Here is a 144,179-nt window from a genome sequence, read left to right as displayed (position 1 = left end):
GGCGTACAGTCCCTGATACCCTGGTCAGATCATGACATCTTTTGATTCTTTGCCTCTCTGTTGCCAAGCAAAGTCACTGTTGATAACATATACTCAGTAAAGTCATATCTGCTCTCAGATGTCAGTCACACAGCAAATAAGCAAACCAGATCATGTTACTCTGTTACTTAAAACCCTTCAATTGCCTCACACAGCCTTTAAGAAAACAGCAGCATCCTAACATCTACTACACTGTAAGCAGCATTCTGACCTCTCCCTATCCCTTCAGTCCTAAGTTTCAACACTTTTAATCTGTATATCCACCATCTCACTGCCTTGAACAAATCACTTTTTTTCTTGTATTGGAGATTTGACAGTGCTAGTCCCTCCGCTAGGATATTCACCTCTCCACCACCCATCTGGTTATCTCAGAGTCATCCTTTGTGTCACATCTTAAACGTCAGTTCCCCACTGGGGGCCTACCTTGATTCCTTGGAGTACCTTATACTTTATACTTTAAATGTCTGATTCCTGATTTCTCTTTTGAACTCTTTCCTATACACTGAACTGTCATTTTCACCTAGCTACTCATTTATCACTAACTTTTAAGTGTAAGCATGGTGTCATTTCTCCTTCTTCCCATGGTTCTTAACTGAAACATCTATTTTTTTTTCTTTGTTTTTATCTGCCCTTGTCGGATTGCTCTTGTTGTCCAGCCTCTTCCCTTCCTTCATTTCTGGTCTGATCCATGGTCCCTGTTGGAAAGAATTCACTGTGCTTCACTTTTTTTTAACCTGTCTTGAGAACAAGCAATGGTTCTTAAGTTTCCACATATACATGACAACATGCTAATAATAGGATAATGCAGTTTTTCATACAGCTTAGCTTTTTCAATTTAAGGAATCATTCTATTAATGGTGGACTCATCCAGTCATTTTGCAAGTATTTGTTGGGTGCTTATGTGATGGTCAGTAGAATAAACACATGGAAAACAATGATAAGCAAAAGGAAAAGCGCCTTTGCCTCTCCCTTTTTTTTTTTTTTTTCCAATAAATATTTTTATTACAGACTGAATGGTTTGAGTGACTCAGATCTGTGGGGCTTCTGTGGAGTCCAAAAGAGGTGAGAGGGCGCTGGGGGGGGGGGTGCGGGGGTGCGGGGAACCTCATTCCCTGCAACCTCCTTCACCTTTCCGTGTTGAAAACTTGGGGAAACCGGGTTCTAACAGCTGGGTGACAGGGTCAGTGGGCTGCAGAGATACCCAAGGCAGCCTTTAGGATGGTGCAAGGGGAACTGGTTCCTGACTGCAGTCTCCTGGTCAGCGGCGAACCCATGACCTTGAGACAGAAATACACATTTTGAAGTCACCCTCCAGTTGTCAGCTCCCAAGGAACCAGAGAACAGTCAATTGAAGAAGACAGGCCTTGCTCATCACACTCTGTATTTATACACATACACACATACGATTTAAGAACTATAAAGGAGACCATAGCATCACTAATTTAAAATGGTAGCCTGAACTAGATTGAACTGCCAGAGAAAGCTTTGTTGATGATAGAGCTGTTTCCTACAAGAGACAAGCGAGTACAACCATCACATACATAGAGTCCAGGTCCTGACTGTCTAGGTTTGAGTCCCTGCTCTTACCACTTGTTAGCTATGTTGCCTCGGCAAGTTTTGTAACTTCTCTATGACTCAGTTTCTTCATTTATAAAATTGAGTGAATATCGCTACTTAGCTTACTGGATTACACCCGAAGAAGTGCCTGACACATAATAAACATTATAAACTTGGTTATTGTCATCACTTTACAATTCTGTCTGTTCAAATTTCTTGTAGTTAAATTTCCCTTTCTTTTCTGAAATTATGTTGATAGAATATAGTAGTGATTTTTAAAATGGCCTTGTTTGACAAATGATAAATTGGGGAACCTTATGTGTGTATGTGCATTGGGAGGTAATTTTACTATTTTAGACTTGGAGATGTAAGAAGAAGTATCCAAAACCATTAAACTAGCATCCTTCCATCATTTTGCACTTGCATTGCCCTTCTGCTTCATATTCTGCTTGTCTGATTTTTTAATATATATACAACGAACCAAGCCAACATTGAACGGATTTAAACAACATTCATTATGTTGTATCTCATGTTTGTATGGGGTCAGGAGTTCTGTAAGAAGTCAGCTTAGTGATTCTGGCATTGACTATGGTCACTTATTGGTATCCAACCAATGATTAATCTGGTCCAGAGAGTCCAGGATACTTTTATTCTTATTCTTATGACCTAGTTGGAGATGTCTAGAAGGCTAGGATCAGCAGAGTCCCTCATCCTCTCCACATAGTCTCAGGGCATCTTCATATGGTTTTTCCATTAAGGTAATCAGGCCTTTACATGGTGACTAGCTTCCTCTACCACAAGTATTCCAAGTTTTAGGAAGTGGAACTACCAGTCTGTAAGACCTGGTTCAGAAACTAGCACTGCGTCACTTCTACCATAGACTATCTGAATAGTCACAGAGACAAAGATTATAGAATTGAAGAAGAGAGACATAGACTCCACTTCTCAAAAGGAGAACAGTCAAAGACTTTGTGACCATCTTTAATTTGCCACACCTACAAAATAATGCCAAATTCTTGTAATTTCTTACATCCCTTACTTTTCAGTGCCTCTGTGCCTTTGTACATCTAGATCTTCTTTTCTTCTGTATCTTCGGTACATCTAACTCTTTTCTTTTGGCTAACTTTAACATCCTTGAAATTCCAGTTCAGACATCATCTACGCCTACTCCACAACCCCAAATAGCCTCAAATTCAATAGTACAATGAGAGTATGTCCAATTATCTCTTGACATATTTTATTAAAACAATCTTTTACTCTGTTTCCCTCACCAGTGTATCAACACTGTGATGGGGGAAAGTACCATATTTTATTTATTTTTGTGTGTGTTTTCTAGAGTCTAATACATGGTATACTTATGTATTCCTTCTGATTTGAATGACTGCCATCACTTTTATTTTTATTAAATAAAATGTACCAAGATTATTGTATGAAATAAATTGGTTTCAATTCAAATGACCAAGGCATTTACCAGGAATATTTTGCTTCAAAATGTTTTTTAACAGATTCATTTGTAAAATTTCAGTTTTTATAATGACACAGACAAACTATTTTTTTGGAAATATTCAATGATGAGACTGTTTAAAATATCTTTATTAAAATATGCATTTTATTTTCCTTTTAAGAGTTGAATTGGCATAGGTAGACTGAGAAATATTTTTTTAAGTTAAACATCACCTAGAAGTCAATAAAAATGATGAAGAAGCTGTCTTGATCTTGACAGAGAAACAGAATTATATATGATCTTTCAAGTGTAGAAAATTAATCTATATCTGGCTATAGATGTGTTTGATCACAATCCAAAAATTAAAGTACAAGTAAACCCTGAGGAATTTTCCATTATTTCTAGGTGTAACAAAAACAGCTTGCCAAATTGCTCTACTTGCAAAATTCTTCAGCCAATCTCCTCCTATATCTCCCATCTTTCTATTTATTCTTTCAGCTATTTCTTATTGATGGTAAAAGATGTCTTCATGAATATATATGGCAAAACAATGTGTTTACATTTATTGATCATTGCAATATTCTAGCCTATACTATATTCCATTTTTCTTTTTTCATTTTACTTGGCTATATCTCAATGTGTTTCTAATTGTAAACATTTATGCATCTTCCAAATGTCATTTATTTGTGCATAAATATGTATTGTTGTATATCTATATTTCTATACCAAATGTTGGGTCTAAATTTAATCAGGTACTCCTACCCCAATACACAATTTTACAGGAATGTAAAAGCAAACAAAACAAAAGCCTTGTCCTTTGTACTCCTTAAGATATCATGGCAGAAATTACTAATTGTTTACTACAGTCTTCCCACAAAACTTGTGTTATTTGTATCATTTATTACTTCAATCACAAAATATCTACTGAGAATTTAGTATGTGACAAAACCATTCTAGGTTTTGTGCATTCAGCAGTGAGCAAAATAAAATTTAAGCCTTTGGATAGTGGTAAGACAGAAAATAAATTACTATGTAATACATCAAATGATGATAGTCAAGTGCTGTAAAGAAACCTAAAGCATTTTAATATTATAAGGAGTTCTTGGAAGTGCAACTGTATTTTGTCATGGAGAGATGACATGACATTTGAGCAGAAGCCTAAAGAAATCAGGTAACAGGTATATGGGGTGGGGGGAACAGTCTTCTGGGAAGAGGGCACAAAAATGCAAAGGGCCTGAATTGGGTAGATATTTCATGTACTTAATGCATAGCAAGGTTGGCAGAGTAGCTGGAATGAAGTGAGTGATAGGAAAAAAAGAGATAATACCTGAAAGGTGGGGGGAGTGTAAAGCCTCCGTCTTCTAAAGTCTTGTGAATCTTGGTAAGACTTTTAATTTTACCTTAGAGAGTCAGAAAAGTTTCTAAAGGGAAGTCACATGATCTGATAATATCATTTTAAGATCACTCTGGCTACTCTTTGAAAATAGACTGTAGCAAGCAGTGGGCAGAAGCAAGGAGATTAGTTAGAAGGTTATTCAATAATCCAGATGAGAGATGACACTTTTGACAAAGGTGGTAAAAGAGGAGGTAGTGAAAAAGGACTTAGAATCTGGACATATTTGGAAGTAGAGCAAACAGGATTTGTGGATAGAATGTGGGGTTTGAGTCAATGTGAAAAATCAGTGATGATTTTAAGGTTTTCACCTGAGCAAGTTAAAAGCTGTCATTGCCATTAACTAAAATGAGAAAAACCATGAGAGACATTAGTTTGGGGGATGGGGCTGGGATCAATGATGTTGGATATGTGCTATTAGACAGATTTGGCCTCAATAGATAACTTAACAAAAACTCCAGGATATCTTTGACAATCAACCAGACTTACCATCAAAGTAGGAAGATGTTTACTATTCCTGCAGCTGGGCATAATTATGAGAACAGAAATTCATTTTGCATATGAGTAAATTAACTCTGAATGTTTCTATTTCCAGGTTTTACACGAGCCAGATGATGTTGTGCACTGCCCACATCTCCTAGGATTTCTTTTACTGGTTTGATGAGCCCACATCTTCAACCTTTTCCAGCAAGTTCTTCTTGGGAGACCGGATCTGCCTTCCCACCCCAAGGAGGTGGGGATTACACTAGACTCCACTCCATTCCATACTGACCAAGGACTGATAACTGAGGGTACCTTTGTTTCAAGGTGGAAAAACTTTCAGGAAAAATCTATAGCCATGTCCCCCATTGGGATCATATTTTTCTTCTTTCCTTTTATGTTCCTTCTACCCCACTGCAGGTTTCCCCTGATAGTAATCACTTAATAAATTACACCTCCCAACAAAAGTCCAGGACCAAATGGATTCACTGGTGAGGTCTACCAAACATTTAAGGAAGAATTAATGCCAATCCTTCTTAAACTTTTCTAAATAATTGAAGAGGTGAGAATAATACCAAATTTATTTTATAAGGCAGCATCACCTTGCTACCAAAACCAGACATGGACACTACAAGGAAGGAAAATTATACACCAGTATCCCTGGTGAACGTAGATGAAAATATCCTCAAGAAAATATAAGCAAACCAAATTCGACAATATATTAAAATGATTATACACCATAATCAGATTAGATTTATTCCAGGGATGCAGGGATGTTTCAACATCCACAAATCAATCAGTGTGATACACCATATTATATACATGAAAGATAAATATCATATGACCATCTCAATAAAGACAGAAAAAAATCTGAAGAAATGTTGAATTTTGTTCATGATAAAAAATCTCATTCAACATTTATTCATGATAAAAACTCTCAACAAAGTAGGTACATAAGGAATTCATCACAATAAACTTAATAAAGGCTATATATGACAAGCCCACAGCTAACATCATATTCAATGATAAAAAGCTGAAAGCTTTTCCTCTAAAACCAGGAATAAGATAAGGATGCCTATTCTCACCACTTTTATTCAAAATAGTGTTAGAAGTTCTAGTCAAGCTATTAGTCAGAAAAAGAAAGGAAAAGAAATAAAAGGCATCCTACACAGAAAAGAAGTAAAACTGTCTCTTTGTAGATGATGTATTATATATAGAAAATGCTAAATCCACAAAAAAACTATTAAAACTAATTAAATTCAATAAAGTTACAGGATACCAAATCAAATACAAAAGTCAGTTGTGTTTCTATACACTAATAAGGAACTATCAAAGGGGAAAATTAAGAAAACAACACTATTTACAATTGCATCAAAAAAAAATAAATTTAACCAGAAAGGTAAAAGACCAGTATACTGAACACTATAAAACACTGATAAAAGAAATTAAACAAGACACAAATAAATGGAAAGCTACTTTGTGCTCATGGATTGCAAGAAATAATATTGTTAAAATGTCCGTGATATCCAAAGCATTCTATAGATTCAGTGACATCCCTATCAAAACTCCAATGACACTTTTTAAGAGAAATAGAATAAACCATCCTAAAATTTGTGTGGAACCACAAAGGATCACTAATAGACAAAAATAATCTTGAGAAAAAAGCAAAAAACTGAAGGAATCACACTTCTTGATTTCAAACTATATTACAAAGTTATAGTAACCCAAACAGTAAGGTACTGGCATTAAATCATGCACACAAATCAATGGAACAGAAAAGAGACTCCAGAAATAAATCCATACATATATCATCAACCTATGACAGAGGAGCCAAAAATATACAGTGAGGAAAGGACAGTCTCTTCAATAGATGATTCTGGGAAAACTGGACAGCCACATGGAAAAGAATAAAATAAGGGGCACCTTGACGGTGCAGTCAGTTAAACATCTGACTTTTGGTTTCAGCTCAGGTCATGGTCTCAGAGTTGTGAGATTGAGCCTCATGTTGGGCTCCACGCTCAGCACAGAGCCTGCTTGGGTTTCTCTCTCCCTCTCTTTCTGCCTCTCTCCCACTCAGATAAATAAATAAATCTTAGGGGGGAAAAAGACAATAAAAGAATAAAATGGGGCTACTGTCTTTAATCACACACAAAAATCAACTCAAGTTGGATTAAAGATTTGAACAACAAAATTTTTAGAAGAAAACGTAGCATAAATAGTAAGCTTCCTGACATCAGTCTTTGTGATGATTTTTTTGGATTTTACACTAGAAGCAAAGCCAGAAAAAAGCAAAAATACACAAGTAGGAATACTTAAACTAAAAAGTTTCTGCACACCAACAAAATAAAAACAAAATAAAAAGACAAACTACTGATGATGTTTAACATCGCTTATCATCAGAGAAATATAAATAAAAACCACAATGAGATATCACCTAGTACCTTTTAGAATTAGAAATAATACAGGTGGTATATGATTTACCTGACAGTTAAATGATACAAGTACTACGCAGTATGATGCTGAACTCTAACCCACATTCCTAGATTCACACAGGGCTATAGTTCCAACAAAGCAAAAGCAGTGTCATAAAAGCATGAAACAAATCTAACTCTGAGTTGGGGTGAAGAGGGAAAAGGTTACAGACAAAGACCTAAGTCTAAATCCCTTCCAGAGACTTTGGGAATTTTTTCCTCTCTTTCTGGGGTTATATTTCTTAATTTGTAAAAATAAAGATGACTTCACTAGGATGCTTTGAACATTAAATATGAAACATTTCTAATAATCCCTGTGTCAGTGTCATAATAAATGCCTTAATAATGGCATTAGCTAAAAGGCAGTATAGTTCTGGCCCATCTCCAAAGTGCATCAGTGAAAACAATGAGGGAAAATTTCAATATACACTTCATCAGAAAAACAGATTATATTTTCCAGACCCTAAAAAGATGTTAATCATACTCCTAGTTAGCCAACTCATGACCTTGTAGTACATTTTTTATAACTGAGAAATTATCAAGTCTCCTGGAAACTTCTCAAAGTCTTTGCTTGTCCCCCTTCTAGTCTTCACCCCCACCATTACTTAGCTCAGATGATGAATACCTCATGACTGGAATATTGTAATAACCAAATATGTTTCTAAAATTTTACTTTGTTTATATAATTCCTTTGATTAGCCTTCAATGTTTATAGAATAAATTCCAGATCCCTTAGCCTGGCATTCAGGGTTCTTAATCACATAACAATCTACTTTTCCAGTTTCATCCCCCACTAGCTTTTGATACTAATCCATTTCAAGCCACCTGGTCTTCTCACTGTCCCCATGTCTGCTCTGAGTTTTTTGCTCTCCCTCTGCTCAAGATGAACAGAATGTCCTCTCCCAATTGCCACCCCCCCAAAGTTCAACTATCCTGTGCTCATCACAAATATTATTTCTTACCCAAGATGTTCCTGATCACATAGACAAAAGAGACATTTCCTTTTCCATATGCAATTCACTAATTCAATATGTAAAAGCAACAATTTGAGTTCATGGTCATTGTTATTTCTGTTTATGACATTATTGTACTTTCTTGGATTTATTATCCCTAAGGACAAAATATATGTGTCTTGCACAATTGTACACATTGGAGTATCTAACACATTGGAGGGTGCATAAGGGTGGTTGATTAATATTTATAAAATAATTGCCTACATGTAATATCTCAGTTTTTATTATTTACTAGATTTAATCTATCAATGTCTACATAGGCCTAGGAGTCTGATTTTAAATTTTTAAACTTGAGCCATTCCAATGTATGTATGAAACATGGATCTTGAACTCTTAATCTGGTCATGTACCAGGAGTAATAAATATAAAGTGGGACATGGATATTCAACCACTTTTTGTTCAATGAATAAATAAGTAATTACTATAATTGTATCTGCTTCATGGATACTTAAAGGTCAAACATTATGCCATTCCTTTTCAAAGTAGTACCTAATTCTGCTTCTATTTTTTAAATGCAAAAATAAATCCTTTATGTGGAAAAATTAAATGAAACGTGGAAATAATAAAAATTTAAACCCAATGACTAATAAAAGGAAAGTCTTTTCAATGTATACTTATGGGATACCAGACTTGAAGGTGTCATCATGGAAGTCAGATAACATAAGTGGATGAGAAGTTTAGGTTGAGTTCAAAGCCTGCTCTTTCTTTGAAACATTTTGTTCTCAATATTAAACCTTCAGTTATGGTTTTATCCTTCAGCATCAAATTTTAAAGGTGACTAAGAACAGACTGTAGCATGATGCTGTCTGCAGACCCCACTGTCTTCTAAGCTGGCCACTCTCATTAGTGTGAGGGCACATGTTGATAAGCCTTAGGGGGCATTTATGTGACACCAAAGAACTCTACATGATATTCCTTCAGTCAAGATTTTACTCAGGCATTCTGGGTCTTTCTCTAGTGCTATTTCCTCTTTTTCTGTAGCATTTATTCACACTTGACCCTATGTTTTAGAAAGCGCACACAAGTCAGTATTCCAGACATCCCAGGGACTTGAAGAGCTGATCTAATGCCTGAGTTGCAAGATGAAAAACAGACGAATTTTGTTGAACCTATAAAAAGGATGACATTTTGCCTGGCCCTGAGCTGTTCTGTTCAAATTGAGGCTTTTGCAGCTTGTGGCTCTTTGATTTGTGAGCTAGAGAGTATCATATCTTGGCCATTACTGAATCATAAAAGTTCTCTGCCTCTTCCCCGCTCATTTTATTTAAAAGGAAAAAGAGAAACCCTTTATCTTACCAAATGCATTTTCTTTTTTATTTTCTTTCATTTGTACATTGCTGGAATGGATTTTGTAAGGGTTCAATGAAAGCATATGTATATGGTAATTTGAAAAGACCATTGAGTTGATGCCAACAAAAATTATTTGGGTGGTTAGATTGGAGTAGGTGTCATGAGAATAGAATACTCTGCAGCAATGTGTGCCATATTCCCTTGTTAAAGACCAGAAATTTGTACTCATTACTTATTTTCATCTATCACATTGTAATATATGGAGTCACACAGCACATCCAGGTCAGGGTCTGGCTTAAACACAACAGATTGATTTGTTCAGGAGGGAATGGGCTGAGCTTGAAGGAGGCTTCATTAGAATTCCTGTGCATTCTGTACTCCATGGACAAGAGGGAGGCGTAGGAACACTTCTTAGCAACATCTGAAGAGGTAGTTAATTTCCCAGCTGAACTATATACCTTTCAACTTAACCCTTCTCTGTAGTTTAATTATCCCTTTATTCTACAAACAGGTGATCAGTGCATGTGCTGTCAGTCGCTATCCTTGCTTCCAAGAGTCAAAAGCACAGCCATACCCCCGCCTTCTTCAGGAAGCTTTCAGTCCATAAACACATTATTATGTCAAAGTGATAAGTACTATTTAAAATCTTATACTAGGCATTCTCATTCCTTCTACAGATAAAAGAAAACACATCATTTCACATGAAAAGAGTATCAATTTTCCATCAAAAATGTTTTTTATAGATTTTGTGATGTTTGTGTATTTGTGAGCTTTTAAAAATCTCTAGTTTATTGTAATTTTTTATCATCTTGAATATTTACTTGTATACATAATTTTGTATTCCTTTTTAAAAAGATTTTATTTATTTGAGAGAAGGAGAGAGAGAGTGTGTGTGTACATATGAGTGAGGGGAGGAGGAGAGGGAGAAGCAGACTCCCCACTGAGCAGGGAGTCCAAAACAGAACTCCATCCTAGGACTCTGGGATCATGATCTGAACTAAAGGCAGATGCTTAACTGACTGAACCACCCAGGCACCTCATAATTTTGCATTTTTGTTCCTAAAGGTGTTTTTCAAAAACTGTAGGAGCTTGAGGCTGCACATAGCCTGAATCCAGCCCTGACAAAAGGCTGTACTTAGGATGATCTACACAAAGCCAAAACGCTGTACCTGACATAGAAAAAGGGTTTAATAATCACTGCTATTATTATTACAATAGCTCTTCACCAGTTCTCTCATTGTCATTCTATCTACTACTAGAAAAGTATTTTCCTGAAAAATCAGAGGAAATCACAGCAACCATGACTATACTTTTCAGTTCTAAGAATTGACCAAAGCTTAACATAACCAGAGTTTTTTCAGGAGTGCCATATTAAAATTAGTTTTCTATTTCATTTTGTCTACAATTTATTGGCCCACATAAGGAGTATGAATCTTTTAAGAAAATAAGTCTGGGAACTCTGAGTCCATTTACAAATTGAAAGCACAGCCACAGGCAGATAGAGATAGAAACAAATATACTATATCCTTTCTCCTTTCTGAAATATTTATTGGGATAGTGGAAATAAATACATGTGAAATGAACCATTTTTTTCAGATTGGTGGGGGAAACCCACAGGTGTTTAATGTCCTCTGTAACTAGATGTCCTCAATAGCAGTTTCTCCTTTTTCTCTCTCTCGAGGAAGCTGGAGAACGTATTCAGGGTCTCTTAATGTCTGAACAGAAAAATATAGTCATCTTTTTCATTGGCTTCAAATAGCCTAAATAGGGTGAACAAACCCACTGCAGCTGAGTCAGAGGAAAGATAGCCATCTGTTAGAGATAAGCAGCTCTGGGTAACTTTGAAAATGAGCCAGCCCAGAGATTAAGGACAAGCTTCCAGGAAAAACTTTGACTTTAGTTAATCACTTGGTGCTGGTTGTTAAAAGAAAATAAAGTATTAGTGAACTAGGCACTGACTTCCCTTGGAAGCATTAATTTCTTTAAAATGTGCTTTATAATTGCTCACATGTCAAGATGCTATTATTCAAGTTAATGTTAACATGACCTTATATTTTTAATAATTGTCTGAGATATCGGGGGGGGGGTCAATACCTTTGGGAAGGACCTATATCAATGAAGTAGTAGAATATAAGAGTGTTGTAAATATCCAACACAAAAAAAGAGTGTTGTGAATAATGCTAGTTCCAGAGTCAGACTATCTGCAATCAAATCCTAACTGCTTAGTTCCATGAACTTAGACAAACTTCTGAACAGCTAGAAGACTCAGTTTCCTGAATGGAAGAAATTAATGATAATATCCACTTCATCAGACTGCTATGAGTATTAAATAAGATGATCTCTATAAATAAATAAATGTCTAGGAGACAGGATTCCATAAAAACTAATGTCCCCATTAAACTTGAAATTATCATTACCTATTTCCAGTACTACTCTTGTAAATTGATCTCAGCTTCAAGAGATTTTTGTATTTTTAATGTTTTCTACTAGCAGTTAATAAGAACTAAAGAACATTGACAACATTTCCCTATTGATTTGAGGGTGTATTTTGCTAAGAAAAATTCAAACAGTTCCTGTAGATGGTGACAACCTGGGAGCCTTCCCCCCAAAAATTAAACTCTGGTTTTAATGCTGGGGATCTGGCCAGAGACAAAAGATATATATCTCTTCAAAATCAATCTAGTTCTACCTCAAAAACAGAGATTTCCAAGTAAATGGACCTACTTCATTAATCCCAATTCAGAATAGAATTATAAATTATCATGTTCTTTTGAGGTCATTGGGTCTGGAGCTTTTAATTATCTTTTCTCTGTGGTGCAATAAGAAAAGGTACAGATGGTGGTAGCAAAAGCCAGGCAAAGATGACAGGTGATTATCTTAACAACCACATCACTTAATGTCAAGGCATATAGGGAATTACAGAGCTGGATGATGTGCATGTGTGGAATGTGAGTGTTAGTGTAGTGTGAGTGTAACTGGAGTGTGATTGGAGTGTGAGTGTGAGCGTGAGTAGATTGTGAGTCTGAGTGGAGTGTGAGTGTGAATGGAGTGTGGCAATAACTTGACTATGGCAAGTTATGTAAGACTTTATGATATTTTACGGAATCAAAAGAAACCATTTGGGAATAGCTGGGATTTCAACATATATACTCTCAGAGGAAAGCAGCCAGAGAATATTCACCAAATCACATGAGCATTGAATTGGAGAATGCTGAGCCATTGCTTCTAGGGGAAATGCGGAGTTGGGTTTTCGCAAGCCTCTGGTCACAACATTTTTGTAAGACATCTTCATTTTATGTGTCTTTCTGTTTAAAGTCTATTTATTTATGATATATTGTTGTTTCACTAACATTGGACATACAGTCAATAGCACTATAATTCATGCTCAAACAAAGCTTATCTAACACCTATATATTCTGTTAGGCACATCATAGCATTCTTGTGCTTAAGAATACTAGACAGCACTTTAGCACTACATCTAGGGGCCATTTTAAATAGCAAAATCATGAACAGAAAGAACAAAAATGCAAAAAAAAAATAGCACAAAATAAATGTCAGAAAAGGCAATTGTTTACAGTATTAGAGCTGAAACCAGAGGCAGAAGAACTTCATCATTTTCAGCCATAGCTGGGAAGATGTGCATTGGGTACTCAAATTTTCACTCTTCTAAGTATGTCCATGAATAGCCATAAAAACACTGCCAGTATTGACCTTGGGGTTAGATCTTAACTTGGATGTAAATTTGCAAATATGGATTCTAAGAATAACAAGAATCCACAGTGTTTGCATATTATCTGGAGGAAATACTAAGTATTTGAAATTGTGTATAAAATATACAATTGTATACACTCATACAATATGAGTCCAACTTTATGATAAAAGATCAATCTTTCTTTAAATGGCATACTGATGCTTTGTTTTAAAAATAATCAATGTCAAAAATATGGTTTTAGTAAACAATAATGATCTAAATCTTTTACTTGCAAATTCAAAATGTCACATAATTCAAAAAATTCAAATATGCTTTTAGGTAAGTAAAGAGCAACCCTGTACGATTGTTTATGAGTCAATATTATCAAAAATATTTAGGGACCACTGGCATCAGAAGACAATTAATAATAGGAAATTAAAACTTTCCTAAAACCATAAACTAGTCAGTATGTCAATTCATGAAAGTTAATTAGTGCTCAAGTTATATAGATGTAACCTGTATCTAACATGGGTAAAATTTAATTACAAAAATTTTCCAAGATTATCTGTCAAATAATCCATCCGTAGCATATGTAGCATTACATAGCATACATAGCATTATAGGAAAAAAATTAGGTTACATTTTAGCATGAGCCCCTCTTCAGAACCACAGTGAATTTCTATCTTCAGGGCTGCAATACCATAAAAAAGGAACCACAATTTGAGTGTCAATGTGTCTCTCTTCTTAAGAAGGCTACACTTTGGGAAAATAAAGGTAAGGGAAGCAAATTCTTAAGCTCCTCAACTTTCCAGCACTCTAATCCTCAGAAGCCACAAGTGATATTACCCCTTTCCAACCCCACTTTAATGACAAACACTGTCATTTTGAATAATGCCAAACTTCACTTACTACCTAAATCCGTTCTGACCAAGACAGGAAATAAATTCCTGCGCTTGTAAATGTAGGGCTTAAGAATTGATTAGATAGTTTTAAGTGGAGTAATTAGGGCTTCGTTCCTCAGTTCTTGTCTAGGACTGCAGTTTCTTTCTAGGACTAAATCATTGCCAGATCTCAGATATCTGACGTCTACTTTGCTCTTACCAGTCACATCTTCCTGAGGGCTCTCCCCTTTTAGGTCTAGGAACTCTATCTAATGCTGCTATTCGGCTGATACCACATATCACTACTGTCTGAAGATGCCTACTGTCCATCCCATTGACCAATTAAGAATTGCATAGAAAAATCGAACTGGTCTGACACAGGTCTTTAAAGCTGCTGCTTCCCCTCCTCATGCACCAGCCCAACAGTTAATTCAGTTTTCCACTTACATGCCCCCCTTTATAACTCTACCTTACTCTCTACTCCCACTATTCTTTTTTTTTTTTTTAGATTTTATTTATTTATTCATGAGAGACACAGAAAGAGAGATAGAGGTAGAGACCTAGGCAAAGGGAGAAGCAGGCTCCATGCAGGGAGCCCTATGTGGGACTCAATTCAGGACTGCAGTATCACGCCCTGGGCTGAAGGCAGATGCTCAACCGCTGAGCCACCCAGGCATCCCGACTCACACTATTCCAACATTATGGTCCAACCCTGCCTCATCCTGCATAAGTTTGTTAAGAAATTATGGCAAGATGCCATTTTGGAGACTGTGCAGAGATCAGTTATAAGGAAGATTAGGACAGTAGATCCGTTGGGGCCTCCTCGTGACTCAGTCCGTTAAACATCTGCCTTCAGCTCAGATCATGATCCCCAATCCCGGGATGAGCCCCGTGTAGGGCTCCCTGCTCAGCAGGCAGTCTGCTTCTCCCTGTCCGTTTGCCTGCTGCTCCCCCTGCTTGTTCTCTCTCTCATTCTCTCTCAAATAAAAACATAAAATCTTTAAAAAAAAAAAAAAAAGACAGTAGATCTGTGAAGTACATTGCTCCCATAAGCTTATAGAGATATTTCAGCTTATAGAGTCTGTTCCAAACCTATAAAATAGAGCAATTAATTTATCCTCCCACTTAAGATACTTTAAGTCTTTATTTAGTGCTAAAAAAAACAATGAGGTCTTCAAACAAAAAGTGTTTAGTAAGTTCAAAGAATCAATCTTATTATAAAGAAAATGTTAAATCAATTTTTAAATCTTTTTTAATTAGAAGTCAAAGAATTATTTTATAATGAATTCTTTATTGAAGCAAAACTCATCTTTTCAGACTCTGGGGTCTTCATCTTTCCTTTAATACTTATTTTACTCTTTTGAAAAAAGACTTATAAAACATTTCTGACTTATAATTACAAAAAAGTTACATTTAGGAAAAGGAATCATTGTTTTCAAATTTTACTATTATGTGTTTGTCTCCAGCTAAAACATATAAGCATATAAACAGAATGAGGTAAACAGATCAATTTAATTCTATAAAATGATCCAATTCATCTCTTTGGAGGATCCCCATTTTTTCTTGATTTTTAAACTAAAGTAAATAATTTTTACAATAAATATAAATTTATAATTTAGCAAGTGAATTCAAGATATCAAATTTATTTGATTCTTAATATGTGAATAAGGTTTGCCAATGCTTATATTAAATTTAATTTAAGGAAAGTCTCTACTTCTACTTCATAGCATTTTCTTTCTATGCTTCAGGGATACCAATTTTCTTTAATCAGGCAAAGATCTAAACTGCCATTTCAAAGGCAAAATTTCCACAACTAAATAATATCTCTAACATGGAGGCACTTCTATCTCAAAGATATGCTGTTTCTGTCTGACAATTCTAAGCATTAACAATGTACGGATTTATGTTACACAGCAGAGTTCTGTAGAGAGAGCCTGATTTTTTTAAGAGCAAAACTAAAGTACAAAGAACATTAACCACTGAGGAAAATGAGAGCTTTTTAAATAGTAGAACTGTTGGTTGAAACACTTTGGGTAGAAGTGTTTGGGTAGAAAATAACATTTTACCAAGATGCTGTGATATTTTGTGCTAATATTTCACACCTAAGGTGTTGTTTTCTTCATGCAGAGGCAGCAATCGGTTGGAAAATAGACAACACAAACTAACACACTTTTTTTTTAATCTTAAGGCTTAAGCTAATTTGCTACACGGTGATTAATGCTTTAATCAAGATTCTTGGGTTTGAAAATTAATCATTTCATCAACAAAATATGGGATAGATGTGGATGGAAAAATGCTATAAATCAAAAGGAGAAATGGGAACACTTAGACATTCTAAAATTATTAATTTTTCAAAGAAATCTCTATCCACCTTCCACTTAGAGTCTTTCCTGCTGAAGCTCCAATCCACCATTTAGCTACATTGCTGTACATAAATGGTCAACCTATATTTTGTCTTCATTGTTTAAAAAGCCATATTAGAAGTCATAAATTGACTCTTCTTGTTGGCAAGAACAGCAAAGTCATTTGCAAAGGGTCATGGACACAAAAAGATGATTCACTAGGAGCCATTTAAGAGTCTGCCACATAGAGCCACAGAGTCAGAGGAACAGGGTTGAGTCCAGTGTTATCCTGTGATAAAAATTTCCCCATAAGGCAGAAGAAAGTGATGGTGAGAAGAAAGTCAATGGATACATGTGTTCTCATCTTATATGAACACAATTATCTTATATAAATAGAATTCTCAGAGCAGGGAAATAAGTTAAACAGGTCAAGGTGAAAAGTCCAGAGTAGAAACTGAATATGGGGTCAATATATGTCATATCAGAATTTCTGGAAAGAAACCATCTCAAAAGAGCACCCCTACACATACACTGAAACAGGGCAGCTGCAGCAGAGTAAAATCAGCAGGAGCTTAGCTTTCCAGAGTAACCTGCACAGTTCCGATATATTGTTAAAGCTTTCTGGTGGTTTGTATGTGCCCTAGACAAGAATACAAGTACTTAAAATAGATGGCTTTGCTGTCTTGTGAAAATATCCATGGAGAATTGCTGAGATGTGGGGAGGGAGGATGGAAGGGAGTGGTGTTTGAGGGAAGACTGAGGTCCTTTTGCCAAAGATTGAAGGTTACACAATTTTAGTCTGAGGCATATGCAGCACTAACAAGCCAAAGACAAACTCCCCTTCACAAAACATGACCATGACTCTACTGAGACCTAACAGTCTGGTTGACAAACTGATTGAAGTACTGAGTATCATCAGGGTGGCAAGAATCCAAAGGACTGTGCAATGAATGGGTCCCAAGAGCTCTTCCTTCCAAATGCCTTCTGGTCATATGATGTTCTTAGCTTATCCCCTCAAGCCACCAGCAGAGGTGGGAAAGAGAGAGGAAAACCAAACAACTGCACATTTACCTGGAAGAGGTATAAATGAATGGAGATGAATGGAGATACATCTCCCAAATAGAAATAAATTTACCTTCCTCTTGAACCATTCCCTTTTCCTACTGACATATAGGTTTTATAAGACAGGACAAATCAAAAATAAGAAAATAAGTAGCTACTTGGGAAGCTTGGGAAGATGATGGAGCAGAAGGACCCTGAACTCCCCAGTCTATGTTTACAACTAGGCATCATCCACACCCAAGTCAATAAACCGGAAAACGAGTTGAGGACTGACAGAAGAACCTCCACAGCTAAACATGGAGAAGCTGCCTCTGAAAGGTTAAGAAGGTCAGAAAGGTGGAGGAAAGCTACTTGCAGAAGGAGGGAGCTGTGCATGTTGAAAGGGCAGAGAAACAGGTCCTTGTACTAAGGAGTTCATATGCAGAAGACTAATTACTATAAAATTTGGCTTTAAAAACCAGAGCGACTGAATTCCATGGATTTGTACAACCAGTGGGACTTGGAACTTGGAGCCTTAACAGCCAGCTGACTCAGCACTGGGCCTAGCTGGGAAGGTGAATAATAGTTGGGTCCTGCCCTTACAGAGACAGCAGCCTGTGACGAAAGGCAACATAAAAATGACAGTTTACACAACATAAGGACAAATAGGAGATGTATCTCTTCATACGGATTTTGTTACATGTTGGGGGGCTTCTCTGAAAATGAGGGAGCTGGCAGTTGCTGTTTTCCTCCACCACCCAGCCAGCATAAATATAAGGACAACTATAGGAGGCAGAGCTGCACAGACACTTCATACCTATCTTCGTGGCAGTGCAAAATGCTCACAAGTTCTCCTGAGGGATCATGCACTTCAAGCCTGTTAGCCTCTGCCCTGGGCACAAGGCAAATTCTATTAAAGCCCCCTGCATGCTGCACCCAGCTGCGGGTTTCACAGTTCCTGCCCAAGCTGTTCCAAGACCAGCCTCATCCAGCCACTGCTGTGCTGCACCCAGCCTTGAGCCCCTGGCCACCATAGCACTTCAGGGATCCAGTAGGGATAGTGACCCACTGCAAATTTTGCTAACACCACCACCCTGCTCCCAAGTTTCCTGGAGGGTATGCCCCTCACATCTGGCCTGCCTGGGTCCTCTTAATACCAGAAAGAGCAAGCACACCCCTTAATACCCTTAAACACACCCTTAATACCAGAAAGAGCAAGCAACAGGTAGAGAGTCAGTGCAGAAGACTTCACTAAAGAAAAAGACTCAAACACAATAGCAGAGTATAAGCAACATAGATAGGATATACTCCTGAAGTATATTCACTTCTGGTATATTCACAGATAGGATATACTCCTGAAGTATATTCACCAGGTTCTGGTGAACAGGGAAACTGCAATGGAGAGCACTCCAGGATCTCTTCTTCATAATGTCACTATGAACAGAAGATATAGTTGACTTTCATAACATACAGAAACAGAGAGGCAGAAAGAATGAGGAGACAAAGAAATGTATACCAAATGAAGGAATAGGACAAGGCCACTGCCAGTGATCTGAGTGAAACAGATATAAGTAACATCCCTGATAGAATATTTAAAGCAATGATCAAAAGCATACTCCCTGGACTTGACAAAGAGTGGAAAACATGAGTGAAATCCTCAACACAGAGATAAGAAATAACCTAACATGGATGAAGGGCTTCACAAATGAAATGAAAAAATACACTTGGTGGAACAAGTAGCAGAATGGGAGAAGTGAAGTAATGAATTAGTGACCTAGAAGACAGAATAATGGAAAGTAATCAAGCAGAACAACAGACAGAAAAAAAAAGAATTATGCAAATGAGAATAAACTTAGGGAGCTCAATGTCTCCATCAAACATAATAACATTCATATTAGGGACGTTTGGGTGGCTCAGCGGTTGAGCATATGCCTTTGGCCCAGGGCATGATCCTGAGGTCCCGGGATTGAGTCCCACATTGGGCTCCCTGCATGGAGTCTGCTTCTCTCTCTGCCTGTGTCTCTGCCCCTCTCTCTTGAATCTCTCTCATGAATAAATGTCTCTCATGAATAAATAAATAAAATCTTTAAAAAATAGCATTCATATTATAAGACTCAAAGAAGAAGGAGGAGAAGGAGAAGAAGAAGAAGGAGAAAGAAGAAGAAGAAGAAGAAGAAGAAGAAGAAGAAGAAGAAGAAGAAGAAGGAGAAAGAAGAAGAAGAAGAAGAAGAAGAAGAAGAAGAAGAAGAAGAAGAAGAAGAAGAAGAAGAAGAAGAAGAAGAAAAGGAAAATGGGGCAAAATATTTATTTGAAGAAGTAATAACTGAAGGCTTCCCTAATCTAAGGATGGAAACAGATATCCAGATCTAGGAGGCACAGAGAATTCCCATTAAAGTCAACAAAATCAGATTCACACCAAGATATATTGTAATAAAACTGGACAAATATAGTGATAAAAAAGCATTTTAGAAGCATCAAGACACAGGAAGACAGTAAACTACAAGGGAACACCCATAAGGCTAGCAAGAGATCTTCCAAAAGAAACTTTGCAGGCCAGAAGAGAGTGGCATGATATGATCAAAGTGTTGAATGGGAAAAATCTGCTGCCAAGAATACTCTATCCAGCAAGGCTATCATTCAGATTAGAAGGAGAAATGAAGAGTTTTCCAGAAAAACAAAAGCTAAAGGAGCTCATGATCACTAAACTAACCCTGCAAGAAATATTAACAGGGACTCTGAGTGCAAAGGAGACACCAAAAGTGACAGTATAAAGATAGGAAACAGAAAAGCAGAAAAGCAGTAAAAATGAATATTTCTGTAAGAAATCAGTCAAGAAATTAACAAAACAAAGGATGTAAAACGTAATAACATATACCTAAAGTGGAGGAGAGGAATAAGGAATGGGTTCAGACTTAAATGACCGTCAACTTAATATAGACTATTTGCAGAAGTTATATTCAAACCTAATGGCAACCACATATCAGAAACCACTAAAAAATATGCAAAAACTAAAGGAAAGAAATCCAAATATATCACTAAGGAAAGTCAGCAAAATATGAAAGAGAGAAAGACAGGAAAAGATCAGAGAAAACATAAAGAAACAATCAGAAAACAATTAATAAAATGACAATAAGTACATATCTATCAATAATTACCTTGAATGTAAAGGACTAAACACTCCAATCAAAAGGCATAGGGTGACAGAAGGGATAAAAAAAACGAGACCTATCTACATGTTGCTCGCAAAAGACTCATTTTAGATCTAAACACATGTGCAGATTGAAATTGAGGGGATGAAGAAATACCTATTATACAAATGGGTGTATAAAGAAAGCTGGAGTAGCAATACTTAGATCAGAGAAAGTAGGCTGTAAAACAACGATCTAACAAGAGACAAAGAAGGACACTATTTAATAATAAAGGGAATAATCCAATAAGGAGATCTAACCATTGTAAATATTTATACACCCAACATAGGAGCACCCAAATATATGAAACAGTTAATAGCAAACATAAAGGAAATAATGAGTAATAATATAATAATAGTAGAGAATTTTAACACCCCACTTATATCAATGGACAGAGCATCAAAATAGAAAATCAACAAAAAACAATGGCTTTGAATGACACACTGAACTAAAAAGATGACATGGACTTAAAAGATATATTCAGAACGTTCCTAAAACAGCAGAATGCACATTCTTTTCAAGTGCACATGGAACATTCTCCAGAATCGATATCATATTAGCCTATAAAACAAGACTTAACAAATGCAAGAAGATCAAAGCTGTACCATGGATCTTTTCTGGTCACAACACTAGGACACTAGAAGTTAACCACACAAAAAATTTGGGAAGATCACAAGTACATGGAGGTTAGATAACATGCTACTATGATAACATGACCCATGAATGGGTCAACTAAGAAATAAAAGAATTAATCCAAAAGTACATGGAAACAAATGAAAATACAAAGGTTCAAAACCTTTATAATGCATCAAAAATAGTCCTAAGAGGGAAATTGATAGCAACACAGGCCTATCAATTGTGCTCTAAGAGGGAGCACATTGAGGAAGAAGGGCTGCAAGTTGGCCCCCTGTCAAGGCATACGGATAAAAGCTTCCCTTTCCTCTCTAACCAATCTGTGCCCTTCATTACCTTTGGTATCTTGATTCCCACCGGAAAGATACAGACACTGATAACAGTGCTTTTTCCTGGAGAGAGAAATGAGGGAACAGGGAATGAGGAATGAGAGGGGAAAATACCTATCATTAGATACCTTCAGCAGTTTTTGAGGGCCTCCCAGGTGGCTCAGTGGTTGGGCATCTGCCTTCAGCCCAGGGGTGATCCTGGGGTCCTGGGATTGAGTCCCACATCAAGCTTCCTTGGATGGAGCCTGCTACTCCCTCTGCCTGTTTCTCTGCCTCTCTCTCTGTCTTTCATGAATGAATAAATGAAATCTTAAAAAAAATATTTTTGTACTTCTACCGTATTGAAAAAAAATTTACATTACTTAAAACTTAACCTATTCCTCCAAGAAATCTTCCTCGGTTAACAGGGTTTTTCCCTTTTGTTAGGCTTCATTAACACTTATATATATAAAAAAAAGTCTCAAGAAGTAAGGAAAGTCTCAAATAAATGCCTAACCTTCCACTTAAGGGAGCTAGAAAAAGAACAACAAAACCCAAACAAACAGGAGAGAAATAACAAAGATTAGAGAAGAAATAAATTATATAGACACTAAGAAAACAATAGAACAGATCAATGAAACCTGGAGCTTATTCTTTGCACAAATCAAAAAAATTGATAAACTTCTAGTCAGATTTATCAAGAAAAAAGAGAGAGTACCCAAATAAGATCACAAATGAGAGAGGATAAATAACAATCAACAAGCAGAAATACAAACAATTATAAGAGAATATTATGAAAAACTATATGCCAACAAATTGGACAACCTAGAAGACAATGTCTAGAAATAAATTCCTGGAAACATATAAACTACCAAAGCTGAAACAGAAAGAGATAGAAAATTTGAACAGATTAATAACCAGCAATGAAATTGAATCAGTGCTCAAAAAATTCTCAACAAATGAAAGTCCAGGACCAGATGGCTTCACAGTTGAATTGTACCAAGCATCTAAAGAAGAATTAGTACCTATTCTTCTCAAATTATTCCAAAAAAAAGAAGGAAGGAAAACATCCAAATTTATTTTATGAGGCCAGTATTATCCTGACATCAAAACCAAATGAAGACACCACAGAAAAAGAGAATGACAGGCCAATATCCCGGATGGACAGAAATGCAAAAATCTTTAACAAAATACTAGCAAATCCAATCAAACAATACATGAAAAAAATCATTCACTACAATCAACCCATATCCTTGATTTGCAAGAGAACTTCAATACTCACAAAAAAAAATCAACATGATACATCACATCAATAAGAGAAAGGATACAACAATACGATAATTCCAATAGATGCAGAAAAAAAAATGTTTTACAAAGTATAATGTCCATTCTGATAAAGAAAAATGCTTAACAAAAAGTAGATTTAGAGGAAACATACCTCAACATAATAAAGGCCATACATGAAAAACCCAGAGCAAACATCATTCTCAATGAGGAAAACCTGAGAGTTTTTCCACTATGGTCAGGAATAAGACAGGGATGTCCACTCTCAACACTGTTATTTAACATAGTACTGGAAGTCCTACCCACAGCAATCAGACAACAAAAGTAAATAAAAGGCATCTAGATCAGAAGTCAAACTCACTATTTGAGAATGATATGTTACTCTATATAGAAAATCTGAAAGACTCCACCAGAAAATTGCTAGAACTGATAAGCAAATTCAGTAAAGTTGCAGGATATAAAATCAGTCTACAGAAATCTGTTGTGTTTCTATACATTAATAATGAGGCAGCAGAAAGAGAAATTAAGAAAAAAAATTCCATTTACAATTGCACCAAAAACAATAAGATACCTAGGAATAAACATAACCAAAGAGATGAAAGACCTATACTCTGAAAACTATAAAACACTGATGAAAAAAATTGAAGATAACACAAAGAAATGGAGAGACATTGCATGCTCAGGAACTAGAAGAACAAATATTGTTAAAATGTCTATACTACTGTAAGCAACCTACACATTTAATACACTCCCTTTCAAATATCAACACCACCTTTCACAGAACTAGAATAATCTTAAAATTTCTATGAAACCACAAAAGATCCCGAATAACTAAAGCAATCTTGTAAAAGAAAAGCAAAACCAGAGACATCACAATTCCAGACTTAAGCTATATTACAAAGCTGTAGTATTCAAAACAGTATGGTATTGAGACAAAAACAGACATATAGATCAATGGAACAGAATAGAAAACCCAGAAATAAACCTACAATTATATGGTTAATCAATCTTTGACAAAGCTGGAAAGAGTATCCATTGAGAAAAGGGAAGTATCTTCAACAAATGGTGCTGGGAAAACAGGACATTGACATGTAGAAGAATGAAATTACACCATTCTCTTACACCATACATGAAAATAAACTCAAAATAGATGAAAGATCTAAACATGAGACAGGAATCCATCAGAATCCTAGAGAAGAACACAAGCAGCAACATTTTTTACCTTGGCGATAGCAACTTCTTGCAAGACACGTTTCTTGCAAAAGAAAGAAACTGGACCAATTTATTACATACACAAAAATAACTTCCAAATGGTTGAAGGACCTAAAGGTGGGATCATAAAAATCCTAGAAGAGAGCACAGGGAGTAACCTTTTTTGACATTGGCTACAGAAACTTTTTTTTTCTAGATGTCTCCTAAGGCAAAGGAAACAAAAGCAAAAATAAGCTGTGACTTCATCAAAATAAAAAGCTTCTGCACAGTGAAGGAAACAACACTAAAAGGCAAGCTACAGAATGGGAGAAGGTATTTGAAAATGATATATCTGAGGAAGGGTTAGTATCAAAATTACATTAAAAACTAATAAAATTTAACACACATAACATAAATAATCCAATTTAAAAATGGGCAGAAAACATAAATAGACCTTTTTCCAAAGAATTTGTACAAAAGGCCAATAGATACCTTAAAAGATGTTTATCATCACTTACCTTCAGGAAAATGCAAATCAAAACTACAGTGAAATATTAACTCACACCTGTCAATATGGTTAAAATCAACAACTCAAAGACAATAGATATTGGTGAGGATATGGAGAAAAAGGAATCTTCTTGCACTTTTGGTGGGAATGCAAACTGGTGCAGCCACTGTGGAAAACAATATGGAGGGTCTTCATAAAGTTAAAAATAGAACTACCTTACAATCCAGCAATTTCACTCCTGGGTATTTATCCAAAAAATATAAGAGCACTAAATCAAAGGGAATCATGCACCTGACTGTTTAAGCAGCATTATTTAAAATAGCCAAGATATGGAAGCAGTCCAAGTGTCCAACAACTGATGATTGGATAAAGAAGATGTGAAATATATAAAATAATATATAGCATAATATTACACATATTATATTACAATGGAAATTTAGTGAGTCATAGAAAAGAATGAAATTTTGCCATTTCTGAGGACACAGATGGAGCTAGAGAGTATAATGCTAAGCAAAGTCAGGTAGTCAGAGAAAGGCAGATACCACATAATTTCACTCATATGTGGAATATAAGAAACAAAAGAAATAAGGAAAGAAAAAAAAAAGAAGAGAGAGATACATCAAGGAACAGACTCTTTATTTATAGAGAACAAACTAATGGTTACCAGAGGGGAGGGGAGTGGGAGGTTGGGTTAAATAGATGGTCGGTATTAAGGAGTGCACTTGTCTTGATGAGCACTGAGTGATGTAGGGAAGTGCTGAATCACTATATCAAACACCTAAAACTAATATTACATTGTATGTTAACTAACTGGAATTAAAATAAATACTTAAAGGAATAAGAAAAGGAAAAGAAAGTAGCTACTTTATTTTTGTACTTCTAAATGTACTACTTAAAATTAAGATAAACCCGTTACACTTCTCATCCAGAGCAGTTTTAACAATTAAGTGAAATTAATTAACAATTAATTAAACATATGAAGTACATACCATAGTGTCTACAACTTTGAAGTCATTCAAAAGATGTCACCCCTATTATTGTCAGACAGGTAGAAAAACAGCCTCTCAGAATTGTTTGCTTAGACCTCCTTGTACTTTATAGAGAATCCAGCCCTCCTACCTGCTGTTTGATAGTGGTTCCATAGCAGCAATGTCACTGCCCATATGCCATGCTATTCATAACATATTGAAATGACCAGGGGCACAGAAAGCAGTTACAAGTGAACCTTGACAAAAGAGCCTGCTAACTATTAGATGGATTATTAAATGCTCTTTTAAAAACTATGTAAGCTATTTATGTTGGACTACTAGAATCATGTGATTAGGCATACAAGAAAATTGGTAAACTCTCAGTTGGAACTTCCCAAACCAGAAAGATCACCTTGACCAGACTACCAGGTTACCAGGAGTGCTACCTTGAGGAGATCTTGCAAGAGACAAGGAAGAAGCTTGAGAAGCTGCACTGAACAAATATCCACTAATATTGATACACTTGGTATGCATCACAGACAACTGTAATTTTTTGTGAGATTGATCTGACAGTGTTCATGTGCAATAATACATCTGTATTTCACACCAGAAGTTGGCATGGTCCATCGGTACACACCATGGAGAGAACGAAACATGCCTCAAAGTTGCCCCACTGCTTGGTTACTGATTCCTCTATGTTCATCCAGAGTAAATGCTATGACCACCTCTCATGGCGGACCATGAACTCATAACAGATGACTCTGTAGTACTTCCCAGGGGAAGGGTAGGGGGAGGTGCATTAACTAGGTTTATTGTGTAAAACTATTGACAGGAAGTGTTGTTTTTTATATTGCAATATAAAGAGTAATAATTGAGCACCACTAAGATTTTTTATCTGCAGTTTGTTCTGGACCACTGAGTAATAGCTGCTTGATTTTTGTTCAAGTATGCTTTTGGAAAAAATAGTTTAAATGTTTGAAGGATTTAGACTGTAAAAATGATTGCTTCTTTCTGCAGTCCTCGTCCTACAACACTCAAAAATCCTGCATAGAAGATTGACTGTGGCCCCAACAACACAGGCAGTTCCCTTAAGAAGATTTCTAAGTACTGAACATTATTTTAAAAAAATATTCTGAAATAAAGAGCCATGCTATCTGATCATCATTTAGTGGAGCCCAGTGACCACATGAATTCTACCTGGAGTCCACAAATATGGCATAAAAAAAACCTCCCACTACAGTTTTGAAATATACCCAATATGCGCACAGTCCATAATTATTAATTTGGCCTTTCAAATACCTGAACCTTAGGGAAGAATGGCCCTAGTAAGGTATACATAATATTTAATTTATGGGAAGTTATGTGATCCTTTCTATATTAATACAGGGCAATTAATGTTAATGTATTTTATAGCAGATCACTTGTTGTCCAGTAAGGATTTTCATTGTCTTCATCTTTCCTAACATAACATAACCGGATGGGATTAATTAAGCCAGTTGGTGCATGGCATTTCCCCAGACAACTATTATTGATCTAGGGTAGGGCACAAAATTGAAGTAGGCCCAGGCAAGCCAAATAAAAGGATTTATAATGCATTATGAAGAGAACTTGTTAGAAATGCAGACTTTCAGGCCCTACCTCAGACCTAGTCTGATGGTTAGATTTATGTGTCAACTTGCTAAGCAGTGCCATCAAGATATTTGGCCAAACAGCAGTCTAAATGTTGCCATGGAGGTATTTTTTAAAGATGTGATTAACATTCGAATCGGTGAACTTTGATCAAAACTTTCATAATGTGATTGAACCTCATCCAGTCAGTTGGACACCTTAAAAAAAAGACTGTGAATGCTACATTACTATTTGTGTTAAAGCATCTCATACTAAGAGACATAAATATTAATGATCTTAGCATTGTTTCACATCAATTTTCAATAACCATTTTAATTGGCTTTGATTTTTAAATGTCAGTGGCATTTTTGCATTTTACCTAAAATGCAAAATGTACTTTCTGTTTCCAATGCATTATTTGACTTATCATTTAAGATGATTTAAAAGTACCTGCAATGTACCATCTACAATTAGAAATCACTATAAAAGATTTTTTTCCTATTTAACATGAGCAGCTCAAGTGTGGTAAGATTCATTTATGATATTTAGCTATTATTAGGGATCCAGAAATTAACTGCCTGGTACTACTTTTACATCACTTTCATAAACCCTTCTTCCTTCTCTATTTTGGAACCATTAATTAGTGGTATCGGTAGGTGATCTCTCCTATTACATCCTGTTTTAAAATACCATTGATCTACAGATTAAAGTATACTATAGTGTACTACATTGCAGTATAATACAAAAAATTGGTTTTTTTCATCAGGTGATTGGGACAATTCAGATCAGTTATTCAGGAAAGTATTAAACTACTTAAATGTGACCCATCCAGTTTTTAATCTTAATGTAATCAAATCATATTTTATAATAATACAATCATGGCTTTAATTTTAAATATAATGACAGGATAGAAAAAGGGAAGTTTAAGATAAAAATCTTCATCCTGAATAATAAGAAAAAGTAGATACTTCAGTTATGTTAATGACTCAATAGCTGTACTTGCATGAAAATTAGTCTCTGAAATGGTCACGATAACCTTGGTAAATAGATTTAGTAATGATTTATAGACCTGAATTAGAGTTTTGATTTTATTAGTAAGAATATGGTTGATTCTTAAAATCAATGTAGACTGCTTTACAAATGATTTGTTTAAATCTAGGGACCCATAAAATCTTCATCCGCCCTTCACCACACTTGTCATTTTCATAGTAGTGATAAATCTCATATTGTATGTACATAAAAATATTTATATAGTAATACTGCTAGGAAATGCTTTCAACCAACATTATAATTCCTTTTTGCAACCTGATTTATTTAGGACTCAACCTAATATCTTACAGAACCCAGATTTGTGGGCTCACATGAATGAATTATAGATTCTGATTAGTTTCCTTTTATCTCCATAAAATCCATTCATCTTACTTCACAAAAGTCTTCTTTTTTTGCATTGTACATAGTCATATAGAAATGAATATGTACAGAAAAATCATCTTTAAATCCCCAGTCAAATACGGAGGAAAGAAATGGTGCATCAAGGTTTGGATTGTCATAATGCAGTGCTTAATAACCCCAAGGACATGTGCTTTTCAATGAATACAAATTACTATGGATAAGAAAAGGCTTATGTAGACTAATTGTTTAAATAAATAATAGTTCCATATTCTTACAATAGAAATTTTTAATTACAGTGAGAAGAAGATTTGCACCAAATATTTTTCTATTTATACTTTGACTGAAATGTGCTAATTTATTTAAAATAGGTAGGCCTACTGAGCCATCTACTATTCGTAATTCGCTACCTATGCATCTGGAACTGTGCTGTGGGTCAGAAGAATCCAGAGAAACAGAAGAAATAATTAACTTATGCAACAAGATTTGAAAAAAACCTTTCCCTATTGTCTTAGAATTTCACCTAAATCATCAAATCCGAGAACAATGAATGACAGATGCCTTCAACTTCTGAAGAGAAGCGCTAGACACACTAGAAAGAGAGACCAAGGGATGCCTGGGTGGATCAGTGGTTTAGTGCCTGCCTTCAGCCCCGGGCTTGATCCTGGAGTTCCAGAATCGAGTCCACATTGGGCTCCCTACATGGAGCCTGCTTCTCCCTCTTTCTATGTCTCTGCCTCTCTCTCTCTCTCTCTCTCATGAATAAATAAATAAAATCTTAAAAAAAAAAAAAAGACAGAAAGACAGATCAAGATATAATCAGGTTGCTCCATCAATCTAACTGCTTCCTTCATTTAATGCAAGACAAGGCAAGAGAGTATTTGAAGGAATTTTCTTTGACAGGATTGGTAACATTTAAGACTGCCTGTCTTTCCCCCTTACTTGCCCAAGTGAGCCACAGATGGAACAGGAAGTACTAAAGAAGGCAGATTGAAATCTTATGTCCCAGCAGGATATTTGTAGAGAAATTTGTTAGTCTGTTTTCTGCTGCCAGAGGAGCACAGTGAAAGAATATCTCAGAAAAAGCTTTAAATAAGGCCTCTGGAATTTGTGGAGTGTTGAGACCAATGGTAATGTGTTCTTCATAGCAAAGCCTCGAAAAACAGGAGCCGAGCTGGAGTAACCTACAATGGCAGGCTGAACAGAGAGGAAAGTGGGAGTAGCATTTGAATAGAGAAGTGTGTTTCCTCTTTCATCAAAGTATCAGAATTTGGTGGTATTGAAAGCATTCCACTAAAAAGGCTGCCTGTTGAGTGAGGCATAGTTACCTCCTCACAGTTGTCTTCAGTATGGAGCAGCTGAGAGAGAAATGACACAGATTAGCCAGAAAATGCAACACTATCACCAGGAAATGGAATGTTACAGCAGGGAAGAAAGTAGAATGGTTGCCTAAGAACCTAATAAATGGCACACACAAAACATCATGTTGGTTCTGCTCCAAGGAGGGGAGGGAAAGTCTAATTGCCATAACACTGGTCATATCTGTCTTCTTCTAATCATGTATTCCCTTGTCCCTGACCATGATACTGGAGAAGCTAAAATCCACACAGGAGTGGTAGATGATGAAGATCACTGAGATAAATAACAGCAACAATAACAAAATCAGACCCACTTCCCTTTGCCCAGTATAGGTCCTCTATCTCCCACCAGGCCTGAACTGGGGAAGGAAGAAGAGATGTGGATTGGATCTGAGATGGGTGATTAAGCTGGCCCAGATGCTCTGGAATCCGGAACTAGACTGAGAGAAGTATTCGGACAGCTGTGCTGTGTGCCTGAAATGCTACCAATTAGAATGGAAGAAATATCACTGCACCTGGTGCTAGTGATAGGAAAAAAAAGAAAACAAGAAGGTTTTCTGATTCTGTCCTTCCACATTCATCCCATATAATACATCAAGTATACTTAAGCATAACAGAAGTTCAATAACGCTCAGGAAGATACCATTTCAAAGTAAAAAACTGGCCTTTCATCTATTGGAGGTACCTAGAAATATACAAAAAGATATGAGCATTTTCATTCACCATATTTAAATGATATGTATGTGAACACTTAACTACACACATACTACAACTTTTTGATAAAGAATTTTTAAAAAAGTATAGGAAAACTGTGATTTGATCATGAAAGCTTTCCAAACATCTTCTCACTTTCCAAACATTTATGTCTTCTGTGTCATGCAATTTTGAGGTGAATTTTGTATAAATCAGCACTGACACTTCCTGTCAGTTACTGTGACTCACAGTAAATTCTAACCTTCCTGAAAAGACAGACAGTTGGATTGGACTAGAACAGGAAGGGGAAAAAAGCAGTCTGAGGAGCCTAGCATACATTTTTTAAAAGATTTTATTTATTTATTCATGAGACACATAGAGAGAGGCAGAGACATAGGCAGAGGGAGAAGCAGGCTTCCTGGGGAGACACTGATGTGGGATTCGATCCCGGGACCCCAGGATCACAACCTGAGCCGAAGGCAGATACTCAACTACTACAGCCACCCAGGTGTCCCTCTAGCATAGCTTTTCTTGACAAAAAATATATATAGATCTTAGATTTTCTTGACAGCAAAATGTGGTTAACGGTTAATGGTTTGGATAGAGAAATGTGAAGATAACAGAAAAGAATTAATAATATTTGCTTATGACTTAATGAATTCACCCATTCTTTCATTCAAAAATATACTTGAGTTTTTAGTGTGTACTAGAACTGTTACAGTTATAGAAAGTAGAGATAGGAGTTCCTAATAATCTTATAATTTTGAGAAAAAGCAAAATGTAGAAAAACAAATAGCCACCAACAATACACAAATGCTTTTTTGTGTGTACCTATGGGTGCACAAACATACAACACACACACACACACACACATTCAGAGGTTTTTCTAAAGTTATGTGGTAATCTAAGATTCAAAGAAACTGTGCTAATGAGTGACTCCTGTATGGAGAAAATAATCTTTAAACTGAATCTTGAAAGGTGACCAGAAATTACTCAGGCAGAAAGGGAGTAGGGATAAGCCACCTGAGGTATTTGGAGGTGAGAGTAGAGCATATTTAAAAATACAGGCTTGAAAGGAAGGAAGAAGATCACCTTAAGCAACACCTGAGGTATGTTCAAAGCAGGAGCAGCAAATGTAAATGGAGGGAATGATCAAGAAGGATACTTTTTCAAGCTTTCAAGGCCTACTTTGAGATAGTGAGAGAAAGGCACAGTGAGTAGAGCTCAAAGAGCACTACTTTCCAACCAGAGAACTTTACGTTCAGGTTTTACCCATATCTGTTACTTTCCACCTTAGATTTTAGTTGAAGTGTTCAGCAACAACAACAACAAAAAAATCAGGATCCATGGATCTTTAAAAATAACAGAAGGCACATGGACAGAAAAAAAACGCCAATAATAGAAAAAATACCAAAAGAGTAAAGAATGCTAAGTCACAACTATGATGAACTTTCAAAACTATTGATCTTACTCGAAACTCTTCTCCCTTTGTTTTTTGTTTGTTTGTTTGTTTCCTGTTCTCCTCTTATCCTAAACTGCTTTTAATATTCTCCTTCCCTGACAACTTTTCTTGAACCCACACTCATTCCTACATTCATTGTTTCATTAAGCATTTTTGGCTACCAGAAAAATGTAAAATTTAACCAGCACATCTCTACTCGTAAGGAACTCCCAGCCCCCATTACGGTACCAGATAACCTACAGCACGATATGCCAAGTGCCATGTGGGTTGCATGAATAAATAGCTTTGATTCCCAGAGAATAAAACAACTGACCTAAAAGAAAGAACATGGTCTCTGCATCAAACAGCACTTACATTCAAATCTCATCTCTGCCATTTCCTAGCAGGGTGCTCTTGCCTTTTTTCAATTACCAGCTCTACTTATACCTCAATTTTCTCTGGTGTACAATAAGGAATAATAGAAGGACCTGCCTTATGGCATCACAGTGAAGACTGAATATGATTCAGGACATGAAGCGCTCAGCAATGTGCCTGCCACAGATAGACACTAGCTAAGTGATAATGATGATGATCATAACAGAGAGATGGAAGAAGAAGAGGAGCTAAGGGAGCAGGGAAAGTGGAAGAATACGGGAATGTTCCACAGAGACAGTGAAGTTTAAGCAATGTCTTAATCAACAAAGAGAAGTTCACCAGTTGAGTGAGGCAGAAAAGGGATTTTTCAGGCAGAGGGACGATGCTGTCCCAAGGTTGTCTCTTCACGTCACCCTATCCATGCTCTTAGAAACGACATCTGCCGCTATTATGGCTTACACTCTCTCCTTCGCTAATGCCTCCTACAGTTATAAAATAATATTTCTTCTGAGCTTCCTTTCTATTGGACCTCACTATTTTGATGTCCTATAGCCACCACAAACTAAATACTTGAAAAGTAAACTCAAAATCTCTCTCCCCACTCTGTTTCTCCTCTTCCCAAAGCTTCTTAGAGAATACAGAAATTTCAACACTGCCATAGTCCTGTTCTTCCCTTGTCACTCTGCCTTCTTTATTTAAATCATCATTAAGCTATTCTCCTACATCTAGATTTCCTTTATCCAGCAATTGGACAATTATGTTTATTCATAGACACCACAAAAATTATTTGGGTAACTAAAAGATGCCAGGAATTCTTTAATGTGCTAAAAAATAAATAATGAACACCTCTGAATCATTGAGGCATTTCTTTGTATTGCCACAATGTCATCTTTGCAAAGCTTATCATGTCAACACTTAAAAACCTCAATCAACTGTGTTGCCTACAGACTATGCCTCAGTACAAATTCCTTAGTATGTCATAGAATGCCTTCATATTGAGAAGCCAGGCTATTTTAAAGACGCTTTTGCTAAAAATCACTCCTTTTTCAAATAACTAAGCTACACTAAACTTCTTTCCAATCTCTGAGCATTTCATGCCCTTTCTGGCCTTTGCACATGGTCATTATTACTTCTGCTCATCCCTCCATATCCATCTGAGGAATGGTCCAACTTTTAGTAACTAGTTTATTATTTTCTCTATGAAAATAAAATTGGTCAACTAATGACTTTCTACTGTGCCCTCTTCCAGCTTTAGTCCTATCACTAAGTGTCAAATCCTTTATACTTTATTTTCTGACTACACAATCTCTTGGTAATCCACAAGTTTATTGCTTGTGGATTACCAAGAGAAAAATAATTCTTTACATCTCCTTAGAAAACCTATTCATTTTTATCTTGTCCATATTTTATGCTACCCTGTTCACATTCAAATACTACAGTCCCATGTGACAGATTTATAACATATAGAGAATGACCTAAATTGAGCCACAGCTGGGGAGATTTCTAGAATAATAGAGCACTTTTTTCTCCTTCTTTTCCAACATGAAATTTCTGAAAGCAAAATCAATCTTATATATTGAACCAACTCAAATATTAATTATAAGTTGAACTAGAATCAGTATAAAATATCCAAAAATTAAATAATCATTTAGCTGACTATGTGACCATTCAACTCTGTTCCTAAATGCATTCTTCTAATTTCTTTACATGAAGGAGATTTAATAACTGAAATTTAATCCCCATGCCGTGCATACCAACACTGAATTCATTTGCTCATTCAACAAATATTCTTTAGATAATTACTATGTTGTAAGCACATTTCAAGGCCTGGGGCATATGAGGCTAAATAAAATATCTTTGCTTCTAAGGCATTCATAGTCTACTAGACAATTGAGAAAAGGAACACCAGATACAGCATAATATTGTAACTGCTATGAGGGAAGTTTATATGGTAAACTGTGTTGTCCAGAAGCTGAACTTCCAAGGAGAAGACACGTAGATGGAGAGATGTGCATCAGGAAAGACAGATGTCCAGCATGTGCAATTGAGTAAAGACAGAATAAGTGCTCAAATAACTCAAGATAGGTATGTGTGTGAGCTTAAATGTAGAGTTCCTCCTGAACTGTAAGTTACTAGAGCTCATAATTTTCCCCACAATTTATTTAGTAGCAGATACTCAGCAAATATTCCTTGAATAGATAAACAACTGTACTGTAAGAACTAATAAAAATTGTAGTTCTAAAATTACTTGAAAATTATATGATATGGGATTAAGTTCTAGGACTAGGAGTAGCAGTGTTTATACAAATGCATGTTTTTATATTTGATCTTGAAGGCTTGCTTGGACATGGTAGGTTATAAATTTTTATTTTAAAGATTTTATTTATTTATTCATGAGAGACACAGAGAGAGAGAAAGAGAGAGGCAGAGACATAGGCAGAGAGAGAAGCAGGCTCCATGTAGGGAGCCTGATGTGGGACTCAATCCTGGAACTCCAGGACCATGCCCTGGGCTGAAGGCAGGCATTAAACCGCTGAGCCATCCAGGGATCTTGGTAGGTTACAAATTTGACAAATGATGCTACAATAGAGAAAATCAAGAACATTACACAAAAGTCATTATGAACTATGATTTTTTTTCCCCAGACAGAATTAGAATGCTGTCAAGGTAGAACTAGATGAGGCAGATGCATACCAATGCAGGGAAAATAAATAAATGAATGAATAAATAATTAATTAATTAGATATGTAAAATATGAGTATACATATAAATATGTGTATGTATATATACATACAGATATTTCTCTTAAATGTAATAAAAAACAAAGTTGTTTATTATAAGCCTTATAGAGTGGTAGAGTGATGATGTGGAAGAACTTGTGTCCTCTACAGTTCAGACTGAGAACATTCCTATAATGCCAGGCAAAGTTGGCTACAATTCCTGCTTTTTGTGCACTAATGTAGTACCATTACTGCTCTCCTTTCCTTTAAAACTATGAAATTTTAAAGATACCCACAGGGCAACAGGCAAATCCTTATTACTGTTAAACTCGTTGGGAAGAACGAAGTAGAGTAGCATGGAAAGAATATGGATACTGGAGTCAGTTAGACCTGAGTTAAAATTCTAGATCTAGACTGAATGACTTTGGGTAAAATGAGCCCCCATTCCCTTATTTCTTCTCATAGTTCTGGCTAACTCTAACTTACTCTGTAAGTTCAACTATGGTCACCACTGTAAAACCTTAGTAGGTCCCAAATGGAAAGCTATTCTTCCCAAGCTCCAATACCTATCTCCTCAGAATTTGCTTCCCTAGTTTATGAAAGGACCTGTCTCACACCCTATTTATCAAATGACACTCCTATGCCCTTGTTGCTCTTGTTCAAACACTGTATCTAATGTACATCAAGAATTCATGCCAAAAAAAAAGAATTCCTGCCAACAATATATTTTTTAAGATTTTATTTATTCATGACAGACACAGAGAGAGACGCAGAGACATAGGCAGAAGGAGAAAGGAGACATAGGCAGAAGGAGACATAGGCAGGCAGGCTCCCTGTGGGGAGCCTGATGTGGGACTAGATCCCAGGACCCAGGATTATGACCTGAGCCAAAGGCAGACACTCGACCACTAAGCCACCCAGGTGCCCCACCAAGAATATTTTTGAAAAAAATTCTGATCAATTCTCATGAACTCTAGCACCACCACTTTCATCTAAATTCCCATCGTTGCCTGGACACCAACACCTCCTATCCAGTCTCTTAGTCTCCACTCCTGTCATCCTGCATGTTTGGCTTTGTATGACAATTAGAGCCACCTTCTGAAATATAAAATTACGTCACTTCCTTGTCCAAAATCCTCCAAAGTTATCTATTCTAATAATAAGAAAAAAACAAATCCAAAGACTTAACAATTGTCTCCCAGACCCCATCTATGCCACACTTGGCAAATTCACAAACACAATTTCCCATAGTCCCTTCCTCAATCAGCCTTTGCCAGCCTTCTTGCTCTAATTTGAACAACGCCAAGCACAACCTAACCTCAGGGTCTTTGCATTGACTGTCTCTGCAGATCTCTCCTCAGATCTCCACATGACTTGCTTCCTCTTTTTATCTAGGTTACTGCACACATCATCTCCCCAGAGAGTCCTTCCATGACCCTTCATCAAGAACGAAATAAATGAGAATCGTGATCTCCAGCCCTGTTTCCTGTTACACTGCTAACTCTTCCTCATCCGTACCTGATAGTATATACATCCACGTACTTATTTATTACATACCTCCCCTAATGAATAAAAGTATCCAAGATAGCAGGAACCATTTCTTTTGTTTACTATCTCGATGCTAAACATAGTGCTTTGCACATAATAGCTGCGTGTAAATGCTTATTGAGTGAATCAAGTGGCCTCTGAATTGTTTCTTCATCTCTCCTCTGAAGGTCCATTTTGGTGTTCTCTGTGAAATATGTTCATTGTAACCAGTGTATCTTTGTTTTTCCCTAGCCTCATGATGCATCTGTTTACTTTTCTATGTCTATCACTAGGTTATATGCCCTTTAGGGTCAGAAGACTATGTCTGTTTTGTTCACCATTGTGTGTTCAGTGTCAATTTCAGAATCTATTATATAATAAATGCTCAAAAAATATTGTTGAATAAAATAGTGGCTGATTTTAGTGTCCTGGACCTGTTCAGAATGAAATAAATAAGAATCATGATAATAATACCCCACATATTCTTCTTTTATGCAACTTGAAACTTCTTAACTAGTGTCTGCTTAAGGAGAGGAAAAAGCTGATTAAGAAGTAGATATAGGTGTGAAAACAAGCCATTTGTCATTTCTATTTTAATTTCAGAAGACACAATCAACTTAATTTAGATTTATCGTCCATAGTGTAGTAACTCTGAGACAAGGACGATGCCTGCAATTTATTTCCAGCATGCCAGGAAGTATTTTCCCAGCCAAGGAAAATAGCAGGCATTAGTGGCATTGTATTTATTTATTTCTCTTCCCTTGTTCTCTTATCTTCTCTTTACCAACGGGCATTTAAAAGAAGCATACTTTTAGTTTAGGGCTGTTTTAATATATTTGCATTCAACACAGGGCTGAATTTAAGCATTTGTGCATAGAATACTATTGACTAAATAGGGAAAAAAAAGTGGTAAATTACTTTGTGTTAGAAAAGCAGTTGCTAACCCATTAGGAGAGCTGTCAAGAGATTACACCATTATTTTCAAAAGTAGAGATAGACGATGATCTTAAACCCAAGAAAGAGCAGATAAATGACTGTCAATGCAATGAAGTAAAATCTGAACTATAGGTGCATCCAACACTGTATCATTTTGAATTGCTGTTCTGGGTATGTATTGAAAGCAGCAATGTGTTCCCTGGAAAGCTATCTGAGTTTTACATTAGCTTATGCAGAATTAGTGTGTGGAAGCTTGGGGGATGGGGTAAATGTTAATATAAATGACTAAAATTATAGATTCTAGAATTAGCTTATGCCCTCTGAACAACGTAAGTATTCACTAATAAAATTTGGGAAGAAAAAACATAGTGGTCAGGTCATTAGAGTGTATGTCAACAAACCATTTCAATCCAAACCAGGGTTCCAGGAATTATTGTGTGGTGAGATTGATATAGGAACAAGTTAGGGGCGGATGAGACTTGGCAGGGAAAGATAAGGGAAAGTTCCCAGAGTTGGCTCCTACCCATCCCAAGAAAACAGAGATAAGACACTAAAAACAGAAAAAATAAACCTGGCTCGCTAGCTCCAAAATGTTGGGACATAGACCCCTCTTTAATGGTTACTAAGTAATCACAGAAACTCACCAGACTACAAAAAATATGTCATTAAGGTGTTATCAATAGTCTCTGCTTAAACCAAGATGGCACAAGAACCTCAAGACCATGGGCTATCAAACTAGGCTCCCAGAAGCCTTAGGTAGAGAAATATTATGGAGGAGATATTAACCAGAGAGAAGGAAACACCTTGCTTGGGCTCATGATATTTACAAAAACGTCTTGTTTGTTATTATGATGGTTGTAAGTCCACCAGGTTTGTTCTAAATATCCACCCTGATGTTGACACAAAATTTACCAAATTCCCTAGTCAGTTTCCTATAAAAGACAGACCATAAAAGCCCTCAGTGGCAAACCTGCAGGGACCCTTCTCACTTTTGAGAGTTTTCTTGTATCTCTTCTTAATAAACTTCTATCACTTTGCTCATTCTCTGTTGTCCGCGAAATTTATTCTTCGACTCTGTGAGACAAGAATCAAGCTCCTCTCTATCATTTTGGTGCTGAAAACCAGGACCACTCCCATCAAAGGGTGAGTAAATGCAGACTCTATCCTTTCTTTCCTGGGAGACAGCTCTCCCTTGGATAACCTCTTCTTGTAACAAAAAGCAGAACTGGGCACCTGTCAGTCAGTTAAAAGTGAATAGCACTGGCTGCTGGTCTTAAAGACTCAGGTGACAGGCTTCTGGAGAAAGGTTTGGTCATTCCCCCTTCCTCAAAGGAAGAGAATGTTCTGGCTTTCTGAATTGGCTCCCCGCCCATCCTGCAGGGGCCTTGCTAACTATGGGGCCATGCTTGCAAATGGACCTCAGGTATTGAAACTGAAAGGCAGCAAGGGTGAGGAGAGGAAAACTTAACTAAAATTGGCTAATGATTGGACTGTCTGAGCAGGCACCATGGGGCTAGGAATGCAAGTGAACCTACACGACCAAAGGATGAGGGCTCCTGCAAGAGAGCTCAGAAGAATAAAGTCATTTATAGGATTCCCTGCTAGCCTAAGGTTCATCCAGAGGACACACATAAGGACTGGCAATTAAGCATTCTGAACCTATCTTTAGGTTACCACTGGTGGCCTTGGGATCTCCAAAACCTATAAAAGGATACACAATGAACAAGTGGACTATTTCAGATTCACCATTCTCTATTTGCTATTAATACCTTTTCTTTCCTATATAACACTCTCAGAAGAGTTTACTTTTGGTCTCAGACTTTAGTGAATCCTTAGTCATTACCTACCTTTCTTCATTCAAAAACTCTTCAAGAAAAGCAGTTTTCATTTTGAACATATTGGAGCACACTTGGAGACTACAAAAAAATTGTGTGTGTGTGTGTGTGTGTGTGTGTGCGCATCTCTCCCTCTCTCTCTCCTAACACCAAAAAATAAGTCCTGTTAGGCAACTGAGTGGATGTAGATTCTGGTTGGTTAGAATTTTTCTAGATCTCTAGATATTTGACATTTCGAATCTAGGTAAAACTTTGAATTTATCTATAATATCATGCTACAAATCTTTTGGTTGGATTCTTGAAAATATTTAAGTGGTCAACAATGCATTATTTCCCTGAAGGTAACATATTCGAAATAAAGTGTTAACTACACCATATAGCAATAGAAACTCTCTGGAAATCAGAAAAAAATGCATTAACTCCTTCAAAATTAATGAACTTCCTTGTTTTATTTTTCTGGCAAATACCCTTTCCCTCTCCATCTTTATATTCCAAAATGTTAACAGTCTATACATAATCACATAGTTAATAACTTCAGATCTTATCCATTTGATAGTAATGTGACAAATGCTATTTAAAAGGTTAGTTTATGTCATCTTTTGTACATGTGTCTATGGCATGAGTCCAAAAGACAGTGGGAAACATTTGATATCTTCAATATATATTACTTAATTATCAATAGGCCTTCCTGAAAGAATGTATGTGAATATTAGGAGGCAGCATATATGGAATATTTGATGAAACTGTGGTACATAGGTATTATTTTTATCAACTTCAGCCACTCAGAGTCTCTTATTTTCTTAGTTCTAAGCTATCTGTAATGTTACAGAAGATATACTTTTACGTGTTAATTTATATTCTGGTGCATACTTGCATATAAAAGCAAATCATCAAACTTAACAAAGAGAGAGAGAGAGAGAGAGAGAGAGGGAAAAAGTCCCCAGAACGTTACAGTTATATAGCAATAAAGTGATGAAAGTCAACATTTGTCAGTGCTGTCATATAATGCCACTGCGAATCTTGTAAATCAATAGAAAATCATTGTTTACTTGTTTTATTTTTCAGTTCCTGACATTATTTGAAAAAAATGTATTTTAAAAAATTCTTGAAAGACCTAAAGAGGCCAAGAAGGATGTAACCTCAACCCATCAAATCCACTTAACTTCAAGTTACTACTTCGAAAATATATTTCTCAGCCTCTTGCTCTTAAAGATAATTCCTAAGGTTTTGATTCCTACCTTAATTTCTCTGCCGCTCAGTCTCTCCCTCTCTCTCTCTCTGTCTCTGTCTCTTTCTCTCTCTCTCATCACTAAAACCGCTTGGAAATAAGTGAAAATTCCGGGGAATAGGGACCATTATTAAATAATTCCAGACACCTGACGCGTCGGAATATGTCCTAATTTATACTTCCTATGTTCAGTTCTAAGTCCACATCTAAGTTCAAAGCTCTAAACTAGCAGCAGTAGTATCTTTATAGATTCCAAGGACATGGCTATGAATTTTTTACTTTTAGATATATATTTTTTTACTGTTCGTAAAAGTCGGATCTCATAAATCTGCTAGTTTCAAAAACCTGCAGCTTTTTGAATAGTGGCCCTTGTATTTCGATTTAAACCAAATGGGACCAAACTTATTACTCCTATTCTGAAAGGTCATTTTTCATCAAGATTGTATTAGAAAATAAATCATTTAAAGCCATCCTTTGGATGGTTCCTTGCATGAACATCTTAAGAAGAGCGTGTCATAAGAGCCTCTCTGCAAAGCAAAGCTGATTTGTTAATCCAGAGTGGTCTGAAGCTGCCACCTTCTGGCTCTTAGGCGATATTTCTCTAAATTCAGTATTCTGCTGAGGTAAGAACATAATTAGAACAACTTGCACATTTCTCCGTCGATATCACAGAAAAGTCTGTTAAGCACAACAAAGGCAACATGTCAACATGTGTACTTATTAGGGTGTACGCATGCGCACATGTGTGAGCACTATTAAGACATTATTAATAAAAACAGGTTGCAGGGCTAGAGCTCTAGGAACCAGAGAAGTTACTACTAAAATCAGAGAAGTTCTAGAAACAAGTTTTAGTATGTGAAACTGGGACGTTTGTATATGACTTAGAAAACAAAGTTTCTGTGGGATGGTAGTTTTCTCAGCGTTCTCTCAATTTACCAGAATAAATCACAACTTGGTACTTTATCAGTATCCCGCTTTAAGGCTAGTCAAATTCACTCTCTGCCAAACAGGCTGATTTTAACTTGGAAAAAGAGTTAGAATCCAAAATATTATTTTCGTTTATTAAATATTCAATAATGGAAATCCATATTGTCAAAAGATTTTTAAGTGTATTATTTTTTATTAAAGGTAAAATGAAGTCTGTTCAATTCTGTTGATAATTTATAACAAATGATTGTTTTTCTCTTTGAAATAAACTCTTGGGATCATCTAGGAGCAAAACTTAAAGCCTGATTGAATGTGTGAACTGTGAAAACCCACTGAGCTCCAAGAACGATCTTTTTCTTTTCTTTTTTTTTTTTTTTGGTGTTCTGAGAAAACCAAAATTTTTCTTTCTTTTTTTCTTTCTTCCTTCCTTTTTTGTTTTGTTTTTCTTTTTTTTTTGAAATAGGCAACATAATAAATTTAAGATTTTATTTTTTTAATTTTCCTATCTTTCATATAGTACTCTCCTCCTGAAGGGCATTAGAGTTAGATACTTAGAATGAATAAAATAACTCCAAGAAAAGAAACTGGCAACTTCTTCTGTGATGCTGAGTAATTAAACAGACCTACAGAGCCTTCTGGAATTATAGAACATGAGCGAAGATTAATGAGGCCTGAAAATGTAGGGTCCCATGGTCTCTAAACAACGTGCAAGGTATCTCACCTCAGCTTTCTCCACATCGAACAGCTGCCCACTTTCAAGGCAAGCAAAATTGTATTTGTTCCTGCTTTGATTCAGAAACAGTTTGACAAAATCTAGGACAAAAGATTTTGCTTTAAAAATTAGCTTTTTTATCCCACTGCTTAGAAGTGGGCACTGCCTTCTGCTCTAGATTGCAGAGTGTGCATGAGTAGGTATGTGTGTTCTGAGGCTGTTCCCACTTTCCTTCCTTATCTGGGTGATCAAGGACAAAGAATTTACACAGATCCCCATTTATCAGACAGAGTACAGTAGTCAGAACAGGAAACATGGTATAGCTTCATTCCTCTCCCGCCACTGCCTAGTCTTAGGGGTACAGTGTTTTGGTGGTCAGGAAGTTTGGAAGGTTTACAACACCTGAAATGAAGGAATCTGACTATAACAAATTTTTTTTTTCTCTCAAATTGATTCTAGATCCATGATTGTTGCTAGTGTCACAGAGTTATCCCAAGAAGACATGGGGAAACTGGTTTGGTCTTAATTTTAGATACTTATAGGGACATATACCAACCCTATCAGACTATATTGTGATAAGGACTTTATGCATTTAATGCATCCTTTCTTTTTTAAAAATGGGTACCTCCTATAGGATCCCCTTAAATACTTTTAGCCCCCTTATGTATATATACATTTAAATGAGGATTATTGTATGTTCCAATCCAACCTAGGATTTTTGGATTGCCTGTCTCCTTCCCATAAGCATGTATTAAGCTCAAACCACCCAAATGTTGGATTACAGAGATTTTTAATACTAGACCAATAGACCCCAATATATGCATGTGTTAGAAACACCATAATATCCAATTAATAGCAGACACTATTCTCTGAACTATGTAGTACAAGCAGTGAGGCACACGAAGGCCGGCTGCTTCCCCAGATCATTTCATATAATTTCCTTGTGTTCTTAGGTCTCTTTTCAAGGCAACTTCACACTCCTACCCCTTGCCATTGTCTATAGATCCTGTATCCTCTCATGTTCTCTCTCTCTCCCCTTATTTCATGAAAATTAACTCTCACATATAACATATTGATTTATGTGTATTTTGTACAATATACTTTTAATGATACTTGTTATAAAAACTAGTGATCTTTATGTTCCTGTAGGCTTATACAGTGGCAAGAATATTGCTTTGGAAATATAAGTAACTCCATTATCAAATATCACAAAATATGCTCTTGATAGTGTATGTCCCCTAAATAAGAAACCTCTTGATGATTCTTGGTAAGAAATATTGAGACACTCGTAGAAAATCTGATGTCCCTCTCTTTCTCTCTCCTACAGTTATCATCATATAATCATACTTCTCATATTTTCAAGATAAGCTCCTTCCATTACTTGAGTTTATTTAAATAGGAAAAAGAAACAACAATTGAGAATTATATATGACATTCTCAGCCAGCCCCTTTAGGAACATATTTGTTTCATTAGGAGAGATAACAAAAAGTGTGTGTAAGTATGTTTATGATTCTATTTAGTTCAAAAAAAGTTTAATGTATTTGAATAAATTCACTTAAATAATTAAAAAAATATTTTTAGTCCTTCCTTTCTTTGTTTTATTCTCTAAGTCCCACCTAGCATGCTATAACTTTTTCAGCTAATTTTTTAAATATTGTCCTTCAGTTTTCCCACTTTAGAGTGGACTATATTTTATACTTAAATTAGTAAAAACTTTTTAGTACATTTTTGTTGTATTTTGGTTACTTAAAAGATGGGTGTAAGATAAGGAATCTCTTTTTGTTTTAGGATTTGCCCATTATTTTTTGGTCAGGCACCTCAAAAAAAATCTTAGAAATACTACTAATACATATAAATGTATTTACTTACATATGATACATACTTAGCAGTCGGTTAATGTATTTTTTATGAATCATATAAAACTGAGCAATTTATAATAGTTGGTAAGATGAAATGAGTAATATTTAATTATAGTATTTGTTACATATATAAACTACTTCAAAAAGATTAAGTAGACTTACCTTTTAATAAAAAATATTCAACTCTGTGATACAACAATTCAAATATCTGAGTCTAAGAAGAGTATATTTTGATGCATGTTTTGATAATTCTCATAGCCAGAAAAAAGTTATACAAACCCAAACCAAAAACAAAGCCATTATTGACTGTTCTTAATTATTATATTTATTCTTTAATTTCAGGCACATACCATTCAAAAAATTTGCTGGAGTATGGCTAGTTAAATAGACATCTTTTCTGATATCAATCAGTTGTCCTAGGTAACTACTTCTAATGACTTTTGTTTTATGTTTTTTGAGCTGAGTATACTCGTTATGCTGTTTGACCATAGACAATAGCCAAGGGAAAGAAGCAATGTCAATTCATATAGTAAATATTAGAAATGCTGAATTGCTTTCATATCATCTAAAATTATATGTAAATTTAAAGTCTAATATTTCCTTAAATATCCCAAAAGAACATTTTGCCCATGATCACACCTTCATGATCAACAAAATCTTCATGTCCTGTATTCTAAAAGTTTGAAACCTCAACTTACAAAGAAATTATTAATATGAGATACTCTTTGAGACAAGTCCTGTGTCTTTAGAGATCTTCAATGATTTATGCCGTGAGTTCCCTTTCAAAGAGCCTTTTTTAAATTTTGCTAATTTAGAAGTCTATAGTATACTTTTTCTTCCTTTATTGAGTGACATATTCTCATACCCCCTTCTCCTCCACTGTGAACCACATGCAAATCTTAGAGGGTACCTTCGGTATAATTGGAAAGAATGTAGAATTGTAATCTGTGAAGGAAAGGAGTGTAAGGATTCCAACTCCAAAAGTGAGCCCTCTCTTGCATTCCTGCAGCAGCTCTTATAACCACACTAAGTCCTACATTTAAATGATGAGCCTGTGCCTGGGTTATCTTCTCTCATGGCAACACTATTGTGTGCGTGCATATGGGGCAGTAGAGAAGGCAGGTGGGAGAGGGGTTTCCTTCCTTCTTTTAGGAATCACTTGTCTGCAAATGGTTAGTTCAAAAAAATTCTTTAAAAATAACATGCCTATTTGTTTTTTTAATAGTTAAAATATCCCCTAATTCTTATTAGCTAGGTTACAGGAAACATTTTTTAAATGAATAAAATAAAAAAATTAAAATGTCAATGAGTGGTTCTGAAATCCTAGCCTTGTTTAGTAATTTTTGCTGCATGCCTTTTTTCCTCACGAATGGTGAAAAGGTCACATTTGATTGAAAAACCCGTCACAGCGAATATCAGATTAAACAATACAATAAAAAGAAGATAAAGATGTATAATTCAGCTGACAGCCATGTTTGGTTATTTGATGCTTGTCAGCTCCCAGAAACCTTATCTTTATTTGGAAGTACCTACTAAAAGATTCTTCAATGACTTCCTATCACAACATAAGCATTATTGCACACTTAATGTGATTTCCTGCTGTCTCTTGGAACAAATGAAAATGAGTTCAAGCCAAGATGTGAAATGATGTGAAAGGCATATCTAAAAGCCAATGGCCAAGCTTTAAAAATCGTTTTCTTTGCCCAATAACAGAACCAAAATGATTGGAAATTTTTAAGCACTATCTACAAAATAGACTTATAATGGACTTCTGTAAAAATAATTCCTTATTTCAAACAAAAGGAAATAAAATTTCCTATTTTTTTTTAGTTTTGGGGAAAAAACATCTAAAATATTGTTTGAATGAATTCTACATGCACAGTGGACTTTTCTCTGTCACCCAGAATGTGAATCAAGATTGCGTGGTAAATCACTACTTATTCAATCTATCTCATACAAGCATAAACAAGTACACAACGAACAGCTAAGAAACTATTGCCAGACTATATTTCCAAGCCTCTTGCAAATTATTTCACACAGTATGCTAAATATACCATATCCCATAAGAAATAGGAATTGAAGCAATGAGACAATTGTCCAGATAGTTTAGCTTCAAATCTTGATAAAACTCAAAAGAGTTAATAAATGATAGGCTTGGTTCTCAATAAAGCACTACCTGTAGAGAGATAGTCTGATCAAGTTTTATTTCCTGATGCCACAGTATAACCCTCTTGAAGAGGGATTGCCAGACTGGGATAGTCTCAGATAATTTGCCAGGGCCACACTAGCCCAAGTCTTAAAAAACACCAGGGATGGGAGTGCTCCCTTATATCCTTCAATGATATGTTTGTTTTTTTTTAAATATGTGACATTTAAGTTAATTCAAAGTGTCAAAGAATAGATTGATGAGGCATATTTATTTGCTTGTTTTTGTTGTTTTGATTATTTGTCTTATAGTAATTTAAATTAATTGGTTAATATTCTGAAAATACAAAAAAATCTCAAAGGAAACATATGCTTTCATGTATTTATATAGTCATACAATACATTTTTATATACTGCCCATTGTAGGACTAGAATTGTACTGGAGACTGAAAGATCTAGCAAACAAGACCCAGTCCTTGACCCAAGGAGATTTGAATAGAATAGATAGAATGAGAAACTGACAGTTGCCTGGGAACTAAGTGCCATTTCGTGTATAATAAAAGCCAATTGGGGAAATTAAAAAAAAAAAAGTATTCAGTTCAACTTAGGTTGAGAATAAGGCTAGTCAGGGATAGTATTTGTAGTCTAAGTAATACTGAGAAGACTTTACTGAAGGGAATAGAGAAGACAATGAGAAAAGAGAGGATTCCAGATGATATAAATTTCTCATAATGTGTTGAGTATAGAGCACTGAGCAAATGTGGATGCTGAAAGTATTTCAATATGGCTGAAGTATAGATATTGAGAGGGAATTTGGCAAAAGATAAAACTGAAGACCTAAGAAGGCTATGAATTGATCCTGTCAAGTTTGAACTTTACCTTGAGAACAAAGATGAACCATCTCAACAATGCTCAGTGATAAGCATTAACGTGTGTATGATACAAAAAGGAATTTGAAATTCAAAAACCAAATGTGAACTTCAAGGCAATTTAGTGTATTAGTCTGAGTTCTGGCAGGAAACAGATGGCCTGCTCCAACAAGGTGACTGAGGAGACTTGAAAAAAGGCACTATTTATAAAGGGGAGTTCAGGGTGTAGGGAAATCGACAACAAAGTACAGGTCTAAGTAGGGTGTGCTTATTATCTCTAGGCTGAAATTACCATGGGGACAAAGAATTACCAGAACCCAAAAGGAAGAGATACATGGAGAGGCCATCTGACATTTGGTAAAGAGAAGTCTCTTACACACCAGAGGAGCCCTTTGGTGCAGTCTTAAGACCTAAAGCATGCTGGAGAAAGGAAGAAAGAGGATGTAAAGAGATCAACTACAGGCAGGAAACCATTAACAGATTGCATAAACATAAGCTGGGTCCTCTGTCTCCCAATTCTAAATTATACATATATACATATATATGTATGTATGTATATACATATATATACATAAATATGACTTAGAATGAATCTATATTAATTTTAAATGGAAATGACCATTAAAATACCTTGCATTTCATGTTAAAATTTCTAAGGTAATCAGAACACATGTCATTTCAAATTCATTTACTTTAATAATAAACTAATTTACCAGTGTAAAGTGCCTTAAAGAAGAATAAAATGTGTTTTATTATTTCCCTTCTCTTTAAAATACTAAAGTACACTTTTCTGCCTTCAATAAATTAGACAATTTTAATTTTATCATATTAATCTTTAGATAAATGTAACCGAAGTTTTAACTGCATATTTTCAAAAGACAATACTTAGTCCAATATAATGTACTATAATAAATTGAAAAAGGAACAAATTGTGGAAGTTCATAAATTATTTTAGTAATAAAAAGGAGAATTCTTCATGAAGCATTCTATATAAGACTTTCTAGAAGGAATAACAAAATTAAAGTATAGAAACAACCACAGAAGCATTAAACTGGAAGATCAGCGATAATTGTTTCATTTCTACTAAGCCATAAACTAGCTTGCTAACATGTTCAATTCACCCAAATTCCCTGGGCCTCCTTTTTCTTCCTTTGGAAAGTGAGGGAGTTAATTAAATGACCATTGGAAAAAAAAAATGACCATTGAGATTCACTCTGGCTCTGAAATCCTAAGATTCCTGCTAATAAAAATAGTCATTTAAATTAAATATGTTATGCCAGTAATACAGAAGCAAAGAGCCCTGGGTTCTGGTTCCTCCATTTAGATGTTATCAAAACTTAAAACCCTAAGTCTCAGTCTATTCACATGTAAAAAAAAAAAAGGACTCAGTATATTAAATTCCTCATAGAATTATTGGGGGAATTAAATTTTAAAAATGCATGTAAAGTAAGTCTAAAAGATAGTTAATATTTCTATATAAGAAAACTAATGAATACCACTGCCACTCTATGAATTTGAAAGATTGCTATAAACATTTCCTACTCTGTTTCTGTAATTTCTTCATGATCACATTTTTTAACATCTCACTGAATGTTGCTTATAGTCCCTCAGGGATTATGACTACTGAAGAAATTACATGTGTTTTATGGTTTGATCAGAGCTATCATGTTCAGTAGAGCAAGAATGAAAAGGATAAACACACAAATGTTACTGAGGATAAAGTGGCAGACTAACAAGATATGCTGGCTTCCTCTCTAATCCCCTCATCTCCAATCTCATTCCAGTGAAGACTTCAGAATGTAATGAAAGTTTACAAATGGGAAAAGTCAGTGAGAACCTGCAAGAATCTCCAGGGAGGCAAAAATTATTTAGATCCCATTCCAGGAGTTGCCTATCCAGAGCAGAAGAGGGGCAGGTAATACTGGGAAGATTCCTCAGGGGAAAATATCTTTGGTTGTACTTTTTTTCTTTAATGCACATTTTCTCTGGGAGTATAATCATGTGTCATTTGCTATAGAAGAGGCTGAAAACATCTGCAGTAATCAAACTGTAATGGTATATGGGGGTGTAACCTCAGGGGACATTCATTCCTGCTGCGTGGTGAGTAAATAAGAGGTACAGGTGTGACTAGTTGGCCCTCAAGGGCTACCTCCACCAGTTCTGCTCCAACATGCAAATCCAGGTCTCAGTAAATACTTAAAAATGGGCATTATCTAGAGATGGGGTCTCTAAAGAGGAGGCACATGGAAAACAACAACCTCAGATTATACTGTCAAAGACACTCCACTCCAAAGTTCGGCTCTTTCCCACTTTTAAGTCTCCAGGCTCAAAAAAAGCTAGGACCTCAAGTTTAGACCTTTGGGCGGACAACACTGTATTACTGATACTGTAGAGAAATGTGAGTTCTCAGGGAATATGACAATGCTTCTGACATCTTCAGAGTACAAAACAATAGAATCATTCCCCAAAACATATACACAATAAAGCCAAATTCTCCTTCCAAATGGGAAAATTAAAATGACACTCAAGGAAAAGTAAGAGAGAATGGTAACATAACGAATGCAAGAGCATTTAAAAGAAGAAAGTGGAAATATAGGGTATACAACTGTATTAATTTCTATAAAGCATTGAAAAGAAGTGATGAATGAGCATAGTGAAAGAATGTACCAGGAGCTGGAAGATGAGATAGAAAAATTTCTCAGGAAATATCAGGAAAGGATAAAATGATTATAAAGTCAAGTTAAAACATAAATGCGTAGAAACAGAAGTGTCAAAATCTGTATAAGTAAACACAAAGAGGAAAATAAGGAAGAGGAAGAAATATTTAAAAAGAGTTTGACTCAGAAACTCCCTAAATTAAAAGCAAAGTAAAAAAGTAACATCCGAGAAGATGAAAAAAGCCTAGATATTTAAAAATTGTCAAGTGGGATATATAAGAAGATAAAACCAAATAAAAAGTGAAAGCTAGGGATCCCTGGGTGGCACAGCGGTTTAGCGCCTGCCTTTGGCCCAGGGCGCGATCCTGGAGACCCGGGATCGAATCCCACGTCGGGCTCCCGGTCCATGGAGCCTGCTTCTCCCTCTGCCTGTGTCTCTGCCTCTCTCTCTCTCTCTCTCTGTGTGTGTGACTATCATAAAAAAAAAAAAAAAAAGTGAAAGCTAAATAAAATGGTGAAATTTCAAGAATTCCAAAATAAAGAGAAGCTTCTTTTTTTTTTTTAAGAGAAGCATCTAAACACTTTCAGAGAGAGAAAAAAGTAAAAGAACCAAATCCAAAACATATTTTTTAACAGCAATATGGACTGTTAAAGAAGAAAATGATGTAATAGAGACAAGGCACTGAAGGAAAATAACAAATTTAGAATTTTATGTCTAGCTAAAGTAGCATTTTAGTATCAGAATAAAATAAAGGTATTCTCAGTCACATAAAGCCCTAGGCTGGGGATCCCTGGGTGGTGCAGGGGTTTGGCGCCTGCCTTTGGCTCAGGGCGCGATCCTGGAGACTCAGGATCGAATCCCACGTCGGGCTCCCGGTGCTTGGAGCCTGCTTCTCCCTCTGCCTGTGTCTCTGCCTCTCTCTCTCTCTCTGTGACTCTTGTAAATAAAAAAAACAAAACAAAACAAACAAACAAACAAACAAAAAAAACGCTAGGCTGTTTCTGCATAAAGAATACCTTTGAAAACTATTTTATGGGATCCCTGGGTGGCTCAGTGGTTTAGCGCCTGTCTTCGGCCCAGGGTGTGATCCTGAACACTTGGGATCAAGTCCCATGTCAGGCTCCCTGCATGGAGCCTGCTTCTTCTTCCGCCTGCGTCTCTGCCTCTCTCTCTCCTCTCTCTGTCTCTCATGAATGAATAAATAAAATCTTAAAAAAAAAAAAGTTTTATGTTTTAGCATGAAAAAGAATTATCCTGAGAGATATACTATAAATAAGGATAAACAAAGAGCTTAGAAAAAGAGAAAATTCACTATGCATCTGGATCGCAATGGGTTTGTGATAGCTCATATCAGCCTCTTAGGACATTTTATTTTCTATTTTTTAAGGTTTTATTTATTTATTTGAGAGAAAGAGAGAGTAAGTGAGAGGGAGAGGGAGAGAGAATCTGAAGCAGACTCTACACTGAGCACAAACCTGATGTGGGGATCTATCTCACAACCACAAGATCGTGACTTGAGGGAAAACCAAGAGTCAGATGGTAGCTTAACTGACCACGCAGGTGCCCCTCTTAGGGCATTTTCATCTCAAGATGTTACCACAGTGTGTTGCTACTGCTTTGTCAGCTAGCCTGATCTCCATGTAATGTGAGCCAACTCAGAGCCAAGGCCATTTGGAATGTTTTAGTTACATAAAAATTAATGAAGAGTGCTTATTAAATAGGTGATACTCAATGAATACTACATTTTATGATTTATAAATTTCACCTGATAAATCTTGCCCCAATATAAAAAATTAGTGAAATATTATATTTCCAGGTCAACGATAAACAAATAATATCCATACAAGAAAAAAAAATCAGGTTCTTTATTTCCTGCCATATTTGTCAGTGATTTGAGCTTAAGCAAAAGAGAGGCCCATACCAAAGAGTTGCTTAGACAAATGAGCATCTGTACATTTGAAAGACATTTGTACACTGTATTAATTTTCATCATAAATATAAGTCAAGTGCCTCTTGTGGCTTTGAGCTGGCCTAGAGGCTCTGCTCCAATTGCACTCAAGGCTTTTGGTCTTTCTCTTGATTCACCCAAAACTTTTAAACCTAATGATTTTCAGTCTATTTGTCTTCACCTTTTGTGGAATGCACACAACAATTCATTCCTAATATGAAAATGATATTTTATAAATTACAGACTTTTTTCCACAGAGACAAAAGAAGACATATCTTTAAAAACTGCCCCACTTCTGTTAAAATTACAAAAAAATGTGACAGCCATAAATGATTATCTGAATAATTTAGAACCTAAAATGAATTGTTTAAATTATCATAATCACATACATTTAGTTTCTATTTTTGTTAGTAAAAAAATTTTCCCTCAATTAAAAAAAATATCTCATTTGGCTATGAAGGGTTAGAGGTCTTGATTTGAGTCTTATAATTATCTCTAACAATTCATGAGATGAAGTCATACATTTTACATTTTAAAGAATATACATTTTACTTTCTGAATTTAACCTAAAAAGGGATTTAGTTTTAAAATCAAAATTATTAGATATTTCTCAGTAAGAATTCATACTCTGGAGGGTGATAAGAATCATTGAAGAAAAATGCTATTCTATTCTATTCTATTCTATTCTATTCTATTCTATTCTATTCTCATAGACTCTATTAGTTCTGATTTTTTACTGAACCTAATAATTGCCTTGACAGCAGTTTTCTTCAGTCCAATATCAAGCTTAAGATCAGATATCATATCTGTTCAATTCCTTTTAAATGAATAAATTTCTCAGTCTTTCTTTGTCTTAAAGGACTTTGATGTTTTTTGCTGAATAGTCTCTATCCCCATCTCCTTTTTAAATACAATGTTCCTTATTTTGTTTGTCTGATGTTTCCTTATGATTATTCAGATTATACATCTCTAGCTAGAATACATCATAAGTGATGTGTCCTTCTCAAGATATCATATTCAGAGGTATGTTAAGTCCATCTGTCCTTATTGCTGAAATTAATTTTGATTTCCTATAAAACTATATAGTTTTTCCCTCCCTACTAATAAGGAATTTGTGGGGGATGTTCTTTTTCTTATAAAGATTTACTTATTTAAGAGAGAGAGGGAGAGAGCATGCCCATGTGTGTAGGGAGTGGCAGAGGAAGAGAATCTTCAAGTGTTCTCCCCTCGAACTTGGAGCCCTATTCCAGTCCTCTATCTCATGAAACATGAGATTCTGACCTGAGCCAAAACCAAGAGTCAGATATTTATCCGACTGAGCCACCCAGGCACCCCTGGGAAACGTTCTTTAAAATGAAACATATATCCTTATCTTCATCAAAATTTCTCTTAGGTTAAACACTTATTGATGATTCTTGCTAACCCAATCTTTATGAAACAGTTACAAAAGGGGGATTTTCTATCTGTTTCACTTCCCCCATGTTTAACAGCATTGATAACTACTGTAAACAAGATCCACATCCTCCCTTCTCCCACATTTATCCTTAGTCTATCATTGATGTGGAAATAAGGACTCAAAGATTCTAATTTTTCCAATAGTTTATAATTAATTACTCTTCTTTGTTCTTTTTTTTTAAAGATTTTATTTATTATTCATGAGAGACAGGGGGAGAGAGGCAGTGACACAGGCCGAGGATCCTGTATGGAGCCCAGTGTGGGACTCAATCCTGGAATTCTAGGATCATGCTCTAAGCTGATGACAGAGGCTCAACCTCTGAGCCACCAGGTATCCCTTCTTTGTTCTTTAAGGCTCAAATCGTCCTTACCTTGGCAGGAGGGAGCATGTGACAGGTCTCATAATAATTTCTAGTATTTTCTTAATTTCTAGCATACCTGGATGCTCCAGGCTTATCTTCTCTGCCCCAGCTCTGTATTAGCAACCCTTCAAGGAGCCCTGGTTCCTTTTATTGGAGTGTGGTATTAGAAACCAACATCTGGGTGCTTGGTGTGCTCATCAACATGTAGGTGTCTTTGTTTCTAAACTTTTTCAAAGGGCAAATATAGGAAACATATGCATGTTTATAAAGTCATACACATACCAACATACATAAATTTATAAGCATATATAAATATATAGATACCCAAATACATAGACACATACCTGAATATACACCTACACATTTCAGAAATCAAGAGTTCATTCCTTTCCTTCAATTGCTATCCATTCTCACATGGTTCATCCTTGCCTTCCCATATTTTATATTTTCATCTCCCTCTCTCCTCATTAAGAGCTCTGTTGCCACAATACCAGCACATTTACATACTCGCTCAACCAAGACTGTTTCACCCATACTACTATGAAAGCAAATCTACTTTATAAAAAGAAGATAAGTCTGGAACATCTTGCTATGCTAGAGAATAAGAAAGTACTAAAAGAAATAAACTCTGCCCCGATCCCATTATGGTACCATAATCCATGTCAAATGGCATTGGAGGTTGAACTATACGCCAAATTTGAAGCAGAGTACTCAGCACACAGGCCCTTTGGTGCTCATGAAAACAATTCATAAAAGTGATGCTTTTATTTCCACTAGTATAGCCACGTGTTGGAAGGGTTATCCTCTTTTATGCCCCAGTGATATTAAATTTCTCGAAGTCACTGGCACATACCATTTTTCATACTTCTCTATCTAGGAAGCCATTCCTTCTCTTTTTCACCTTCACTTCACCTTAGTTTTCCTTCTAAGCATTATCATCCTCCAAAATGGACCTGAGTTTATTCTATGTTTTTATGGCAACCTGTGCTTAGTTTTATCATAGTTTACATCACACCGAATGGAGACTAGCAGCAATATTTCTCTCAACATCTGGACTGGAATTACTTTCAAGACAGAGGTTAATTCCATTTATCCTTTTATTGTTGACCCCTGCATAGATTTCCACTCAGGTCATGATCTCAGGGTCATACAGTTGGGTCCTGAGTTAGGCTCCATGCTCAGCTCAGTCTGCTTGAGATCCTTTCCCTCTGCCCCTCCCCTGCTCATGCTTTTTCTCTCTCTCACTCTTTCAAATAAATAAATAAAATAGTTTTTTTTTTAAAGTCTCAGTAAATTAGTAACAGAAAAAGAATTCCTCTAATTTGATTAATGGTATCTACAAAAAATCTACAATTAACACTATTATTAGTAAAATATTAAATGTTTCTACCTGCTTTTAAGAACAAGATGAAGATGTCTAGCATCACCACTTCTAGTCAACACTGTGTCGGAGGGGCTTATCAATGCAGTTAGCCTACAAAAAGAAATAAAAGGTAGGGATTTTTTTAAAGATTTTATTTATTTATTCATAATAAATAAGAGAAACAGAGAGAGAGGGAGGCAGAGACACAGGCAGAGGGAGAAGCAGGCTCCATGCAGGAAACCCAACATGGGACTCGATCCTGGGTCTCCAGGATCACACCCTGGGCCAAAGGCAGGCGCTAAACCATTGAGCCACCCAGGCTGCCCAAGGTAGGGAATTTTAAAAGAAGAACTAAAATTGAATTTATACATGGATAACTTGATTGCATGTGCAGAAAATTTGAATAGAGTCTACAAAAAACACTTAGAATTAATAAGCAAATTTCATGGGGGTGCTGAATTCAATGTCAATATATATATAAAATAAATTGCATTTCTATATACTAGAGACAAAACATGAAAAATAAATTTGGCAGGCAGAGGAAGACGGAAAAGCAGGCTCCCCGCTGAGCAGAGAGCCTGATGTGGGGCTCGATCCCAGTACCCTGGGAACATGACCTGAGCCCAAGGCAGACACTTAACTGACTGAGCCACCCAGGCGCCCCTGAAAAAAATTTTAAAATGTCATTTAAAATCCTATCATTACATATAAAATATCTATCAATAAAAATAATGAAAAATATATGAGGCTATTAAGCTAATAATCACAAACATGGAGAAATTAAAGACTTAAATAATTGTAAGGTGTATAGCAAATGTTAAGTTCCATATAATGCTTGTATGAGTCTAAATTTGTGCATTCTCAAATAAGGGAGATATTATATATATATATATACACACATATATGTATATATACGTGTGTGTGTGTATATATATAATGAAATATTATACAGCCATAAAAATGATGAGATCATGCCATTTGAGACAACATGGATGGAGCTAAAGGGTATTATGCTAAGTAAAATAAGTTTAAGAAAGACTAATATCATGTGATTTCACTCATAAGTAGAATCTAAAAATTAATTAATTAATTAATTAATTAAACAATAAATAGAATCAGATCTGTAAATACAGAGAACAAATTAATGGTTGTCCAAAGGGAGCAAGGTGGGATTTGGCCAAAATGGGTGAAGAGGATTGGGAGATAAAGACTTACAGTTATACAATGAGTTAGTCATGAGAATAAAAGGCACAACATAAGGAATGGAGTCAAGGATACTGTAATAGTGATGTATCAGGACAGATAGTTCACACAGTGGTAAACACAATGTAATGTATAAACTAGTTGAATCACTACATTGTACACCTGAAACTAATGTAACATTGTGTGTCCACTATATCAAATTTAAAAATTTTAAATGCAATAAATTTGTACATTCTCCTAGGAAAACTGTTTAGCAATAACTATTAACACTGTATATGCACATAATCTACAAACTAAGCACTTGCATTTTGAAGTAACAAGGACTTCAAAAGAAATGCAAATTTTTGTGCATCAAATATAATACACAAAATGTTCATTCATACCAATGTATTTGTAATAGCCCCAAAGTGGAAACAATACAAATGTCCTGGAGCGCCTGAGTGGCTCAGTCAGCTGAGTATCTGCCTTCCGCTCAGGTCATGATCCCAGAGTCCTGGAATAGAGTCCCGCATCAGGTTACCTGCTCAGTGAAGAGCCTGCTTCTCCCTCTTCCTCAGTGTGCTCACTTTCTTACCCCTTTTCTGAAATAAATAAATAAATAAATAAATAAATAAATAAATCTTTTTAAAAATATAAATGCCCATTTAAGTTGAATAACTAATAAACAATGGAATGTATTTGTATATAATTATTAATTATATATAGCTATAACAAAGAATACAACTTCTGCTAAACAAAACAAGGATGAATCTCAAAGACATTTGCTGAGTGAAAGAGTTTTCAAAATAGTCTTTATGTAGACAAGCATACGAACTGGAAGGAGGCATGTGGGACCCTTCAATTCTGCTGGAAATGTTCTATATACAGCTCTAGGTAGTTGCTGCATAGGTAATACCTATGTTTTCAGTTCTTGATTATTCATTCCATGAGACTTAGAGCACTAGATCTTAAGATCCTGTTGGTTTTTGTTTTTGTTTTTGTTTTTTTTTAAGTTGTTTTTTTTTTTTTTTTTAATTTATGATAGTCACAGAAAGAGAAAGAGAGAGAGGCAGAGACATAGGCAGAGGGAGAAACAAGCTCCATGCACCGGGAGCCCAATGTGGGATTCGATCCCCGGTCTCCAGGATCACGCCCTGGGCCAAAGGCAGGCGCCAAATCACTGCACCACCCAGGGATCCCAAGATCCTGCTGTATTCTTAGTATCTAATTCATTGCCTGCCATATATCTTCCAAAGACATCTACTTTACATGTCACATATATATATATGTGTATATATACATAAAACAATAAACATAAAAGATGATTGTGAGGAATAAATGTTATAACATTGATTATGAATATACAATCTAGTATAGTATCGGGAAATAGAATGGTTTTAAAAATACTATTTTCCTAGCAACACAAGCTCATCATATGCTTAACATGCAGGGGTTTACAGCAAACTGCCTCTTTCACTCTACAGCAGAATTCTCTGTGAGAAATGGACTGTGGTATATATCCCCTTTTAATAATATAAAGTCCTTGTTAAAGTATGATTCAGAGGTTTCGAGGAATTACCTCACTAGTGGTCAAACAGTAAAAGCTTGAACAATGATGAGCTTTCCATTAAAGGTGAGCCAGAATGACCTGTTTTAATCATTGCAATACAATAATATCTGGGGCATAACAGTTGATTTTTTATCTTTGTTTTTAAAATAAATATAGTTAACAATAGCTACAACATATAGTAGAAAATATTTCCAAACAGCTTAGGAGTAATGGTAGTCTAATTGGATTAGACAATTCAATCCTGAAAGGATTGAAAAATGAATTTGCTAGAGACTGATGTTCTCAAGCCATTACTGAGATTCTTTCTTTTTCTATTATAATTACTTCTAGGCATAAACTGTGTCTTCTCTGCATGAATCTAGGGCAAGGGAAGGTTACATCTAAAAGAAATAAGACAATTAGCATTAAAAGTAGCTAAAACTGAGGAGTAAGAGAGGTTCTTGTATTTCCCAATCAGAAGTAAATGGCATGATTCCAACATGAGCCTTAAATTGTAATTCACAGGGACAGACAGAAAATTATTAACATTGATTTGTGATTAACCCACTGCTCACATGAGCAACTCGCAGTATATTCTCTAGTGAGTAGCATCAGGAATATATTTATTTTATGATGGGAAATTATTTTCCTCCAGAATAGCTGGAGAGGTCAGCTAATCAAACATAAATTCAAATGGCTAATAAAAGAGTTGAGGGGTTTATAAGTATGCTGTGGGAAAAAGAGCCATTCTCAAGGATTTAGCCATTTATGAACATGACACTGTTGTTGGGTCACTTTTTAATATTATACAATGACTGCTCTTAAAAAAAATCTAAGTGGACTTCAGAAAACATGTAGCACAGAGCTCTTATGACAGCCACAATAGCTTGCCTAGATTATCCACATAATTGCCTTAACTCTCCAGTTTACATTGAGCAAGTAGTCATCTGTATGTGTATCTTCCAAAGGTATCTACTTTACATATGTCACATAAGAATGCAGAGGTGATCCCCCTGTTTTGACGTATCTCCAAATATTTTCCTTCTTTTGAGATTTTTTACAAGTACATATTTATTTATTTTACTAATAAATCAATGATAAACTGATTCAAAACATAATCTGGGAAAGTTACTGCTGCTGCCCAAAGAAAAGAAATAGGATGTATTTTCATAGGATAACTAATTTCTACATTTTTTTAAAAAAAGAGTTTTCACATTACGTAAATATATTGGAGTTTCCTCATTTGCAATGATCAGAATATCTTGCCTGTCGTAGAATCTATGAAGACAATAAATACCTTAAAAGCATTTTCAAAAGGTATATAGCCTCCCTAGCCAGTTACAATTCAAAGGAGGAAGGACTGGGAACCTTCTTAGCAGATGGGATGGTGTAATGTGTCTGGGGCTGGGGATTTGCATGAATATGAATTACAAATAGCACAGATAATATGGTGTTCAAGAGCTGTTACAAATCTTGAATGTCAAAGTCATTTAGCTGACATTTGGAGGGACATAATTACCTTAAGAACATGGAAATGGGTTGGTCTAAATTGCATGGGCAGAGAATCACAGGACACACAATGGCATTGCTTTGGCAATAATTGTGACAAGTGGGCATGGCCAAGGAAGCCAAGAATGGCACACATTAATGCAGTGACATTTTTTCAATGCATGCTGCCCTTTCAGAAATATGCATATGAGGACCAAATAACCTCTGACCCATTATAAAATAACAGGAGACCAAAAAAAAAAAAAATCTACCATAAGTCCTATTACTAGCAGTCCAAAGAAAAGAATTCATTCACATTTCTACACACAGTTTTACATATTTCAAACATTTAAAATGTATGTAACATTACTAGACTTCAAAGTTTCATCATTTGTAGTAGGCTTACTTTTAAGTCACTAATGGTACCTGAATTATTTGCATTGAAAAGATTGACAGCTCCTGATTATAGAATATGATGCTGTTGGGATGCCTGGGTGGCTCAGCAGTTGAGCATCTCCTTTGGCTCAGGGTATGATCCTAGGGGCCGGGATCAAGTTCCACATCGGGCTTCTTGCAGGGATCTTGCTTCCCCCTCTGTATAGGTCTCTGCCTCTCTCTCTCTCTCTGTGTCTCTCATGAATAAATAAACAAAATCTTTTAAAAAATAATATGATGATGTTAACGAAAATAATTTCCTATATTAACATAAATTATCAATCAAAAATCATATATGTGATTGTAAAGGAAAAATATGTTCCACCAGTTTCTCATTTATTTAAGTATATATATTTTTAAAAAGATGGTTGAAATGTGAGATCCTAAGAAAGTGTGGCAGTCATATACACAATTATGTCAGTTCATGTAATTTATTACATGTGAAATGGACCCACAAGACAGCATATTTTACTCTCTAATTTTTGTTATTGGTGCTAGAACTTCAGTACCAACTATGATATCAGAGGACACCTCAAGAAAGTAATGCTACATTAACATTTCATCAGAAAATTCACATACCATTTCCGAACTACTGATTAAAATTCAACATTAGTGATGTAATGAACAATTTAGTATCTACCCACTAAAAGGATATTTGTGAATTCTAATTAATATTTCATTTTCAGAAGTGAATGAGACACTTGATTTCTTTAACAGATCAATATCCTAGGCTGTAATAACATTTGGAGCCCAGCAAGTAGACTTCAATTTACACTTCTATTTACCTCCATTCTGATGCCAGCTCTGATGAACCCCAGCCTCCTTGATCACCAATTTCTTCTATCTTCAATGACACTTGTGGTGTATCCCACACCATTTAATATTTATTCATGTCTGTATTGTTTGCTAATCTTTCATATACATCAGAATTTCTTCCTTAGTGGAATTATATAAATTATTTATGGAATAATTAATATTATATTAAGGATATAATAATTATTGGTAGAATTTGTTGATAGGTTAAAAAAACAATGACTGCTGATTGGTAATGAAAACAACAAACAAAAAGCCTATTGTATGCTACAGACAGTATTAAAATGTGGAATAAAAATACAAATACTAGGGATCCCTGGGTGGCGCAACGGTTTGGCGCCTGCCTTTGGCCCAGGGCGCGATCCTGGAGACCCGGGATCAAATCCCACATCAGGCTCCCGGTGCATGGAGCCTGCTTCTTCCTCAGCCTGTGTCTCTGCCTCTCTCTCTCTCTCTCTCTGTGACTATCATAAATAAATAAAAAAAAAAAAAGAATGTTTAAAAAAAATAAAAAAAAATACAAATACTAGGTAGTTCCTTCTACAGTGAAGATCCACAGATTGTGGAAAAGTCAGAAAGCAGACAGATGGATTCAGAGAAGTCAGAATGATTGACTGGCAGACTTGATGACAATTACTACAACAGAAAAAATATTGTTAGAGCAAGTAATGTGGGAGATCCAAGGAGTTTCTGTTCATGAAAGGAATAAAACCACTCCTCATAGAGAAACCTATTTGTTAATCATAAAATATTTCAAGGTCAAATTTCAAGAATAATTCAACACCTCACAAAATTAAATTGACATACTTCTTGAAGGAATGATGTAAATAAAGTCAATATTAGGTTAATATGTAATTTGAGTTGACATAATATTAAATTCATTATAAGATATTTATTGTAAGGAATTCTGGCCTAAAAAAAAAATGACTCTGAAATACAATCATCAGAATCAAAGCTGGCTCCTTCATCGATGAACAAATACTGCAGCCATAGCTATTCTCCCCATAAATCTTCACAAGCATGAGTATTAATGCTTTGATATCATTCTAATTCAGTTATTAAACAAATGGTTATTCAGGGCATACTGTGCTCATGACACCATTCTAATAGCAGGTGATACAGCAGAGAACAGGCAGGTGAGATTCTTTTTCTCAGGGATCTTGCAGTTGGCTTGTATGGATTTATCATAATTAATTCTTTAACTCGCTATTTTTAAAGATTTTACTTATTCATTCATGAGAGACACAGAGAGAGAGGTAGAGACACAGGCAGAGGAAGAAGCAGGCTCCATGCAGGGAGCCCGATACAGGACTTGATCCCAGGACCCCAGGATCACGACCTAAGCCAAAGGCAGACGTTCAACCACTGAGCCACCCAGGTGCCCCTAATTCACTGTTTAAATACCTATTCATTATTTATCACTAGAATAAGAAAGCACAATGAAAGCTGTATGTAATATGTCATCATATACTTGATTATTTCCAATGATAGAGTTCTTGAAATGTCATGTCAAAAATAAGCATGTGCAGTTTATATTTTTGATACATAATGCAAATTTTCTTTAAAGAAGAATTTCAGGATGCCTGAGTGGCTCAGCGGTTAAAATGCCTGCATTCATTCAGCTCAGGGCATGATCCTGGAGTCCCGGATCAAGTCCCACATTTAGCTCCCTGCATGGGGCCTGCTTCTCCCTCTGCCTGTGTCTCTGCCTCTCTCTCTGTCTCTGTGTCTCTCATGAACAAATAAATAAAATCTTCAAAAATAAAGAAAAATAAATAAATAAAAATAAAAAAGAATTTCGTAAGTATCCACATGCCCACCTGCTGTGTATAAATGTGGGCAATATTACACACTCAAAGATACAGAGGTCAAAAGCCTTTTCCAATTCAATAGTAAAAAAATGCAACATTTGAAATAGTCAATAAATTTTATTGATTATAAGATTACGTATATTTTTTCTTAAATTCATTGAAAATATGTACTTTTATTATTTAAACTTCCTGTGCAAAACATTTGCCTATTAGTCAGTTGATGGTATCTTTTATGGATTTATAAGTGCAATTTTATAGTTTAGATTTTAATTTTTATAAATATTCTTCTTTTAATAAAATGGCTGTGTGCTAGAAAAGTACTTTCCTATTTATGTCGCTTATCTACCTTTTTTAATAGGGGTTTATATTTTACATTAACTACTTTAATCCATTTTATCTACTATTCTTCTGATTCAGTGTATAAGATAAATATCTAACTTGATTTTCTCCCCTATAGTTATCACCAGCATAGTAGCAGCAGCATCATAAACTTCTCTCTTTATTTCCATCAAATATATATATTTTTCTATTTCATGTCTTACTGCATTTGGTAGAACTTTTAACACAATGTTCATAGCAGTAGTGATAGCAACCATTCTGGCCTCATTATGATTTGAATAGAAAGTACTAAAGTGTTCCCTTTTTAACTGTGATATTAGTTTTTGACTTAAATATGCATCTTAAATAAAGTTAAGGAACTACTCTTCTGTTGCCAAAATTTTATTTTTATCAGAAACAAGTATTAAGTTTTGTTAAATGTCTTTTAATATTTACTAAGAACTCCATGATATTTCTTACTTTTACTTATTATAGAATATATTGTTAATGTTCTTAACATCAAGATCCCATTTGTGTTTCTTTTTTAATTTTTTTTATTTCTTTCCCATTTGTGTTTCTAAAGAAATTCTTGATTAAAATATATTACATTTTATTAAGCTACTGGAATTTACTAGTATTTTACTTTGAATTTTTGCAGCTATATTCCTACATGAAATTGATCTATAATTTGTTTTTATGTCCTACCTTTGTTAGGTTTCGGGATTAAGAGATTTTAGAGTCTCATACAATAAATTTGAAAGAATACAATATTTCTCTGTGTCTGGTACAATTTAGAATGCTACTGGTTTCCATTGGTTTTACATCACTGTCTGAACTTTAGTATATCTTGCTATTTATAGATGAGAAATTTTATCAAAAGTAGAAAGATGTCTGAAAGTATTTGGTGAATCAGTGAAACTACACGATCTCCTTCTATGACAGAACACAACTAGGACTAGGATTATCCTAATTTTTCAGACAGGTTTTTAATAATCATAAATGTTAAGTTTATCAGGGTGTCCAAATCTCTCATCAAATATTAAGGAGGACATTTGGACTCCAAAGAAATCATCCATACTTAAAAAATTGCTTATTAGGGGAAAACATTTTCAAAAATAAAATAAAAACATGTGCAATATTCTTTTGTATGGCAGAGAGTTTAGCCTCAGGTAATCAAACATCATAAATACAGTTATATAGTTAAATAAAATTTTTGCTTACATTGGGTCAGAATGTTTCTCTATCTCTTTCTTAAGAATGTATCTCTTTAATGTAGAACTAGACTCCAAATAAGACATCATAAACACACAGCATAGATTTTTTACCCACCTTTCCATACCAACATAATATTTGCTATTGGTTTCATTTGCTTACTATTTATTTAACTTCCTGTACTCAGTAGTATGATACTTCCAGTCTGGAGTTATATGAAATGGGTCTCTTTTTTTGTTAAAAAGTAATAGTTTTACCATATTCCTTTTAAATAACTGATGTGATTTCTGCATCCAAATTAATTATTTTCCAGAAGTTAATTGCTGTGAATATATAATTAATGAACTAATATGAAGGTGAGGTATTGCTTCAGTAGTTGGCAGAATGTCTTTAAAATTAATAATCTGTTTCTCCAACTATTTGCACTTATTTCAAGGTGCTACTTTCTTATTAATGCCTCTAACTCTCAGATAACAGATAACCCATGGAAAAGGCTCTTACTGGATGCCTGACTGAGGCATGACCAACTTAATTAGAAAAGAGGAAACACGATGCTGTTGGATTTGTGAGAACACAACATTTTCGGGGTTGAAACTGGTGAGAGACTTTCAAACTTGTGAGGGACGCACAATGTTGCATTCTTTGTCCCGCGGGTCATGGGTTGCCCGCACATGTCCGCGCGTATGTTCCTGCGTACATAACCGACGTCACTTGGCTCAGTGAACAATGCCAAGTTATCAAAGTATCCATGAGAACCTCGTCTATGCAATTCATTCAGTTATTTCCCTTTTGTATGTATTCCCTTGGCATTTCCCTCAATTTAAAAAAAAAAATAGAATGGTTTTAATTTTCTTACTTTGGAATTTCTCCCCTTTGACTTGGTCAATGCAATTAATTCCTTTCATGTCTTTTGACTCTCAGTTTCTTCATATTAAATAGCTTCCATGGATTCTATGGTTTCCGAGATCTGGAACCCTGTGTAACATACCAGAATTTGTAAATGATAAAAGATATTGGCATTGTAGTTTATATTAATGACCTGAATACAAATTCAGGTTTTTTTTTTTTAAATTTACTTGCATTTATTCAAGTAAATGCTAATTTATTTAAGTAAATAAATTTATTAGCTAATTTATAGCTAATAAATTTATATATTTATTAGCTAATTTATTTAAGTAAATAAATTTATTAGCTAATTTATTTAAGTCCTCTAACTCTGAGTATCTTCATATGGAAAATAATTATGTTAATAGACTCAACCTCATAGATTGTGGGAAATTTTTAAAAGATAGGTTTTCTGGGATCCCTGGGTGGCGCAGCGGTTCCGTGCCTGCCTTTGGCCCAGGGCACGATCCTGGAGATCTGGGATCGAATCCCATGTCGGGCTCCCGGAGCATGGAGCCTGCTTCTCCCTCTGCCTGTGTCTCTGCCTCTCTCTCTCTCTCGCTCTCTGTGTGACTATCATAAATAAATAAAAATTAAAAAAAATAAAAATAAAAGATAGGTTTCCTAATACTTTCATATTACATAGCATATGGAGGGTGCTCAATTATTGTTATCACTTGTCTTCCTTCCCAGTGAGGGGGATGCTCTTAATCAAGTACTACTATCAGTGATGTCATTGTATCCTATAAAAGTATCTTTTTGGAAAAGGAAGCCACAGATATGTAATCTGTATCATTTTTTTTCAGTTAAATTTTATTCAATTGTCATAAAATTTCCTGTGTGCATAATTTTCTTAAACATTTGACTCCATATTTTAATATACACATGCTTACTAGATTGTAAGATTACTAGAATGTCATAGGCATAGTGTGGCTGATTTTGAGTGAGTCCTTTTGATAACCTTTCCGTCTTGCAAAAGCTAAAATAATGAGTACTGAATTAACATTAAGTGGCTTTTCAGTGGCTGAATGATTATTCAGTGAGTCATTGCAACCAAGTGAAGTCCACATGGAAGAATAACTCTGATCTAACTTTAACTATTAAAACTATGTCAAAATTTTGAGTAAAGAGAAGGTAGATATGTGAACCGAATTCACAAGTGACATAGAACTGGATATAGAGTCTAGAAAATAATAGTTTAGATTTAGAAGGGATCTTATCAGGACATAAAAATTGACAAAATTGAACAAGTGAAATATAACAGAAACAATCAAACACCAAAAGCAGAATTATAAGGCAAAAGAAATTTGAGGGCAGTGATTTCTCTATTTGCTATATGTGTAAAGAATCCAGATTTGGAGATGAGGCTGCTAAAAAACTACACAATCTTAGGATTTATTTTAATTTAAGAATGGGATTCAAAAAAATAGTGACAGAAGTCTTACATTATTCTCTAGTGGGGTAAGCACACTTAAAGAACTGGACACAATTCTGGGTACCACAATTTAAACAGCAAATTGACCTGAGGGATAATTTTGGATAGATATCAACAGAATAAGCATAGTCCTGGACATGGGAAAATGGGATAGTTAAAAAAACATATATATGTATGTGTGTTTGTATGTATATGTATATAATCATGGAATATTCTTGACGAAGAAAGAATGTATGTGTGTATAATATATTTATATACATGTATATTTATATATTTTATATATTTATTTATGTATATAGATATATATGTATGCATGTATATAAATATATATATGTATATATATATATATAATCACGGAATATTCGTGGAGAGGAAAGAATACAGGGATTAATGAGGGCAGGTGGCAGCTACACTGCCATCCTGGTTCAAGCTGGTCTAATCCTTTGTCACTCTGTAAATGACATCACAGAGCAAAAGTTATGAAGAGACTTAATCTGTTTCTGTGGCTGAAATTTAAATGTTGTACCTACAATAAGGGGGGAAAGATCCCTGCTTCATTGCCTGTATCCGATTAGCTCAGATATCTGTATCTGATAGCTGGATAACTATTTAATAAACCATTCTTTCAAGAATGCCTCCAGGATATTTTTCAGAACATTGTGACATACAATGTTTTTACCTAATATGAAGCCCCACCAGAGACATGTCTTCATTATTACTGACAGAAAAACTTTGATCCTTCATCAGGAGAACTTTTCTTATTGGATAATAAAAACTCTGCAACTAATCATATTTGCCTTTTCCTTTCTATTGTTTGCAAACACAGAATTCACTCAGTTACTCATTTGTTCTATGTGGAATTATTATAAATATCCAGCACAGCTGAGAAACTGTTCTGCTGTAGGTACTGGAGATGCATTGGTGAAAATGACAGGCAAGGAATATTTTCCTGCAATTTCCATTCTTGTGGACCTGGAAAGTAGAAAGATGAAACAAACAAGTAAAGAAGACCTGAGCACAATAATGTCACTAAAGGTAATGTGAAGGAAATTAAATATGTTGACATGATTCAGACAATCTGGCATTTTAGATGAGAATTGAGATGAGAATTGAGCCCTGACTAATTCAAGGGAACTGCCAAAGCTCTGGGACCAGAGCATCTAAACAAAGCAAACGGCAAGAACGAATGTCCCAAGGAAGGCAGCAATCTAAACCATTATGAAAAAAATTGGAGGAGAAGGAAGAGGCCACAAAAGTGGGCCTTAGTGGGACTTAGTGTGCACTGCAATCAGGTGGGACAGAGAGATGGGCAGGAAGAGACCATGCCAGGACTATAATACGAAGTAATTAGGACTTTATTTCTTGTGAGAGAAGTCATCTGATGGTCTTAAACAAGGGACAGCATGATCTATCTCTTGTTTTTAAAATCATCAATCACCCTATAACGTTGTCAACTCTTTAGAAATCTCGGATATATGTATGTAAGCATGAGCAGTCTTAGTTTCTCCATCTTGATCTTCTGTTCTGATTTCCTTGTTCTCTAGTCTTGTCAGTTTATTATTAAAATCTCTCCCCCCCTCTCTCTCTCCACACACACACACACACACAACACATATTCACTTATATATGTATATATATGTTTATACATGCACACACACTAAATATATGTCACTGTTGGCATCCTCATTTTTTTTAGCTCAGAATGACCACCCAAAATGATGTGGCTTTCCACTTACTGTCACACATTGGGTATAGAAATATTAGGATCCTGTGATATGAGTCCAACCTCCCTGGGTATACCATGCAACCAACTCCTGTGGGACTTGCCACCCTCCCTGTTTCTCTGCCAGGGAGCACTTCTGAGGTACCCATTACTGCCTAGACCATCCCCCCAGTATATCCCCATACATCCCCACCTACCTCATTCCCTTACATAATACAGCTTTTCCACTGGCATCTTAAAGATGCCCTCCCTTTCTTCTCTTGCCAGTGAATCAAACAGAATCCCTTCAATTGGCTTTGATTTTCTGAAACACAGTCTTTTTCAGGTTGTTCTTACTGTTCAGGCAAAGATTCTCAGAGCCTGGCTTACTCAAAGGTGAGGGAATAGAGAAGTAAATAAAGATCACATAAAAACTGTTACTTCAATAACATATTGTGTTGCGATGCCTGGATGGCTCAGTCTGTTAAGTGTCTGCCTTTTGCTCAGGTCATCATCCTGGGTCCTGGGATCCAGCTCTGAGTCGAGTCAGGCTAGTTGCACAGTAGGGAGACTGCTTCTTTCTCTCTCCCCCATCCCTTGTTCTTTATCTCAAATAAATAAATAAAATCTTTATACAAAACTCACATTATATCTTTTACAAATCATTTGTCTGAAAGTATGATTTTATTCCAAAAATCATATGAAAATTGTGGCAGCATATCACTAACAAATCACAAATATTGCCTTCTGAATTTTCTTCCTGTCAAATTCATTTTTATTATAAGTGTCATTTGCCTAAGAAAAAAATGTAAAAAATTATGTAAAAACACATACAGACAGATTAGTGAAGAAACTATATAAGATATAGACTATTTTGAAGACCCAGGAGCAAAAGGAATAAAAATAATCCACAGTTAAGGTAATGAATGTAAAATCCTGATGTTTTAGAGTTTTAGAGGAGATTGTAATTTGCAATTTCTGCCTTTTGTCTCTGTTTCTATGATTATATAACCAGTATCTGTGGTTCTCTGAATATTCCAGGGGCCCATCTATAAATGAGTCAACCATCCTGTAATAGGTCAATTATTTTTAATAATGAGTAGATGAAACCAAGAGAAATGTTCAAAATATTTAATAGCAGTAAGAGAGCTGCACTAATCAGTTGGACAGATATGAAAAACAGATTCCTGTAACACTTGGCTTTAACCCAGTGCTTGCTAGATGGCAAGAAGGTATGCAGGGGCCTGAGAAAGGAGCTTAAATGTGTCTGGGCTCTGAGAACTATTTGCCTATTGATGGAGAAGTGTTTCAGTGTTTTAGCAACTAATAGAAGCTCTACTGGTATGTAGCAGCTATGAGACCTGTATGTAAACCACATAAATACCAATCGGTGAGCTAGGAAGTTGGGTCAAATAAATTCAAGAAGTGTTTTTCAAAAATAAAAATTAAAATTAAAAAAAATTAAAAAAATAAGTGTTTTTTCTTTCTATACTGAAGACAGAAAAATGACATTAATTTTCTATGTTACTGATGATATATAAAGGACATAATTTGAAATTCAGTGTAAGCATTATTTTAACAGTTTTATATTAAATACCACCTGTTCACGAAAACCTTCCTGATCTCCTTATTAACCATGAAAGAGGTTTCCCAACCCTTCCTGTTAGCTTCTTTTCCATCCCTGTGTCTATTTTCTTTATACTGCCTATCACAACTTGCAATGCTTTTAATTCATGCATCTGTTTGTTGAACTGCCAGAGTTTGGGACTTAGTTTTTTACTTGTTCTCTCTCTCTCTCTCAACTCTGTTTCACTCTCTCTGCCACTCCCTCTCTTGCTTGCTCCAGCTCTCAGTTTCACTCTCACTCTGTGTATGTATATATGTATGTGTGTGTGTGTGCACTGGTTCTTTTACTAGAATACAAGCTTCTTGACCAGGGCCATTTTTGCACTGTACAAATCAGTATTCCCTTTGTATTCACAGTGCCTGGCACATAGATGATCAATAATTTGTTGAATAAAATAATGATCCTAGGTCATTAACCAAAATTAATCACTCCATATTCTGTATTTCCATTTCTTTGGTCATTTACCTCCATTTTAGTAATTCACGATTTGTGCCATTTATTGAAGAATTGAGTTCCTTGGAAATAGGAGGCACACCTCATTTCTCTGTGTGTCATTTCATTACTCAATGCCAAATCCATAGACAGAGTTATTAAATGTTAGTCGAAATAAGGATGGAAGACAGAGAATGCTACTTCTATTACTTTCGTAAAACAAAGACATGATTATTTGGCCAGACACTGAGATACTTAACTACTCAGAGACTGGATCTCAGTCTCAAAACATTGGGTTTATTCCAGGATCATATGAGTTACAATGAAAAAAGAAGAAAGGAATGCAAACTATTTTTACTATGAAAGCAGTCTCACTGTAAAGTCCTATGAAAAATCTAGCAACAAGTAATGACAAATCACAAACATTGCTGAGTTTCTCTAATTATGTAATTTAAATACTTTGTATTAGGAGACAAAGAAGGGATATCATTATCTAAGTCTGATGTTTCTTCCAACTTCTGAAAAGCTGAGGAATTGATTAGTCTAAGGAACTTACAAATAGCTTAAATTTTGCTCCACCTCAGAGAACCAAAGATTTGGGACACATAGAAGGATTACGTTGAAATTTTTAACAAGTTGACACAATTGCAGCACCCACAACAATGAAGATGATGAGTTGGTGAAAGTTCTACACTGAGGTGAATGCTGGCAGGGAGAGGGGTCCTGTGGCTTGTTCAGTGCTATTATCACATGCTGTCTTAGGCCAAGTGGTGGCAGCTGGTTCTTTGAACTTTCAGCTGAGAAGTGAATATATTAGTTTTATTCATATCAACTAATCCACATTCTTTGAGAATAATCTGGAAGAATAATAAGCAATACCATTTTTGCCTTTTAATTAAAAAAATTACATGCTCTTCATGATATAGCATACAGCATGACTATAGAATCATAGACACGTGTGTGCCTTGAAAACTCAAAGGTTGCCAGATTTAACAAATAAAGCTATAGGATTTCTCGGTAAGTTTGCCTATCAATAGATGACATTTTTTGTTAAGTATAAGTATGCCCCATGGAACATATTTACACTAAAAAAACACTGTTGTTTATTTGAAATTCAAATTTATCTGGGAGTCTAGTGTTTTACCTGGCAACTCTACCTTAAATTCAAATTCCAATTTTTCTATTGGCTATCTTTTGATAGTTATCTATAACCTCTCTGAGCCTTACTTATCTGGAGAACTAGAATGAACCAATCTATCTTGCATGGTTTTTGAAATAATTTAACAAGACTTTGTTATGTCTTTCGGCATGAATGCCAGATCAGAAGTAAACTCTAGCATATCTCTTAACATAAAGGAAAGTATTAGTGAAGATAAGGTTAAGCCGATATTATGCAATGTCTAACTCTCAGTCTCATAACATGAAAAGAGTTTATTTCTCATGCCTGCAGTACTACTTTGGATGCTTTGTATCCTCTGTAATACAGACTGCCTGGATCTTGTAGCCCTGCCATTTCCGTAGGGAGCCTCCTTCTTAAGTGTCAGGCACAAGTGAGAAAGATGTAAGGATTGTGTCAATAATTAAATGCTCCAGCCTGGAAGTAATATGCTTCACTTTCATATATAATCCATAGACAAAACTCATCACATAGCTCTACTTAGCTACAAGGTAAACCCCATGCCTGGGGGAAGAGGATAACAAGAGTAGGTGATCCTAGAAGCCTTCACCACAACATTTATCATGCTATTGGTAGGTAGAAGCTAGACAGGAGCAGTGGAAAGAATGCCCAGAGGCAGAGCCCCAAGTCCCTGAAGGGGAATGATAGAGATGTGAGCTGGAGGCAAGGACAGTGATAAATAAACTACACATTAAAAGCCTGGGGGCTCAGTCTCTCTTCCACATCATTAACCCTAAAAGTTAGAGCATCCAGTTTGCACTGCCCCAAAGTATTTACCCCAAAGATACAGATGAAGTGAAACACTGGGACACCTGCACCCCAATGTTCATAGCAGCAATGTCCACAATAGCCAAACTATGAAAGGATCCATGATGTCCTTTGACAGATGAATGGATAAAGAAGATGTGGTCTATGTATGCAATGGAATATTACTCAGCCATCAGAAAAGATAAATACCCACCATTTGCTTTGACGTGGATGGACCTAGAGGGTATTATGCTGAGTGAAATAAATCAATTGGAGAAGGACAATCATCATATGGTTTCACTCATACATGGAATATAAGAAATAGTGAAAGGGATTATAAGGGAAAGGTGGAGAACTGAGTGGGAAAAATTAGAGAATGATACAAACCATGATAGACTCCTAACTCTGGGAAACAAACAAAGGGTTGTAGAAAGGGAGGTGAGTGAGGAGATGAGATAGCTGGGTGATGGGTACTGAGGAGGGCACTTGATGGGATGAGCACTGGATGTTGTACTATACATTGGAAAATTGAATTTAAATTTTAAAAATAATAAAAATAAAAGCCTGGGGGCTCAACATTCTAACCCTGTGGCTTCCAAGACCTTAGGCCAACAGATCAAAAGCCACAGGTGTAGAGTTTGCTCCTCTTCCTCTCCTGCCCCAGGGTGACCCCTTAACTTATTATAACATGTTTGTATTATAGGGAGTAGCCCTGCCTGATGGAGAAGGGCATCCAGGAGGAGGATTCAGGTATAAAACTTATAGGGTCAAAACTCCCCCTTCCAACATGTGGGGGTAGTTTCTCCAAAAGATTGGAAGGTTATACTCCACCACACCATTAAGTCACAGCTCCTCTCAGCACAGAGAGACCCAATAACCTCCAATCCCAAAACAACCTGGATCCAGCCCCACCTTGTGGAACCTGCCCCATCTCCCACCTGGAGAGTGTATTTTTCATTTAATAAACTTCTGTGCTTGCTACTTCCCTTCTGGCTGTCTTTATTCACCTGCAGATCCCCACCTAAAAAATCTTATGGGGAATCCAAGGCCCAGACTTACTTTCACATAACACAGACTCTCTCACCCATAACAGTATTAGAAGCAATGATAGAATTTGTTAGAGAAGCACTCTAAACTTCTATACTTCTAAACTTCTTCCTAATGTAATGATCTTTTTGCCAGCCTGTCATCAGTGCTTCATCTAACCCCTTCTGGAATGCCTCCAGTGGCATGGGGCTCATGGCTCATTATTAAAGATTTTCTTTGTTGAACTTGGTTGAACTAAAATCTGTTTCCCGATAATTCCTAAAATTTTCTCCACTCTGTGGATGTCACTGCCAGTGTTTGTACCTTACTTAAAAAAAAAAAATAGCAACTATAGAAAAGAAGGTACAAGTTGAGAAGACATAATTATTTTAAGAAAGAAGAATAGACAAATACTTGAAAAAACAATAGACCACTTTAAATACTAAGAATTAGTCTTAGCTTAGGAAAAATCATAATATATAATTAGGGAGAGTTTTCTCTTTAATTTCTTAGAAACAAACTCTCCAAAGGTGGGGATAGAGGTGCAGCAGTGGGGGTACTTAATGCTTTTCCTTTTGTTTTTTCTTCAGATTGCTGCGTGTATGTCCCACTTTTATTGTGAAAGAAGTTTGCATATAGGAAATCTGTAGCTGAAAAAAAAAAGTGTAATAGCTTTGGCCCATTTTAGGCTAAAATTCTTAATCTACTAGCAAGGTAAAAGGCTTTCGTTTGCCACATTATGTCTTAAAAGTAATAATAAACTGCAGTGACAGCAGGGTCTAGTGTTTTAAGGACCTGACTTTTTTTTAATTCAGCGATCAAAATAACAATCAGAATATTTAATATATACTTCCCTGAATAGAGAGCATAAATTATTTTGTAACTGGATTACTATGCTTCATCTATTCAAAGGAAAACTTTTGTTTGCTTCCATTTGAACTTTCCTACTGATTAGTATCTGGGCTTAATTTTCCTTCTCATCAAGTTCCCATTTTGTTCGTTTAAACCTTTCATGCATGTTGGAGGAAAATCACTGAGCACTTCAGAAAGAATACAAAGCTCTATTTTTACTGACCTACTTATAGGTCTGCATAAGATAATAATCCAGTGGTAGAGCTCATTTCAAAATACAGGGAAACATTTAATAATGACCACTGACAGAAAGGAGACTCAAATAGCACCCAGAACATTGCACTGCAGTTAGACAAGGAATTTTATTTTAAAGGTTATAAGACTATATAACCTTTTATAGTCTCATGAGCTCATAAATGAAAAACATGTCTCCTATCAACCAATTTCATAGTCCCTCAGACTGCTTTTTACAATTCCCTCTGTGCTCTCTTCATCCCCATATCCTGCCACAATTGTCCTGTTTATTTCAAACTATATAATAACACAACTACAATCAACTGTAATGTTATGGAAATGTTGCTGGAGATGGGACTAAGAAAACACATTCAATCCCAGATTGCTTACTTATGGTATACAAACTCAGGCAAATCATTTCAATTTTATGAACCTCTGTAAGTAAGAATATGTATCTTATAGAGTTTGTGTGAGGCTTTAATGTAAAATGGGTTGCAAATGTGCCCCCAATTTTATAAGTCTTCTTTGAGTGCTTTTCTCTTACTGCTGTCCACAGAGACGAAGGGTTGATGATGAATGGTTAAACTAGGCATAGCTTCACTACCAACAGCCCAGACAAAGAGTTATGTTATGCAACAACATCAGAAAATATAAAAATCAATCAATGGAAATTAATGAGCCCTTGAAAGATACGAAATATGACATAAACACTGCTAATAGGTCATTTCCTAATAAAAACAAAGGGCCTTTCCCTACAGAATCTACATAAGCACTTTTCTTAGAACCATATATAGGAATTTTTACAAGTTTTTAACAAGGTAAGAAGACACTGCTGACATTAACAAAACCTTTTCATAAATCTCAAGAATTTCTAGATACTGGAAACAATACATGTGAATAAACAGACATGACATTTACAAGGAATAGTGTACTACAATCTGCCTCACTTTCTCAGTGCGACCCGTAAGAAAATCAACACATTGTTTTCTTCTACTTTTCTTTATGGTGTGCATTTCTGCCTGAAGACTATTGTTCCCTACAGACACTCTCACACGGAACATTCCAGGAGAATAATCAAGTGCAGAAAATTCTTTTACAGTAGTAACTCTGCTGTGACTCTAATTTGTAAGAGCAGGGTGGTAGAGCACACCCAAATAAAAGCTTTAACTGATAAAACCCACTCAGTTTTAGACAGAATTCATTTTAACCATCTACTTAATTTACATTTAAGGGATGTTTCTCAACCGTTCAGAGGCCATGAGGTGACAGCAATTCAGAATGCCTTCTCCAGTGCAGAACATGTTCCTCAGGGAATCCCTGGGTGGCTCAGCAGTTTAGCGCCTCCCTTCAGCACAGGGCATGATCCTGGAGTCCCGGGATCAAGTCCCACATTGGGCTCCCTGCCTGGAGCCTGCTTCTCCCTCTGCCTGTGTTTCTGCCTCTCTCTCTTTCTGTCTCTCATGAATAAATAAATAAAATCTTAAAAAAAAAAAAAAAGAACATGTTCCTCAGCATATCCTCCTGACTTGGTCGCCCAAGGTCACCTTCAGAACTCTGAGCACCCCTCCCCTGCCACCCACTACCTGGCCCCCAGCACACCAGCATGGCCAACTTCTTCATTTTCTCCCCTTGTGGTGTAACTTCTGAGGTCCAGCCTCCATGGTGGATTATCAGAGGGAATATGGAGGGAAAAGAAGGTAAATTTTGGCTCTGGGGAAGAAGTAGAAAGGGTATGGGAATCTTCCACCATGGCCTGACATCTCAAAGGTTATCTAAAAAATTCAAGGAGTATCTTTAATGTGACCATTCACCAAATGTTAGTTGTCTCTTCAAACCTTTTTTTCAAACTTCTTAGAATAAACAAAACAAAACCAACCCCCCAAACTGCTTTCTTATCTAAATTTGATTTACATTACCAAAATCCCCTCAGACCATACAAGTTTTAGGATAAGGAAGGTATGTGTCTATGTGTGTGTGGGTGTGTTTGTGCCTGTGTGTGGATGTGTAAAGGGAGAAAGGAAAGAGTGATAACCCTTCAAAACATATCAAAACTACTTATAAGAAACAATATCAGTAGTCACACAAGCATACAAGTCCCTTGATGTTGACAATGCTTTTAATATATCTCTGAATCCCCTAATTTTAACTTTTTAATGTTTCATTTTCCTATTCTATAAATAGGAAAATTATGATGTTATTTCAATGAAAAAAATTATTTGAAATGCAGATAAGCTAGTTTGATCTTCTTCAATTCATTACTGCATATGGATTTCATCCTATTTTCTGAGTAAATTTGACACTGATTATGATAAAACCTTTCTACAGCCTCACTTCTGCATCTGCATATTTCAAAGTTTAAGTTTAACTTTTAAGGGAATGGCTTTTTAAAGAAATTTTAACCTCTTATAGGATTTCAATGACTTTTTATTCAAAGGAGGGCTGTGTTTTGGCCTATAGACCATAAACAACCTGTCCTTAAAGGCAGTGAATTTCTCTCTCCAAGTTCCTCCCATCATTACCTGCTCTTGAATATACTACTTCTCCACTTAATCAGTAAGTTCTGAGTTGCTCCCTCTCTGACAATTCCCAAAGCTAATCTTTTTTTCTGGCCTCAGAATTATCCCATGTCCTTTAGCAGTAAGGGCAGTTTCTATTAAAGTTCTGCTTAAATAATAAAATTATCAATTGGTCATTCAATTAGGCAGTAAGAAAGAGGAGCTTAATCTAAAACTCAGAGCATCTTCTTTGGTTAGCAGTATTTAATTTCTGGTAGCACTCATTTTATTGCACTTTAGTGAAGATACTTTTAAAAATCAATGCAGCAGTCTGGTCAATGTTCCAAAGAGAACAGCCACAACCTTTTGTACATCTTTTAACGCTTGTCATGGCATTATTTGTGAATGGGGACCAGAAGTGCTCTGAAAGGGGAAAGTGCTTTTGCCACCCCTGAGAAGTCTCATCCTGTTTAGCTTCCTATTTGGTATAGGATTACTAAGAAATGATAATTGATTTCTCACAGCTGAAAATGTCCCTGGTTTTTCTAGCCCACAGAATTCCTCCCAATTTCACAGACTAGGCCAGGGGTTGAATTTCACATTTTTTACTCAACATCTATTTGTCTTTTGGGTCAGTGAGTTCCTCATCTCCACCTGGGCTTCTTCCTCAATGAAGACAATTATCACAGAAGCAGTTATGTAGCTAACGAATTTTTAATGATCTTACAAGTATGTGATAGCCATTCCATTGTACTAACAGCAACATAAGCCCAGAATATTATCTTGGCGCCAGACCAGCACTACAATCAACCCCCAAGCATCAATACTGTTTCCCTCAGACTCTGCCTTGAAAGAGAACACTGATCATGCATCAATCCATAATGATCTTACCCTTTGCCAAATTTCCATTTCTTGTGTACTATCAGGCATTTTAGCAAGCATCTTTTGGGGATCATAATTCTCTCAGCCAGATGTACATTCACTGAGGAAGAGGGCCAGTTCCTACTTTTCTTTTATGGTTGAGACATTGACTGGTATATGACGAATTTTATCCATGAGATATATCCATCTATTTAGAAATTCTGTCAGAGGATTTCTAAAGAGCAGTATAAGCAATGGTCAAAGAAAAAAAGGATCAAGTGAAACAAGGAATCACTAATGAAATCTACATCTCAAAAATATGAATCTTCCAACTGCAACATTGATATTTGTAATTATTATGCTGGCTATTTAGAAGCGTTAAAATACTTAATGGTTGGTCAGTGAAATAGAGACGACTAGCTATGTATATTTCCTCTTCTTCCTTGGCATATAGCTCAATGTTATAGGAATCTCTCATGCAAGGTATACCTCAGAAAAAGCCTCAATGTCCATTTTATATGTGCATCAAATTAAACACAGAGACGAATTTCCAGAGAAGTCACTTCCACAAATTATATATATACACATACATACACACATATGCATACATATACATATGTATACACATATATATCATATGTTATATACTGTATTTACTATTTACTATATTTATATATAGATATCATATAATAGGCATCTACATGTGCAACTATTACAAATAATACTCTATATATAAATTAAAATTATAATATATACATTAGATTTTTGAAGTAGTGAGCAAGAAAAAATGGCTTAATATTCTTTATGTATACATTGACATCTTTTTCACTATGTGCCTTCTTAAATAATTTTTTACTAGTAAAATTTATCACTATTCCCTTATTTTATATTATGAATATGGTAATAAAAGTTAAAACAGAAACTATCAACATTATTGATATAGATTATATAAGCTTAATATTTTTCTCTTTCCTACATAAATTCAAAATATGGTTAAGAAGTAATAAATTAGCCAATATGTGCACTCTCTCTCACTTGCTCTTGCCCTCTTTATATATACATACACAAACACACATATTATATATATGCACATTTAACTATTTTGTAAGCACTTTGACTATAAGAGCCATATTACCCATAATTTTCAAAGCATCAGCCCTGGTTCAGTCTCTTGCACACAGTAAGTGTTAAATAAGATGAAAACGACTATAATGATGACCACAGAGATAGGTTTAGAAATGTCAAGATAACAGAGACTTTAAATTTTACCAATATTATAGTGCAGACATAATGTTCAGAAATAAGCACAATAATTTTTTAAAAGATTTTTATTTATTTGTTCATGAGAGACACAGAGAGAGAGGCAGAGACATAGGCAGAGGGAGAAGCAGGCTCCATGCAGGGAGCCCCACGCCGGACTCGATCCCGGGACTCCAGGATCGTGTCCTGGGCCGAAGGCAGGCGCTCAACTGCTGAGCCACCCAGTCAACCCAGCACAATAATTTTAACTACAAAAGCAATGGAAGTCCAACATAAGTATCTCTGATTATTCTGTCTTTGATGCCTAACACACATGTATGTAGAAATATTTTTCTGTAGGGAAATCTTACAGTATCATTGGCTGAAACAAGACAAATATAAACCATCAGCAAAATAAATACTTTAAATTTTAAAAATTTCCTTAGCAAGAAAGAATTTCACTAGGCAGAAGTCAAATTATTATTAACTGTCCTATAACAGTATTTGCAATATTGTGTAAAGGTTTGAAAATTCAAATAAGAAATTAATAGCAGGTTTTGTCAAAGACCATTCTCTATGAGACCTCAACTTCAAATATTCTGCCCTAAAATAGAAATAATGTGTTTGACTGAAACTCTGCTTAATGACACAAAAACACAGGTCTAACATTCTTCCCCTTTGCTTTCACTGAATTTAAGCTTCTCCATGAGGTAAAAGCACATGACCAACCTAACAGACGACTTTGAGTTGCCTTAATGCCTTTGGAATTCCAGCCATTAATCGAAGCTTAGTATAAGTAAGCACATAATTTAATAATATGTAATCCAATTGGACAATGAATATATTCAGTATCATTTGCCACAAATGATCATGAAAGATATTAATATTCATTAGCAATTTTTATGAGAAAATTAAGATGCTCCTAAAGCTTTTTTCTCCTCAATTTAAGCTCAATTCCTGGTCCTTATCATTTATATTTCTAATAACTTCTTTTATAAATGACATCCGTAAGACTTGAAAGGAAAAAACAGGAAGTAAGGATCAGTCCTTCTTCCTGAGATGCGATTTTCACATCAGCTATGAGCATATATAACACACACCAAAGGTGATTCCTGACAAGTCTTCTTATGCTGCTAATATGTGTATTTCTGAACAGCCCCATTCTTTAAAAAATTGCCATGTAAAACTTAATTTCCACGAAAGAAATCTTAGCAATAATTTCTCAGTAGGCCAAGGAGTATTGAACATATATTTTATTTTATTTTATTTTATTTTATTTTATTTTATTTTATTTTATTTTTTTTATCTGAACATATATTTTAACATTCATTTCTGACCTATGCTATGAATAACTTTGCTGGATTTTAACCACTCTACAGTGTTCAAAGAAGAAAGATATAAGTACATTTTTTTTCTTTTCACACTTTCCACTAGCTTTAGAAAACACCAGTAAGCTAAGAAATGATGGCACCACATGTCGTAAAATGTAGTTCTTTTTTTTTTTTTTTTTTTTTTTTTTGTAAAATGTAGTTCTTGTCACCTACTTCCAGGTTTTCGCAATTAATAGATACTGCCATTTCAGCTTTTCCTTTCTTCAGTGGCTGAGATTCTTGCTCCACAGGACTATTCATAACATTGACTGGATATTTAGTAATAACGAAGACACTGTAAAATGTATTCCAGTCTACTAAGTTATAAGATATTAATTTCAGTATTTCATTTTTCATTTACTTTAAGATGTCTTCCTTTGATTCTTGTACTTAAAGTAGTATTGATTGTCTGCAGCTTATTTGCCCCAACAATATCTCTTTATTACATACAACTTACAGATGAGGGACTGAGACTCAAGGAAATGAATGCACTTGTTTACTGAGGTACATCTGGTATATCTTCTGACTCAAAGTACAGCACTTTTTCCATTCTCTAGCCTTCTTTTTTAGTACTTACAAAGCACAAACATTTAGATTTGGAACCAAATGAAGTTCACTTCCAAACCTGAAACTGCCACTTACAAACTACATGCTTTTTAAAGAATTTTTAATCTCTATGAGTTTCTGTATCTTCATTTGCAAAAGAGGAATAAAAGTAATATTTTAATAATATTTTAAAGAATAATATATTAATGTATAACATGTAATGTATAACTTAAAATGTATATAATGTTACATAAAATGGTGTATGTATAATATTTAGGAAATAATAGATGTGCATTAATAGTAAGTAATAAAAATACTGGAGGTAGATTGTGTCTATCCCTTTTAGTGGGAATGAAAATGAATCACTAGGCTGGGAGTAAATAAATCAGATATCTAGTCCTACTTTGTTTAAAAACAAAAGTGACTATATGACTCTCTAAAGATCTCTCAGGTCAATATTAAAAAATAAAGACAAAAACTTGCCTCCTGATGAGTGAGAGAGACAGTGAAAAATTTAATACAAAATAAAAATTATAGGCAGTGTTTGGTACTATGAAAAGTAAGTCTTCAAAAGGAAGTATGAATGATGGGGTTAGGAACTGGCAGGTGGGGTTGTCAGACAAGGCCTCTCTGAAGAGGTTAACATTGGGACAGAGCATTGAATGAAGTGAAATGGCAGGTCATACAAAGACCTGGGGACATGGCAGAGGGGGTAATAAGTTTGCTGTTGAACAAAGATGTAACAGTATGGATGGCAGGAGGTTGCCAGAGATAGGAGGGGCCGGATCATGTAGGCTCCTGTAAGCATTTGGATTTTATTCTACATGCGTTTGGAAGCCATTGACGGGTTTTTTATGGAGAGCAGTGGTAACCAGGTATCAACATTTAAAGTCCTCTCAGGCTACTAAGTGGAGAATAAAATACTGTGTTGAGATTAGACTCCTGTGTGGTTAAGCATGGAAGGTGAAGAGATAAATTAGTTGCCACAGGGCAGGTAGGAGCTAACAATGGCTTCAAGTTAGACTCCATTAGTCCCATTAATAAATGTAGGTTGCATGAAACAAAGAAGAGAAAAACAATGACTTCTGTGTGTTGTTTTTTTCCCAAAGCAACAGGATGAACAGTGATTCCATTTACTGAGATGCAAAAGATAGAGGAACACATTTTATAAATATCAATGAATCTCTTAGGCATCTACGTGGATGTAGCAAGCAGGCAGTTGGATATATAAGTCAGGACCTCTGGGGAGGGAGTGCTATTAGAGCTCTTAACTTGGGATTCACCAGCTAATAAGAGAATTCCACATGACGGGATGAGATCATCCTTAGTAGTAATCTCCAGGGTGGGATTCTCACAATTTCCTAGAGGGGTCCAGAAAGAAAAGATCAGAACATTATTTTATATTTATTCTTATATTTAATTAATAACATGTGATTTGATACTGATGCCCTCACATTATGCCTATTGTGTATCACACTGCATTCAGGGTATCCTGAGGTAACTGTAGGAATTATATAACAAGGAGGTGTAATGGGCAAAGCCTTACTATTTTTTTCTTTCAACATAATGTGACACACTGTGGTATACTTATATTTGCACACATGAATATATATGTGAATACATATGAATAGATTACCTAGTTTTTAAAATAAACACAGTGTTTTTGTAATAATTTTAGATATACAGAAAAATTACACAGATAATACAGAGTTTCCATATATCCATCACTCAGTTCTCCTAATGTTACCATACGTGACTTCAGTTCCTTTGTCAAAACTGTGAAATCTCCAATGGTACATTACTATCACCTTTATTCAGGAGAGAAAAATGATAATCTACGTTGATCCAGTAAGAAGTCAGATTGAAAAATCAAAATAACCAAAAGGCTACCTAAATATACATTATTTTTCACAATTAAGTTTGCCCTGAGTGCATATGAAACCTTGAGACATTGTCTAATGCTTGAATGAAGCCTTTAAAATTACCACAACGTTTTTTAAATTTAAAATTAATGCCATTGACTTGAGGCTGCTTGCAAGGAAAGCAGGAAAGGAGCCGTTCAGTGGTCATCTCCTAAATAACAGAAGTAGCAGTGATCCTGTGATGCTCTGCAACAAAGATGGACACTACCGGAATGGAGGGAAAGGAGCTGGAGTATCCAACTGTCAACACCAATAGGCATCATGAAAGGCAATGCCATGTGATTTGGTGTAATTGTATCTGCTGACTTTTCTATTATAGTTATTCTCTATATTTTCTACTACAATTAATCTCTATTTCTACTACAACTACAATAAAAATGGCAGCATCTATTTTCAAGACCAAACACAATCAAAAGCTACCATCAGATACAAGTAGTAGTTTAGCTCTTGTGTCACTAAGAAAAGGTAAGTAATATCATTTCATCCTCTAAAAATACAAAATCAAAGGGGAAAAAACCTAAATCTCTACAATGAAAACAAAAGCTCTCTAGTTTCCCTGACTGGTATTCCAAATTAGTGCCTCTGACCTTTTCTTAAAACTTTAAGCATCACAAGAAAATCAGTGGGAAAGGGAATCATGTGCTAACCAAGTACTTAAAGGGCAGCAAAAACTCACTGGAGTGAAAGGGGATTAGTAAAGGGTGGGGGGAAGAGGACCAGCCCCTCCCAGTTGGGGTGGGCAGATTTGGGATTAGTTATCAAGCAGAAACCCACATGCAATTAACAGCTCTGACATCAGGGGAGAAGCAAATATAAAACACCCAGCTCTAAGAGGGGCTCATCAGAGAATCCCCTCCGGAGTGTAAGGTACTGGAGAGAAGCTCTATGGGGAATGGGTGGACTCCCGCCAAAACTCCATTAGGATGGGAGACTTTAAGTCACGGAAATTAACTTGCTGAAAGTCTGCTTCCAATTCTTCTTCCAGCTTCATAGTTAAATGTAATTAATGGCTGTGACCTGCTAATGAATGCTTTTGATAAAAAACATCTATGATGAGTTTTTTTTAATAAATAGAAATTTAAAATGAAAAATAAATGCTAGGACAGGAGATTTAATTATGTAGGTATTATACATGTCAACTTTTTAAAGGTAAATTACTATTTTTATGATTTGCTGGAAATGTCATTTTACAGATACGAAAAGCATTTTGAAGGGGGTTGGGAAGGGCTCATGCCTGTTTATAACAGTACAGAAAGAAAGAAAACTTGCATAATTTCATTTTGTTTTCTCCTTTTCAGCCTGATTTTTATTTATGTGCTTCAGTCCCTACACAAAGGGCTGCAGAGCAGAGATTTGTTCTTCACTCTTGCTTAAAGCAGAATGAAAGCTGATAAACTCCTCTCTCTGGGAAGCATCTTCTTGTTCCTGCTTTTTTTCCATCAGACCTGGGCTCAATTCCCAAGAGAGTGTGCCACTGTTGAGGCCTTGAGAAATGGTGTGTGTTGCCCAGACCTGTCCCCAGTGTCTGGGCCTGGGACTGACCCCTGTGGCTCCTCATCAGGGCGGGGGAGGTGTGAGGCAGTGATAGCAGACTCCAGACCCCACAGCCACCATTACCCCCATGATGGCAGAGATGATCGGGAGGTTTGGCCCACACGGTTCTTCAACAGGACCTGCCACTGCAATGGCAATTTCTCAGGACACAACTGTGGGACTTGCCGTCCAGGATGGAGAGGAGCTGCCTGTGATCAGAAGGTTCTCACAGGTAAGTAGGATATGAATGTATACACAGTTCTTCCTGAGACTCAATGCTCTTAATAGAAGCCTAAATCAGTGGAGCTGAAAGAACACCTGGAAATCCCATAACTCAGTTAAGGAACCTGAGACTTGGAGAGGCTAATAAGTTTATACAGTTTAAAGAGTCAAGGTTAAGGTTCAGATCTTCTGAGTGATGTGATTTTCTTCTAAAACACTTACTGAGCAACCATCCAATTCAAGGAATGGTGCTAGGTACTTATGACTAGACCTTTCAGTAACTTCTCAAGGTAGTTATGTTCATTGTCCTAAGTGAGGTTCAAAAAGGTCTAGTCCCTATAGCAGGGACCTGGAAAACCTGGAATTCACCACTGAGGTCAGTCTAGCTCTAACCCATGACTTCTTCCACTACCCTTGCTAACCCAAAAGGAAACTGCCCGCTGGGATGACCCAAGGTCAGCCATTTTACATGATGAGCCCCACCTGTGTCCTACGAAATAGCAGTGAACAACAAAGCTCTAAGTAGTAAATCTAGCAATATTTTTTTTCTATGTGCCAAACATTGGACCAAGGGTCTAGCAGAACTTTTAATGAGTCTTTGTTATGAGGCTAGCTCTGATATAATTGCTTTTTATGCATGTACTCTTTAATCTTTATAGCTCCATAAAGCAGATACTGTTTTAATATATGCCTTACAGATAAAAAACTGAGACTTAGAAAAATGTGTTCAGAGTCATAAAATAAGTCTCTGCTCTTAACCACTACACTATGTTTTTGCAAAGCTTATGATTTTAAAAAGGTAGACAGCTTCCCAAATATACCAATGGTGAGCAGAAATAAACACTAGAACACAGAATCAGAAAGTCCACAGATTAAAGAAAGCTAACAGAAATCCTAGAGTACGGGGGCATGGGAGTGAATGGGAAGAAAGTAGGCTTAAAGATGGCATTTTAGTAAGGGGTATTTTTAAAAAGTATAAAATGATTAATGCATACATGTGAATTATCATTAGTGGGTAAATGGGACAAGGTATTAGGATTATGCTCACAAGACAGATGTTTTCATGTTTGAATTTTGTACCCTTGAAGTCAGGAGAAACCTCCTGGCCTTGAATACAGAAGAGAAGAACCACTTTGTCCAGGCCTTGGATATGGCAAAGCACACAATTCACCCTCAGTTTGTCATTGCAACCAGGAGATCAGAAGAAATATTTGGGCCAGATGGCAACACACCACAGTTTGAGAACATTTCCATTTATAACTACTTTGTTTGGACACACTATTACTCAGTCAAAAAGACTTTCCTTGGGCCAGGACAGGAAAGCTTTGGTGAGGTGGATTTCTCTCATGAAGGACCAGCTTTTCTCACATGGCACAGATACCACCTACTGCAGTTGGAGAGAGACATGCAGGTATGTGTGAAACATTTCAATTTGCGGGTCCTTTTCAGACATGTGGCTTGTTTGTAAGTCATCTTAATTCACTGTGTTTGGAACAACCTGAATGAACATGTAATGGCAAAGCAATTTCATGTTATTAATCTGCCTTTGACATTCTGTGAGGTTTCTCCCTGTACTGATTTACTTACTCATTAATTAATCGTTATCTTTGTGAAGGGAAAAGAAAGTAGTATTGATGATGAGGGAGCCAGCTGAGACATTTGGAGGCGTGATTTAAAGTGTCGGACATAGTCTACAGTTCTGTGATTGAAAAAATGATCTTCATATAGCTTGCAAATAAAGAGTCTCATTTGCTATGTCTTCCTTCTCAAAAGTAAACTAATACCCCCTCCTCCTGGTTTGGATGAAACAAGTGTGCATACACTTCTCAGTCTACCAACTCCCATATATATACCCAGCATGACGGCTGATGATTCTAATATTACAAGGTTGAAATTATAAAAAAAAATCTTTTCCATTTATATTGTCATATTTTCCTTGAACTCCACCTCAAAGCCTGTAGAAGAAACCAACTAAAAACATCACATCAATCAGACAGCAATTTTTACTTAAATAGCATCAATTTTTTTGGCATAAAGTGAATCTCACCCCAAGCATAAGTATTTCCTGCTTATTTTTAAGCAGAGAAGCTCAAACCACATTGTAACCTCAAGTTAATACTGACACTTTCTTGTTTCTTTTACCAACTGCTTTTTCTTGAGAAAACTACCGGTATTTCCATATGAAATTTTAAATTATTAGATCTCAACTAGGAAATCCACAAATAGATTTCATTTTCTAGGTGAAATGTATTCCTTTCCTCAAATTAAAATCTAAAAATTAATCCAAAAACATCTGAGGGCATAGAAGGTGTTTAGATTCATCTATTGACTCACAGTATGCTTGTGTTCAGCATTATCACAAGAAAATAAATGGTTAGAAGAGAGAGAATTAATACACTAAAATACAGAATAAAATATTGGTATGAAGGTAGTCCAAATATATGCAAGTTGAGAGTGATTAAATTAATTCATCTGATACTCTGAACTGCATATTTTATAGTTCTGATTACAAGTAAGACATTTAGTAGATTATAAGTAGATAAATCTGTCATTTGTAATCAACTCCAGATCTCCATGCCTTCAAGTCATTTTCCCATGGGCACGCCAAAATGAAAGGGCAGGTGGAAAGTATCTAAAAGCTTCGATTTTGCCTGTGTAAACTTCAACCTCTATGACTTACATTTTTAAAACCCAACAGCACAAGGGATCCAACAAATTACAGTCTAAATGTAATGCACAGTTGAAATGCCACATGAATATGTTCCAGCTCCCAAATGTCAGTTCTGAACCACAAACTGACTCTTAATGATCCCTTGGAAGCTGTCACTAATTTTTGTGAACCAGAACAATGGCTTCTAACAAGGACTCTAAACCCCCAGAGATCAATAACCAAGGATGCCTTGGAAAGGTTTTGGTCCTCTGAAATACCCTGAGGACAAGAAAATGCTTCCTAGAAAGGGTTGAAAGTAAAAAAAGCAGAAATGTACTAAATGCTTTGGAGGTGAGATAAAACAATGGCACTCTCTACATTTAAATCCCACACTCTAAACGTCTCTCCAAAGACCTAAAGGAATGAGAACAAATACAATAAATGTGTGTTTTAGGGAACTCAATAAAATGAGCATGTGATCTTGAGTCCAGTACTTTTAAAATTGTTGAGGTCAGCTCTGAAGGGAAAATTGGTCCCTGGTCTAAAGAACAGTATGCACAAAGAAAATATTTTGCTTCCACTTAATATTTCCTGACAGTATTAGGTTCAAGCAGAAATCCAAGTCTTAACAGTTTAGATTCTGAGGCAGGGGTCTTTAAGTAAAATACCTTCAGTGCCCAGGCAGATAAGGTAAGTGTGAGAGAGCCTGTGTAACCTATGAAAAGTCAAATCTGTATAGCTGGTGCTTGGAAAAACTGGAATGCACCACTGAGGTTTGCCTCACTCTAATCCACAGGCTTCTTCCTCTATCCTTGCTAACCCACATAAAAACAAACAAAAAACCCTTTAAAAACCATAATCTAAAGGCCTAAGGTCATTTAAATTAAATTTTGAAAGCCAGAAACCAAGCAAAAAGTGTTGCTCTACATATTTAAAGGCTAGATGTGGCTCCAGACCCAGATGTAGTGATGCTTGAATTAAAGATGTGAAAACAAAACGAGGTAAAATGTCAAGGAGTGGAAGTTATTATTAATATTTTTTGGCATAACTAAGAGAGATGTAATTACCTGCTTAAAGAAGAAAGGAAGACTTTTTTCCCTCCAAAAAAACCATTTGCAGAAACTTCTCTATAATGAGTTGAATTCCAGTCTCTCTAGTGCCTCAATGACTCCTTGTAGTATATTAGAAGCTTTGTTAAATAAGGCATTTAATTCCTCTGGCTCCTCAGACACCAAAGAGGGAGAATTTTAAACAAAAGCCGAGAATGCTAACAAGAATTTCTGTGATCTAGGAAATGTTGCAGGATCCTTCATTCTCCCTCCCCTACTGGAATTTTGCAACTGGGAAGAATGTCTGTGACATTTGCACTGATGACCTGATGGGATCAAGAAGCAACTTTGATTCCACTCTTATAAGCCTGAACTCTGTCTTTTCTCAATGGCGAGTGGTCTGCGAATCCTTGGAGGATTATGATACCCTGGGAACCCTTTGCAATAGTAAGTTCCAAATGACATCCAGGATTCAGATTTCCCTATTAACTAAAGGATTAAATGTGCTGCCAGAAGCCCCTTCATTCTACTAAGGACTGCAGAATAAAATCTACTTTTGCTATAGAGAATCAATGTACAGGTATATTCATTGAACACAGGAGCTATTCAAGGCATTCTCTAAGGTTCCAGGGAGAACAGAAAGTCTCTATACATTTTTACACTGCTTTTCTTGAGCAATTTGGTCAGTGCACTGCTCACTCTTTTATTTTGGAAATGTATGATTATATAAAATTTATCCTCTTAGCACACTCAGCACTACTTAGTAGTCATGTGTCTTGTGTTGGAATTTCATAGAAAATTGTTTCCCTGGGAAATCTGAAATACACAGAAAGATTGAAAGTGCCCAAAGAGTAAAATTCTGGTCCCAAGGGTCGAAACCAGAAGGTGATATGAGGGACATCTTTAAGAAAAGGAAGATACTGGGGCGCCTGGGTGGTTCAGTAGGTTAAGTGCCTGACTCTTGATTTCAGCTCAGGTCATGATCTCACGGCCATGGGATGGAGCTCCACATAGGGCTCCTTGCTCAGCGGGGAGTCAACTTGAGATTCTCTCTCTCTCTCTCTCTCTCTGCCCCTCCTTCTGCTCACACATTCTTTCTCTCTCACACAAATCTTTAAAAAAGAAAGAAATAGGGCAGCGCTGGTGGCTCAACGGTTTAGCGCCGCCTTCAGCCCAGGGCATGATCCTGGAGACCCCGGATTGAGTCCCACGTCGGGCTCCTTGCATGGAGCCTGCTTCTCCCTCTGCCTGTGTCTCTGCCTCTCTCTCTCTCTCTCTCTCTCTCTGTGTGTGTGCCTCTCATGGATAAATCAATAAAATATTTTTTAAAAAAAGAAAAGAAAGAAAGAAAGAAAGAAAGAGGAAAGAAAAGAAAGGAAAAGAAAAGAAAAGAAAAAGAAGAAAAGAAAAGAAAAGAAAAGAAAAGAAAAGAAAAGAAAAGAAAAGAAGAAAAGAAAAGAGAAAAAAAGATACTGCACATAAAAGGTCTGCCAGCTACTTCCACTTCTCTCAAAGCGAGCACATAGAGTGCTTAACCAGCTGTCCTAGCTAGCATCCTTTCTCCAGTGATTTAAATGCCACTTCTGCCTCAGGTCAAGTTTCTGCTGCATGCAGATCTGTTCCTGGGTGTGCCATTCTCTTCTTTGGATCACATTACTAGTCTCTGTGGTACTAACACAAAGTCTTAATTATTAGAGTCTCCCTATCCCATCTTATTTTTCCTCAGGCATGCTTGGTTATTTTAAACTTGTCCTTCCATGCAAAAACTAGATTTATGGAAATTCATTTTATTTATCCTCATAGTACCTTTTACATATTTTTTAAGCTTAAAATATTAAATTCCTTTATAAACTTTAAAAAGGATATTCTTGGGCAGCCCGGGTGGCTCAGAGGTTTAGTGATGACTTCAACCCAGGATCAAGGAGACCCAGGATCAAGTCCCTCATCAGGCTCCCTGCATGGAGCCTGCTTCTCCCTCTGCTTGTCTCTGCCTCTCTCTCTCTCTCTCTCTCTCTCTCTCATAAATAAATAAATAAATAAATAAATAAATAAATAAATAAATAAATAAAGTCTTTTAAAAAAGGGATATTCTTAAAAAGAGAATATTCTAAATAGAAAAAAATCAGTAGATTTTTTTCACCATTAGATGATTTAGCTGTGTATAGAAATAAGGGAAGTGACAGTATATGAATTTTTTTCTGTAGAAGTTTAAAACTTAGAATACATTTTTTAAAATTTGTCTGGCATGATGAATGAGTGATCCCACCTTGAAATGAAATTGAGAATCAATATATCTTTAGATACCAAAACATTAACCTCTTTCTGAGGAGGCTATTGCATTTTGGCCTGGGAATTTTTTCCAGACATTTTTGTATCATACACATGATTGGATACCAAACTATAGCACATTTAAAATGAGTAAAATTATAGCTTAGGAGAGAAGTTTTTATCACAGTTTTTTTGTCAATTAGTATAAGTCTCATACCAGGATACGTAGTTTCATGAAAAATTGAAGATTATGTATTTTAAGTGAGACAAATTTGAAGATTACTCCTTACCTTAGTTCAAGATATAAATACCAAGCATTTTATTTATTAGGCTTGTGAAAAATAAAAGGAAACTAATAGTTTATTCAACACATACTATGTACCTGATATGGTGCAAAATGCTTTAATACATTATCTTACTAATTCTCCTAGGGATTCTTTCTTTTCTGTATTGCTATTCTTGGATGAAATGATCCTGCCTGTGATTTCATGTGCTTGTTGCATGATTTCTCTCCAATGTTCCATTAATGTGCCAAACCTGGTACTTCGAAAGAGTGATTTATTGACACCTAAGCCTCTTCCAGCCAGTAAAACATCATCTTTGATTCATCACATGAAAAATATTGTTCTTTCTACACAGTATTACCATCTATCTTCTCCTTCAGACACTCAGAACTTTTCATTCCTTACTGCACAAAAACTCCATAGGACTCCAAACCATATGATGTTTTTAGGTGCATTGGCTGGAAGAGGTTGTCCATGTGCAAACAAATCTAAATGGCCCTGGGTTAAATTAAACTGGTTTAAACTAGTTTCTTTACTATTGGAATTCTCCACTATGAAACTACACGAGGGCAAATTAGAATGTAGTGTTTTTAAAATTCATGCAATCTATAATTTTTATTGGAATTTATTGACAGCTCCCAAATAATAATCTCTAAATCATAAGCTTGAATCGATAGTTTTAGACAGTGGTCTCTGAAAGTCTTAATAGTAATGTATAACCTACAAAAGTTCATTTACTTTCCAATCTCAATATTGGCATGTTTTTATTTTTATATTATGTAAATAAATTTGCTATGCTAATTCCTCAGGTATTAATAATTATGTTCATTATAAACATTACAATATAGGAAGCTTTATGAGTGAGGTAAAATGAATGCAAGTTGAGATTGTAATATCACCTCTCCCAACCCAGTGGATTATTCTGCATCTACTGTTACTCTTAGAACACACACATACTTCTCTGGAGACCACTGGAACAGACAAATGCAAAATGCTCCTAACCAATCTCCTCCTCTCCCACCTACATTAGACTTCTCTTCATTTACTATTGAATTAAATATAACTTTCTCATACCGCTCTTTATTTCTGCACAATATAGTGAATGTTCAATGTTCCCACCTTACATTGCCCTGTACTCCAGGCAACCTAGTTCCTAAACAGGCCCTTTAGAGAAAATGTGATCTTTCCATACATCAACAGGCTCCAAACTACAATTTAGCATCTATTATATGCCAGGCACTGTGCCAAGATTAAGGGATGTACTGTCGAGCCAGAACAGAGTTCTTGTTCTGATGGAGCTTATTTTATAGATGGGAGAAAGCTTGTCATCTCTTATTATTACCTCTGCCTAAAATGTTTGACTTGTAACATTTCTCCTATTTCACCTGAAAATTCCCTCAGTCCTTCAGGGCTCTTTGCAAATCTTCTTTCCTTAATGACACCCTTCTGGAGTCATCCAAATGGAAGGGATTGGTAATATCTCTCAATCTATCTCTGTCTCTCTCTCTGTCTCTGTCTCCCTCTCTCCCTTCCTGTCTCTTCCCCTCTCTTTCTTTCCATCCCTCCCTCCGAGGCTTCCTTAAGATATCTATCTTATTACTTCTAATATTACAGCTTTGTTTGCCTGTCTTACTGCCTTTTAAAAAAATTAATTATTCCTTACATTAATTGCTGTAAAATATGGATCAATTGAAATGTAGACCACCTACCAAAGAGATCTTAGATTGTTTTTCTGCATTTCTCTGAAGACTTGAAACAAACAGCATTTGAGTACAAAATTTCACATATATGTGAAATATAGATTTCAGTGTGGAATTTAGGTTTACGAGGTTATTTTGGTGAAATTCAACTTTCCAAGGAATTTTGATGTTAATATAGTCTCATTACAGAAATATACATTGATTAAATAAATACCAGGACCTCTATCTGTTACTGTGATCATTTTTTTCTTCCAATGATTTTATAAATCACACATCTAACTCTGATCCCAGAAATGGGAGCAGAAATTTTCTCACTGTAATGCCCCTAAGTATGTATTTTATACATTTTGTCTTCTACCAAGGAAAATCTGTATTTCAATGTTCTTGCTATGTATAAAAATTAAAGAGCAAAGATCAGATCTCTAAGTATCCTATAAATATTTACATACCCCATCCTTTTCCCAGGTACTGAGGGTGGGCCAATTAGGAGAAATCCTGCTGGAAATGTGGCTAGACCAATGGTGCAACGTCTTCCTGAACCACAGGATGTCGCTCAGTGCTTGGAAGTTGGTTTATTTGACACCCCTCCTTTTTACTCCAATTCTACTAACAGTTTCCGAAACACAGTGGAAGGTAAGTAAAAGAAATCAGTGCTTTCAATTCACAGTTAACTGAACTATTCACATTCAGATCTCTTTGAAAAATCTTTAAAAACCATATAGATCCTGAGAATTTACATGAATGTTGCCTCCAGTTATGATGTAGTCACAATTCTCTGCTCAAGAAAGAACTTCTTAAAGAAAAGTGTCAGACCATGAAACTCTTTTTAATTATCATAGAGGAGAAGCGCTTAGAAATTATTCTTCAATCTCTTAAATACCTAAAAAGTATTTGAACTCAAATCTGTTAGGTGGCTGATCAGTATGTATATAGCTATAGCAAATTCTAGTAGAGTCAAATAATATTCAAGTATTTGAGAGTTTATAAAAAATCTTTCTTAAAAAATAACAAAAAATTCTAAACATTTAGTTGACAGCCAATAAACCCTGGTTAGGGCATATATTTCACTTAAGTTTGTATTGTCCTGTAACTTTTTTTAAAGGTCTATCAAAATTCAAATTAGCATGTAATGATATTTAATTTGACTTCCTTATTTAATTCATAGTATTTTAAAGCTGAGGAAACTAAAGACCAAAGAGCTAAAATGAAGATCCCAAGATACTCAGGAATAGAGCACAATTACAAATCCAAATTTTCTATGTCTGGTCTCTTTATACTATAAACTTTGATATCTCTAAATCATTATTGATATGTATTTAAGGTTTTAAAACAACAGAATCACATTTAATGTACTATAAATCTTTTATTGTTAAAATTCACATTAAATATAGCGTTAAACGTATTAGATTCCTCCCCCAGAAAAAGAATGGGAATTGATCTGTCTCCATGATCTGAGATACTCGATATGTAAATCATGTAAAATCATTATTTTCAATTCTCTCCCCTTTTGTCATCAAAACTGTATACCATTCTCTTCTATCTTTATGTTAATTCTAATAACTAAATATGAATGTACTGATTTGGAGATTATTCAATAAATAATCATTATGTTTTGACTAAACTGGTATATATAAACTAAGGCCACAAGCACTAATTTCTAAAAGAATGTGCAAATTACATCTTATTGAAACCCAATCAAAAGACAAGTTATACTGATTTCCTGACAGAATGTATGAAAGAACCAGTGCTTACCAGCACGCTATGTACATTGCAAGCAACCTTTAAACAGGTTATAAATAAAAAATAATGATGGAATAAATGTATGAAACATGACTAAATCAATGAGTAAGCTGAGTAAGCATAATTATACAAATGGGTTAATATATTTTAAATTCTAATTTTATTTTATAATATGTAAACTTTCCCTGCTCTCCCACCTCTGATTCTTAAATCCAAACAGGAACACTTATCACTCCATCCCACATCATAGACCCTCTATTTTTTGTGATCTATCCTCCCCTTCTGCCCAATGTATATACATGATATATATATATACTATGAAAATGTGTATGGAAAATATATAATATGGGGAATATATAACATGAGAAATGCATATAATACATGTAATATGGGAAATGCACATATTGGGTGGGAATATCATATATGTATCATATAGAATATGGGAAATACATTATATATAGAGAGAATATAGATAATTATCAAAAGTTATATAAATGGTTCGACAAAAAGGTTTTCCAGATATTTAAAACTAGTACCGAGATGATAATAATGCTCTGAGAAATTGTGACGTTTCCACAAAAATAAGGTAACTTTCCAAAAGTAAACATGCTGACAGTCAAAAGGAATAAGGTAGAAAACTTGAAGTCATATCTGGCAATTTAATTTCAGGACAATCAGAGAGATGTTCTCCCAATTGCATCAGCAGTTTATAGTAGAAGCTCAAGATTTCCATTGTCTTTATTTCCACTAGACCAATGTTTGCCTTGTCAAAATAGAGTGTTCTATGTATTTTGACTGGTATCCTTTGCAGGTCATTATTTTTAACCTAGAGGCTACATTTAGAATGTCATGCCACTAGCTTAAAGCTAACCTAGCTCTGGTTATAGCAAGAAATGTCACCAACCATAGGTACAAAGAAGCAATGCTATTATATTAAGGTAAAAATTGGCCTGACAAGCTTAGGAAAAATTGTTTCCCAATATAATCACTGCTGCTGATTTGAGAAGCAAGATATTTGTGATGATTTTTACTATTCTCACCCCTATTTTTATATCTAGGTTACAGTGATCCCACAGGAAAGTATGACCCTGCTATTCGAAGCCTTCACAATTTGGCTCATCTATTTCTGAATGGAACAGGGGGACAAACCCATTTATCCCCAAATGATCCTATTTTTGTTCTCCTACATACTTTCACTGATGCAGTTTTTGATGAATGGCTGAGGAGATATAAGGCTGGTGAGACATTTTCATATTCTTTTTTGCAGGCTCAGCAAGGAGACTGTTTAGGTGGTATAGTTATCACTACAGAGTAAGCACTTGACACATCTACACTACACTTCAAAATAAGGATAAAAGAGCTATGATATCTAGCTGTTTCCAAATATCCCAAACTAGACAAAACATCTCTTACAATGGTTGTCAGATGCTATTTATTAGCATTCACCTGGACGAGGCACATAATCCCTTTTTATTTTTAGTATGAAAAGATAATTATCATGCTTCCCAATTTTTTCTTCACCATATCTTCTAATGAACATCTGCACTACTTTTTTTTTTGAACATTTTCATTGTAAGAAAATCTTACTGAGCTCTTCTTCGATAGCTAAAAGACAAAAAATTATACTCACAATCCAGTCCTGATTTCTATTACTTCTGGCCTCTTACAAATGGAAATTTTGTTCAATTTGATTAGTTAATGGTTTTTTTTTTATCACAGCATAGAAAATATCTTTCAATTTCATTTAATGCATTTTTAAAATATCATTTAAAAGGCCACTTTCTCTTCACTTCTACTCAGCTAAGAGGCTCACATTACTTTTCAAACAATGAAAGTGCTTCTATTGGTTAAACATCATGCATTTTCATGTTTCAAAACTATTCTAAATTTTGGCTTCTGTGCCTTTGCTTCATCACACACATAAATATAATGTTGGGGATTAATTATCTATAGATTTGCCTATCCAATTCAGTTAGTCTCTTATTTCTTTAAGTGGTGTGTGTTTGTGTATGTGTATGTACAGTAGAAGCCTCTAATTTAACCTGATTAGGACTATTAACTAATGTGTTGGTCAAAATCATATGTTCTATCAGAAAATCAGTGAAGAAACAAATAACTTACATATAAATATTCACTCATCAATCTGCTATGAATTCACTGATTGGAGTGCCACGTTTTTTCATATGTATTTAGATACATAGCTACAACCATAATGAATTATCTACAACTTACAATGTCTATTTTTTCAAAGTGAAACTAGAAATTAACCACCCTTGAGATGCCATGAGTGCAGTATTATTTTGGATTTTCATAACGCCCACCTTATCTTTATAACCATATTGCTCACTCTTAATTCTTTCCCAATATCTTAGGCATTCATCTTCAACAAATCTTTCCTAAGCATTCATATGTTTAATATAAAACAACATCCCTCTCTTTTCACAATCACAATGATCATTTTACATATGTTTAGCTATACTGCTTTTATGACACTAACAAGCCTACTGGAGTTAATAGGTTTAGGAATGAACAAAAACTTTCGTTGGACATACACTTCTGGGAACCAGACAATATACAGGCCATAGTTATTCAGCCATTCACAATGCCATTGCTGTTAGTAAGTTTTTCTTATTTAACACTTATTTAAGAAGTAAGAGGAAGTCGAGAATCTTGGTTTCTCTCACAAACCTCTTAAGGGGGGGAGCTTTTTTTCAACCATGAAAATATATCTTGATTGAAAAGATCATTATTTCACATTCATAACAATTTGCTAAAGGTCATTGATGAACCAAATAAACACCTTTGCTTCTTATTTTCTTCCTACTCCCTTTGATTGTGCTATAAATAGCATATGGTCTCTCAATTATTTGCCTAGTAGTGAGGGGGAAGTTACCATAAACAAAAAATATGGAACCTGAAACATATTTCTGACAAATATGGCCATAAAATTATAGGACAAGCCAATGTTAACACCTACAAATTTCATGAACACTAAACACTGACAATTAGCCTCCTGCTTAAACATTCCATGTACCTGCAAATGTCCCTTGAAAAACAATCAGATAGAACAACTATGTTAGAGCGAAAGTAAAAAGATTGGAAAAATTTCTAAAACTCTCCATATGGCAGAAGTCTTTGTTGAAAATAAGTCTGAGTGGAGGATGGAATTATTTTTTCAAAATGTATTAAACGGTTTTTATAAATAGTGAGAACTCTTCAAAAATCCTAAGATTATAAGATTACTAGGGTCAGATTGGAATAAGAATTATATTTTACAGCTGAAGAGAAATTATAGTCATTCACAGGATAATGTCTGTTAAAGAATCCTCTCATTAGATATGCGGTAGTATAATATAGAGCATCCAAATTTTATTTAATATGTTAATTTTTATTCACTAACATTTTGTATCCATGTGCACACTTAGTTCGATTCTTTTTTTAATGAAAATCATGTGAATTAAGTTTTAAATATAGTACTCCAGAAGTTCAGTGAGTTTTTCAGAAGAAGCAGCTTATGCATTTTCCAGACCAATCACTACTATTATACCCTTTGAGAAATGAAGTAATTACACACACACTAAAATCCTTTCACAATTATTATCTGATTCCATATCCTGACTATCGCGAAGAATGCTGCAATGAACATGGGTGCAGATATCTCTTTGAGATACTAATTTTATATCTTTTAGATAAACCCCCAGAAGTGGCATTGCTGGATCATATGGTAGTTCTATTTTTAATTTCTTGAGGAACTTCATTCTGTTTCCACAGGAGCTGCGCCAATTCCCACCAACAGTGCACAATGGCTCCCATCTCTCCATACTCTTGCCATCACTTGTTATCTATTCTCTTATTGATAATCGCCATCATAAAACGTGTGATCTATCATTATGGTTCTAATCTGCGTTTTCTAATGATTAGTGATATTCAATAGTTTTCCCATACCTCTTGACCATTTGGAAATCATCATGTCATACATCTTAAATACATACGATTTTTTTTTTGTCAATTGTACGTCAGTAAAGCTGGAAAAAAAAAGTATTTGAGCACCTACAATTCCCTACATAGTCTTTTAGGTACCAGAAATACAGTAGCATATAAAATACACAAAAATATTTTCCCTCCTGGGACTCACCTAGTTGTCAGTAGAAATGACAGTAAAAATATGTAAATAAATATATAATATGTTAGATGGGGGGAAGTCTGTAGAAATAGAAAATCAGGAAAGGCTTTATGGAGTACTATGTAAATACATGGAGGAAGATCATCCCTCGATGAACAAAGGAGCCCACAGTGCCACAGTGGCTGGTGCATAGTGGAGAGAAAATGGTGGAAAATAAGGTCAGAGGGACAACAGGGCGAGATCCTGAGGGATGCTGGATGAACCTGTGAGAGGGGGAGTCGCTACAGGGTCTTGTATAGGCAAATTTTATGACAATCTCACTGTTATTGTGTGTTATTTTTATGATTATTCCTCCATTCATTTTAATGGGTATAACTATCATACAGCTGATGCTGTATTGGGTTGAGGTTGATCAAGTCAGGATTTCATAAAAAAGGTGAAATGGAAAGTCAAAGAGTTATCTAAATCATTAACTTAAATATCTAACTTTAGTAAATAATTAACAATAAAACACAAAATTGTGAGTCCCTTGAAGACAGGCATTTTGTCTATTTTGTTTAGTGCCATCACCTCTGTGCCTAGACCAGTGTCTGGCATTGGTAAGAGCTCAGCAGATTTAAATAGATAAATATTTAATTAGCATTAATGCACAGTAAATTAAAAGTTACAAAAAAATAAACACTATATGCCATTTCTATGATCAATTGTTTTTCAAGGTAGGTGCTAAAATACTCTTCTGTGCTTTCCAGGATCACAGTGACTCTTCAAGTAATATATTACTTGCAAACAGAAAATCTAATTTCTCATATATCCCACTCTTCTAAATATATTCCCACTCATGTCCTGCCCAAGTCCCCGTCCAACTCTGGTTTTGAGATATCCCATCTGGTTTAGTTGTATCAACGTAAATTAGAACAACAACAAAAAAGAACAATCTTTTGCCACAAGGAACATACCACTCTTTTTATCCCTGCTGGCAGAAACTCACTAATAATATAAATGCCTGTAACTTGTATTTAAGTAGAAAGAGGAGAGGTGGCAGGAAGTAAATAATATTCCAGGACGTTGATTTAAAATTTTAAGTGTTTTTTTCTAATAGAGTAAAATCTGGGAATAAGTTAATATTTTTATCTCTAAAGATAAAAGAGAAAAGTGAAGAATACTATACAGATATGTTCATATTCAAGGACAAACTTCCACAGGACATATTCAAGGATAAACTTCCACAGGACCTCTCATACTTAAATTTTAAATGAAGCTACAACAAACTACAGGTCCATCTTTTTTAAGCTTTGAAAAATAAGTTTAATTAATTTTTCAAATAAGTTTCTGTAATTTAAAAATAGAACAATTAATGATCACCATAGATGATAAAATACTAAAACTTCCCTGCTTTCAAACTTTCTTGATCTATTGGATGTTATGTTAGTGCTGTATTCAAAGCATTTGAACTTTGTTTAATGCAATTCCCTGTTCTTCAGTAGTGAAACTATTTTTATGTCTTTATTCAGTTTAAAATATAAAAGAACATTTTTATGTTATCCTAGAATATTTCGGATCACCTTCAGAACATAATAATCTATTAATACTAACTTTATCATGTCTATTAACAAGATGTCTTTGCCGTATTTTAGATGTATCCACATTTCCATTGGAAAATGCCCCTATTGGGCATAATAGACAATACAATATGGTACCATTCTGGCCTCCAGTTACCAACGTAGAAATGTTTGTTACCGCTCCAGACAATCTGGGATATACTTACGAAGTTCAATGGCCAAGTGAGTATTGAAAATGTACCTTTACTGTGGAAATTTCCAAAAGCAAATTTATTGACTTTTAAGGTAATCACAATATTCTACAGCCTATATTTTCTACTTATATTTAAAAGGTTTTATTTGGATTTTTATTTTGGGATAAAGAGATTGAATTTAACATTTGTTGAGAGCCCACTCTGACCTGGAGTTAAGTTGATTTTATAGTGCACTATCATTTAATCCCTACAACCCTGTGAGGTAAGTATTGTTATCTTCATTTTACAGATAAGGAAGAAGGACCAGCCATGATTACCTTAGATAGGGTAATTGTCGAAGATCACATTTCTAGTAGGCAGAGAGGATGAATTTTGAGTTTATGCCCATGTAATATGCCCCAATTTTTCTCCTATATAATGGTGCCTCCTTATCTTTATTCTGAAAAAAAAAATGGAGTGAGATACTCTGTATTACTTTTTCTTAGATTTTGAAATTGAAAATTTCTTGCTTCATTTCCAATCTCTTCTCAACAAAGGCAAGTAAGTTGTAGTGGAAGAGCACAGCACATGGGTTTTGAAAGACTTGGTCTTCAAAACCAACTCTAGTGCCTACTAACCAAGTGACCTCAAATGACTCACTCTACAGAATCATTTTCTCAACCTTTAAAATGGAATTAATAATAACTATCCCAATAGGGTCCACTTATAATGAGAAGTTAAAAAGTGCCTTTAAGATGACAGGCTATCATCAGCAATGCTGGCCAATAAAAATTACATATGAAGAATTTGGTAAAATGCCTACAACGGTGCCTAAATTCAAGATATCTGATTTTGGGTGGCAACTATTTTACTGTTTTTTGTTGTTGTTGTTGTTGTTGTTGTTGTTGTTGTTGTTGTTCTCCTTTTATTTCTCCAATAGGTCGGAATCTTAGTATTCCTGAGATTGTTACCATAGCGGTAGTTGCTGCTTTAGTACTGGTTGCAGTCATTTTTGCGGGTGCTTCTTGCCTGATTCGTGCCAGAAGCAACATGGATGAAGCGAATCAACCTCTTCTCACTGATCAGTATCAACACTATGCTGACGACTATGAAAAAATGCAGAATCCTAATCAATCTATGGTCTAATAACAAATGACCAATTCTCTTATGTATTAGTATCATAAAACCACCTGGTTGAAAAATAATAGATTAAATTTCTTACTGTATTTTTTTTCCTTCCATTACTTTCTTCCTGATGCATGCACATATTAAAATTAAAACTCTAAATATTATTTTCTATAGATAGGGAGAGTCACAATTGTTAATTGGTTCTATTTTTCAACTCTATTTAAAATGGTAGGTTGTACATTAATTAGAATTTAAATAAAAACTTGAAACATTAAAAGATAAAATAAAATGGTAGGTTGTAGGCACACATCCTAACCCTGATCTGTAACTCTGACCCTAAATCTAATCCTAACCCTCTGGAGAGGTCCCTGAACTGCAAAATACTGGGCACATGCCCTAACTCTAACCCTGAATCTAAGAAGGTAGCTTCCTGAACACATGGTAAGAAAAGCTGAGAAGCAGCTTAATTATCTTAGAGAAGACTCCCAATATTTAAAAATTGGCAGTTTTTCTGAAAATGGTCATGAAAGTAGAGATTTTTAAAAAATGGTAGGTTGCACCAACTCCATGGTATTTAAGCAGAGAGTGTGAAGGTTTTTGGCATGTTTTAAAGGTCAACTATATGACAATGTAAATAAACTGTTGTACTTTGTTTATGTATAAATAAAAAATCATGATAGTAAATCTCTGATTGAAATACATGAGTAGGAATTTCTACAATGTTAAAATGTGATATATTTCTGTTCATTGACACTGAACAACAGATACATAGGAAGCCACATTTATTAGTTAAAATCAATGATGCGTAGCTATAAATGGGATCCCAATTGACTTTTTCAAACTAGAATTTCCCTTTGAGCATCAGCATATGTTTCAGTCTAAGGTTCAAAGTCGTGACAAAATCATGATCTTTATCACATTTTGGAGTGGTGAAAATTTCACTTTGTCTAAAAGACAGTTGATACTGCTTCTGTTAGCCACTATGTTCTACCTCTTAATTCACTGAAAAAGGAACTACACATTAACTTACACATTTCACCTCCCAGTTAGTTCCTCTTCCAATATCTTATAGGTTCACAAGTAAGCCACAATGGTGGAGAACACACAATACGGTGCTCTACAGTTACCATTCAATTCATTGTGTTTATTCCAAATAGCATTCTCTTATCACTTACCAGTTTTTTGTATGTTTTCAAAATAAAATATTAAAAATATTATTTCATCAGTCTCCTTTTTCTATGCAATTATGCAAGACTATCATTAATTTTTCTACTTCCTTTCTCCTAACTAAACTGTTTTTACTATTTTTGATCTTGGGCTACCTGATACAATATTCCCAGTAAAGAAGTTTAAAGGCTGATCACTGTGAACAAACATTTTCAGTAAAACTATAGTACTCATAACACTACAGAAAATGGTGAGTCTGATATTCCCAATTCAAAAAATAGAACCAAGATTAAAGTCATGTGCACGCAATTGGTTAGTGGGTTTCCCTATATTAAGCAATCTTAAGGCTGCTTAAAAAAAGATAAACAGACAAAATGTGTTAGTGAAAGAGAATGCATATAATAATAGTCTCTTTTTAATTTTCAAATAGCATTACTGTGATTTTTTTAATACATTTTGATTTATTGAAATATGCTCATAGCTTTTCAAATAAATTAGTGTATAATGTAAGATTTATTTTTATATACACATCAATAAAACTAAGCTCACCACATCATATTTTTAGAGATTTATTAAGTACTCGTTTGATAAACATTTATTAGGCACATCCTAGATTTCAGAGAGAGTTCAATGGGTTTAGGGAAAGGAAAGTAAAGAATATAAAACTGAGACGGTCATGTTTGACATGGGCTTCAAGGAAAGCTAATAGGTTTACCAAATACAAGAGTAGAACAGTACTCCATGCTGAAGTGACAGCAGAAGCAAAGTGACAGAAGTTTGGACGAGCATGGAACATTCAAAAATATAAAGTAGGTCAGTGTGGTTAGAGTATAGTTTTCATGGAGAGGAACAGAAAGATAACTCAGGAATAAAATCAGAGTGTCCTATACACAATCCTAAGAAATTTGGAATTCATTAGACAGGCAAGAGGGAGCCTGGAAGAGTCACAAATAAAGTATATTTCACAAAGATAATGATGGTGGTGATGTTTGTAAACAATTTCTATTAAGAATAATTTGGGAAGGTTACAGTAGAAGCAAAGAGACTAGTTGATATTAAATAGTTCCTGGGAAAGAGGAGGAAGGCCTGTCATAAAACATAAACATTAATTCTAAAAAAAATAAAAATAAAAAACCTAATTGTAAGAGAGAGCTGCACCCATTATATTGTAAATGTAGCTTTGATCATTTCTCCCTGAATATGTTGCTTTATTTTTCTTTCATTCAAGGACTTCTATTTATTTTACAGCACTGCATGATCTTTTGAGTTGTTTTCATCAGGTGACCATTACTCTTCGTGCAATATGTCACATTATTCTCCATAAATAATAGTCATTTGCAATCTTGGATATTTTCTACTGTTCTCCGTCCTTCAGTTTTATTTTAAAACATAGTCAATGAAGTTATTATGCGGTCACTGGAAAGCACATTCCATACCACTTAGACAAATTTTGCTCTATTGCATTAGCACCCGTTATATGACAGTGCCACCAACTGAGCTAAGCATTATAGTCTAAACAGAGTGAGTAAGAATGCCTGATTGGACCTTCGTATATAATAAAAAATGAGTAGCTATTACTTTTGTGCCTCTGAAGCTGTATACTGTCTTCATTCCTAGAAGCAGATTACGGAGACAGTGCTCACTTACGGCTCTATGTAATCTTTTAAATTGGATGCAGGGAGAAAGATTTTGACCATTAAAATATCTGTTCCAAGATTTGGTTCTAAGACCTTTGTTCCGAGCTCAGCGCATGAGTATACAAATGTTATGCATTTTGTCCTTTTCCTAGCCAAAATTTTTATTAACCAACCAACCAACCAATAGAACATCATGTTGGTCAGAAAGAGCTAACATGAAATAGAAAAAGAACAAAAAAAGTAAAATATATTAACAAACAAAGAACAGAGCCTGACATAAAAAAGATAAAATGTAAAAAAGGAAAAATGCAAAATCTGACTCTTCAAAAGCACAAGTGCAAGATTAAAGGATGAAGGAAGACAGGAACTAGCAGGTCTCTTCACAAAATAACCAGGAGATTTTAGTGGATTTCAAGTTCAATGTAAACCAATAGTGCGATGCAACAACAAAGGGGGAAAATGTTATGCTACGGAAAAGGGAGGGAAAGTATTGAGCAAATAAGGAGATGCTGTGTTTCACTAATGCAGAAACAGAAATCTGTGGTGTTAGAGTCACATCTGGAGTGTCTATTCAACTTTAAAGCCACAGCTTAAGGGAAACATTGACAAACTAAAATGTGCTTCCTCATCTTTCACGTGATGCAATACTACACCTTGCAAGTCGCTCTTAAATTCTACAGTCTCTCTCAATCCTCACATCTAATTAGTTAACAATTTTATAAATCCTGAGCACTGAACCCATCCTCTAAATCAGTGGTTCTCAACTGGAGGGCAATTTACAACCAAAGAGTCATTTGGGTGTGGGATTGCTACTGGCATCTATTGGGTAGACCTAGGGGTGCTGCTAAACATACCACAATGCATAGAATTGCCTCCACGTCGAAAAATTAACCAGATCAAGATGTCAATATTGCTGACGTTAAAAAAATATGATCTGGAACTACCAGGATAAACAAATTTCACAGTATTCCTGGGTTCCTAGAACTTACTACCTAATGGGAAAGAATTACAAAAAGACAATGTACTTTCTTAGGAATACGTTATTTCCTCACAAAATAAGTTTGAAAGGCAGAGAGTCCAAGTACAATGGTACTTTCAAGGACTGAAGCTGCTTCTCACTTTCTTCCACTACCTATAGCGTATGGTCTCCATCCTTTTATCTATACTGTCAGTGCTCCAAAATGGCTGCTCCGTTGGCAGACCTTTTATCTATCCCCCTCAGAAGTTTTCTTTTTGCTCAGAAATGGATATCTACCCAAGAATTCTGCCTGTAGCTCATGAAAAGTTTATTACGTAGAAAGGGAATGTAGGAAATCAAGGGACTTTTCTTGTTTTTCTAGTTGATTTTTTTAGTTGATTACTATCCCCCCAAAAAAGTCAGAATCCTATTAGTAAGGGATAAGCGAGAATAAATTTGGGATTGTGGCAACTTGGAGTATTGCTATCACAAATAAACAAGCAAAAAAAAAAATCAAGATAGTAATTACAGTGGTATTAAAGAAGCACACAGTGTACTTTCCTTAAAAAAATCCAGTAGAAGCTACTTAATTTAGACAGGTGATCGAAAGATTGCCTGAAGAAGTGAAGTTAAACTGACCTACGGAACGAGAACACTGCTGGACGGATTAACCAAATGGAGTTAGGATAAAAGCCAAGTCCTTATTATCCACAGTAGAATGTTAAAACATGCTATCTGTATTTTTTTTTTTTGTACTGATAATTCTGAATTTCAAATACACTATTAGGAATATGGAAGCAGAAGCAACTTAGAGGAATAAAAATGATTCTATCCAGAAGTGTGATATGTGTGGGGGGAGGATGAGGGCAGCAGAGGACCTTTGTGGCTCTTCAATAGATTCTGACTTTTTAAAAGGAAATTTTAAAGAAGAGAGTGAGGCTTCTAGATATCTCAGTAAAGAAAGATTAACCTCAAAATTTATATCACCAAGCAGAAATTTATTCTTAATTTTTACCTCTATGAACTAAGAAACTTTAGCCCTTTAGCTTTGGGGTGAGGGAAAGAAAGGACAATGAATAAAATCTGATAGCTCTCAAATAGAAACGGTTAGCAAAATGAGTAAGACGGTTATTCATCAATTAGATTAAATACATTACACATGGAAATACATTTTTGTAGTCTTTGTATGTCGGCTTCAAAATAGAGCTTTCTGACATGTCCTAAATGGTATTTCTGCAAGGCACTTTCCTTCTAGTCTTCAGATTTAGTTAGACTTTTATCAATATATCTGCTAAAAATTGAATAGCACGTTACCACAAGATGGCAGCTTTGAACGTATTTGAAAATGTTGATTATGAACATCAGATGCCTCCAAATGAAATGAACAGTGAGACATCTGCTATTCCTCTTCTGGTTTGAAAAAATGTTCATGTGATCCTTGAAAGCAGAATAAATGCAAGTTTTCGTTTTGGTGGAAAAATGGCTTGTGAGATTAGTTACCGCACATGGCTGAAATTCTCAACCAAATAAGAATAATGACCAAAATGTGTCTTCTTGTTGACTAAAACTCTCCTGTATATATTATCCTGCTTCATCATGATCACTTATCGTTAGGCCCTTCCGGGCCACAAAATGAAGAGTGAGTGGCATATCACCCAAATGGTTTCACATACAATAGATGATTATGCCAACACCAAAGACACTGATAATTTGTGACAAGAGCGAAAGGGCTAGTCAGCTATGGGAATCGGCTCCATTCAACCACTGAAACTACAAATAATGAAAGTCATGGTTAACTTTGTAAATGCACACCTAAGGCTTTCAAAGAAAAACTGGACTAATAGAAGTCTAAAAAACAAACGAAACCCATTCATTTTTAACTTACTTTGAAAAAATCCAATTTATACAATATTTGCAAGAATGTAATGAACTCCCATGTACACTGAACCTAAAATTACCAATGTCAATATTTTGCCTGTTTTTCTTGTCACTCTATTTTCATATATACCTCTGTATATATTTCTTTTTTCCTGAATAGATTGAAAGTAGCAAATAGCATGACCTTTTCTCTACATTTACATGTATCTCCTAAGACTAATGCATTCTCCTAAATGACCACAACAACAGCTGTCAAATTTAGGAAATTTAACATGATACAATACAATTTTCTAAAATACAGTCCATATTAAATGCTCCAATTGTTCCAATAGAGTCCTCTAGAGTAAATTTTAAAAAATATAACCACTTCAACACTTTGAAAAAAGCAATAAAAATAGAGGCACCTGGATGGGTTAGGCGTCTGCCTTCAGCTCAGGTCATGATCTCAGGGTCTTGGGATCCAGCCCCGTGTCGAGCCTGCTTCTCCCTCTCCGCCGTCCCTCTTCACTGCTCATATTCTCTCTTTCTCAAATAAATAAATAAAATCTTTTTTTAAAAAAAAAGAAATAAAAATAGCATGACATAAAAATATCAAAAAGCATAAGAAAAACTTCTATAACTCAAGTTGGACAAAGCCAAGAAAATCCAAAGAGGATGGAAAAAAGGAAACGTGAGAATCTTCTATGGAATTCCCTTTAAAAAAAAAAAAAAAAGAAAGAAAGAAAGAAAAAGAAAAAAAGAAGTAGTCAACATCTGTTTGTGATAGGCAGCATGCGAGGACCAACCGACTTTGTACCCAAACAACCCTAGGTCGGTTTCATGTCTTTTTATTAGCAATGTGTCATTGAACAAGTTCCATTACTTCTGTAAGCCCCAGTTTTCTTAGCCAAAAAATAAGGGCAGTTCTTGCAAAAACAGGGGTTTTTTACAACTTTAAAAATGCAGCGAATGGCAAGTTCGTCGCCCAATGCCCGGAATGTAGTCAAGTGCTTAATAAGTTTTAACTTTCATCCCTAGAATCACGAAAACTTAACGCTTTCCAACGACCTCCTTAAAAAATGGTCTGGCCAAAAAGAATTTACGCCCGAAACTTAAGTCTCGCGATCCGTGATGCCATGTTGCACACTGGTTTCCAAATGAACGCTCTCATCCCACTGCCATCGAGGGGCATGTCACAGCTAATTATCTGTCATCACGCCCTGTTGCATAGGCAGTACCTTGCCTGCTGCTGCTGGGACCTCCGTGCTGTCTGTTGATGCATTTGCATTGCCTCCTGAGCATCTCTGCTGTGTGTGGATCACACAGAATGAAGCCCAGGGGCCAACTGGCAGGCCCATCTGAATTGTGGAACATAGCTAAGGCCCCTCCTCATTACTTAGTGAGTAATGTGGGGGATGTTCGCTGGTTCACACACCCTGGCAATGTAAACGGTCATCTGCTGCCTCATCTGCTTTTCTGCGTCTGGGGTGCAGGACCAGATCGGCTGAGGAACTTTGCGAGCACTTATGCAAATAGCTGTGGGAGCTCCTGGGTTTGGCAACATTTCCTTTCAGAAGTCTCATTTGTGGCTGCACCGTCTGCCTCTTTTGTGCTTTCACAGCTTTGTGAGGCAACCTCAAAATAGATCTCTCCCATACTCTTGTTGTATTTATGTCCCTCTACCATGGAAAAACTGAAACCCTTCTCGGTACATTTAATGCACCCTGTTCAATGACTGTGATGTTTCTGTTTAAACTCCGAAAGAACATATATTTAAGACAGAATCAGACTATGCATATCTAATTCTCCAAACTAACGGGAAATGCATTTCCTTAACTAACTCTCCAATTTAGTTTTAAAATATATAAATAAATTCTTAAAGCACGTGTAGACATTAAACAACGAATTCTAAACTATTAGGCATACGTACATAATACTGTTATTCTGTTCTAATAAAAACTTTATTTTTCCAAATATGCTGCATAACAGATACTTTAAAAAATAAAACTAACTCTATTCAGACTTTTAAAATTATCTTCAGATTACAAACTGCCCGAAGCGCTATGGAATCTGCAATAGTGCATTACTAAGTAACAAGGCTATGGTTTAATTTCTGTATGAATTTCTATTCCATCAATAGATCAGGTTTCTTCATTTTTCCTTCTCTTTTCTCTTATGCTATAACTTGTGATATGAGATGCTTCCACAGAAGCTAAGTTCAAAGTTTGCTTAGAAAAAGAAGGAAAAAAAAGACAAACCTTTGTAAATAAGCCCCAACTGTGGGAAATTTACCTACAAGGGATGGAAAAAAACCTTAGGAGGTGATACTGACAGCTGATTTCCTCTAGGTGTCAGTATAGTCCCAGAACTCACAGACCTCAGTGCTAATGAAAAAATAAGAGCACAGTAAAATAAATATGTTTATGCCAGTCTCTACTATTTATACATTTGAAAGATTTTTCTTTTGAAAACTGAGCTAAATTTGCAACTGTGAATGTTCATCTGCAGATGACAGAATGGATTGTGTCCTAGAAGGAACAAAATGTGGCAATGATATATTTCTGCAAACACACATTATTTTCCGTATCTTTTCTGGCATTGTAAGACCCTATCATTTATTGTTCAGTGTCATAACTCACCTGCTCCCGTCTAGACACATAATGTTTTAAAAACTCACTAAACTTTATCTGAGGTAAATTTTGATATCTATTCTAGTAATTGGACTCACTTCAGCATGCTCGTTGGCATGGAGTCTTGAATTACACCTTTATCACCAACACTGCAGGTTTGTTTAATTAGACTAACATAGAATTCAAAAAGTACTAAAACAAGGTGAAGGGGATTAAGAGTACACTTATCTTGATGAGCACTGAGTAATATATGGAAGTGTTGAATCACCATGTGGTACACCTGCAACTAATGCAGGACTGTTAACTATGCTGGAATTCAAATACTAAGGAAATAAGTAAATAAAAATATTTTACATTAAAAAAATAATGCAACAACATATGAAGATTTGAATGAGTATGTACTTGATAATGTACATCGCAACATGCTCTGTATTAAAATACCTATTCCTTCAGTCAGATCATTCTTTTGTCTCCAAATTAAGTTTCTCTGTAGGCTATATATGTCATCTGGATGCCTCCCAAGGATCAAACCAGAGAATAGTGACATCTCTATAGTCATGGACTATATTTCAGAAATTCGCTATACCCTACCTCTTAATTTTTCTCCAAACTTTATCTTGAAAAACATCAAGCCTTCAGATAATTGAAAAAGCAAAACAATGATTACTGACATACACTTCAGTTTTCAGTCCAATTCTTATACTACATGCCACATGAGGCCTTCATGCATGTGTCTGATTGCCTAGCGGTATTACCTGTGCCACCGCCCACACACCCCCAAGAAACTGGAGATCTGGGTCGGCCAGATAATCCCACACCAAGCAGTCAGGAAAAAATAAGGTGATGGCATTTTTGCAATCTCTTCCAGAGCTTACACTACATAGCCAGCACAAACACCGTCTCCTCCGAACAGCCAGGGCACTTCCCACCTTATATCACTAACATTACCCTGTCATCTGAGGAGGGAAAAAAATGATGGAGCAAGCTAGATGGCCTGGATCACCAAACTATAAGTGTGTGGAAGGCATCACTGGAAAAATCAGAACTATGGTTCTAATGACCTCACAGGCAACTCCTTTCACTTACAGCAAAATGTAAAGTGATTCCCTCTCTGATCAAATGTGAGAGAAATTTCAAAAAAAAAAAAAAAAAGAAGAAGAAGAAGAAGAAAGAGGAAGAAGAGGAAGAGAAGGAGGAGGAATAAAAGGATGGGGAGGAGTAGGGAAGGAAGGAGGGAGGAGAAGGAAGGAAGGAAGGAAGGAAGGAAGGAAGGAAGGAAGGAAATGAGATTCCATGATGGAAGTGACAATTGCCTATGGAATAAATGAATATATATTTATTCATTCATCAGTTTGAATGGCTGAAAAATTATTACCCTATCCTGGACACCAAATATTAAGCTACTGAATTTGTATCCATAGTCCTGTGGTCAACTGTACTGATGACCTTACTGATTATAGTTGAAGTTCATCTATCAAAAGTTCTTCAGAGAATTAGATGGGAACTATGCCCACTTTTTTGAGGCTTTTTTTTTTTTTTTTTGCATTTTGTCAAAATATTTTTATAAATATTCCTAATTGTGAATACTGCTTATGTAAAGGATTTTTTTAATTTAAGAATATTTTGAGAGATCTCTAGAGAAACTATTTTATAAGTTTAAAATACTGCTTTAGTTTCCTACTTGCCACTGTAACAAATTACCATAAACTTGATGGCTTACAACAATGCAAATTTATTTTTCTATGGTTCTGGAGGCCAGATGTCCAAAAATCAGCTTCGCTGAGTTGAAATCAAGGTGTAGGGAGACCTCTGCTCTCTCGGGATGCCCTAGGGGAGAATCCTTTCCCTGGCTTTTGCCAGCTTCTAGAGAACATCATTCCTTGGTTTATGGCTCCTTCCTCCATCTCCAAAGCCAGCAGGGTTGTCTGTATCTGATTTAGCTCTATTATATGGCCTTCTTCTCTTCTATTTGTCAAGGCTTCTTTTGCCTTTCTCTTAGAAGGATAGTTGTGATTACATCTAAGGACCAGATAACCTAGGATAATCTCTCCATCTTGAGATCCTTAATTTAATCAGGACTGCGAAACCCATTTTGTGATATGAGGTAACATTCTCAATTTCCAGGGATTAGGACTTGGATATTTTTGGGGGCCACTTTGCAGCCAACCATAAACGCTTTCCTTGTGTGCCCTTTTTGAGAAATTGGCTCAGTTACTACCAATAGAGAAAAAGTTAGCCAGTTCCAAATTCATTTTTCTTCATTAAACTGCCATGAAAAGTTATCCTTAGCCTCCCTTTTGGCAATGATAGAAGTCACCGAATCAAGGCTATAAAATTGACTGAGGATTTCTGCTATATCCTCATAATTCTTCCATGAAATTTCCTGCTCTACAATTATTTTTCCTCCTTTCTACCGGGAATCCTTATTTTCTGCTGTGTTTCTTTTCTGATACTTCTATAATAAACACTTTAGTTTACCCATATAACAGGAATTTCCAAATTCTTCCTCTTAATCTTCATCCCACCCTCGTCTTTAACCCTCGTCCTTTTTCTAAAACTTCCTGCTGATCAAGATGGTTTTGTGTGTCATAATTTTCAAAAGCAAGATAACCCACTTGCCCTTGTAAAAATATATTTCGGACTTATGAAGTGTCCCTGGGGCACCGGGTGGCTCAGTTGGTAAGTGTCTGACTCTAAGTTTCAGCTCAGGTCATGATCTCAGGGTCTGAGGATGGAGCCCCATATCAGGTTCCACGCTCAGAGCAGTCTGCCTCTGCCTGAGATTCTCTCTCCCTCTCCCTTTGCCCCTCCCACTCATGGTCTCTCTTTCTCTAAAATAAACAAATAAATCTTTAAAAAAAAAAGGGGGGGGGGTAGAAAAAACCATAAAGGACTCAAGAGACTTCATGACTGCAGAATTTAGATCCAATCAGGCAGAAATTAAAAATCAATTAAATGAGATGCAATCCAAGCTAGAAGTCCTAACGACGAGGCTTGACGAGGTGGAAGAACGAGTGAGAGACATAGAAGACAAGTTGATGGCAAAGAGGGAAACTGAGGAAAAAAGAGACAGGCAATTAAAAGACCATGAGGATAGATTAAGGGAAATAAATGACAGCCTGAGGAAGAAAAACCTACGTTTAATTGGGGTTCCCGAGGGCGCCGAAAGGGACAGAGGGCCAGAATATGTATTTGAACAAATGCTAGCTGAAAACTTTCTGATTCTGGGAAGGGAAACAGGCATTCAGATCCAGGAAATAGAGAGATCACCCCCTAAAATCAACAAAAACCGTTCAACACCTCGACATTTAATAGTGAAGCTGCAAATTCCAAAGATAAGGAGAAGATCCTTAAAGCAGCAAGAGAAAAAAAGTCCCTGACTTTTATGGGGAGGAATATTAGGGTAACAGCAGACCTCTCCACAGAGATCTGGCAGGCCAGAAAGGGCTGGCAGGATATATTCAGGGTCCTAAATGAAAAGAACATGCAACCAAGAATACTTTATCCAGCAAGGCTTTCATTCAAAATGGAAGGAGAGATAAAGAGCTTCCAAGACAGGCAAGAACTGAAAGAATATGTGACCTCCAAACCAGCTCTGCAAGAAATTTTAAGGGGGACTCTTAAAATTCCCCTTTAAGAAGAAGTTCAGTGGAACAATCCACAGAAACAAGGACTGAATAGATATGATGACACTAAACTCATATCTATCAATAGTAACTCTGAACGTGAACGGGCTTAATGACCCCATCAAAAGGTGCAGGGTTTCAGACTGGATAAAAAAGCAGGACCCATCTATTTGCTGTCTACAAGAGACTCATTTTAGACAGAAGGACACATACAACCTGAAAATAAAAGGTTGGAGAACCATTTACCATTCAAATGGTCCTCAAAAGAAAGCAGGGGTTGCCATCCTTATATCAGATAAATTAAAATTTACCCCGAAGACTATAGTGAGAGATGAAGAGGGACACTATCTCATACTCAAAGGATCTATCCAACAAGAGGACTTAACAATCCTCAATATATATGCCCCGAATGTGGGAGCTGCCAAATATTTAAACCAATTAATAACCAAACTGAAGAAATACTTTGATAATAATACACTTATACTTGGTGACTTCAATCTAGCTCTTTCTATACTAGATAGGTCTTCTAAGCACAACATATCCAAAGAAACGAGAGCTTTAAATGATACACTGGACCAGATGGATTTCACAGATATCTACAGAACTTTACATCCAAACTCAACTGAATACACATTCTTCTCAAGTGCACATGGAACTTTCTCCAGAATAGACCACATACTGGGTCACAAATCGGGTCTGAACCGATACCAAAAGATCGGGATAGTCCCCTGTATATTCTCAGATCATAATGCCTTGAAATTAGAACTTAATCACAACAAGAAGTTTGGAAGGACCACAAACACGTGGAGGTTAAGGACCATCCTGCTAAAAGATGAAAAGGTCAACCAGGAAATTAAGGAAGAATTGAGAAGATTCATGGAAACTAATGAGAATGAAGATACAACCATTCAAAATCTTTGGGACGCAGCAAAAGCAGTCCTGAGGGGGAAATACATCGCAATACAAGCATCCATTCAAAAACTGGAAAGAACTCAAATTCAAAAGCTCACCTTACACATAAAGGAACTAGAGAAAAAGCAACAAATAGACCCCACCCCCAGCAGAAGAAGACAGCTAATTAAAATTCGAGCAGAACTAAATGATATCGAGACCAAAAGAACTGTGGAACAGATCAACAGAACCAGGAGTTGGTTCTTTGAAAGAATTAATAAGATAGATAAACCATTAGCCAACCTTATTAAAAAGAAGAGAGAGAAGACTCAAATTAATAAAATCATGAATGAGAAAGGAGAGATCACTACCAACACCAAGGAAATACAAGCGATTTTAAAAACATATTATGAACAGCTGTATGCCAATAAATTAGGAAATCTAGAAGAAATGGATGCATTCCTGGAAAGCCACAAATTACCAAAACTGGAGCAGGAAGAAATAGAAAACCTGAACAGGCCAATAACCAGGGAGGAAATTGAAGCAGTCATCAAAAACCTCCCGAGACACAAGAGTCCAGGGCCGATGGCTTCCCAGGGGAATTCTATCAAACGTTTAAAGAAGAAATCATACCTATTCTACTAAAGCTGTTTGGAAAGATAGAAAGAGATGGAGTACTTCCAAATTCGTTCTATGAGGCCAGCATCACCTTAATTCCGAAACCAGACAAAGACCCCACCAAAAAGGAGAATTACAGACCAATATCCCTGATGAACATGGATGCAAAAATTCTCAACAAGATACTAGCCAATAGGATCCAACAACACATTAAGAAAATTATTCACCATGACCAAGTAGGATTTATCTCTGGGACACAAGGCTGGTTCAACACTCGTAAAACCATCAATGTGATTCATCATATCAGCAAGAGAAAAACCAAGAACCATATGATCCTCTCATTAGATGCAGAGAAAGCATTTGACAAAATACAGCATCCATTCCTGATCAAAACCCTTCAGAGTGTTGGGATAGAGGGAACTTTCCTCGACATCTTAAAGGCCATTTACGAAAAGCCCACAGCAAATATCATTCTCAATGGGGAAGCACTGGGAGCCTTTCCCCTAAGATCAGGAACAAGACAGGGATGTCCACTCTCACCACTGCTGTTCAACATAGTTCTGGAAGTCCTCGCCTCAGCAATCAGACAACAAAAAGACATTAAAGGCATTCAAATTGGCAAAGAAGAAGTCAAACTCTCCCTCTTCGCCGATGACATGATACTCTACATAGAAAACCCAAAAGCCTCCACCCCAAGATTGCTAGAACTCATACAGCAATTTGGTAGCGTGGCGGGATACAAAATCAATGCCCAGAAATCAGTGGCATTTCTATACACTAACAATGAGACTGAAGAAAGAGAAATTAAGGAGTCAATCCCATTTACAATTGCACCCAAAAGCATAAGATACCTAGGAATAAACCTAACCAAAGAGGTGAAGGATCTATACCCTAAAAACTATAGAACACTTCTGAAAGAAATTGAGGAAGACACAAAGAGATGGAAAAATATTCCATGCTCATGGATTGGCAGAATTAATATTGTGAAAATGTCAATGTTACCCAGGGCAATTTATACGTTTAATGCAATCCGTATCAAAATACCATGGACTTTCTTCAGAGAGTTAGAACAAATTATTTTAAGATTTGTGTGGAATCAGAAAAGACCCCGAATAGCCAGGGGAATTTTAAAAAAGAAAACCATAGCTGGGGGCATCACAATGCCAGATTTCAGGTTGTACTACAAAGCTGTGGTCATCAAGACAGTGTGGTACTGGCACAAAAACAGACACATAGATCAATGGAACAGAATAGAGAACCCAGAAGTGGACCCTGAACTTTATGGTCATCTAATATTCGATAAAGGAGGAAAGACTATCCATTGGAAGAAAGACAGTCTCTTCAATAAATGGTGCTGGGAAAACTGGACATCCACATGCAGAAGAATGAAACTGGACCACTCTCTTTCATCATACACAAAGATAAACTCAAAATGGATGAGAGATCTAAATGTGAGACAAGAGTCCATCAAAATCATAGAAGAGAACACAGGCAACACCCTTTTTGAACTCGGCCACAGTAACTTCTTGCAAGATACATCCACGAAGGCAAAAGAAACAAAAGCAAAAATGAACTATTGGGACTTCATCAAGATAAGAAGCTTTTGCACAGCAAAGGATACAGTCAACAAAACTAAAAGACAACCTACAGAATGGGAGAAGATATTTGCAAACGACATATCAGATAAAGGGCTAGTTTCCAAGATCTATAAAGAACTTATTAAACTCAACACCAAAGAAACAAACAATCCAATCATGAAATGGGCAAAAGACATGAAGAGAAATCTCACAGAGGAAGACATAGACACGGCCAACATGCACATGAGAAAATGCTCTGCATCACTTGCCATTAGGGAAATACAAATCAAAACCACAATGAGATACCACCTCACACCAGTGAGAATGGGGAAAATTAACAAGGCAGGAAACAACAAATGTTGGAGAGGATGCGGCGAAAAGGGAACCCTCTTACACTGTTGGTGGGAATGTGAACTGGTGCAGCCACTCTGGAAAACTGTGTGGAGGTTCCTCAAAGAGTTAAAAATAGACCTGCCCTACGACCCAGCAATTGCACTGTTGGGGATTTACCCCAAAGATTCAGATGCAATGAAACGTCGGGACACCTGCACCCCGATGTTTCTATCAGCAATGGCCACAATAGCCAGACTGTGGAAGGAGCCTCGGTGTCCATCGAAAGATGAATGGATAAAGAAGATGTGGTTTATGTATACAATGGAATATTACTCAGCAATTAGAAACGACAAATACCCACCATTTGCTTCAACGTGGATGGAACTGGAGGGTATTATGCTGAGTGAAGTAAGTCAATCGGAGAAGGACAAACAGTGTATGTTCTCATTCATTTGGGGAATATAAATAATAGTGAAAGGGAATATAAAGGAAGGGAGAAGAAATGTTGGGAAATATCAGGAAGGGAGACAGAACATAAAGACTCCTAACTCGGGGAAACGAACTAGGGGTGGTGGAAGGGGGGAGGAGGGCGGGTGTTGGAGGGGAATGGGTGACGGGCACTGAGGGGGACACTTGACGGGATGAGCACTGGGTGTTTTTCTGTATGTTGGTAAATTGAACACCAATAAAAATTAATAAAAAAATAAAAAATAAAAATAAAAAAAAGGGGGTCCCAAGAGGCACCTTCATGCCATTGCTCTTTGCAGACTACAGATTCTTCTAGGTGTCTCAACCCTTTTAAAAGTTTTAATTTCCATCTCAATGCTGACAATGCCCAATCTCTATTTTTAACCTTAGCCACTATCATGAGCTCCAGTTTCACATACCTGAGGGCTAGACAAATTCATTTGACTTGTCTCAAGAACTTCAAATTCTAAATATCCAAAAATGGAACTATTTCATTTCCCTACATTAAAATGCTTCCTCCTCCATTAGCCTTCGCCCCAGGTAAAAGTGCCACCACCCACCAGTCACTTAGAACCTTGGCAGTCATTTTGGATTCCTCCTTTCTCCTTCATCTGCTAATTGGCTACCCCATCTTTATAACTAAATCCACACCATATCTGTTCATTCCTCCTCCAAAATATTTTTCATTTCCTTTTCTTTTACCACTGCCTAGCTCAATTTTTTCCAGAACTTAAGAAAGGCCTTAGAGATATTTTCATTTTGTGAAATTTTCAGAATGTTAACAGGCTAAATCAGTTGTAAAACATAAAGTATATATTAAGTACCTAGGTTGAATCATGCTCTGAATACAAGGGAAACCATGCTATTTGTGAGAAAATAGGGCTTATTAAAAATTCAGACTCTATCACAAGAAATACGGCTAATATTGGAACAAAGTTTAAAATTGCTTCAAAATGTATTCTCAAATCTCTAAGTGTTTACCTGAATTTGAATGCATAATTGTATTTCAAGACAGTATCGAAAATCTATATTTGAGGATCTTGGTGAATGTGAGTCTGATACAATACCTCCTTGCTATAATTTCCTTCTGTGCATCCTCTCCTTCACTGATAGGACCTGAGGTTTCATTAACCACAATTTCCATCCCCCTCTCAAACCTAGCCTGCTCTCTACTAACAAACTGCTTTATTAAATCTTAACTATTTATCATTAATAGAAAATAATAGGACTTATTAAAAATTCAGACTATCTTCCCAGAAATATGGCTAGTATTGGACCACAAGTTTAAGCTTGCTTCATTATGTATTCTCACAAACTTGTCAGTGTTTACCTGAGTCTGAATGCATAATCTTATTTCTGCCCCACCTAAAAGAGTCAGTCAAATGCCATCTTCTTAGTGTGACTTCTGTGGCCAGTCTGGGGCAAGTTTACAGGTTCATCTTTTGTCTTGTCCTCCCAAATTTAAGTTCCAGGACTAAAACCATCTGCTTTTCTTAAAAGCTCGTATCTTTTCTTACTTCTGTGCTATCATTCATACTGTTCTCGGGGCTCCACCTTTTCTGCACCTGACTAGTCTTACTTTGCAAGGCAATTCGCCCAAGGCATATCCTTAGCAGTTTTCACGCTGACAGCCTTGCAATTCTACATATTCTTTGAGAACAGAAACTATGTCTTCCTTCTTTTCCCTCTTTTTTTACGACCAGATACTCCGCAGATTACCTGGCGCAGGGTAGATGCAAGTAGGTATTCATTAAACGAAACAAAATTGAGTCGTGAAATTAAAGGAGCTGCACTCACATCTAAGTTCCACGAGGTGGCACCATTTTATTTTCCGTAGAGACCAAATCACAAAAAATAGAAGTGCAAGGATGGTGCTCAGTGTATTTGTATATATCCCTGCACACGTATGTGCATGTGTAGAGTGGAACTCTCTAAACTACTACCCAGTTATATCAACACAAAATACAAACTATCGACTTTGGTATCTCCTTTTTGATCTTTCCAAAAACAGCATTTACAAAAATATTAAATTACTGCGTGGTTATTGTAGTCAATCCTCCTAAAGAGAAGGGACCTGGTATATTTTTCTTTCATAGCGTCACCACCCGAAGATTTTCAGAGTAGAGATGACAGTGAATTTCCACTCTTGAGATAATTCAAGTTATTCCCAACTAGAGAGACAGAATGGAAAGACTGGGGGACTTGTAAGCAAAGAGCTTTTGTTTGGTACAACTTTAACCCTCTCAGATTCACGGTGGCCTTGAGTATAAAAACTGGACAGTAGGGGCAGCCCCGGTGGCTCAGTGGTTTAAAGCCGCCTTCAGCCCAGGGCATGATCCTGGAGACCCATGATCGAGTCCCACCTCGGGCTCCCTGCATGGAGCCTGCTTCTCCCTCTGCCTGTGTCTCTGCCTCTCTCTCTCTCTCTCTCTCTTTCTCTCTGTGTCTCTCATGAATAAATAAATAAAATCTTAAAAAAAAAAACTGGACAGTAGGGTTTACCTTTAAATTCTGATGTAAAAGATGAAATGTTGCACAACCTATAAGACATTTAAAGTATTGGCCCAGTAAAGAGATACAGAGGAAGTGGTAATGATTGTTGTCAAAGGAAGTTAGGTGGATCAGGAAACTTATAAATTCAATGTGGCTTTAATGTTTGTTAAAAGATAAGCTAAAGCATATTAAAAATTTTAAGAGTTTGACTACAAATCTATTGTAATTGAGGAGTGACAGACTGGAAGTGGTTAGGAGCACTCTGCAGGCAGGAACCAGGGAAAGGATTTACTTAAAGTATGAAGCAAAGAAAGGAAAATATTTGATTGGTTACAGCTCAAAGCCTAGTTGGCTGTTAATGACTGGTTGTCCTCAGTGATTTGATTTCACAACCTGGAGGCATTTACAGGCTTCAATTAATGTGTATTTAGAGACCACAGCAGCACTAGAGCTACATCAAACCTCCTTGCTTAATCAATTTAACAAGTTTAAAGAATCAAAGTGCTTTTTCGTTTCAGTGGATTGCCTGGGCTGGAATCTATATGAACCATTTTGTTGATGTGTAACTTGTCACCTCAGCCTCATTTTTCTCAGCTATAAAATGGACCTTAAGGAACTCTCCACCTCTTTTGATTGTTAGAGGGACTGACTTAAAAATTAGCTGCTAGTCCAATGGTAATAGTGGAGCAAGAGTGAAGTATAGAATGTGGCGAAAGCTCTATTTGCTCCATTAGTTCCCAGCCAGGGTCCAAATCTCACCTCTCAGTTCAGAACGCTGATCTCACTAATGGTTCTGGTTTCAAAAAATATGTTTAGGGTCTTCCCATGGGGTTTAAAAATAAAACTTCATGCACATTTTGTAAGCTTTCTTATCTGCAAGTTGTTCTTTACCCTTAAGGAAGCAAAGCCCTTTGGCCTCATCTGTGTATTTACCTGGCAGATGCCATCCTGCAGATGCTGCCTTAACTCCTATGCCATTTCCTCCCCCAGGTTGGTGAAAGGATGTTCGATAACAATGGCACTGTTAGCTCTAACACTTTATTCGGGAGATCTGCCCTTCTTCAACAGAGTTTAGGCACATATTTCTTAAATATCAGGCAGCCAGTAGTAGGAACAGAAGAAATGTGGTGTCTTTTCAAACAAAAACGTAGGAAATTAACTTTAAAACTGTTAAATATTTTCAACATTTAATATTATTTTAAATAATACTTTAAAAAAAATAAAAAAAAATAAAAAAAAATAAAAAAAAATTTAAAAAAAATTAAAAAAAAAATAATAATACTTTTAATAGCCCTCATCAGTCACCAGTGCCCAGGTAGTTGTGGGCTAGCCTACCGATTCCACAATTGGAACACAAAAGCATGGGGCAGTGAATATCTGAGTGAAGATCTCCTTCAATAAGTATCTAATTCCTAAAATTCCATAGTTAAGATTCATTCTTTTGACTTAAAACCTTTGACCCCTGGTAAACATATCCAAGGGCAGATGACTCTTGAAGTCTTATCAAATATTTGCATCTAAATATGAGTGATCTTATCAGATCCTTTCTCCCTTAAGCAGATTTTGAAAAAGGTAAAGGTTGAGGAAGGAGGAAGCATAAAGCCTCCAAAACCTGGAGGTCTAGGGGGAAACTTTTGGGGTCTGGTAATTCCTGATTTTAAATACTCCCAACCATGCAGTGAAGTTCATATTTTTAAGATATTTATTAACATTTCACAGATAACATGAAGCTCAGAGAGGTCATGTAACATCACATAGCAGAGCTTGTATTCAGTTGAAAATCTGTATCTCTAAATCATACAGACTGTGAGTTGGAGACAAGACTGACTTTATCAACGCTGCAGTTCTGGGTTGGATGCGCTGCTCGCCTATCTCATACTTTCAGGAGGCAGCCAGGTTACAGAATGTCCAAGGAAAAGGAACTCTCTAAATAAGGAACCTTTGTTAAAATGGCAACCTCAGGGGCACCTGGGTGGCCAAGTCCACTAAGCATGTGATTCTTGATTTTGGCTCAGGTCATAACTGGGGTCATGAGATGGAGCCCCCTGCCCTCTGTTGGGCTCCACACTCAGCAAGAAGTCTGTTTGAGATTCTCTCTCTCCCTCTGCCCCTTCCCTCTCACTCTGCTCACACTCTCTCTGTCTCTCTCTCAAAATAAATAAAATCTATAAAAACATGACAACCTCAACTTTACAGATCTTACATACAACTAGATCTTTCTCCTTTCTCCTTCCACACGTGTTAATAAGTTTAATTTAAGATATGCAAGATACTTGAAGAATATGTTTCAAGCCTCTAGGTTATCTTCTGGCAGCTATGAGTGTTCACAAAAAATATCATAACCAGGAGTTGCTTCATGAGCTTTTCTCCCCAGCCAAAAGTTATTTCACTTGTTCTCCATCTTTTTTCTTCACCAACTTAAAGCAACTACAATTATAGGAGATGTTTTAAGGGAACCTAAAATGATACTATACTGCCTTCCTTCACAAAATTAAATATTGACATCAAAACTGACCACTGTTACGATTCTTTTCACAAGTTTACCATCACATCTTGACAGAACTAATGGCATTCTGCAAAAGTGATGGTGCTATCCTGAAGTTCTATTTCTGTCACTGTCTTGTTTTACAGGTGTTAAACACATTTCTACCAGTAAGAGAACAGAGTGAATTCATCCAAACCTCTGTAAGTAAATAATATTTGTTAGTACAGTGCTAGATCCGATCTCATATAACACCTTTAAACAGCAAACACGTTGAAATTCAACAACAGTACAAAGCATGTTCAGTAATCATGATCCATGGTGCAATTTTATTTGTTTATGAATGTGGTTTTCTAACATGCTTTCTTCAGCTGACTAGCCAAAGCAACTGGAAAAAAGCTTGTCCAATTAGAGAATTTACAAGATGTGGCAAAGGTCTCGTTTATTTATTCATTGGTTCATTCAACAGGAAAGAATTACAAAGGTACTGGTCATATAGGATTATGAGTTTACAAATATGTATAAGGCAAGTATCAGTTTGATGTAGCCAATCAAAAGAGGAGGTACAATTTAAATATCTTAAACAACATTAGGTGGATTATCAAACCTCACATAATTAGCTAAAATCCAGAAGTGGGACACTGCTCAGCTATGGTTCAATCACAGCCAAGGCTCCATTTCTCTGAGATCCTTTGGCCCTGCTTTTCTTAAAGAGTCTGCTTAGTCCTTTGGCTGGTGAAGAAATACAGCAGCAGTTCTGGACCTGACACCAAAACACAGTAACAATTATAACAGAAACCACCTACCCTAGCACCCCCAGCAAATATCCTATCATGTCTCTTATACCCATTTATGAACCATTTCTTGTGGTGGGTAGAAAGCCTTCAGTAGATTAGTATAGAGCAGTGTTTCTGAATTAATTCCTGATTAATTCACTGAGAAAGTGAATTTATCCTGAGACCAATAAGGCTCAACTTCAGGACCGGAGTAGGGAAGTATCAGCCCTGGAGCAATAGGGCTGAGGTGGATAACAGAATGCAAATCAAAAATGGTTGAGAAGAGGAAAATAGATTAGCTGAGAAACCAACTTGTGTTCACTACAATAAATGACGATGCAACAAAAGCTTTTAGAAAAGAAAAGGTAGAGGGGTGGAAAGGTGTTTGGATATAAAAATTATGTCTTTAGAATTCATTCTGGGAAGAGGAATTGCTAGAACAAAGGAGATTTTCTAGCATTGCAAAACCAATTTATACTCCTTCCATCAGTGTCTGAGTTCCAGAAAGGAAGGGTTATTTGGCTGGCACAAAAGTGGCTGATTCTTGGATAGATTAGAAATTTAGGCTAGGCCGAACTATGGACATCCTTAAACGCAAGAATGAGGAATTTGGGCTTTTTCTTTTTTTGACATACTACTTTTTCTTAAAAAGGTTTTTGAAAGAGCATAGAGTAAAGAACAATTGTACAATAACACTAAGTAATGAATTAGTGTAGGAGAATGAGAAGACAAATCACAAACCGGGAGAAAATATTTGCAAAAGACACCTCTGGTAAAGGACTGTTATCCAAAGTACACAGAGAACTCTTAATACAAGCAACACGACTGAAAAATGGGGGGGAAAAAGACCTTAACAGACACCTCACCACAGCAGATAAACAGATGGCAAGTACGCACATGAAAAGATGTTTAACACCATGTCATCAGGGAACTGAAAATTAAAATGAGAGAGCCACTACATACCTAACAAAATGGCCAAATCCAAAGCACTGAGAACGTCAAATACTAACAAGGATGTGGAGGGACAGGAACTCACATTTATTGCTGATAGGAATGCAAAGTCCTACAGCCATTTTGGAGGACAGTCTGGCCTTTTCTTATGAAACTAAATACACTCTTACTATACAATCCAGCTATTGTGCTCTTTGGCATTTATACAAATGAATCTGTATACAGATGTTTATAGTTTTATTTATAAATACCAAAATTTGGAAGCAACCAAGGTATTTTTCAGTAAGTGAATGGGTAAACTATAGTGTTTGCAGACAATGAAATACGATTTAGTGCTAAAAAGGAAATGAGGTGTAAAGACATGGAGGAGGGGCACCTGGGTGGTTCAGTCGGTTGAGTGTCTGACTTCGGCTCATGTCATGCTCCTGGGGTCCTGAGATTGAGCCCTGTGTTGGGCTCTGCTCAGTGGAGAGCCTGCTTCTCCCTCTTCTTCTCCCTTCCCCCTAAGATATATATCTCTCACTTACTGTCTATCTCAAATAAATAAATAAAATCTTAAAAAAGAAAGACATGGAGGAAACTTAAAGGCATCTTCCTAAGTGAAGGAAGCCCATCCGAAAAGGCTACATACTACATACTACAAAGTACATACATAACTTTCCAACTATATGACATTCTGGAAAAGGCAAAACTAAAAAGATTAATGGTTTCCATGGATTTGAGGAGTAGGGAGGAATAACTAGACAGAGCACAGAGAATCTTTAGAAAGACGGTATTGATGGTATAATGGTGGATGTGGGTCATTATATGTTTGTCAAAACCCATAGACATGGGCAGCCCCGGTGGCTCAGCGGTTTAGCGCCGCCTGCAGCCTAGGGCATGATCCTGGAGACCTGGGATCAAGTCCCACGTCGGGCTCCCTGCATGGAGCCTGCTTCTCTCTCCGCCTGTGTCTCTGCCTCTCTCTGTCTCTCTATGAATAAATAAATAAAAAATCTTTAAAAAAAAACATAGACAGTGAGTAGACCATCTGAACCCTAACATAAACTATGGACTTTGGATGATAATAATGTGTCAGTGTAGGTTCAATTGTAACAACCTACCACTTATGTATGTGTGGTGATAGGGGGTATATGGAAACTCTACTTTCTGCTCAATTTTGCTACAAATTTAAAATCACTCTAAAAAAAGTATACACACACACACACACACACACACAGTTTTCTGCAACAGGGAATGGCACAAGCTTTTAAAGATTAAACCTGCAGTATTGTTGAGAAAGAACTGGAAAGCAAATGAAGCTGGTGGAGAGAAACAGGTAGAAAGCTGCTGTAATCATCCAGACAAGAAGTCATAAAATTCTGAAGTAGGATGGTGTCGGTAGACTACAATAGGCTACACAAGGCAAATAGAAGAAACAATGAGATTTGCCACCTGATTGCAGGCTGACCTGCTTGGGGCAAGTTCATACTAATATTCTTGAAGTTTAATAAAAACTGGATCTAATTCCATAATCCTCAGTTGGTGAAAAGATACTTGGAGCTAACCTTTATCTATCTTTTCTTACTCATATTCTGTAACTTCTCGTTTATATTTTCACTCAAGCATACTGTTATTTATCATTCCCAAGCAATACCATATTCTTTCATGCCTTTGTATCTTGCACAATCTATTCCCCGAAACTGAAGTATCCTGTTCTGACAGAGTATGGTTAAAATATCTGCCGTTTATTGGTTGTATGACCTTGGGAAGTTAATTCTTTTTTTTTTTTTTTGAGTCTCACTTTCTTTATCCATGAAATTGAGGTGAGAAAATAAAAATATGTATCTTAGAGGATTGTCAAGGTAATTAATTAAGATAATACAGTATGCCAAGCAGAGTGATAGGAGCATACTGAATGTAAAATAATTTTTTTCTTCTCCCTTTTCAGTAACCCCTTAGCACACAGGTACGAATGTGCGCACACACACGTTGACTCCAATAACCTCATTTACTCTTGATTCAGCTCCTTTTAAAAACTTGCTATCATGCAAAGACCTGATAAAGTGATTTACCAGGTTACATAAGATTTAGGCCAAAAAAAAAATCTATGTGAAATTTAAGCATCAGGTGATGACTGCAAAAGATATTCTCTGAGGCAGGGGATCTTTTCAACGTTCCTTAAACGCTCTCCACTCCCTGCTGTTCACCTCCTTCCAAAGTCACTCCAAAAGCAAATTCTTCCTTAATATCATCAAGCTTTCAAGCTGCCCCTCTCTGTGCTCTCACAGCCTGGTATGTGTAGCAAAAATCATTGCTATTGTTTGTATGTATTTATTCTATACCAGTCTGTAAGCTCCTTAAAGGAATGGTTAATTTTCTAATTTTGCAACCTGGGGCCTTGTGGAGAAACTAGAAAGCCACAGACTTAATATTTACTAAATGAATGATAAAAACATTATTGATAGCAAGGCAGTGGTCATTTTATGAATTTACTGTAAGAGATTTCTGATTCCTTCTTTTCTGGAGGCCCTAACTGTGAACATGAACATTCAAGGACAATACTGGATTTGTCATGGATATTTTCTGAACTGTTTCATGGTTTCTTTCTCAAGATGAGACATAACCCTCTTTCTTTCCCCATCCACATTACACCCCAACTTTAATCTTCGAACTTGAGAATGAGAAGGTGGCACTGCTTGTGGAGTACTGGGTAAAACCTAAGTTTCTCTGTTATCTATCTTTATTTTATATATTTTATATATATATATATTATATATCCTTATTTTATATATTTTAAATATATTCCATATTTTTCTTTTACATGTGTTTTTATTTTAGATGTTTATTTCATTTTATATTTTTACTTCATTTCCTTTCTGTACATATCATTTCATTATTTCTGAAGATCTACTCTGTCAGAGTCAGGTGTCCCTCGGAGAAATGAACTTTGTCATTACAGAGTCACACGGATAATACAGTGAGCTAAGAATGGCTCCCAACAATATGAATATATACTTATCCCAAGAATATGTGAATGTTGTCTTTTCTGAAAAAAAAAAAAAGGGTTTTACAGATATAATAATTTAGGGATTTTAAGGTGAGGAGAGTCTCCTAGATTATCTGGGTGGGCTCTATGTGCCATGACCATGATCCCTATAAAATAGAGGCAGAAGGAGATGAGACACACCCAGAAGAGAAGGTAAAGTGAAGCTGGAGACAGAAATTGGAGTGATGTGGGGTGTCTACAGCCACCAGATGATGAAAGAGGCATGGAATGGATTCTTCCCCAGAGCCTTTAGAGGGAGCATGACCCTCCTGACACCTTTGACTCCTTAATTGTGAGAGAATAAGCTTTGGTTTTGAGTCACCAAGTTTGTGGTCATTTCTTACAGCAGCTACAGGAAGCCAATATGAATAGGAATGAAACTGAAGCAGCAAGGGCATCAATGATCTGGGCAGCTTCAGACATTGTTGATTCTCCTCTATTTTTTTTATGCGAGTGTCCTGCTTTTTCTTTCTTTTTTTTTTTTTTTTTTGTCCTGCTTTTTCTAATTCCTGTTCTCCTTTTTTTCTCAATGGAGTTTTTTTCTTCTATCTGGTTCACACTTACCCTGAGCTTGTGTTACCTCATAATTTTAGCTTCCCATTATTTCTCACAAAATTGATTCTACATCATGAAATCACTCTTTTCATCCCCTCTGCATTAATTCCATCTCCCCAGCTGCCAAATAATTTCATTCCTTTCCAGTTAAAATCCTAAAAGGGTGAAAACAATTGGCCCAGCATATGGTAGGTTCCTTTGGATTTGTTTCTCTTGGGTAGGATCTCAGCTCTAGCTTGGGTCTCATGGTACCAACATGACTGCCTATGGCTGCATCTTCAGTAAGGATCCCATAAGTATGTAATTACCCTTAAATATGGCTGTGGGTGTGACCTTTTATAATAAACAACCTAACATAGTTCTTATGTTCAGAAAGTTTTAAGCACGCAGAGGTTAGTCTAAATCCAGCCACCTTGATGAGCACTCTACATGACCTTTCCCTTACTTTTGGGAGAGAGAAATGGAAATTTTGGAGCTAAATGTCAACATAATGAAGTCCATTCTCCCCGACCATCTCCCAGAATTTTGCATATGCATCACTGCAGTTGTTATTTTAACAATAAAGTAACATTGTTTTGGCAAATCTGTTCTGAATACCTTTGAGCATCCTTAAAAAGTAAGTGGACATATCTGATCAGTTTACAAATTGAAGTATGATACATAAAACACTCATAGTTACTGTGATAATACCTATAAATACCTAATAGCTGAATACCTATTACTAGCTACATATTTAATCACAACCTTACTTGTTATGCTTTCATGAGATCATTTTACTAGACTGAACAAGCAGCAAACCTGTCTGGGTCAGGACAGGAAAAGAAGAGGTCCTAAGGATTCTTCTTTTCTCAAGATATCCTAAAAAGAAAAAAAAAAGGCACTCAGGATGCAGGAAGTTACAAAAATACTTTTGGGGGATTTCCTGAAGGTGGTTATTGAGAACCAACTTTAATTTAAAAAGCAGAGCCTTTGGCACAGGAGGACAGGAGCAACAGGATATAATGCTATACACAAAAGCTCACACACATTCAATAGCACTAAATATGGGCAATGAAACAAACACCATTGTTCTTCCTTTCCAACTCCATCTGCTTACACTTGGAAGGTAATTTGAAATGCCTTACATATAATACCTGTAGGCATCAAAGACAATGAAGCAATGATGGAAAATAGAAGATTATTTAAAATTTAATGGCCTCAGTATTTTGATCACATTCTCAAAAATGACATTTCATCATCAGTTGTTAATTATATACACACATCTTTTCCTGTGCCATTTCATTCATTGCAATTTAACTTTTTAATAAATAAATCGTGCATGAAAAAGCTATAAGGACAATAGTAAATTATTTTAAATCTATCAACATGAGAATAAATTATCAGAAATTACATACAAATAATCATAATTTTGATGACATATTAATGGTTTCTTTTGAAAATATGAACTTTTTCCTTCTAGATTTATTCTGCTAAACTAAGTTGATACAAACTTTTTTATGTGTGCATGTGGGTGTTTTGCTATTCTGGATCTTTGTTAACCTTTAACTAGGTGGTCTGGTCATGAGGCTGAACCTTGATTTGATGTAAGCACATCTGCAGCTCTAAGTGTAGAGACAAGCTCTGTGCAGCTCTGGAACTTTAGAATCAGAGCAACTGATCTGACCTCCCAGTCTCCTCATTAAGTGAATGAAATTAGACACCTCCCAAGAAGCTTTCTTGTAGACATCTTGGCACCTCCAAGGTTAAGACAGTTTCCCTGAGAACTTCCATTAGAGCTTTCCGTCTCACATCTGTTTTCCCACCTGAATAAACTATTCCTACCAGGTGATTGTACCAGCAAGGACCTCATTTTGGAGGTGAGTCCCAAACACTTTCATATACAGGCATCACATTGTGATTCAGGCATAGTCTTTTATTTGCAGCCTAATTCAGCACACCTGTGGTTTCACTCATTCAGGTTGCAGAGCACCTGGAAGGGACGGATATTTTAGCAATACTCCACAGAATATTTATAAGTGGTTGAAATAAGCAAACTCATTGTTTTACTCTAAATGAGTTGCAATCTCACAATTGATGTGTGGTAGCAAACCTTAAAGATCTGAAAAACTCATAGAAGAAAAATCCAAAGTTAAGAAAAATATATACATGAATTTACTATACTATTTCCCTGAGTATAAGACTCCTGTTGCAGAACTTTATTTCATCAAGGAACACAAATACTGAACCTGAACACAGCATGTGAATGACTACAATCCAATAAACATGGTGTAACACATGTACTAATGTGGGCTGGAAGTGAGGCATCTGTGAGATTACCTGAGAAGTTACAGAAGGGAGAGTCATCTTTTGTCCATAAGGACACTCAATGTGGATCTGTCTTAAAAGCATTTTTTTTCTCAGCCTCAAAGGTGGGCCCCAACTCCACTACCCAAGGAAGTCTAGTTGATCTGTTTGTCTTTAGTAAAATGAGGCCCTATCACCCCTTTTCATAGACATCACAATGGTGCCAATGCAGAAAATGTGTGGTAATTTAGGATAATCGGAACTTTTGAGTCTAAAGATACAAAAAGCCTTTTCAGTTCAGTTCAGTTGAAGCCACAGAGTTTGACTGGATTTTGAAGGAAACGTATGGCCAGGATAAATCAGTTTGAGAATTCTGATAATGTAAATACTGTAACTGGCTTTATTATATTATCATTATTCTTATTATTAGGATGACATGTATTCATCTCCACTAATGAACTCACTTTTAAGTGAATCTAGATTCTCTTCCCCTTAGAGAATCTTTAGGAATCTGAACCATGTGGCTACACACGGGTAAGTGGCACTTGCTGCTCATTTTCAAATCTTTGCAGTGGGCCTTTTCCGGCTTTTAACAATAGAATAAGATCATCTTGGGGGCACCTGGGAGGCTCAGTTGGCTAGGCATCTGACTCCTGATTTCAGCTCAGGTCATGATCTCAGGGTTGTGAGATGGAGCCCGCTAAAGATTCTCTCTCCTCTGCCCTCCTTTCCCTGCCTTCCTCCCTTAAAAAAAGAGAAAAGGAGAAGAGAAGAGGAGAGGAGAAGAAGAGAAGAAGAGAAGAGAAGAGAAGAGAAGAGAAGAGAAGAGAAGAGAAGAGAAGAGGAGAGGAGAGGAGAGGAGAGGAGAGGAGAGGAGAGGAGAGGAGAGGAGAGGAGAAGAGAAGAGAAGAGAAGAGAAGAGAAGAGAAGAGAAGAGAAGAGAAGAGAAGAGAAGAGAAGAGAAGAGAAGAGAAGAGAAGAGAAGAGGAGAATAAAATCATCTCATATGTAGCCTTAGTCTTCAATAAGACTCTTTTAAAAAGAATGCTTAAAAGTACACTTGGGGTGCCCACTCTGGGTGGCTCAATCGGTTACACATCTGCCTTCAGCTCAAGATCCCAGGGTTCTGGGACTGAGCCCTCATCGGCTCCCCACTCAGCAAGGAGTCTCCATCTACATCTGTACCTCCTTCCACTCATGCTGTCATGCTCTGACTCACTCACTCTCTCTCTCAAATAAATAAATAAAATCTTTTTAAAAAAAGTTCTCAAAATATTTGTTTCATTTAAAAAAAAAAAAAGACTACAGCTCTGCCTCATGTTCAAGTACACACGGAATAAGGAATGTCATGAACCAACTTGGGGATAATATCATTGTCTTGCCAGGTAGTAGTTGTGCGGCTCATCTTCTCACAAAGTCTGTGAAGAAAAGAAGGCCTTTTTGTTTCAGGACTGCTGTAGGTCTTTTTAAGATTATGGTTATCACAGGGAGAGTTTTCTCAACTTTCTCAAGTCCAACTTGCTGGAGAGCTGTGCTTCCCCCCGGATCATTGCCCTGTATCAGGCCACCCTAGCCTCACACAGGCCTGAATGAAGAAAGGCTGTATGCCCCATGACTAATATTGCTGCACTTGCAATGTTTCCTCCAAGTGTGGTCACAGAAACCTGCACCAGAATCACTTGGGAGTGCTTGCTAAAAATATAAAGCGCTGGCTCTCAACCCAGTTCTACTGAATCAGTCTCTGAGAGTGCTTCCCAGGAATCTACTTTATGCAAGGCTCCCAAGTGAATCTTACAAATATTCATTTGAACAGTGGAGAAAAAGTAGGATGATAATATTACAGCCCAGAGATGCACTAGTTATTTAAACATGGTGTCTCATGGTTCTTAGGAAACAGACTTAGTGTGAAAATAAATTTAAATGGAGAGGGCTTTATATTTCTCTCTTTGGATTTAAAAACTCTCTACCTAAATGAAACATGTGTCTTCATAGTAGATTCAAATCTAGCAGACTGAGTACTGGTCCATCTGAGTTTTAGGATTTCAATGTTCCTATTTAAAGTTGACGTCAATTGGACTATAGCAGAAATCTATGAAAGCATTCAATGTCCAACTATAATATTAATTCTGTTGTGTAACAGGATAGCCAGTAGGAACATCTGGGACCCAAGCTTTATTACAAGTCAAGTTTTAAGTTTGTTGGCATTGGCATCAAGGAACTACTTTAATGCTGCTCTAGAATTTATGAGAAAAATTTGAGTAGAAAGGATGCTTTAGTAGTGATACATGATTATGTGCATGTTTTATACTCTCAGTACAATTACTTGATTATTTGTGGGGAATTACACTACCTTTGCTTAGCAACCATTTTTCTTGTGTGGTCATTTTCATGTTAATATGCAGCTGGTTAAATATTTCTTTAATTACCAGTAAAAAAGAAACACTTGATACAGTGAGATTATAGCCTGGATAAATTAAAGCGAGAGCAGGAAGAAAGAGAATGGAAAAAAAAAAAAAAAAAAAGGAAGAAAGAGAATGAATAGACTAGAGCTCTCATTTGAGATTTGCCTCAGAAATCTGGTGTCCCACCCCATTTCAAAGGTAGCAGGGATTGATAGAAAGAGCACCAAACTATAGGAAAAGACATCAGTCTGTTGATTTTACTCTGCTACCATTTGTGTGATTAGATAAATATTTTAAGTCTTTCACTTACCCTTTCCTTTTTTACGATATAAAGGAATTAAACCAAAGTACCTCAGGGATGCCTTTAATTTCTAACATTCCAATATTAAATATAGAAAATTTTATCCTACTCAGTAGAAAAGTAAAATATATCATAAGAATGAATTATTTTAAATTTATTTGCAACAGTATGGAACAGTGGTTTAAAACATTTTATGGATGCGAAGCTCTTTTGTTAAAGATAACACTATGAATCCCAGGTGATAATATTTTTATTTTTGTTATCAGTTGATTAAAAACAATATCAAATTCTGCTAGAATCCAGGACTATACTTAAATGAATTTTTATTTTATTAATCATAATACCATTTACATACTCTTGAAAAACAGAATCCATGGGCACAAAATAGAACGGATTGAATGTAAAAGCAATTCTCAATTTATATAAAGATTCTTGGATCCCTTGCAATAAGTTCAAAAATAACTCCAAAAATATTTGGAAAACTACTGAAATGGAGTATGAAGAGATAAACTTGAGCATCCCTAAATAGAAGCTAGACCTTATTCATCTAGAGATAACAGAAAGTGTTAGAACAGAAAAACTAGGCACACAGAACGAGAGCGGGGGAAAGAGCATTCCAGAAAGTATGGCCTGTGAAAGCTCGAGTGGTCTTAGAGCATGCTGGACTTGTAATGGTACAAGTGGGTGGCATGGCTTCAGAGAAGTGAGATGTGTGCCAGAGAGTCTTCCAATTTATCACAAATAGTGTGGCTTAAGGCTAAGCACAAGGAGAGAACAATGAAAGATTTTAAGCAAGGTAGGGATATAATACAGCTATATTTTGAGAAAAATCATTTCTGCTGTTATATGAATGACAGATTGGAATGGGGAGAGAAAAAATAAAAAGACAAGTAAAGAGACTCATGCAGTGGTCCAGATATAAGATGATGGACTGAATTAAGTCAAAGACAGTTGATAGAAATGGAAGAATGTGAGAACATCTAGAATTACCAAGACAGGGATGGGTTGAATACTTGGGGTAAGGGAAATTGGCAGCTAGAAATTACTCCTAGTTTTCTGGCTTGTAGAACGGTGTAAGCTGATAATTCTTCTGAGACATGGGAGATTGTGCATGAGAAAATAAGTGGGATGGGGACATATGAATTATACTGACAGTTTTCTAAAAAGTTGTCTATGCAATTTATTACTTGGGAAATAAGCAAGAGAATGAGTAGGAAATACTAGATGCTAAAGGATCATTTAACTGACTGCAATATTTTTTTCAGGCTGAAAGCACTGTAATAGATCTGTAACATTTCTGTTAACTTGAACATGTTAGTCTTTAGTGAAAAACCCACTTCCCACGGTTTGTTAGCAGAACCTTCAACCTTAACTGTCCATACTGGCCTGATTCTTGTCCTTCCACTTGAAGTTTGTGTTCCCAGTGGGGACTTGTGTTTTGCTTAACTGTCAGTCCTAAGCCGTGAAGCAGCATGCTGGAATGTGGAGTGGCAACAGGCTGCTTATGAACTAGTCATGACAATGTCCACCCAACCTGTGACTTCATTTCTGCTTTAATGGAAGGAAGGGTAAGTGGGTGGATGTGGCTCTAGGGCTGTCTGCCTAAGAATCATGAGACTATATTATTATTATTCTCAACCTACCATTGAGCTGGGAAAATGTGAGAAGTAATATTTTTCTACATTTTTATTATGAAAACGTCCAATATACAGCTAAATGGAAAAAAAAATTAGTGAACACGTATGCATCCACCACCTAAATTCTGTCAGCAATATTTTAGAAAAGGTGTTTTATAAAGTATATTTATCCATCCCTTTATCTATCCATTAATTCATCTTAACTTTGGATTCATTTCAAAGAAAACAGCCAATAGTACCCACCATGCATACTTTGGCATGCATATCATTAAATAAGATTAATATTTGAATTTTTTCCTCTGTGAAAAATAATTACATATGTAGTAGCAATTCTTAAGTCTGCATTCACTGAATTTTGACAAATCTTTACATCTCTGATCCAAAAACTGTTAAAATAGGTATTACCATCATCTCAGAAATATTTTTCATATTCTTTCCAGTGTAATCTATTTCCAGTTCCCCAGAATCAGTCAATATTCTAATTTCTTACATTCTAGAATATAATAGAAATATAGTTATATATCATACTCTTTTGTGTGTGTGCACATTTTAACTCAGTTAAGTGTCTTTGAAATCCATGTTGTTGTGTATATCAGTATTCTATTCCTTTTTATTGGTGAGTAGTATCCCGATGTATGGATATACTATTGCTTATTTACCCTTTCTGGTGTTGATGGATACCTGAAATGTCCCAGTTGTTGCTATTATGAATAAAATTGCTATGAACATTCTTAAACACATCTTTTTGTGGATATATATTTTTATTCTCTTGGGTACATACCTAAGAGTAGACTCAAAGGATCATAATGTATGTTCATGTTTGGATTTATTAGTAACTTTCAGAAGTTTTTCCAAATTAGTTGTACCATTTTATCTTCCAATCAGAGTTCCAGTTGCTCCACTTTCTTATCAACATTTGGCTTATCTGTTTAAAAAATTCGAGACTTACCAGTGAGTGTATAATTGTATTGCATTGTAGTTTTTAGTTTAAATTTCCCTGATGAATAATGATGTTGATTTTTTCCTGTGGTTATTACCATTCCTGTAATTTCTTTTTATAAAGTACCTGTTCAAATATTTGGCCTATGTTTAATTTGAGTTGTTTGTGTTTTTATTATTGAGTTGTAAGAGTTCTTTATACATTTTTAACCCCATCTTTTGTCATATATATGTCTTACAAATACTTTTTTCAAGCCAGTGGCTATTTTTCGAATGCTGCCTGCTAATAACCAGAAGTTTTAAATTTTAACAAAGTCTAATTTATCTTGTTTTATCTTTTCTGGTTATTGTTTTCTATGACACAAATAACCTTTACTTACTACTGGATCAAAAAGATTCCTCCATGTTTTCCTCCAAAAGCTCTATTGTCTTAGCTTTAGATCATAAGTATATGATCCATTGTGAATTTATTTGGGGGTATAGAGTAAGGAAGAGATCAAGGTTGTTTAGAAAAATGGATATCTAGTTTTTTGTTACCATTTATTGGAAAGCTTTTCCTTTCCTGAGCAAGCAATTACCTTCACAATCTGTATTGTTTACTTAGAACTCTACTTCTTTCATTTTTTTAAGATTTTATTTATTTATTCATGAGAAACACACACACACACAGAGAGAGAGAGAGAGAGAGAGAGAGAGAGAGAGGCAGAGACATAGGCAGAAGGAGAAGCAGGGTCCATGCAGGGAGCCTGATGTGGGACTCGATCCCGGGACTCTGGGATCATGCCCTGAGCCAAAGGCAGACACTCAACCACTGAGCCACCCAGGCGTCCCTGTACTTCTTTTAGATATCTGTGTGTGTGTGTGTGTGTGTGTGTGGCAAATTTTATGCACCTATTTATTTACTTTTATTTATTTTTAAAGTAGGCATGGAGCCCAATGTGGGCTCAAACTCACAACCATGAGATCAAGGCCTGAGCCAAGATCAAAAGTCCCACACTCAACCAGCTAAGCCACCCAGGCACCCTTGTGCTTATTTATTTTTAAAAGAAATGTAAAGTAAGCAGTTTTTACTTTGTATCGATACTATAAACCCTGTCTCATCCTCCAGAAAAAGCCAGTCATAATAGACTGAGTGAAGTGCATTTCCTTCTCATAGACAAAGGCTGTTTATTACACAGAATAAGGAAACTCTGTAACACTGGGATGATTCAGAGAGCCAGGAAAATGGTGAGTTAGCTTTGATTCATATGGCAATTCCTTTAGCGCTTTTTTACTAGCTGTGGTTTGTGGCTCATCTCCTACCACTCCCTGACAGACACTTGGGCCTCAACAATTCTGAAATACCTTTTCCCAGAAAATCCCAGACTTTTCTCGCTTCCAGAGATCTGCATATGCTATGATCCTTGCTCATAATGCCCTTCTCCTAATGTCTGAGAAACTATTCATGTCAGACGAAGCTTTCTTGATCTCATCAGTGTTTGATATCCCCTCTTCAATGTTCCCATGGCATATTGGTAATAGATACATTACATCACTTACCTGTATTCCTCTGATTAATCATCTTATACTTTTCTCTCCTGCCTGCACATAGCCTTCTTAACATGAGCTTCTGGAAAGCATAAAATAAACTTCTTTTACACCTCAGTTGAGTTAAAACAACAAACACAACAATAGATTTTCTGACTGAAAGAATATGAATTTTATGATAGTTTAAATTTTAAATCTCTTCCATCTTACCCAAAAGTACATTTATATTTTATTGTTTTGTATTTATTATTGTTTCATGGGTTTTTTTTTTACAAGATCTCACAGCCTAATCATTTGCTTTAGAAACTTTAACCATCTTCCTATATCATATAATGGAGGAAAAAACTCCCTTGAAAGAATAAGAAACATTTGTAATTTCACCTAGTGTATAACCTGAAGCTTCCTTTTATAAAGAGATTGAAATAATGATTGTACTAGGACATTTGAGGTATATCTTCTCAAAGAAGTTTATTGTGTATAGCCTACTGTTTTCTAAATTAAAGTTCTTCTAGCATGCTATATGAGATTCTGAAAAGAAAGTAAACCAATAAATAAGTGGAGTTCCAATTCTGCTAGTTAGTAGCTATGTGAAAATATCAGTGAGGACAGGCTGGGTTCAGAGTGATCTGGAAAATTGCAGTGGTTACATTCACATGACAAGACTCATCTTGGATGAATTGATGTCATCGTTATGGGAATCAAGTTAGTAAAGTAGCCCGTAGTTGGAATATTGCCCGTCACTGAGACAAAGAGACATGTCAAACCATACCCTCTTGAAGCTTCTTCCTCTGAGTATTACCCACATTACTAACGGCCACTCCTGAGTTTACTAGAGCAGAATATATAACTTTCCATTAGGAAGAGAATTTGGAATAGTGTTTGGCAAAAGTAGTTCAATCTACCAAATAAGTGGCAATTTTGAGGAAAACATATAGTCTTACCTATATCTCAGTTTCCTCGTCTATAAAATGATAGCATGGTGATAATAGTGATTACTACATAGGGTTATATGGATTAATGGAAATAATGATAGAAAACACTTAACATAGTACCTGGCATATAACTATTACTCAACAAATGTTTGTTTATAAAATTGAAAGAACTTCCGCTTCTTCTGTCACATAAGTAAAAGACTACTAGAGCTCCATCATATCTGAGGTTTTACCTGGATGGTTTGAATAGCTAGAGATGACTGGGATGGCTCAATTTGGGACATACACTTGGGGTGTTTGTAGAGTCTTTTGGACTGAAATATGCAAGATGACATGTCCAAGCCTAGGCTAGGACAGCTATAATTTCTCAGGGCTGGTCAACATCACTCCCTGGCCACACATGGTAAACTCAAGGTAGCCTTACAACCTAGATGACAGCTGGTTTCTCCCTGAACAAAAATTATAAAAGTGTACATTTTAGATTCAGTTTATCTAAATGTCAAAAAAATCATGTTGGTATTTTGACTCATATTACATCAAAACTATAAATCAGTCTAGGAAGAATTGGTATCTTAACTATGTTGAAATTCTAACTCATAACCCCTGCATGTCTTTCCATTTACTTGGATATTATTTTTTCCTTCTTTTTTAAAATCAATATTTTGTAGTTTTGGACAGACAGATCCTGCACATTTTGTTAGATTTATCCTTGAGTATTTTCCTACTTGGAGCCTCCACAAAAGGTATCTTAATTGTAATTGTCAATTATTCATTGATAGTATAAAGAAAAATGATTTTTTTTTAAATGTTAACACTGTGTAGTAAGACTTCTTAAATATGCTTATTAGTTCCAGGAGTTTTATTGTGTATTCTTTGGTATTTTCTATGTAGCCCATATGAAAAGAGGAACTATTTTAATTTTCCCTTCCTATGTGCCTTTCTTTTCTTTTTTCTTTTCTTTTCTTTTCTTTTCTTTTCTTTTCTTTTCTTTTCTTTTCTTTCTTTCTTTCTTTCTTTCTTTCTTTCTTTCTTTCTTTCTTTCTTTCTTCTTTTTTTCTTTCCATTATTTCTTTCTATACCTTCTCTCTCTCTCTTTTCTTGCCCTAATGCCCTGGCTAAGACTTCTGGCACAAAGCTAAACATCCAGGGAAAGGGTAGACATCTTGCCTTGTTCAAAATCTAAGTTATTTGGCCTTTCATCATGAAAATATGATGTTAGCTAAGGGTGTTATGTAGATGTAGATTCCTGGTTTTTCTTTTAATGAATACATTTTAAATTCTATCAAATACTGTTTTTGCATGATGAATAGTTATAAACATGTGGTTTACTTTTTTAGTCTGTTAATATGATTAATTACATAAAATGTTTTTCAAATGTCGAATTAGTCTTACATCCTAGGATGAGACTCACTTGGTTTTTACCTACTATTCTTTTTATATTTGCTAAATTTGAATTGCTAATACTGTGTTAAGGATTTTTGTGGCTATGTTCATGAGGGAAATTGGTATCTAGTTTTCTTTTCTTGTACTGTCTTTTGGCATTGGGGTAATTTTGCCTTTGTAAGATAAGCTTAGAAGTACTTTCTCTTAATTTCCTGGAAAATATTGGTATAGAATTGGTGCTATTCCTTCTTTGAAAGTTTGGTAGAATTCATCACTAAAACCATCTGGGACTGGAGATTTCCTTTTGGGAAAATGTTATACTATAAATTCAATTTCTCTCATAGACATAGGTTTATTCATGTTATCTACTTCGTTGGTGAATTTAGTATTTTCTAGCTTTCAAGGAATTAATTGATCCACTTCATTTACATCATTAAGTGTATGTTCTTGGTATTTCCTTATCACTATTTTAATGTCTTAATAACATCCCTCTTTTATTCTTGATAGTGATAATTTTGTCTCCGTTCTTATTTTACTGGGTCATTTCAGATAGAGGTTTAACAACCTTATTAATCCTTTATGAGAAACAGATTTTGATTTCATTGATTTCTCTCTCTCTCTCTCTCTCTTTCTATTTATTTCTGACCTTACCTTGATTGTTTATTTCTTTTTTTTTTTAAGATTTTATTTATTTATTCATGATAGACATAGGGGGAGAGAGAGGCAGAGACACAGGCAGAGGGAGAAGCAGGCTCCACGCAGGGAGCCCGAGGTGATCCCGAGACTCGAGGATCGCACCCTGGGCCAAAGGCAGGCGCTAAACTGCTGAGCCACCCAGGGATCCCTCCGCTGAGCTCCCCAGGGATCCCCGATTGTTTATTTTTTTACAATTTCTTTGGATGATTATTGCTCTTCATTTTCTAGTTTTTTAAGATAAATATTTAAATTGTTCATTAAAGACTTTTCTTCTTTTTTAATAAAAGCATTTAATTCTATGGGTTTCCTTCAGAGCACCTAATATAGCTTCATTCTATACATTTTCATCTATTATATTTATATTTTAGCTCAGGTCAAAACCTTTTCTAATTTCCCTGACGCCTTCACCTTTGATTTCATGAATTATTTATAAGAATGCTTTTATTTGGGGATTTTCCAGGTTTTCTGTTATTGATTTCAGTTTAATCATATTGTTGTCAGAGAATATACCTTGTGTGGATTCAATTCTTTAACATTGTTAAGGTTTGTTTTATGACATGGGCTTTGGTCTACCTTGATGAATGTTTCATGGACACTCAGAAAAGAATGTATATTCTAATGTTGGGTAGAACATCCTACGAATATCAAGTAGATCCAACTGGATGATTGTGTTGTTGAGCTCTTTATACTGGCTGATTTACTGTTAACTTTTTTCATCAAACACGAGAGAAGTATTGAAATCTTCACAGCCTTATGTAATTGTAGATTTGTCTATTTCTTGTTTCAGTTCTATCAGTTTTTGCTTCATGTATCTATAAGTTTTATTAAGACCATACACATTTAGAACTGTTAGGTCTTCTTGGTGAATTGACTGTTTTATCATTACATCATACTCCTCTTTATTCTTGGTGGTTTTCCTTGCTCTGAAGCCTTTTTTGTCTGATACAACACATTAGTATTTTTTTCATTGGTGTTTGAAATGCGTCTTTTTCTATCCTTTTACTTTCAACCTATGCTATCTGCTTAAATCCAAAGGAGAATGTTGATTTGTTGTAGTTGTTTCTGCTGTTGTTTTTGTAGGCCAGCTCCATTTTTGGCATATTTTGACTCACATTCTGTGGACTACAGTTCCAATATCAGTTCACCACCCAAAGCCTTTATCATATCATCTACACTTTTCCCATGTCACCATCACCCAGAGGTCAGTCTGGGACCTGGGCTGTGATCTACCTGTAAGTTCAGTTCTCAAAGTATTTGATATGTGGTTTAGCTTCAAATCCACCCCTGGTTTAGGATTGAGCACAAGAGTTTATCTGCATTTCATGGGATTGTTCTCACAGGCCATCTCCTCTATTCAGTCTCTCCACCACTCTCCTGCTTTCAGAGGCACTCCTTTGAGGTCTTCTGTCCGAAGAGTCAAGGCTTGAGTCCCATGCTCTATTGCACACTTTCCATGACTGAGTCAGCTGTTAGGACCTGTTTCTTGGAGCGAATAAGAGTCACCGAAAAGCTGGAGAGCCTATGAATCTGATGAAATTTTAGGATTCTATTTTTGGTGTGAATGTATGTATATATACACATTTGATGTATATATTACATTATATACTTCTTTCTTTCATTCGTTCTTTCATTTTTTGGATGAGTGCTCTCTTAGAATCCTCAGCTTTGTGTCACCAGGGATTCAAAGAGTATTAAGAATCTTCTATGAGAGGCAACATAGAATGGAGGCAGAAACATAGACAGAGACATTTTTTTCCTGCCTCCAATTGTCCCTTTGAGAAGTGACTTTCTAGGCTTTCAGTTTCTCTTCTGGAAGATCTGAAAATCTCTGATTCTGTGGTTCAGGAACTTTATTTGTTTTCAGTCCTTTCTTTCTAAACTAGGACCTGTAGCTGATCCTCTTAACCTTCCTTTTGCCAGTACTCCCAACCTCTTTTTTTTTTTTTAACACTTCATTTTTTTTTTAAGATTTATTTATGAGAGAGAGAGAGAGAGAGAGAGAGAGAGAATGAGGAAGAAACACAGGCAGAGGGAGAAGCAGGATCCATGCCGGGAGCCTGAGGCGGGACTCCATCCCGGGACTCCTGAATCGCGCCCCCGGCCAAAGGCAGGCACTAAACCGCTGAGCCACCCAGGGATCCCTACTCCCAACCTATTACTTATTTTTTGAAATTTAATCCCACTAAACTGGCAAAACATCAAATTAACCATCCTTGTTCTTCACTCAACTTTAGTTCTACTGAGACTGTTAGATAAAGTCACCCAAACTCCTGGTTTTGTGCCTCATGGCCTCCCACTCAATTCTACCCTCACTGCCTTTTAGGGATTTATTAAATGTTTCCTTTTGAACCATTTCTCACTATAGAAATGTCTAAACCAGACAAGACATTTCTCTCCTGGTCCAGTGACTGTTTTTTATCTATTACCTGTCTTCTGGCAATAGTAGTTATTGTCTGAGGATGCTTTGATCTTGCTTTTTCAAGTTCATCAGAGGAAAATGACTTACACCCCCAACTGGACACCCTTTTACCCTTTCGTAAACAATGCTATTTCATTCTTTGTGCACACTATAGCCAAAGAACCCACCATCTGAATACTAGCACTCTTCTGGTCCTAAGTCAGCGTTTAAGTAGCAGAGAGGTCTTCAGTTGCTTGCCTCACTCTGCCTCTGCCTGCAGTTCCTCTTCCTGTCCTCTTCCACGCTTAGTTCTAGCTATCTAACTGACCAGAATTATCAGATCCTCAGGCCTGCTAGCTCCCTTGCATAAGTGAGTGGAGGTGGGAGGTCATTAGGATAAATGAAATCATACTGAACTGCTAAAGTCATACTCCTTCAGGGAGCATTCCCATTTAAATAAGCTTGTCAAAACAGGTTGCTCCTTTATCTTAATTCTAGATTTTCTAGCATGCTGACACTTGAAAGGAGGCACTAGTATGAGGCAGAGGCACCCCTGAGAAAATCCCTTCTGCTAATATAAAGGATTGAAAGTGAGACAGTATTTTATCTTGTTTAATTAGAGAAGGGGGTCCCTATGAGTGTGTGACAGACAAATTTGTACATTTTATTGCCCACATTTTCTAAGCTTCAAAACACTTGTAAAATCAGATAGAGAAATGAGTAACAAAAGATTTATTACAAAAAAAAGATTTATTAAATTTCCTTAAAATGTGTCTCTAATTTACTTACTCAGACTGCATGCACAGAAACTCTTCACAAGCTGTGTGTAATGACAATATAATAATGATTTGTAATGTTTTATAAAATATTTCCTATTCTTCAGTCATATTAACAGTCTTACAAGAACACAAAAGATCCATTGCACCCTCTAATTGATTACAAATGAGTGTTACTCATTTTTACTTAAACTGTTGCAAAGTATTTCACAAAGTGTTTTATGTAGAACAATAGTCTTACAAAGGTTTCTAAGAGGGGCACCTGGGTGGCTCAGGGGTTGAGCATCTGCCTTTGGCTCAGGTGGTGATTCTGGAGTCCAGGGATCATGTCCTACATTGGGCTCCCTGCAGGGAGCCTGCTTCTCCCCGTGCCTGTGTCTCTGCCTCTCTTTCTCTGTCTTTCATGAATAAGTAAATAAAATCTTGGGGTGCCTGAGTGGCTCAGTGGTTGAGCGTCTGCCTTCGGCTCAGAGCACGATCCCAGGATCCAGGATCAAGTCCCACATCAGGCTCCTTGCAAGGAGCCTGCTTCTCCCTCTGCCTATGTCTCTGCCTCTCTCTCCGTGTGTCTTTCATGAATAAATAAATAAACTCTTTAGAAATAAATAAATAAAATAAAATCTTAAAAAAAAAGGTTTCTAAGAAAAAGGGAGCCCATGGCTATATAAGTTTAGGAAAAGCTATAAACTATATCCTCCTTGGAAATCTAAATTTTATGTGACCATATAAAAGGCTCTGAGTGGCTCTGCAGTAAAGAAATCTATTTTTGGCAAAATTTTCCCCAAATTGATTAAACTACTAAACTCTTCACGTAATGCCCATTAACATTGTGAGGTAGTGTATGCATAGCATATTTTGGGAAACGTTTTAATAGACTCTTGTCAGCTGGGAGGGATATATTCTGTGGCTTTTACAAATCCTCAAATTCGTGAATACCATTATATCATATAATTTCTATCATAAAATGCACAAATGTTGCTTATTGAAAAAGCAACTCTCTGGAAGAGTTTGTTGAATTGTTTTTCCTGTTCCTGTGAGGGCTACATGATAGGTTCTTAATGTCACAAATTCCAACTACCTTTCACAGAATTAGGCTTTAAACTGCATTTACCTCAAACTTTTTTGTTTAAAAACATCACTTTTTAAAACTTCTTTATTTTTTCTTCATTTCTATCAAAAGGATTAGCAGAGGATAATTTTGAGGACAGTTTCTGTTTCTCTACCTCCCCTGTTCACACACACACACACACACACACACACCCCACAATTTTTGTGTTTTTAGTTTGTTTTGTATCCTGTGGAGTAACAAAGACTGGAATAAATTGTGGCCCGAGGCACTACATGTATGTAAGCAGAAAAATATATGCAAACAAATACATATATCAGCCTTACCCTTTAAGCCATGTGACCTACCCATTAACCAGGATTTTGGTGTCATATTTGAGATGGGTTTGGATTCAAACAGAAGTGGGTGGATTCTAAGTGGCCCTGTGCAAGTTACTTTATCTCTCTGGGATGTGCTGTTCTCATTTGTTAAATGGGATTATAACAACCATTTGAAGAACAATTGAGATAAGGTATATAAATGTCTGGCACCTAGTAAGTTATGATTAAGGTAGTAGTAATTATGTAAGGAAGAGGTTCATGGCAGAAATATCACTAAATTCCAAGTCTTTAAAAATTACATGTATGCCCATGTGTATAGAAATCAAGACATGTTTGATTTAATCAATACTTTTTGCAAGCTAGTTCAGCCACATTGAAGATTTAATAAATATCTACTGGGACACTCTTTTCTAGCCCTAAATAGACAGGATAATATTCTTTGACACAAAACCAGTCTTATTTTCTGAAGCAAGACTTTTCTGAGTAGCTGCAAATTGAACATTAATTTTATGTCTGTATGTATTTATGTATGTATGTATGTATTTATATGTATC

General features: G+C 35.9%; 1 protein-coding gene across 1 annotated transcript; it reads left to right on the top strand.

Moving 5' to 3' along the window:
- Positions 1-38,851: 38,851 nt before the first annotated feature.
- TYRP1 (tyrosinase related protein 1) lies at positions 38,852-100,936 on the top strand. The gene is made up of 8 exons (XM_041760527.1): positions 38,852-38,912; positions 83,788-84,254; positions 85,333-85,655; positions 88,186-88,390; positions 92,661-92,828; positions 94,994-95,173; positions 99,693-99,839; positions 100,731-100,936. The coding sequence occupies exons 2-8, from the start codon at positions 83,870-83,872 to the stop codon at positions 100,934-100,936; spliced, it is 1,614 nt and encodes a 537-aa protein (XP_041616461.1). The 5' UTR covers positions 38,852-38,912; positions 83,788-83,869.
- Positions 100,937-144,179: the final 43,243 nt, after the last annotated feature.

The sequence above is a fragment of the Vulpes lagopus genome, chromosome 7, assembly GCF_018345385.1.
Source record: "Vulpes lagopus strain Blue_001 chromosome 7, ASM1834538v1, whole genome shotgun sequence".
Lineage (NCBI taxonomy): Eukaryota > Metazoa > Chordata > Mammalia > Carnivora > Canidae > Vulpes > Vulpes lagopus.
Note: the sequence above shows the minus strand (reverse complement) of the source record. Positions and strands in the feature narration are given on the sequence as shown.

Excerpts from the sequence above, each read along its gene's own strand:
- TYRP1 (XM_041760527.1), top strand. The coding sequence starts at position 83,870 with ATGAAAGCTGATAAACTCCTCTCTCTGGGAAGCATCTTCTTGTTCCTG. Across the intron at positions 85,656-88,185 it reads AGTTGGAGAGAGACATGCAG|GAAATGTTGCAGGATCCTTC; the intron begins GTATGTGTGAAA and ends TCTGTGATCTAG. Across the intron at positions 99,840-100,730 it reads TTACGAAGTTCAATGGCCAA|GTCGGAATCTTAGTATTCCT; the intron begins GTGAGTATTGAA and ends TTTCTCCAATAG.